At 41.8% G+C, this 144179-nt stretch overlaps 5 protein-coding genes across 6 annotated transcripts in view; 1 reads left to right on the top strand and 4 right to left on the bottom strand.

The window, feature by feature from the left end:
* Positions 1–32327: 32327 nt before the first annotated feature.
* LOC106572638 (protein diaphanous homolog 1) lies at positions 32328–77526 on the bottom strand. The gene is made up of 17 exons (XM_014147001.2): positions 77235–77526; positions 75899–76024; positions 75369–75443; positions 74290–74463; positions 73432–73595; positions 72909–73100; positions 71994–72537; positions 71524–71689; positions 56472–56583; positions 54862–54952; positions 53013–53099; positions 45074–45226; positions 39498–39627; positions 39358–39390; positions 38857–38954; positions 38422–38505; positions 32328–35114 (listed from the first exon to the last, which is right to left on the bottom strand). Exons 1-17 carry the CDS (start codon positions 77307–77309, stop codon positions 35013–35015), a joined length of 2406 nt encoding a protein of 801 aa, XP_014002476.1. The 5' UTR covers positions 77310–77526; the 3' UTR covers positions 32328–35012.
* Positions 77527–80544: 3018 nt separating this feature from the next.
* Positions 80545–86954, top strand: tnr5 (Tumor necrosis factor receptor superfamily member 5). Its single transcript, NM_001141236.1, is given in 9 exon segments — positions 80545–80686; positions 81217–81295; positions 81463–81588; positions 81688–81834; positions 82041–82134; positions 85421–85479; positions 85882–85980; positions 86065–86096; positions 86205–86954. Coding segments are annotated over 9 exon segments (1065 nt in total). The 5' UTR covers positions 80545–80626; the 3' UTR covers positions 86574–86954.
* A 3943-nt stretch (positions 86955–90897) lies between these two features.
* LOC106572647 (iroquois-class homeodomain protein IRX-1) lies at positions 90898–92431 on the bottom strand. Its single transcript, XM_014147013.2, has 2 exons — positions 92208–92431; positions 90898–91974 (listed from the first exon to the last, which is right to left on the bottom strand). The coding sequence occupies exons 1-2, from the start codon at positions 92412–92414 to the stop codon at positions 91201–91203; spliced, it is 981 nt and encodes a 326-aa protein (XP_014002488.1). The 5' UTR covers positions 92415–92431; the 3' UTR covers positions 90898–91200.
* A 1725-nt stretch (positions 92432–94156) lies between these two features.
* On the bottom strand, positions 94157–128336 carry LOC106572639 (ankyrin repeat domain-containing protein SOWAHC). Of its 2 annotated transcripts, XM_014147003.2 has the most exons (16): positions 128037–128336; positions 125683–125744; positions 125036–125317; positions 121145–121243; positions 118710–118769; positions 118310–118411; positions 118073–118084; positions 117882–117884; positions 116101–116103; positions 114425–114511; positions 113822–113824; positions 112718–112720; positions 112465–112537; positions 107328–107429; positions 106738–106929; positions 94157–94460 (listed from the first exon to the last, which is right to left on the bottom strand). In XM_014147003.2, the coding sequence occupies exons 1-15, from the start codon at positions 128158–128160 to the stop codon at positions 106742–106744; spliced, it is 1203 nt and encodes a 400-aa protein (XP_014002478.1). In that variant the 5' UTR covers positions 128161–128336; the 3' UTR covers positions 94157–94460; positions 106738–106741. The 2 variants fall into 2 exon arrangements, with proteins under 2 accessions (XP_014002478.1, XP_014002477.1); XM_014147002.2 differs by lacking the exon at positions 94157–94460 and having other exon boundaries at positions 106445–106929.
* A 7550-nt stretch (positions 128337–135886) lies between these two features.
* Positions 135887–144179, bottom strand: part of LOC106572641 (pleckstrin homology domain-containing family G member 5) — an 87214-nt gene continuing 78921 nt past the window's right edge. The window contains 6 exon segments of the mRNA XM_014147005.2: positions 135887–138993; positions 139867–140958; positions 141131–141395; positions 143378–143510; positions 143848–143967; positions 144156–144179. The exon segment at positions 144156–144179 is cut by the window's right edge and continues 264 nt beyond it. Of these exon segments, the coding sequence (XP_014002480.1) occupies positions 138984–138993; positions 139867–140958; positions 141131–141395; positions 143378–143510; positions 143848–143967; positions 144156–144179 (1644 nt within the window). The 3' untranslated portion in view covers positions 135887–138983.

Genomic DNA, 144179 nt, shown 5'->3' with positions numbered 1-144179 from the left:
CCTCTGTTTGCCGAAAAGGAGATTCCCTGTCGGAATATTATCGCTTTCTACGAGAAAAATGTCGTAAAAATTGATTTTAAACAGCGGTTGACATGCTTCGAAGTACGGTAATGGAATATTTAGAATTTTATTGTCACGAATTGCGCCATGCGCGCGACACTTCTTTACTATTTCGGATAGTGTCTGGAACGCACGAACAAAACGCCGCTATTCGGATATAACAATGGATTATTTTGGACCAAACCAACATTTGTTATTGAAGTAGCAGTCCTGGGTGTGCATTCTGACGAAGACAACAAAAGGTAATCAAACTTTTATAATAGTAAATATGATTATGGTGAGTGCTAAACTTGTGTCTAAATAGCGAGCCCGTGATGCCTGGGCTATGTACTTAGAATATTGCAAAATGTGCTTTCACCAAAAAGCTATTTTAAAATCGGACATATCGAGTGCATAGAGGAGGTCTGTATCTATAATTCTTAAAATAATTGTTATGCTTTTTGTGAACGTTTATCGTGAGTAATTTAGTAAAATGTTAGCGAATTCCCCGGAAGTTTGCGGGGGGTATGCTAGTTCTGAACGTCACATGCTAATGTAAAAAGCTGGTTTTTGATATAAATATGAACTTGATTGAACAAAACATGCATGTATTGTATAACATAATGTCCTAGGGTTGTCATCTGATGAAGATCATCAAAGGTGAGTGCTGCATTTAGCTGTCTTCTGGGTTTTGGTGACATTATATGCTGGCTTGAAAAATGGGTGTCTGATTATTTCTGGCTTGGTACTCTGCTGACATAATCTAATGTTTTGCTTTCGTTGTAAAGCCTTTTTGAAATCGGACAGTGTGGTTAGATTAACGAGAGTCTTGTCTTTAAATGGCTGTAAAATAGTCATATGTTTGAGAAATTGAAGTAATAGGATTTTTAAGGTTTTGAAAATCGCGCCACAGGCTGGCAGTGGCTGTTACGTAAGCGTCCCACCTAGCCCATAGAGGTTAACGGCTCAGACACGAGACACTCCGTGGCCGACATGAGTAAGACATTTAAGCATGTTAACCCTCGCTAGGCTGCCGGCCCAGACAGCAACCCAAGCTGCGTCCTCGGAGCATGCACAGACCAGCTGGCTGGAGTGTTTACGGACATATTCAGTCTCTCCCTATCCCAGTCTGTTGTCCCCACTTGCTTGAAAATGTCCACCATTATTCCTTCACGCAAGAAAGCAAAGGTAACTGAACTAAATAACTATCGCCACATAGCACGTACTTCTGTCATCATGAAGTGCTTTGAGAGGATAGTTAATATCTCTTTAGGATCAGACTCTCTTTTTTCAATTTTCTCTTAAAATAACACCCAAATCTATCTGCCTGTAGCTCAGGACCTGAAGCAAGGATATGCATATTCTTGATACCATTTGAAAGGAAAAACTTTGAAGTTTGTGGAAATGTGAAATTAATGTAGGAGAATATAAAATATTACATCTGGTGAAAGATAATACAAAGAAAAAAACATGCGTTTTTTGTATTTTCTTGTTCCATCATCTTTGAAATGCAAGAGAATGGCCATTATCTGACTTAGGACTCTAGGCACAATTTAAATTTTGGCCGCTATATGGCAGCAGTGTATGTACAACGTTTTAGACTGATCCAATGAACCATTGTATTTCTGTTCAACATGTTCTATCAAGTCTGCCCAAATGTGCCTAATTGGTCAATATATACATTTTCAGTACATAACTGTACACTCTCCTCAAACAATAGGATGGTATGTTTTCACTGTAATAGCTACTGTAAATTGGACGGTGCAGTTAGATTAACAAGAATTTAATCTTTCTGCCCATATAAGTTATGTCTATGTCTTGGGAAATGTTCTTGTTACTAATCACATTAGCGCACGTTAGCTCAACTGTGGGACACCGATCTGTAGAGATCCTTAAGAGTTAACTCAATCATCAAGTTTACTGACGTCACAATAGTGGTAGGCCTGATTACCAACAACAACGAGACAGCCTACAGGGAGGAGGTGAGGCGCCTGGCGGAGTGGTGCCAGGAAAATAACCTCTCGCTCAATGTCAACAAAACGAAGGAGGTGATCGTGGACTTCAGGAGACAGCAGAGAGAGCACGCCCCAATCCACATCGATGGGGCCGCAGTGGAAAGAGTGAAAAGCTTCAAGCTCCTCTGCGTACACATCACTGGCAACCTGAAATGGTCCATCCACACAGAAAGTTTGGTGAAGAATGCACAACAGCACCTTTTCAACCTCAGGATGCTGAAGAAATTCAGCTTGGCCCGTAAGACCCTCACAAACTTCTACAGATGTGCCATTAAGAGCATCCTGTTTTACGTGCTGCTGTGCGTTTTGTTGCCGATCTTACTTTGCTACCTGACTACCTCACGGTTTTTACTTTTTCATTACCGTATATTTTTTGTTTTTCCCTCACTCAACTTTTTTCATTCAACTTTTTCACCCCGGAGGTTTTATCTGGACATGATTCGTCAGGACTTCAAACAGCCGAAGCTAAGTAACATTAACATGATGCCTTCTAATTGCAGTCGTTGTACTTATAATATACAGGAGAACGATCGCCTTACTGCAAGGATAGCTGTGCTGCAAGCCCAGCTTCAGACGCAATCGTTAGGCAAGGGTCATTTCAGTGTAGGAAAGGATGAAACAGCGTCTGTGCCACCAGTAAGTACAGATAGTAACGTTAGTATAAACCCCCTCGCACGGTCCCCGCAGCCGGACAACTTTCTCATGGCTTCTGGAGGGAAACGCTGTAGGAATGCTCAACCGGTGTCGCTTATTCAGCCGACAGAAACTTTCAACCGGTTCTCGCCATTAAGCGAGTTGGAGTCGGAGGCCGAAACTTCTCTGGTCTCTACTCCTCCCGTTGTGGGGTCTGAGACGCCGAAGCCTCTCACCATTAGCTCTGACAAATTGAAAACCCTAGTCATTGGCGACTCCATTACCCGCAGTATTAGACTTAAAACGAATCATCCAGCGATCATACACTGTTTACCAGGGGGCAGGGCTACCGACGTTAAGGCTAATCTAAAGACGGTGCTGGCTAAAGCTAAAACTGGCAAGTGTAGAGAGTATAGAGATATTGTTATCCACGTCGGCACCAACGATGTGTAACGGCTGTCTTCTGTGGAAATGGACCAAGGTGCAGCAGGTTGCGTGTTCATCATGATAATTTATTAAATAAACGTGAACACGGGAAAAACAATAAACAAAAGAGAACGACAGACCGACAGTTTTACAGGCTAAGTACTTACATACAGCAGTGCAAAATCAACTACCCACAAAACCAAGTGACAAAACATACTCCTACATATATGACTCCCAATCAGGAACAACGATCCCCAGCTGTTCCTGATCAGGAGTCACAAGACCAACACAGAACACAAGACTGCCACGTCCTGACCCCAAAACTACAACAACAGCTCCATCTGCTGGTCAGGACGTGACAGTACCCCCCCTCAAGGTGCAGACCCCGGAATGCACCTAACAACGAAAAAAACACCAACAAACAAAATCCCCAACAAAACCCATAAACAATAACCCCTAAACAATAAGGGAGGGAAGGGAGGGTGGCTGCCGTCAACGACGGCACTGTGCTACACCCTCCCTCCCCAACCCACCTATCCTGGAGGTGGCTCCGGTGCAGGACGTGGACCCTGCTCCACCCTCGGCGTCGCCCACTTCGGTGGAGCCGATAGCTGCGCCAGGCAGACGGACCCCTCGAGCCGGGCCGGAGGACAGGAGGGCCCCTCGGGCTGGGCCGGGGGGCAGGAGGGCCCCTCGGGCTGGGCCGGGGGGCAGGAGGGCCCCTCGGGCTGGGCCGGGGGGCAGAAGGGCCCCTCGGGCTGGGCCGGGGAGCAGGAGGGCCCCTCGGGCTGGGCCGGAAGGCAGGAGGGCCCCTCGGGCTGGGCCGGAAGGCATGCGGGCCCCTCGGGCTGGGCCGGAAGGCATGCGGGCCCCTCGGGCTGGGCCGGAAGGCATGCGGGCCCCTCGGGCTGGGCCGGAAGGCATGCGGGCCACTCGGGCTGGGCCGGAAGGCATGCGGGCCACTCGGGCTGGGCCGGAAGGCATGCGGGCCACTCGGGCTGGACCGGAAGGCATGCGGGCCACTCGGGCTGGACCGGAGGGCTGGAGGACCACTCGGGCTGGACCGGAGGGCAGGAGGACCACTCGGGCTGGACCGAAGGGCAGGAGGACCCCTCGGGCTGATCCTGACAGGCCGGGCACCCTGGCAGATCAGGGCAGGCGGGCACCTCTGGCAGAACCGGGCAGTCCGGCCACTCTGGCAGAACAGGGCAGTCCGGCCACTCTGGCAGAACAGGGCAGTCCGGCCACTCTGGCAGAACAGGGCAGTCCGGCCACTCTGGCAGAACAGGGCAGTCCGGCCACTCTGGCAGAACAGGGCAGTCCGGCCACTCCGGCAGAACAGGGCAGTCCGGCCACTCCGGCAGAACAGGGCAGTCCGGCCACTCCGGCAGAACAGGGCAGTCCGGCCACTCCGGCAGTTCAGGGCAGTCCGGCCACTCCGGCAGTTCAGGGCAGTCCGGCCACTCCGGCAGTTCAGGGCAGTCCGGCCACTCCGGCAGTTCAGGGCAGTCCGGCCACTCCGGCAGTTCAGCGCGAGTCCGGCCACTCCGGCAGTTCAGCGCAGTCCGGCCACTCCGGCAGTTCAGCGCAGTCCGACCACTCCGGCAGTTCAGCGCAGTCCGGCCACTCCGGCGACTGTTGACTGGCGGGCAGCTCCGACGACTGTTGACTGGCGGGCAGCTCCGACGACTGTTGACTGGCGGGCAGCTCCGACGACTGTTGACTGGCGGGCAGCTCCGACGACTGTTGACTGGCGGGCAGCTCCGACGACTGTTGACTGGCGGGCAGCTCCGACGACTGTTGACTGGCGGGCAGCTCCGACGACTGTTGACTGGCGGGCAGCTCCGACGACTGTTGACTCCTGATGCGTGGGGCAGGTATTGGACGTACCAGCCTGGAGACACGCACCTCCATGCTAGTGTGTCTAGCGGGAAACACCGGACCGAAAGGGCGCACTGGCGGTCTTGAGTGCAGGGTTGGCATCACCCCTTCCGGCTCGATGCTCCCCTTGCCCTGGCACCTGCGGGGCGCTGGTACTGGGCGCACTGGGCTGTGCGTCCGTATAGGCGAGATGGTGCGCACCTCAGCGTAACATGACGCCCTCCACCTCGTACGCACCTCCCTGTAGTCACGGGTAGCTGGCTTACGGCTCTTCCCTGGCCTGGCCAAACTACCCGTGTGCCCCCCCCCCAAAAAAATCTTGGGGCTGCCTCTCGGGTTCCCTTAGCTCCCTTAACTTGTCCGCCCAGAATTTTCTTTCGTCCTGCCAGGTCCCTTCCTCCATTTTCTTCTCCTGTGGCTTCCTCCTCTTCTGCTGCTTGGTCCTTTGGTGGTGGGTAGTTCTGTAACGGCTGTCTTCTGTGGAAATGGACCAAGGTGCAGCAGGTTGCGTGTTCATCATGATAATTTATTAAATAAACGTGAACACGGGAAAAACAATAAACAAAAGAGAACGACAGACCGACAGTTTTACAGGCTAAGTACTTACATACAGCAGTGCAAAATCAACTACCCACAAAACCAAGTGACAAACATACTCCTACATATATGACTCCCAATCAGGAACAACGATCCCCAGCTGTTCCTGATCAGGAGTCACAAGACCAACACAGAACACAAGACTGCCACGTCCTGACCCCAAAACTACAACAACAGCTCCATCTGCTGGTCAGGACGTGACACGATGTTAGGATGAAACAGTCAGAGGTCACCAAGCGCAACATAGCTTCAGCGTGTAAATCAGCTAGAAAGATGTGTCGGCATCGATTAATTGTCTCTGGCCCCCTCCCAGTTAGGGGGAGTGATGAGTTCTACAGCAGAGTCTCACAACTCAATCGCTGGTTGAAAACTGTGTTCTGCCCCTCCCAAAAGATAGAATTTGTAGATAATTGGCCCTCTTTCTGGGACTCACCCACAAACAGGACCAAGCCTGGCCTGTTGAGGAGTGACGGACTCCATCCTAGCTGGAGGGGTGCTCTCATCTTATCTACAAACATAGACAGGGCTCTAACTCCTCTAGCTCCACAATGAAATAGGGTGCAGGCCAGGCAGCAGGCTCTTAGCCAGCCTGCTAGTTTAGTGGAGTCTGCCACTAGCACAGTCAGTGTAGTCAGCTCAGCTTTCCCCATTAAGACCGTGTCTGTGCCTCGATCTAGGTTGGGCAAAATTAAAGATGGCGGTGTTCGCTTTAGCAATCTCACTAGTATAAAGACCTCCATTCCTGCCATTATTGAAAGAGATTGTGATACCTCACATCTCAAAATTGGGTTACTTAATGTTAGATCCCTCACTTCCAAGGCAGTTATAGTCAATGAACTAATCACTGATCATAATCTTGATGTGATTGGCCTGACTGAAACATGGCTTAAGCCTGATGAATTTACTGTGTTAAATGAGGCCTCACCCCCTGGTTACACTAGTAACCATACTCCCTGTGCATCCGGCAAAGGCGGAGGTGTTGCTAACATTTACGATAGCAAATTTCAATTTACAAAAAAAAAAAACAATTACGTTTTCGTCTTTTGAGCTTCTAGTCATGAAATCTATGCAGCCTACTCAATCACTTTTTATAGCTACTGTTTACAGGCCTCCTGGGCCATATGCAGTGTTCCTCACTGAGTTCTCTGAATTCCTATCGGATCTTGTAGTCATAGCAGATAATATTCTAATTTTTGGTGACTTTAACATTCACATGGAAAAGTCCACAGACCCACTCCAAAAGGCTTTCGGAGCCATCATCGACTCAGTGGGTTTTGTCCAACATGTCTCTGGACCTACTCACTGCCACAGTCATACTCTGGACCTAGTTTTGTCCCATGGAATAAATGTTGTGGATCTTAATGTTTTTCCTCATAATCCTGGATTATCGGACCACCATTTTATTGCGTTTGCAATTGCAACAAATAATCTGCTCAGACCCCAACCAAGGAGCATTAAAAGTCGTGCTATAAATTCTCAGACAACCCAAAGATTCCTTGATGCCCTTCCAGACTCCCTCTGCCTACCCGAGAAACTCAATTTAACCTTGCGCAATACCCTAGATGCAGTTGCACCCCTAAAAACTAAAAACATCTGTCATAAGAAACTAGCTCCCTGGTATACAGAAAATACACGAGCTCTGAAGTAAGCTTCCAGAAAATTGGAACGGAAATGGCGCCACACCAAACTGGAAGTCTTCCGACTAGCCTGGAAAGACAGTACCATGCAGTATCGAAGAGCCCTCACTGCTGCTCGATCATCCTATTTTTCCAACTTAATTGAGGAAAATGAGAACAATCCGAAATTTATTTTTGATACTGTCGAAAGCTAACTAAAAAGCAGCATTCGCAAATGGAGGATGGCTTTCACTTCAGCAGTAATACATTTATGAACTTCTTTGAGGAAAAGATCATGATCATTAGAAAGCAAATTACGGACTCCTCTTTAAATCTGCGTATTCCTCCAAAGCTCCATTGTCTTGAGTCTGCACAACTCTGCCAGGACCTAGGATCAAGGGAGATACTAAAGTGTTTTAGTACTATATCTCTTGACACAATGATGAAAATAATCATGGCCTCTAAACCCTCAAGCTGCATCCTGGACCCTATTCCAACTAAACTACTGAAAGAGCTGCTTCCTGTGCTTGGCCCTCCTATGTTGAACATAATAAATGGCTCTCTATCCACCGGATGTGTACCAAGCTCACTAAAAGTGGCAGTAATAAAGCCTCTCTTGAAAAAGCCGAATCTTGACCCAGAAATTATAAAAAACTATCGGCCTATATCGAATCTTCCATTCCTCTCAAAAATGTTAGAAAAAGCTGTTGCACAGCAACTCACTGCCTTCCTGAAGACAAACAATGTATACGAAACGCTTCAGTCTGGTTTTAGACCCCATCATAACACTGAGACTGCACATGTGAAGGTGGTAAATTACCTTTTAATGACGGCAGACCGAGGCTCTGCATCTGTCCTCGTGCTCCTAGATCTTAGTGCTGCTTTTGATACCATCGATCACCATATTCTTTTGGAGAGATTGGAAACCCAAATTGGTCTACATGGACAAGTTCTGGCCTGGTTTAGATCTTATCTGTCGGAAAGATATCAGTTTGTCTCTGTGAATGGTTTGTCCTCTGACAAATCAATTGTACATTTCGGTGTTCCTCAAGGTTCCGTTTTAGGACCACTATTGTTTTCACTATATATTTTACCTCTTGGGGATGTCATTCGAAAACATAATGTTAAATTTCACTGCTATGCGGACGACACACAGCTGTACATTTCAATGAAACATGGTGAAGCCCCAAAATTGCCCTCGCTAGAAGCCTGTGTTTCAGACATAAAGAAGTGGATGGCTGCAAACTTTCTACTTTTAAACTCGGAAAAAACAGAGATGCTTGTTCTAGGTCCCAAGAAACAAAGAGATCTTCTGTTGAATCTGACAATTAATCTGGATGGTTGTACAGTCGTCTCAAATAAAACTGTGAAGGACCTCGGTGTTACTCTGGACCCTGATCTCTCTTTTGAAGAACATATCAAGACTGTTTCAAGGACAGCTTTTTTCCATCTACGTAACATTGCAAAAATCACAAACTTTCTGTCCAAAAATTATGCAGAAAAATTAATCCATGCTTTTGTTACTTCTAGGCTGGACTACTGCAATGCTCTACTTTCCGGCTACCTGGATAAAGCACTAAACAAACTTCAGTTAGTGCTAAATACGGCTGCTAGAATCCTGACTAGAACCAAAAAATGTGATCATATTACTCCAGTGCTAGCCTCCCTACACTGGCTTCCTGTTAATTAAGGCAAGGGCTGATTTCAAGGTTTTACTGCTAACCTACAAAGCATTACATGGGCTTGCTCCTAACTATCTTTCCGATTTGGTCCTGCCGTACATACCTACACGTACGCTACGGTCACAAGACGCAGGCCTCCTAATTGTCCCTAGAATTTCTAAGCAAACGGCTGGAGGTAGGGCTTTCTCCTATAGAGCTCAATTTTTATGGAATGGTCTGCCTACCCATGTGAGAGACACAGACTCAGTCTCAACCTTTAAGTCTTTAGTGAAGACTTATCTCTTCAGTAGGTCCTATGATTAAGTATAGTCTGGCCCAGGAGTGTGAAGGTGAACGGAAAGGCTGGAGCAACAAACCGCCCTTGCTGTCTCTGCCTTGCCGGTTCCCCTCTCTCTACTGGGATTCTCTGCCTCTAACCCTATTACAGGGGCTGAGTCACTGGCTTACTGGTGGTCTTCCATGCCGTCCATGGGAGGGGTGCGTCACTTGAGTGGGTTGAGTCACTGACGTGGTCTTCCTGTCTGGGTTGGCGCCCCCCCCCCCCTTGGGTTGTGCCATGGCGGAGATCTTTGTGGGCTATACTCGGCCTTGTCTTAGGACGGTAAGTTGGTGGTTGGAGACATCCCTCTAGTGGTGTGGGGGCTGTGCTTTGGCAAAGTGGGTGGGGTTATATCCTGCCTGTTTGGCCCTGTCCGGGGGTATCATCGGATGGGGCCACAGTGTCTTCTGATCCCTCCTGTCTCAGCCTCCAGTATTTATGCTGCAGTAGTTTATGTGTTGGGGGGCTAGGGTCAGTCTGTTACATCTGGAGTATTTCTCTTGTCTTATCCGGTGTCCTGTGTGAATTTAAATATGCTCTCTCTCTAATTCTCTCTTTCTCTCTTTCTTTCTCTCGGAGGACCTGAGCCCTAGGACCATGCCTCAGGACTACCTGGCATGATGACTCCTTGCTGTCCCCAGTCCACCTGGCCGTGCTGCTGCTCCAGTTTCAACTGTTCTGCCTGCGGCTATGGAACCCTGACCTGTTCACCGGACTTGCTACCTGTCCCCAACCTGCTGTTCTCAACTCTCTAGAGACAGCAGGAGCGGTAGAGATACTCTCAAAGATCGGCTATGAAAAAGCCAACTGACACCTACTCTTGAGTTGCTGACTTGTTGCACCCTCGACAACTACTATGATTATTATTATTTGACCATGCTGGTCATTTATGAACATTTTAACATCTTGACCATGTTCTGTTATAATATCCACCCGGCACAGCCAGAAGAGGACTGGCCACCCCTCATAGCCTGGTTCCTCTCTAGGTTTCTTCCTAGGTTTTGGCCTTTCTAGGGAGTTTTTCCTAGGGAGTTTTTCCTAGCCACCGTGCTTCTTTCACATGCGTTGCTTGCTGTTTGGAGTTTTAGGCTGGGTTTCTGTACAGCACTTTGAGATATCAGCTGATGTACGAAGGGCTATATAAATAAATTTGATTTGATTTGATTTGGAGTGTATCACCACCTGGTATGGCAATTGCACTGTCCACAACCGCAGGGCTCTCCAGAGGGTGGCACACTGTCTGCCCTCCAGAACATCTAGAGCACCCTGTGTCACAGGAAGGTCAAGAAGATGATAAAGGACCTCTGCGACCCGAGCCACGTCCTGTTCACCCCGCTACCATCTAGAAGGCGCAGACAGTACAGGTGCATCAAAGCTATCTTTCTATCTCCAGGCCATCAGACTGTTAAATAGTCACCACTAGCCGGTCTCCACCCAGTACCCTGCCCTGAACTTAGTCACTGGTACTAGCCTGCTACCACCCAGTACTCTGCCCTACACCTTAGATAATGCTGACCTATGTACATAGTAATTTAACAAGGGTCACTTTAATAATGGTTACATACTGTTTGACCCACTTCAAATGTATAAAATGTATTCTAGTCAAGGCTCATCCTATATAACTATTGCTGTAAACAGTATATTGAGTTGCCCTCAGAACAGCCTCAATTCATCGGGGCATGGAGTCTACAAGGTGTCGAAAGTGTCCCACATGGATGCTGGCCAATGTTGACTCCAATACTTCCCATAGTTGTGTCAAGTTGGCTCTATGTCCTATGGTTGGTGGACCATTCTTGATACACACGGGAAACTGTTGAGCATGAAAAACCCAGCAGCGTTGCAGTTCTTGACATGAACCGCTGCGCCTGGCACCTACTACCATACCCTGTTCAAAGGCACTTACATTTTTTGTCCTACCCATTCACCCCCATTCACCCTTGGATTCCATGCCTCAGCTGACTCGTAGGGATTCCATGCCTCAGCTGGCTCGTAGGGAGGGGGTACTGTCACGCCTACTCACGCTCCTCTTCTCTGACACTCGTTGTCACCAGTTTACTCATTAGTACGCACACCTATCACCATCGTTATGCACACCTGCGCCTCATGAGACTCACCTGGACTCCATCACCTTCCTGATTACCTCCCTTATATCTGTCACTCCCTTTGGTTCTTTCTTCAGGCGTTATTGTTTCTGTTTATATGTTTCATGTCTGTACGCTACTTGTGTTTCTTGTTTTGTTCCATATTTGTTTATTTATTAAATTCACTCCCTGTACTTGCTTCCTGATTATTAGCGTACATGTTACAACATCCCTTGACTTTTTCCACATTTTGTGGAAAAACAGCTTGCATTTACAATAAGATTTAGTGTCGCTGGCCTAAACACAATACCCATAATGTGAAATTGGATTTGTTTTTAGAATTTTTATCAAATTAATAAAACATTATCAGCTGAAATGTCTTGAGTCAATAAGTATTCAACCCCTTATGGCAAGCCTAAATAGTAAAAATGTGCTTAAAAAGTCACATAAGTTGCATGGACTAACTCTGTGTGCAATAACAGTGACTACCTCATCTCTGTACCCCACACATACAATTATCTGCAAGGTCCCTAAGTCAAGCAGTGAATTTTAAACAGAGATCCAATCACAAAGACCAAGGATGTTTTTTAATGCCTCGCAAAGAAGGGCACCTATTGGTAGATGGGGGGTGAGAGCATACATGAAATATCACTTTGAGCATGGTGAAGTTATTTGGATGGTGTATCAATACACCCAGTCACTACAGAGATACAGGCGTCCTTCCTAACTGAGTTGTCAGAGAGGAAGGAAACTGGTCAGGGTTTTCACTGAGGCCTATGGTGACATTAAAACAGTTAGAGTTTAATGGCTGTGATAGGAGAAAACTGAGGATGGATCAACAACATTGTAGTTACTCCACAATACGTAACTAAATGACAAAGTGAAAAGAAGGAACCCTGTACAGAATAAAAATATTCCAAAAACATGAATCCTGTTTGCAAGGCACTAAACTAAAACTGTAAAAAAAATATGTGGCAAAGAAAGGAACTTTATGTCCGTAATACAAAGCGTTATGTTTGGGGATAATCCAACACATCACTGAGGTCCACTCTTCATATTTTCAAGCATGGTGGTGGCTGCATCATGTTATGGGCAATGTTCCCTCTAACGCCTCGATCACACTGAAGTACATTCATTTCCAATGGAACGCTGCGTTAGCCTTGCAGCATTTTGTTGCAGTAGCAGTTGCAGTACATTCTGTGTGGTGCATACATTGGATTTATCAAACATATTCCTCAAATTGTATGTGTAGACTTGACAGAAAGTAGCAAAATGTAAATGTTTAACTCCTGTTGCACACATATCTAGTTAAATAAATAGTGAGATTACATAATAAAAAATGCTTTACTGCAGAATTTCTTAAAATTTTAATTCATTTATTTGTATTTAGTAGCATGAATCAATACTATTTATTTGGTGACAAATGTACAGTTGAAGTCAGAAGTTTACATACACTTAGGTTGGAGTCATTAAAACTCATTTTTCACCCACTCCACAAATTTCTTGTTAAGGGGCTACAGGTTAGCAATGAACCCCGAGCCGGGATTGCTAACAAGGCTGGAAATTCAAAATATCAAAAATCTAATAATTTCAATTTCTCAAACAATCAACTATTTTACACAATTTAAATGATAAACATCTCCTTAATCTAACCACATTGTTCGATTTTCAAAGAGGCTTTACGGCAAAAGCATAAAGTTAGATTATGTTAGGACAGTACATAGCCACAAAAGTACAAACATCCATTTTCAATTCAAGGTCAGGCGTCACCAAAAGCAGAAACCAGCTTGAATTATGCACTAACTTTTGTCAATCTCCATCAGATGACACTCCTAGGACATTATGTTATACAATACATGCATTTTTTGTTCCATCAAGTTCATATTTATATCCAAAAACAGCATTTTACAGTAGCGTGAAATTCAGATTTTTTCTTCTCTGAAATGCTTCCGGTGAACATAACAAAATTACTATTCGAAAACATTGGTAAATTAAAAGAATAATATATTATCATCTCGTAATTGCTACCGAATGGCCAGATCTCAAAATAACTTTACTGGGAAATCACATTTTGCAATAAACGGGGTGCTATGCTAAGAACAACAGGCTATGCTATACAGTTAGCATCATCTAAAATCGATAATAACATTGTAAATATCCCCTTACCTTTGATTATCTCCATCAGAAGACAGGCATCCCAGGTCCGGAAGGCATCCCAGGTCCGGAACAAATGTGGTTTCTTTTGACAAAGTTCATAATTTATGTCCAAATAACACCAAGTACTTAGCGTTCATTATGCTCCCACAAAACGTGGTGGGGGACTGTAAAATCACGCCGAAAAGCTAAAAAAACCTAGTAAATAATCTATTTATGTTCGTTCAAACATGTCAAATGTTGTTTAGCATTAATCTTTTGGTCCATTTTTAACGTTAAACATCAGTAATATTTTCACACAACCTATCCTATGTCGAGATAAACAATGAAGACAAAACTCACGTTTCTCAGATTTATGCGCAGGCGCAAAAAAATGAAGTGATGACATGTCAACTTCCTTGGATTCTAATTTGCTCTCTGTTTATCATAGACGCTTCAAACAACTTTATAAAGATCGTTGACATCTAGTGGAAGCCGTAGGTGTTGCGAAATGAATCCTTTCTCACTATGGTATCTATAAAACAATGACACTAAATAGTACAGTCACAAAATTCACATTTTTTTTAAATCTATTTTTCACAGGTTTTTGCCTGCAATATGAGTTTTGTTATACTTACAGACACCATTCAAACTGTTTTAGAAAATTCAGAGTGTTTTCTATCCGAATGTGTTAATAATATGCATATCCTAGCTTCTGAGTTGGTGTAGGAGGCAGTTAAAAATGGGCACATATTTTTTTCAAAATGTCTCAATACTGCCCCCGAGCCCCAACAGGTTTTAACAAACTATAGTTTTGGCATATGGGGACAAAGATTGTACTTTTTGGAGAAATGTCCTCTGGTCTGATGAAACAAAAATAGAACTGTTTGGCCAAAATGACCATCGTTATGTTTGGAGGAAAAAGGGGGAGGCTTGCAAGCCGAAGAACACCATCCCAACCGTGAAGCACGGGGTGGCAGCATCATGTTTGTAAGAGCTGTCTTTAGAGAGAGTGGACCAAAATGCAGCGGAGTTAGTGTTCATGATATATTTAATGAAACGAACACTATACAATTATGAAAACAATAAACTGACAGGCAACACAGTCCTGTCAGGTGCAAACACTGTAACAAGAACAGTTACCCACAACCCCCAAAGGAAAAGTAGGCTACTTATGTGTGACTCCCAATCAGCCACAACCCTCTACAGCTGATTGGAAGTCACACGGCCAAAATAAACGAAACAATCAAAACACACACTTCTCTTCTGCCACGTCCTGACCCAACTACACCCTCTACTGGTCAGGACGTGACAATGTTGTGGCGGTGCTTTGCTGCAGGAGGGACTGGTGCATCATGAGGCATCATGAGGTAGGAAAATGATGTGTATATATTGAAGCAACATCTCAAGACATCAGTCAGGAAGTTAACCTCTTAGGGCTAGGGGGCAGTATTTACACGGCCGGATAAAAAACGTACCCGATTTAATCTGGTTACTACTCCTACCCAGTAACTAGAATATGCATATACTTATTAGATATGGATAGAAAACACTCTAAAGTTTCTAAAACTGTTTGAATGGTGTCTGTGAGTATAACAGAACTCATATGGCAGGCAAAAACCTGAGAGATTCCTTTACAGGAAGTGGCCTGTCTGACCATTTATTGGCTTTCTTTGACATCTCTTTCCAAAACAAAGGATCTCTGCGGTAACGTGACACTTCCCACGGCTCCCATAGGCTCTCAGAGCCCGGGAAAAAGCTGAATGTCGTCATTCCAGCCCCAGGCTGAAACACATTATCGCCTTTGTCAAGTGGCCGATCAGGGGACAGTGGGCTTAGGCGCGTGCACTGGTCGCCCCCGTCTTACTTTTTTTCCCTCTATTTACCGAAACGCAGATTCCCGGTCGGAATATAGTAGCTGACGTGTATAGTGTTGAGTCATCCGCATACATAGAAACTCTGGCTTTACTAAAAGTCAGTGGCATGTCGTTAGTAAAAATTGAAAAAAGCAAGGGGCCTAAACAGCTACCCTGGGGAATTCCTTATTCTAACTGGATTATATTTATGTAATCTGTAAGAGAACAACACAAGCATTTTTGGCATTACTGAAGACAGATACAGGGACTGCTCATACTCATAAAGACTTGACATAGTAGGGGGACTTCAAACATGGTCATAAAGAGATAGAGTGCAGGGCACTGGAGATCTGAGGGGCAGAGAGGAGTGGAGGAGAGGTGTGTGTGTGTGTCTGAAAAAACTAAGTGACTGTAGCCACAATACAGGTGAATACAAATTTCACCTTTAGTCTTGTAAAAAAACAACAAGAGCGTCTGAATTCTCCTGTGTGTGAGTTTCAATTCAGTAAATTTTCATGCAATCTATGTACAACCTATAATGAATGCTATCCTAAGTATTGAGTAACTAATTTCTTTATGAATTCCATGATTTCTATACGCAAAAAGCCTAATAACAAGGACGTAGTAAGTGGAATAAGGTCAGTTGGAAAATATCAACTGCATTTCCTTGATTCCTCACGTCCTCTCTCCTCACCTCCCAGTAACCTGACCTTCCCTCTCTCTGAACATCTCCTCCAATAGGCTTTGAGAAGGAGGTGAGGAGAGAGGATGTGAAGATTCAAGGAAATACAGTTTAGATTCTCCCATGGGGAGAGAGAGTAATACAAATAATCAACCCACCCCCTCAACAGTCTGCCTACCTTCTCCCCTCTATCTGCCTCTGCTCCATCCATATGGTTAGCCACCACCATTCATCTCGATAGCCTCCTCAGGCAGAAGGAGATACATTTAATTTAAATGTAATCTTTATTTAACTAGGCAAGGCAGTTAAGAACACATTCTTATTTACAATGACGGCCTATAAAAGGGCAGGGCACTGAAAATGTGAGGTGCCATGAGGAGAAGAGCAGAGTGTATGTGTATCTCTCTCTGAAAAGAAAATGTGTAGCCATATCCAGCTAAACAAGCAAATGGCCCCTGGACATCATGGACCATTCCATGGAACATAACTTCACAGAAAGTTCCAACACCCTGGTTTTCAGGTGGTTTTAAATGAAAAAAATCGATTCACTTTAAGTCTTGTAAGAGACCAACAAGAGCATCTGTGAATTCTCCGGTGTGTGAGTTTCAATTCAGTCAATTCAGAAATCTATGTAACACTAATAATGAATGCTATCCTTAGAATTGAGTAACAATTTACTTTATGAATTGACTGAATTTAAACCGAATAGACACGTGTGTGAAAGGAAAGTTACATTGAGGGAGGTCAAAACAACAACCAGACAACTCCTCTCCTCTTCCTGTCATTCCTGTGGTCGGTTAATTTGACTCTGGAAGGGAAGAGAGAAACAACACATACAAGCATTACACAGTATAACATCATAGAAGGTGAAATTTATGTTAACTAAATACTGCTTGTACAGTGTAGTTAGTGCCATAAATTATGGAACAGTGTGGCAAAGTTGTTAATTCTCGCTGTGTACTCATGGAATATGTATTTCAGATCAAAAGATGAATATGACAGGCAAATATTTAGACAGCAAACTGGTGTTTCAGGCTTTTTTCTAACCCAGAAAAAACAACTATACATTTGACTCATATTCATCTTTTGATCTAAATGCCAATTAGCCCACATGAGTATACTGCAAAAATTACCCACTTTACTTCACTGTCGCAATACTTATGACACTACCTGTGGTGTGGATAAAAAAACGTGCTAATGATCTCGTGGTCATGCTTGTGGATGATGTAAATGTCGTAGAGGGTCTCACTGCACCAGTAGCGGCGGTGGTCCCACTTATGGATGACAAAGAGCGTCTCGCTGCACTAGCTAGCTAGCTTTATGGGTGTTGTGACATGAGTATGAAATTGTAATTCGTGTTGCTTAATGTTTTAGGGACTCCTGAGAAAACCAGCAAACCAGGCTGTCGTCTGTGAAACAGTGGATGTAAAGAATCTAGCTAACTAAAGCATTTACTGCCAATTGAATGTACAATTTTGTAAGCTTGCCTTGCTGCATTGTTGGTTAAGGGCTTATAAGTAAGCATTTAATGCTATGGTAAGCATTTCACCTGTTGTATTCGGTGAATGTGACAAATACAATTTGATTTGATATTTGACATGCAATGCAGCTGAAGTAATGTAGCTAGGTAACTATTTTCTGGCTTATTGTGTAGTGGAGGATAAAATACCTGTATGCCTATGGATGTGTAGCTAGCTATGTAGCCGATCTGTGTATGGACCCTAAAACGTTTGGTATAAATATTAGTTCAGAACCTAGCCTGTTAGGGCTAGGGGGCAGTATTGACACGGCTGGATAAAAAACATACCCGATTTAATCTGGTTACCACTCCTACCCAGTAACTAGAATATGCATATACTTATTACATATGGATGGAAAACACCCTAAATTTTCTAAAACTGTTTGAATGGTGTCTGTGAGTATAACAGAACTCAAATGGCAGGTCAAAACCTGAGAGATTCCTTTACAGGAAGTGGCCTGTCTGACCATTTCTTGAACTTCTTTTCCATCTCTATCTTTTACTAAGGATCTCTGCTCTAACGTGACACTTCCCACGTCTTCCATAGGCTCTCAGAGCCCGGGAAAAAACAGAATGTCGTCATTCCAGCCCCAGGCTGAAAAACATTATCGCCTTTCTCAAGTGGCCGATCAAGGGACTCTGGGCTTATGCGCGTGACCCGACCGCCCCCGCCTTTGTGATTTTTTTCCTCTGTTTGCCGAAAAGGAGATTCCCTGTCGGAATATTATCGCTTTTCTACGAGAAAAATTGCGTAAAAATTGATTTTAAACAGCGGTTGACATGCTTCGAAGTACGGTAATGGAATATTTAGAATTTTATTGTCACGAATTGCGCCATGCGCGCGACACTTCTTTACCATTTCGGATAGTGTCTGGAACGCATACGAACAAAACGCCGCTATTCGGATATAACGATGGATTATTTTGGACCAAACCAACATTTGTTATTGAAGTAGACGTCCTGGGAGTGCATTCTGACGAAGACAACAAAAGGTAATCAAACTTTTATAATAGTAAATATGATTATGGTGAGTGCTAAACTTGCCGGGTGTCTAAATAGCGAGCCCGTGATGCCTGGGCTATGTAATTAGAATATTGCAAAATGTGCTTTCACCAAAAAGCTATTTTAAAATCGGACATATCGAGTGCATAGAGGAGGTCTGTATCTATAATTCTTAAAATAATTGTTATGCTTTTTGTGAACGTTTATCGTGAGTAATTTAGTAAAATGTTAGCGAATTCCCCGGAAGTTTGCGGGGGTATGCTAGTTCTGAACGTCACATGCTAATGTAAAAAGCTGGTTTTTGATATAAATATGAACTTGATTGAACAAAACATGCATGTATTGTATAACATAATGTCCTAGGGTTGTCATCTGATGAAGATCATCAAAGGTGAGTGCTGCATTTAGCTGTCTTCTGGGTTTTGGTGACATTATATGCTGGCTTGAAAAATGGGTGTCTGATTATTTCTGGCTTGGTACTCTGCTGACATAATCTAATGTTTTGCTTTCGTTGTAAAGCCTTTTTGAAATCGGACAGTGTGGTTAGATTAACGAGAGTCTTGTCTTTAAATAGCTGTAAAATAGTCATATGTTTGAGAAATTGAAGTAATAGGATTTTTAATGTTTTGAAAATCGCGCCACAGGCTGCAAGTGGCTGTTACGTAGGTGGGACGAATTCGTCCCGCCTAGCCTAGAGAGGCTAGCTATGAACCTCACCTATCATAGCCAGTTGTATCAACTTCAAAATAGTCTGAATGGCATTAATGAAGCCAATGGATTGAGTAGAATATAATATAACTTTATTGTGCCAAGGATGGAAGTCATATATATATATACTGATTTGTAATTCATATATACAGAAACAGCATTTAAAAAACTGTACACTACACTTCCTATGCTTCATGTAAATACTAAAAACTGGTTCATCTCAATATCTAATTCCCTTCATCTGCACTGACCTGAGGACACAGGATAGTAGTATAATTGTAATATTATATTAAAAATACAGTTCAATCTGTACTTCAATGCACATCTGGTGTGCTTTATAAAAACAGAGGAAGAAAGGCGATGGGGAGAGAGGTGCGAGAGTGTAAAAGACAGAAAGGGGAAAGGGGTAAGAACAGAGAAGCAGGGAAGACAGCATATGATTAATGAATTAAAGTGTTACTAAAATTAATATTCTCTCAGTTCATCACGAATACATAATAGTGTCTCTAGCGGCATCTCCTAACCAGCCTTGGGCCCCCAGTTGGCCCGAAGGTTATCTTAAGAGCGGGTGAGGTGGCGATGACGGGACTGGGGGTTGGCATCCTCTCTCACATCAAAACATACCTGCAGACAAGAGACAGACAGAGAGAGATAGCATGATTAAGCCTTGTGTTTTTTCTAATTTTAACACTGTCAGTCATCATAATCATCAGCAGGTAAAATGCAAAACTGACCTTGGATTATTAACTCTGGGACTACTACATCTCTATCTGTATTTCAATGTAAAGAATCTCGTTGATAATATTTCATATTGACCCAACCAAGTGACCTCTCACCTCTGATCATGATGTGCCCTCTATGTAGCCAGTTCAGATGTGGGAAGGGTTCAATGGCACAGTTGATATAACCTAGAGGATTTAGGGAGAAGGGGGAGGGGGATGAAGTGAAGGAGAGAGACTGTTATTAAGAAAACAAGGTCGTTAAAGAGACAATGTTCAACAGGAATCTGTGTGTGGCCTCACCTGGTGTCCAAAGTGGCTGCAGATGACTTTATAATGAAAAACATGCAGAGACACACAAGGACAAACAATATAGCGTAGTTATATAAATAGAAAAAAGGAAGTGTCTTACTATTCTCCATGGTTGGTCCTCTTGCCTATTCTTTGAAGGTGGAAGGAGCCAGTATACACTTGAGCCTGCTTACTGCACAACACAATCCATCAATCAGATTGATACACGAGTGTGTAGGTGTGGGTTAAATGGTGTCTAATTGTTCAAAATTTTTTCAATATGGGTGACTCTTAAAATATTTTTTGTACAGACATCACCCTTACCTAAACAGCACCGTCACCTGAGAAGTAGAAATCAAAAGGAGAGAAACTGGTAATTGAATATCTGCAGTTCACATAGCTAAATAAATGGAAGAATACTCTTATTGCAATGTGGATTGCTCTTAAAAGAGCCTTTGGTTGTGCATAGTGTAGTCTATGGTGTTGCCAGGGAACAGCACTCTCTTCGAAGAAGTAGGAGGTGAAGATCTCCCGCACAAGGATTGCCTCCTGACCCCCATCCTTGAAACATCCTGCAGAGCAGCAGACCTCTCCTCTGGCACACGGCGGCGAGCTGCAGAACCCCTCCTGGTCTTCGTGTCCATCCTCATGAAGTTATGCAGGACATAGGTAGCCTTCACATGCCTGAATTCCCCAAGGAGGCAGTCCCAGATGGCCCTGGTAACTCAACCTTGCAGTGCCCTACACAGTAACTGTATGCTATCGTTTTGAAGGAATCTCCAATTGCAAGGTATCTGTAGTAATATGGAAGATAATGTTATTATTAGTCTTTTACATCACCAGGTCATTGTGGATTACTAAAGTATAATATCTCATAACAAATCATGATAACATTAGATAGATGCATGTGCACACATACAGTATGTGCATGTGTAGCATGTGAGAACAGCAGGATCATATCTAGGATTTACATTTACATTTAAGTCATTTAGCAGACGCTCTTATCCAGAGCGACTTACAAATTGGTGCATTCACCTTATGATATCCAGTGGAACAACCACTTTACAATAGTGCATCTAAATCTTTTAAGGGGGGGGGTTAGAAGGATTACTTTATCCTATCCTAGGTATTCCTTAAAGAGGTGGGGTTTCAGGTGTCTCCGGAAGGTGGTGATTGACTGCGCTGTCCTGGCGTCGTGAGGGAGCTTGTTCCACCATTGGGGTGCCAGAGCAGCGAACAGTTTTCACTGGGCTGAGCGGGAACTGTGCTTCCTCAGAGGTAGGGGGGCCAGCAGGCCAGAGGTGGATGAACGCAGTGCCCTTGTTTGGGTGTAGGGCCTGATCAGAGCCTGAAGATATGGAGGTGCCGTTCCCTTCACAGCTCCGTAGGCAATCACCATGGTCTTGTAGCGGATGCGAGCTTCAACTGGAAGCCAGTGGAGAGAGCGGAGGAGCGGGGTGACGTGAGAGAACTTGGGAAGGTTGAACACCAGACGGGCTGCGGCGTTCTGGATGAGTTGTAGGGGTTTAATGGCACAGGCAGGGAGCCCAGCCAACAGCGAGTTGCAGTAATCCAGACGGGAGATGACAAGTGCCTGGATTAGGACCTGCGCCGCTTCCTGTGTGAGGCAGGGTCGTACTCTGCGAATGTTGTAGAGCATGAACCTACAGGATCGGGTCACCGCCTTGATGTTAGTGGAGAACGACAGGGTCTTGTCCAGGATCACGCCAAGGTTCTTAGCACTCTGGGAGGAGGACACAAGGGAGTTGTCAACCGTGATGGCGAGATCATGGAACGGGCAGTCCTTCCCCGGAAGGAAGAGCAGCTCCGTCTTGCCGAGGTTCAGCTTGAGGTGGTGATCCGTCATCCACACTGATATGTCTGACAGACATGCAGAGATGCGATTCGCCGCCTGGTTATCAGAAGGGGGAAAGGAGAAGATTAATTGTGTGTCGTCTGCATAGCAATGATAGGAGAGACCATGTGAGGATATGACAGAGCCAAGTGACTTGGTGTATAGCGAGAATAGGAGAGGGCCTAGAACAGAGCCCTGGGGGACACCAGTGGTGAGAGCGCATGGTGCGGAGACAGATTCTCGCCACGCCACCTGGTAGGAGCGACCTGTCAGGTAGGAGCTAGAAACATAAGCATTTTGCTGTACCTGTAATGACATCTGCAAAATATGTGTACACAACCAATAAAATTTGATTTGATTTACAGTGTATGTAAAGATATGGGTTGGGATTGTGGTTCATGAACTTTAGTTAGCTATATGTCTAATCAAAACTGAACGCTTTTTTCGCTAGCATTACATAGCTGATTCAAATAATCAAAGCTTGATGATGAGTTGGTTATTTGAACCAGTTGTGTGGTGCTAAGGCAAAAACTAAAAAGTGGACCCTGGAGGGCCCCAGGGCCGAGTTTGGGAAAACTTGCACTATCCTTCTGACCCTCTGCAGCCAGATACCGTCTACAATTTAACTCCACACTAGGGTGGCTTGTTTGGCGTCTGCTGTGAAGGAATACCACAACAAGTCAACTACTTGATAGATGAAGGCATGTCAGCCAGCAAAGGCAGCAGCGCAGTCATCAACTACGTGCACCATTTCTTCACCAACTACGGAGTTTGGGAAACATGGGTGGACCTGAATTGTGATAACTGCAGTGGCCAAAACAACAAAAAGTTTGCGATGTGGTATTGTGCCTGGCAGACCATGCACAAGCTCCACCACAGTCTGGACCTCCACTTTCTGATTGCTGGCCATACCAAGTTTGCCCCGGACTGGTGCTTCGGACTCATCAAGTAATGCTTCAGAAAGACCAGAGTGAACACTTTGTCAGAAATTGCTGGCGTGGGGTCAACATCCCACAGCTGGTTGGACTGGTGGACGGTACAGTGCTGGTGGAAAGTTGTGACTGGCAACAACACCTGACTCGGTACTTCAGGCTGCTAGCACAGATCAATCAGTACCAGCACTTCAGGTAATTATCATTGCATTGTCTGAGCTTATTCTTATTATTTGAACTTGGCGGTATCATATTGTTGTCACCAAGGAATGTTCGGACTCAGTCGGGACCAAGTTTCAGCTGCTGCCTAACTCTGACGTCCTTCCTCCCAGAGATGGTCTGCCTGTACAAATACCACCTGGACTGGACACAGCTCGACAAACATATATTTTTGTGAAGATCAGGGAGTTTTGCAATGAAGAGGCCATGGACATCACATGCCCTGCACCAAAGTCGGGGGCATGACAGAAACAGGCTTTCAGAATATACATCCCCTTATTGATGCATGATGCAGACGACCTAGTCCATCACTATAGTAAGACTGCTGAACAGCTAATCAACGGCTGTCTACCTTCACCCTTGGACTATCTGCACTGATAATGCACACTCACATGACTCTCCTAACACTCTCTCTCTCACACACACGCACATGCACACACACAGACACATCATATTGCTGCTACTATTTATTATATTCATCCTGCTGCTCAGCTACTTTACCCCTGATCAGTGGTAACCTGTCATTCAGGGCAGGTGGAGCAGAGCCCGATCTGTTTTGAGCCCCACCTGTTTAAATTAAAAAAATACAATTAAAAAAGTATATATTTTTGCATGTTATTTTGGCATTAATACGCGTCACATATCAGTTTGCAAACAATGTCAAAATATATATATTTTAGTTAATAAAGCCGCATACAAACGTGGTCTCTTTCTTGCTTTCTTGAGTAAGGCAGCTCCAAAATGCAGGTGCTTTCTGTAGGAGTGGGGCAGCCAGCGGAAAAAACGGAGCTTAGGGGTTGGTAATGTTCTCTAGCTACGCCATGATTGGCTTAGTGTTCTGTCACTCTTGGGGACACTACGTCACCGCGAAATCTACGGGGAGATCTCGAAAATTCAAGCCCCTTGGGTGCTGCCATAGATTTACATTAGAAGTGCCCCTCCAAGAAGGCCACAGATAAGGTCATTGGCCACAGATAAAATTACATCAAATCACATTATATCTACCGTAACTTTGATTGGACTGATCATGTCAACATCATACTTTCAAAATGTTAGTAGCAAGCTAGCAGTCATCATCATGAATCAAGTCGACAATCTACTGGCAAATCCTTTTCAAATGAAGAGAAATTATAGATAAAAACGTATCGGTGCTCATCGGCCATTGGACATAAACATTACACAACAAGTTGGAAATCGCAAATTCAACAATTAGTGTTTTGGAAGGAATCAGTGGCTAACTGCAAGCATTGAAAGGCAATCACTAGCCTGCTATTGAGGGGAGTGGGTGTGTGGTCCAAGTCTGGGTTTAAGGGTCTATTTTCTAAGCTTAAAAGGATAAACATTCACATGCAACACCATGGGCCAGAAAAGGTTGAATAAATTGGCCATGCTGTCAAGCCAGCATGACTTCAGCCTCGTTCAAAACAACTAGAAACTCGGAACTGGGAAATGTCAGACTTCAGTGAGTTCAAGACAACTGGGAACTCAGATTGGGAAAATATTTTTTGAACAGTCATCCAACTCGTAATTCCAAGTCGGGAACTCTGGGCTCTTTCTAGAGCTCCGACCTGAAGCTCACTGATGTCATGATTCAACCTTGTTTTTTTCTGAGTCCCTGTTGTCTTGAAGGCACCATAGATCCTGAGAATGCAAGACTTTGATGACAAAGTTTGATGACAAAATTTGCCGACAAGAAGGACCACCACTCCATCTTCCTGTTCAAGTGAGCACAGCACAGTCCAAAAATGCATTGTATGCTGCTGCATAAATGATGTAATATGCAGGAGATATGTATACTGTAGCTAAGAAAGTAATCCTAAGTATGTTGTGTAGTAAGCTGTTAGTAGCCCATGTGCCTAACCCTGATAATTTGGTCGTTAGCCTACTGTTCTGACTTGGTGTTTTAGAGAAATGTAATGATTGAATATTGTAAGAGCTTTCATTGTCTGCCTCCTTTATTTATCCTACGGTTCTGACTTGGTGTACAGGGAGAATACTGTAAGAACAGCCCATGTTCTTGATTCAGTCGATGTACATTTCAAAAGTGCTGAACAAATAGTTATATTCACTACGTCCATCCTATCGCGCTCATTAATATCTTAATCAAAATTACGGATCTGCTCGTCATCCCCTTATGCCATAGTTTGTACATCTCAATTGTCAGTAGAAATCATATTTGTGTAAGCAAGTCAGCCACGTCAACAATGTTTTTTTTAAAAGGCAGTAAATGAGGCTGAATGAAATGTTTTGCTGCCAGACAACACTCTGCTGATAGGCAGGTGTAGCGGTGGTAAGGATTAACTCTATGGTGCTGAAAAGAAAGCTCTGTTGGGACAGCTTTATGTAGGCTCTAACAGTTTGTGGGCAGCGTTTGTCGCCATTATAGTGCAATTAACGTATTTTTTTGTGTTCTGTTGTGGCTTTGCTATACAGTAGTTTACCCTGTACATGTAGTATAAATGTTTAGAACAAGTGAAACTTCTTTTGTTGCTAGCAAACCTTTTGTGATTAAATATTATTGTGGTAAAATCGTTTTCTACCGAGTGGTGCAATGTTAGGCTAGCTAGCTACAGTACATGCTAGCAGGCTGTCTGTAACGTAGCTTCCCTCGTGCTGGCACTTGCTCACTTTACCTTTCCTCACGTTAGGTGTGCACTGTGTGCAGCATTAAGAAGCTCACCATTCATTGTATTACATTTATTTCATCCAATCCAGTTATGTAGGTCTACAGTTGTATGGCTATGTCTATTGCATACATATGTGGCTAGTTTGTCATTGTTTATAGTATTGCCGGTGATCTTTTGTAATGCGAATTGTTCGACACAAAAACATATATTTTTATAATTTAGAGCTTTTATAGCATCTAGAACATAATTACTTTGGAGTAATCGTATTATTTCTAAGAAATATGTGGATCCCTTGAATGTACAGTATCTGAGTCTGTTTTGATTCTACTGAGAAGAGGTGTGCACTGTGTGCATCATTGAGAAGCTCACCATTCATTGTATTGTATTGCATTTATTTCATCCAATCCAGATAAATGAAATACCAGAAACCAGCAACAAGTGTCCAGAGTCCTGTTCGTTACCAATATACCAGAACACAACACAGAAAAGTAGCCAGACAGGCTACATAAGCTGCATGTAAGCATTTCACTGTACCGTTTACACCTGCTGTATCCTTTGCATGTGACAAATAAGCTTATCTTTGATTTGATTTGGTTTGATATAGTGTGTGTTTACCAGAGACAATAATGTGAAGACCAACATGCCCTCCACCAAAGTCAGGTTAAGATATAGGCCTAAGATTAGATAAGATTTATTTTAACCTGGAGTTATTCCTTATTGTTGGCAACTACTTTCACCACTTTCAATCTCACTCAGTTTAGCACAAGGCCATAGACAGACTGTCACGTCCTGACCATAGTAAGTTGTTATTTTCTATGGTAGAGTAGGTCAGGGCATGACAGGGGGTGTTTGTCTATGTTTTGTATTTCTATGTTCAGTTTCTAGTTTTGTATTTCTATGTTGGTTTTGTTTGGTATGATCTCCAATTAGAGGCAGCCGGTTGTCGTTGTCTCTAATTGGAGGTCATATTTAAATTGATGTTTGTCCCACCTGTTTTTGTGGGTGATTAATTTTTGAGTAGTGTGTTTTCCTCTCTGCATCACGGTTTGTTGTTTTTGTGTATTCAAGTATTTAGTGTATTGCATTTAGTTTCACTGTAAATAAAATATGTGGAACTACGAACACGCTGCATTTTGGTCCGATCCTTTGAACAGCCGTGACACAGACAGGTGTCCCCATGTGAATCCTTAAAGAGATGGGTGGGGCTAAGACTTAAGAGGGTGTGAATGATATTGTATGGGTGTAGACAAAGAAGTTAAAACTTTGAAAGGCTTTTTCTCAAAATTGGGTATACAAGATTATCAATTTTTAATCCAGCATTGCTTTCCCATATATTTCTCCAACTGTAGTGTATGATATACCATTACGCAGCTATGAGTCAATACTTTTATACAATGTAAAAAAAACAAAATCACTTAAATTTGACATAGGCCCCCAAATAGAAATTGCGAAATGTTGGTTGGACCTTGTGTGCAAGTGACCAATAAAGTGATCTTAATTTTAAGTGCCTTTCATAACATGCATCTATTTCACAGAGGTCTATATAATCAAACTTTAGCTCATACTTCCTTCCATGTGTGTTGTTAACAAAACATTTAAAGTAGTCTACAGTACATGCACTCAAGAACTCTACAGTGAAACTACTACATGCACTATTTGGACAGTGAAGCTAAAATGTTAAATTTGTCTCTATACTCCAGCATTTTGGATTTGAGATCAAATGTTTTATATGAGGCAAAGGTATTGAATGTCACCTTTTATTTAAGGTTGTTTTCATACATATCTGTTTTACCATTTATAAATATAAGCACTTTATGGTTTTAGTCCTTAATATGTGAACAAGTCATAAGTATTTGGACAAATTCACTTAGTGTCTTCGGAAAGTATTCAAACCCCTGGAATTTTTCCACATTTTGTTACATTACAGCCTTATTCTAAAATTGATTAAATGTTTTTTTCATCAGCAACCTACACACAATACCCCATAATGACAAAGCGAAAATAGGTTTTTAGAAATAACTTATTTACAAAAGAATTAAAATGCTTTGCTATGAGACTCGAAATTGAGCTCAGGTGCATCCTGTTTCCATTGATCATCCTTGAGATGTTTCTACAACTTAATTGGAGTCCACCTATGGTAAATTCAATTGATTGGACATCATTTGAAAAGGCACACACATGCATAAGGTCCCACAGTTGACAGTGCATGTCAGAGCAAAAACCAAGCCATGAGGTCGAAGGAATTGTCCGTAGAGCTCCAAGACAGGATTATGTCGAGGCACAGAGCTCGGGAAGGGTACCAAAACATTTCTGCACCATTGAAGGTTCCCAAGAACACAATGGCCTCCATCATTCTTAAATGAAAGAAGTTAGAAACCACTAAGACTCCTTCTAGAGCTGGCCGCCTGGCCAAACTGAGCAATCGGGGGAGAAGGGCCTTGGTCAGGGAGGTGACCAAGAACAGTCACTCTGACAGAGCTCTTGAGTTCCTCTGTGGAGATGGGAGAACCTTCCAGAAAGACAATCATCTCTCCAGCACTCCAGCAATCAGGCCTGGATTGGTAGAGTGGCTAGGCGGAAACCACTGCTCAGTAAAAGGAACATGACAGCCCGCTTGGAGTTTGCCAAAAGGCACCTAACGACTCTCAGCTCCAGAGCGCTCAGGACCTCAGACTGGGGCGAAGGTTCACCTTCCAACAGGACGACCCTAAGTACACAGCCAAGAAAACACAGGAGTGGCTTCGGGAAAAGTTTCTGAATGGCCCAGCCAGAGCCCGGACTTGAAAATAGCTGTGCAGCGACGCTCCCCATCCAACCTGACAGAGCTTGACAGGATCTCCAAAGAGGAATGGGAGAAACTCCCCAAATACAGGTGTGCCAAGCTTGTAGCGCCATACCCAAAAAGACTAGAGGCTGTAATCGCTGCCAAAGTTGCTTCAACAAAGTACTAAGTAAAGGGTCTAAATACTTATGTAAAAGTAATATTTCAGTTTTTTATGTTTTACAAATTTGCAAAAATGTCTAAATACCTGTTTTTGCTTTGTCATTATGGGGTATTGTGTGTAGATTGATGAGGGAATTTTTTTTTTGTAATCAATTTTAGAATAAGGCTGTAGCGTAACAAAATGTGGACAAGGTCAAGGGGTCTGAATACTTTCCAAATGCATCAAGTATTCCAAAGTTTAGTATTTGGTTCCATCCCTTGTACGCAATGACTACCTCAAGCTTGTGACTCAACAAACTGAAAATGCATCCAATGAGTTTGTATTGGTTGTATTTTGTGTTATGGTTTGCCCATCTTAATGCTCAAATCTGAAGTTCTGGAGCATAGAGCCAAATATTTTTGTTTATCTTCACTGTCCAAATGTAACAACGCCTCTCGAGGAGGGGGGTGTAGGAAATCAGGAGCAGGGGAGCAGGTAGGTTCCAGGGTAATCAATGTTTATTCAGGCGGTCCCGAAAACACAACACAATAGGAAAACCGCACTAACGTCGTTTCCACCCACAGGGAAGGAATTACGCACACGGAGGAGAAACCTCGACTCCGCAAACTACTGAGCAAAATGCCCACGGTAAACACATACCATAATAAACAAACCAAATACCGTGGTGCAGGCACGCACCACTTACAAGCACAATACAGCAATAATCACGCACACAGCCTAACCTGCAGCGGGGAAATATAAACCCACCGAAATCAGCTAAACTTAACACAGGAGTGAAAAACCAGACAGAACTAAACGAAAAGGAAAATGGGATCGGTGGCAGCTAGTAGGCCGGCGACGACGACCGCCGAGCACCGCCCGAACAGGGAGAGGAGCCACCTTCGGTGGAAGTCGTGACACCAAATACATATGGAGGGGAGTGTCGGTAATGAGCAAAAGTTATTATTGTCCTAATTCAAAGGATTCATAGTTTCCATAGGAAACGGAAATACTATTGATTGGGTGTTGCTCACAGGAGTGGAACCAGACTAGTCTGGAATACTAAAGAGTATAATTTCCTTGTCTAAATAAAAGTTATATTACTTTCCCATATTTATCTGAATAGAGTGATTGTTAACAGACTGTGGACTTGGTAGTTAAATCAGAGCACTACAGCTGTTTGTCAGATACACTCAAATCTAACATATACAGTTGAAGTCGAAAATTGACATACACTTAGGTTGGAGTCATTAAACCTCGTTTTTCAACCACTCCACAAATGTCTTATTAACAAACTATAGTTTTGGCAAGTCGGTTAGGACATCTACTTTATGCATGACAAAATACATTTTTCCAACAATTGTTTACAGACAGATTATTTAACTTATAATTCACTGTATCACAATTCCAGTGGGTCAGAAGTTTAAATACACTAAGTTGACTGTGCCTTTAATCAGCTTGGAAAATTTTAGAAAATGTTATGGCTTTAGAAGCTTCTGATAGGCTAATTGACATAATTTGAGTCAATTGGAGGTGTACCTGTGGATGTATTTCAAGGCCTACCTTCAAACTCAGTGCCTCTTTGCTTGATATCATGGGAAAATCAAAAGAAATCAGCCAAGACCTCAGAAAATAAATTGTAGAACTCCACAAGTCTGGTTCATCCTTGGGAGCAATTTCCAAACGCCTGAAGGTACCACGCTCATCTGTACAAACAATAGTACGCAAGTATAAACCACATGGGACGACGCAGCCGTCATACCGCTCAGGAAGGAGACGCATTCCGTCTCCTAGAGATGAACGTACTTTGGTGCGAAAAGTGCTAATCAATCCCAGAACAACAGCAAAGGACCTTGTGAAGATGCTGGAGGAAACAGGTACAAAATTATCTATATCCACAGTAAAACGAGTATATCGACATAACCTGAAAGGCCGCTCAGCAAGGAAGAAGCCACAACTCCAAAACCGCCAAAAAAAAAAGCCAGACAATGGTTTGCAACCGCACATGGGGACAAATATTGTACTTTTTGGAGAAATGTCCTCTGGTCGGATGAAACAAAAATAGAACTGTTTGGCCATAATGACCATCGTTATGTTTGGAGGAAAAAGGGGGATGCTTGCAAGCCAAAGAACACCATCCCAACCATGAAGCACGGGGGTGGCAGCATCATGTTGTGGGGGTGCTTTGCTGCATGAGGGACTGGTGCACTTTACAAAATAGATGGCATCATGAGGTAGGAAAATTATGTGGATATATTGAAGCAACATCTCAAGACATCAGTCAGGAAGTTTTAGCTTGGTCGCAAATGGGTCTTCCAAATGGACAATGACCACAAGCATACTTCCAAAGTTGTGGTGGCAAAATGGCTTAAGGGCAACGAAGTCAAGGTATTGGAGTGGCCATCACAAAACTCTGACCTGAATCCCATAGAAAATTTGTCGGCAGAACTGAAAAAGCATGTGCGAGCAAGGAGGCCTACAAACCTGACTCAGTTACACCAGCTCTGTCAGGAGGAACGGGCCACAATTCACCCAACTTATTGTGGGAAGCTTGTGGAAGGCTACTCAAAACATTTGCTACCAAATACTAATTGAGTGTATGTAAATTTCTGACCCACTGGGAGTGTGATGAAAGAAACAGAAGCTGAAATAAATAATTCTCTCTACTATTATTCTGACATTTCACATTCTTAAAATAAAGTGGTGATCCTAACTGACCTAAAACAGGGAATTTTTACTAGGATTAAATGTCAGGAATTGTGAAAAACTGAGTTTAAATGTATTTGACTAAGGTGGATGTTAACTTCCGACTTCAACTGTAGGTTAAACACATCACCTACTATAGCTGTTTATAACATGGAGTGATAGTGGGAGTCAAGGTGTCATATACATCTTCTATCAGAAGCCCCGTTTATACCTGGTTCTAACTTGCATCCTTTGTCCTGATCAAGTGTAGATGATTAAAAGACAAATTGTGATCTGATTGTGATCAGATCTGTAAGGCGTCTAGGTGTAGCAGGTAAGGCGGAGTCAGGTCTGGACACAGAGAGGAGTAATTCACGTAACTTTACTCAAAACAACAAATATTCCAAGAAGGATAATAATCAAGCTCACAAATACAGACCAACTTACAACGAACAAACACGCACAAAACCATGGGGGAAACAGAACGTTAAATAAGGAACATATAATTAGGGAATGGAAACCCGGTGTGTACAATAAAGACAAAACAAATGGAAAATGAAAAGTGGATTGGTGGCAGCTAGAAAACCAGTGACGTCGACCGTCGACCGCCACCCGAACAAGGAGAGGGACCAACTTCGGCGGAAGTCGTAACAAGATCTTCCTGACCACCTCCGGAGGTAGTCAGGCACGCATTGTGTCTGGATATCTTACAAGATCTGGACTGAGAAACCATCTAAATCATAAATATTTTGCCCTCTAAAATCATTGACTTATTACATCAATATAAGTGTCTTACAATGAATAAACATTATTTTGAAAGAATAGCTGTGAAATAATCTGCATGAAGGAAGGGACCAGGAAATCTGGCCACAATGCGGACACAGTGGACAGATAACAGACACATTTTAATACCATGTGTAGACACATTTCTGGAAATGTGGGCTTAAATCAGAATATAGACAGGATCAGGACAAAGGACCAGGTATAAACGGGGCTTTACATAAAAACAATCTGCTTTGAAGTTTCACACTTGACATGGCTAAGTATTTGAAGTCATGGGTATTAAGTGAAAAGTATATATGCCTCAAGAATCAAGCATGTGACAGGAAAAGTGTAGTCAATTAAATAAAATTGTAGCATAGCAAGCACAGATGGGTAGGAGGAATATAGGGCATCATTTAAGAAAAACTATCACACAATATTTTCATTGACTGTAGGTTTCTAGGTCCTCACACGCTGAAACATGGTCAAGCTTTAGTTGCTGTGCATCAACCTCATTCATACTAAAAACATACTGAACAAAAATATAAAGACAATGTAAAGTGTTGGTCCCATTATTCATGAGCTGAAATAAAAGATCCCAGAAATGTTCCATAAGCATTGAAAGCTTATTTCTTTCAAATTCTGTGCACAACTTTGTTTACATCCCTGTTAGTGAGCATTTGTCCTTTGCCAAGATAATCTATCCACCTGACAGTCCACCAGATCTGTTTCCAGATAATGTTACGTTAATTTCTCTACCATAAACTGCCTCCAATGTCGTTTTAGAGAATTTGGCAGTACGTTCAACCGGTCTCACAACCGCACACCACGTGTTAACACGCCAGTCCATGACCTCCACATCCGGCCTCCTCACCTGTGGGATCATCTGAGACCAGCCACCCGGACAGCTGCTGAAAATTGAGGATATCTGTCTGTATTAAAGCCCTTTTGTGGGGAAAAACTCATTCTGATTGGCTGGGCCTGGCTCCCATGTGGGTGGGCCTATGCCCTCCCAGGTCCACCTATGGCTGCACCCCTGTGAAATCCATAGATTAGGGCCTAATTTATTTATTTCAATTGACTGATTTCCTTATATGAACTGTAACTCAATAAAATCGTTGAAATCGTTGCATTTATAATTTTGTTTAGTATAGTTTGAATGGCCTTTTTTGGTTTATTTTGACACGGAAGAAATCAGAGGGGTTACAGGCAGTTGTTAGAAACAGATTAAAGGGTTGGAGCGGGGATGGAACCCAATCATCCAGTGGGGAGAGGAGTATACATGTGTCTAAGCCGGGAGCGTTACCGCTGGACAACGGCCTCTGCTCTTCTATCTTTTCTCTTAATCAAATCAGATCAAATTTGTTTCAGAAATGAGAAAAAATAACCCAGTCTGCGTAAATATGTAATATCATTGTCACGTCCTGACCATAGTAAGTTGTTATTTTCCATGGTAGAGTAGGTCAGGGCGTGACAGGGGGTGTTTGTCTATGTTTTGTATTTCTATGTTCAGTTTCTAGTTTTGTATTTCTATGTTGGTTTTGTTTGGTATGATCTCCAATTAGAGGCAGCTGGTTGTCGTTGTCTCTAATTGGAGGTCATATTTAAGCTGATGTTTGTCCCACCTGTTTTTGTGGGTGATTATCTTTTGAGTAGTGTTTATTTCTCTGCTTCACGGTTTGTTGTTTTTGTTATTCTAGTTATTTGTGTATTGCAACGTTTCACGGAATAAATAAATGTGTGGAACTACAACCATGCTGCATTTTGGTCCGATCCTTTTGACAGCCGTGACAATCATAAAAGTAATAAGTCATCTTCTGAAGGAAAGCCACATTTAATCAAATATTTTCTGTAAATTTTCAATCAATCTCGCTCTCTCATAAAATCAATGTAAAGTAGGGGAAAAAATATCAATTTCAGATGGCAAAAAGCACCAGATGCTGTCCAGAATCAGAGAAGGGTCCTGGATCCCCGACTGGAGTACTGAAATAGAAAATCTGTGTGTCCCCAACCAAGGCAAGAATGTCTGCACGTTCAGAGAAAAATGGGTAATCTGATGGACCATTTTCAGCTGGCGAGGCCACTGTGTGTGTGTTCTTTGTGATTCGGTTCCCTTGTCATCAGACAGACAGCTGTGGACAGAAAGTAGAGAGCTTGGGACTATAAGTTTCTATCAGAATTTTTGTCCAAATTGAGTTATTGACATAGCCTTGTTCCGTTCAATGTTCTCTACCTACAGTATATAGTACACAAAATATCCCAATTCATGTTGTTAAGTTCAAAATAATACAAGATCAACATTGCTGACACCATTCAAACCAGTAGGCATTCCCCCTACTGTCTGTAACTTCAATTCAATACATTTTTTCAATCGATTTCAGACAATTTGTCACAATGAATCAGTCTACCGTCTTCAAACAATAAACAGTACCTGTTATATATCACATACAGATTCCTTTTAATTATAGCAAAGCATTATACACTCTAATATTTTCCCACTGAAATTGCAATCCCCAAGTCTAGCTGCCTGAACATAGTATTAAACTACAGCTTGTATGGCATCTCAGTGCACACAAATAACAATTATTTATATAGCGCTTTTCAAAGACCCTAATACGCTTAAAGGTTTCAAGGTTGTCATTAATGTATTACTTCACTGATCAGTGCAATTTCTAAGAAGTCTTGGCCTCTTTACAATTTGAAGTAAATAAACTTGTATTTGTATGTGCATAATTACAAAGTATGCAGCACTGAATTGTGTTTGGATTGGCTGAAGATTTATAGATAGTCACGCAAGGACAGCAAATTGTTATCTGATTTCAGCATATGTCTCCTTGAAGTCGTTGACAAACTGGCACACCAAGCCAAACAGCTCCTGAGAATCTTGATCCATCGGCTCTCCGAATTTAACCTTCAAGAAAAAAGACAAATGACCCAAGGTATTATTTTTGACATCTCAAGTCCAAAGCACTTCAGTTGCTTTCATTCTTTCAGAGGTTATAATACATTTGTCTAATTCCTGGGGTTAACCGATGTCCCTGGTTCGATTGGGAAGCATAACGTAAGTCCGTATCATTGCAAACTCCAATTATTATAATGAGCTGATAAACTGCGTGAGCATGGAAGCAATTATTGGACTTAAATATCTTCAATGAGACAGACGGGTGGCCATGGCATGAATCCATGGCTACACTTAACTCACTACAGGGTCAGCTAATACAAAGGGTGTGTCATTAAAACAGTGGCTCAAGAGTAACATCTAATATCAGTCAAACACGGCTCAACTGCTACAGTATATGACCACATCACTAATCAGAAAACCTAAGCCAACAACACTGCAGCACATATGGAACTCTGAATTTAACCTATTAACTTTATAGTATTTTGATGCATTTCACCCTAAATAAACATGCCCATACAGTAACACTGGGAGAGCAATTTAACCATGCAGTATAGGCTACTACCATTGGTTCCGTGTCTGACTGCAGGATTTTTTTCCCCCTGGGGAGCAGAGAGAAGGTTCTGATAATGTCACAGATATAAGCTGTGTCAGGGTCAGTCTTCTCCCTCTCGCTCTCTCTCTCTCTCTCTCGCTTTCTCTGTCTCTCTCCTCTCTATGCTGCTGCTGGCTCAGGTTGTAGCACATCATTATTGGTGTGTGTGCGTGCGTCCGTGTGTGTACGAGAGGGTGGGAAGGATAAAGTTTGGAGTGCGCAGGAATTTAATTGTGGAACCTACTATATCACAATTTCCTGGCAAGGCTCACCCCTCACCCTGGCAAGGCTCACCCGTCACTCTGTCAAGGCTCACAACTCAAACCCAGAACACAACAGAGTCAGATGGACTCTTTGTGATGATGGATTGTCCTTCTGGAAATAGGGGAGGTTGGAAACTGGCCGTTACTTTCTTGAAAAATACATTGTTCTGTAAGAGTTTTACTTTGTTCTGACTGGGCAGAAACAGCACCTAGGCTGATGCCAAACTACACTAAAATAAAGAAGGTGTATTAAGTTGGTAAATATCCCTAAGCATCTTCTTATCTGTATCAATAAGTGACACTCCGACATCTTGTCTATGTCTGAATCTGAGAGACAAACCACTTCCGTTAGATATCTACGGAGAAAAAAAATGTATGAAATGTATGCATTCACTACTGTAAGTCGCTCTGGAGAAGAGCGTCTGCTAAATGACTAAAATGTAAATGTAAATGTAATAACCTCCAGTGTATTATAGTATTAATAGGGATAGCCTCTAATACCCTCTTGTGTATTATATTATTAATAGGGACAGACTCTAATACCCTCCTGCTTATTATAGTATTAACAGGGACACTCTAATACCCTCGTGCATATTATGGTATTAATAGGCACAGACTAATATCCTCCTGCGTATTATAGTATTAATAGGGACAGACTCTAATACCCTCCTGTGTATTACAGTATTAATAGGGACAGACTCTAATACCCTCCTGTGTATTAGAGTATTAATAGGGATAGACTCTAATACCCTCCTGTGTATTACAGTATTAATAGGGACAGACTCTAATACCCTCCCATGTATTACAGTATTAATAGGGACAGACTTTTTAACCCTCCCGTGTATTACAGTATTAATAGGGCTTCGTAGTAGCCTAGTGGTTAAGAGGTTGGGCCAGTAACCGAAAGGTTGCTGGTTTGAATCTCCGAGCTGACTAGGTAAAACCTGTTGATGTGCCCTTGAGCAAGGCACTTAAAACTAATTGCTCCTGTAAGTCACTCTGGACAAGAGTGTCTGCTAAATGACTAAAATGTAAAATAGGGACAGACTCTAATACCCTCCTGTGTATTAATAGGGACAGACTCCAATACCCTCCTGTGTATTACAGTATCAATAGGGACAGTCTGTGGTCTATACTAACTATTATATATCAAATTTAAACAACTGCTGCAGAAGTAACCTTGAAGATAAAACATTTTGAAATATACACTACCGTTCAAAGGTTTGGGGTCAGTTAGAAATGTCCTTGTTTTTGTCCATTAAAATAACATCAAATTGATCAGAAATACAGTGTATGTGTACTAAGCAAGAGGGCAAGTACATTAGAGTGTCTAGTTTGAGAAACAGACGCCTCACAAGTCCTCAACTGGCAGCTTAATTAAAAAGTACCGGCAAAGCACGAGTCTCAACGTCAACAGTGAAGAGGCAACTCCGGTATTCTGGCCTTCTAGGTAGAGATCCTCTGTCCATTGTCTGTGTTATTTTGCCCATCTTAATCTTTTATTTTTATTGGCCAGTCTGAGAAATGTCTTTTTGTTTGCAACTCTGCCTAGAAGGCCAGCATCCCGGAGTCACCTCTTCACTGTTGACATTGAGACTGGTGCTTTGCCGGTACTATTTAATGAAGCTGCCAGTTGAGGACTTGTGAAGCGTCTGTTTCTCAAACTAGACACTCTAATGTACTTGTCCTCTTGCTCAGTTGTGCACCGGGGCCTCCCACTCCTCTATCTATTCTGTTTAGAGCCAGTTTGCGCTGTTCTGTGAAGGGAGTAGTTCACAGCGTTGTACGAGATCTTCAGTTTCTTGGCAATTTCTTGCATGGAATAGCCTTCATTTCTCAGAACACGAATATACTGACGAGTTTCAGAAGAAAGGACTTTGTTTCTGACCATTTTGAACCTGTAATTGAACCCACAAATTCTGATGCTCCAGATACTCAACTAGTCGAAAGAAGGCCAGTTTTATTGCTTCTTTAATCAGAACAGCAGTTTTCAGCTGTGCTAACATAATTGCAAAAGGGGTTTCTAATGATCAATTAGCCTTTTAAAATGATAAACTTGGATTAGCTAATACAACGTGCCATTGGAACACAGGAGTGATGGTTGCTGATAATGAGCCTCTGTATGCCTATGTAGATAATCCATAAAGAAATCTGCCGTTTCCAGCTACAATAGTCATTTACAACATTAACAATGTCTACACTGTATTTCTGATCATTTTGATGTTATTTTAATGGACAAAAAATGAGCTTTTCTTTAAAAAACAAGGACATTTCTAAGTGACCGCAAACATTTGAACGGAAGTGTATATCCTCTTCAATCCCCATTCCACCCTCCACAGTGGAAAGATAGATAAGCTGAAACAATGGAAAAGGGCCATCTCGACATTTCAGGACTAGAGGAACCATTTATCTCTGGAGGGGCAGCACAACAGACATATTAAAATAATAACTCAGGGATTACCAATATGTCAGAGTAGAGTTTCTTCATCTCCTCAGACCTCTTTGTCAGCAGGGAGAGATCGGTGTTGTACTTCTCAATCGCCATCTGGGGTGAGAGGGAGAAAGAAGAACATTATGTGATGTATAATATCAGAATACCTTCTGTTTTTTTGTTGCACCACAAAACTACCACTGCAAACTGACAGCAGACACCATAAGACAAAAATAATGCAATATGAAGCAACACTCAGTATACCAGGCAAATAGAAATTAACTTCCCTATGATGTGCTTATCTTCAGACAAGCACTGTGAATTAGTGATATAGTGTGATGGTGAAATGCAATAGACTGATGCTAATTCGGCATGTCAAAGTGTTTCTTGTGTTTCTCTTAATCTTATATCTGTTTGTCTGAATATGAACTGAAAAGAAAGAACAGGTCTATCAGAATAACTTACCTTCAGGTCTTTGGAAAACTTTGGGTGTTGATCGCCTTGGTTTCTTCTCTTGTACGTTTTCTTGTACTGAATGGTCTTCTGTAACTCATTCTTGAGAACTGGAGGGGATGACACATCATGTCCATCATCCATCATACCTGATCACTGAAGCAAATACTCTCTACTTTAAATCACTATTTTCTCCTTTCTGCTGCTGGATCAAGACAAGTGGCTGATCTGCACTCGTGTCAACTATTCAACACAATTCTTCAGCCAAAAAGTAATCATAAATGTCTATACATGAAGCTGATATTAGGCCTACATGTCTTCACACTTTACATGTAATTGCGCCATCAAACCAGTCATCTCTTTGAACTAGCTAGATCATCCCATCTTAGATAATATCATTCATAGGTATTTAAAAAAATGTATTCACTATAATTAGATCTCAGCACTGTAAAGAGCAACACCTGTTTTTTACAGAGACATTATTGGACAGGATTGGAAACGTGGTAGACTCACCGTCCACTTCAGCAGTGAGGCCTTTAATGGAAGCTGATCAGAAACACAGAGAGAAATACCTAACTGTTTTACCTAAACTGCTCCAATTGAAACATAAAGTACAGGTTATCGGGGCTTTGAACAAAATCTTGATTACTTACCCCCAGGGACAGTTTCGAATTCCGTCAACTCTTGTGGAAAAGTGGCCAAGCCGGGTTCGTGCAACATGATCTGCTCCACAAGGGCATGCAGCAAGGTGAACTTCCTGTCTATCCCACGGAGCTGGGAGAGCTGTGGGGTTGAAGAGGGACATTGAAAGGTGGGGTGCGACACACACTCCATTATAAAAAGAGTTTACGATAAATCCAATATTAATTTTATTGGTCACATACACATAGTTAGCAGATGTTATTGCGAGCGTAGTGAAATGCTTGTGCTTCTAGTTCTGACAGTGCAGTAATATTTAACAAGTAATCTAACATTAACAACTACCTAATACACACAAATCTAAGTAAAGGGATGGAATAAGAATATATACATATAAATATATGGATGAGTGATGACCAAGCGGCAATAGGCAAGATGCAATAGATGGTATAAAAATACAGTATGTATTAGTGATCCATTTATTAAAGTGGCCAATGATTTCAAGTCTGTATGTAGGCAGCAGCCTCTCTGTGTTATTGACGGTTGTTTAACAGTCTGATGGCCTTGAGATAGAAGCTATTTTTCAGTCTCTCGGTCCCAGCTTTGATGCACCTGTACTGACCTCACCTTCTGCATGGTAGCGGGGGGATCAGGCAGTGGCTCGGGAGGTTGTTGTCCTTGATGATCTTTTTGACCTTCCTGTGACATCAGGTGCTGTAGGTGTCCTGGAGGGCAGGTAGTTTGCCCCCGGTGATGCATTGTGCAGACCGCACCACCTTCTGGAGAGCCTTGCGGTTGTGGGTGGTGCAGTTGCCATTCAAGGAGGTAATGCAGCCTGATAGGATGCTCTCAATTGTGCATCTGTAAAAGTTTGTGAGGGTTTTAGGTAACAAGCCACATTTTTTCAGCCTCTTGAGGTTGAAGAGGCATTGTTGCGCCTTCTTCACCACACTGTCTGTGTGGGTGGACATTTTCAGTTTGTCCGTGATGTGTATGCCGAGGAACTTAAAACTTTCCACCTTCTTCACTGCTGTCTTGTCGATGTGGATAGGGGGTACTTACTCTGCTATTTCCTGAAGTCCACGATCATCTCCTTTGTTTTGTTGACTTTGAGTGAGAGGGTGTTTTCCTGACACCACATTCCAAGTGCCCTCACCTCCTCCCTATAGGCTGTCTCGTCATTGTTGGTGATCAAGCCTACTACTGTTGTGTCGTCTGGAAACTTGGGTGATTGAGTTGGAGGCATGCATGACCATGCAGTCATGGGTGAACAGGGAGTACAGGAGGGGGCTGAGCATGCACCCTTGTCGGGCCCCAGTGTTGAGGATCAGTGAAGTGGAGATGTTGTTTCCTAACTTCACCACCTGGGGGTGGCCCGTCAGGAAGTCCAGGACCGAATTGCACAGGGCGGGGTTGAGACCCAGGGCCTCAAGCTTAATGATGAGCTTGGAGGGTACTATGGTGTTGAATGCTGAGCTGTAGTAAATGAACAGCATTTCTACATAGGTATTTCTCTAGTCCAGATGGGATAGGGGAGTATGCAGTGTGATGGCGATTGCATTGTATGTGGACCTATTGGGGCGGTATGCAAATTGAAGTGGGTCTAGGGTGGTAGGTAAGGTGGAGGTGATATGATCCTTGACTAGTCTCTCAAAACACTTCATGATGACAGAAGTGAGTGCTACAGGGCGATAGTCATTTAGTTCAGTTACCTTTGCCTTCTTGGGTACAGGAACAATGGTGGTCATCTTGAAGCATTACATTTACATTTTAGTCATTTAGCAGACGCTCTTATCCAGAGCGACTTACAGTAGTGAACATACATTTCATACATTTCATTTTCATTTCATGCATTTTTTTTTATTTTAATTTTAATTTTTTTGTACTGGCCCCCCGTGGGAATCGAACCCACAACCCTGGCGTTGCACACACCATGCTGGCACATCTGCGGCGAGGTTGTTTGGGTCGGCCTCTGGAATCAGATCAAATGCCCTGGGTGGTGGTGCGAACAAAGGATCCACTTCGGGAAAGTCGTATTCCTGGTCGTAATGTTGGTAAGTTGACGTCGCTCTGATATCCAATAGTTCTTCCCGGCTGTATGTAATAACACTTAAGATTTTCTGGGCCAACAATGTAAGAAATAATACATACAAAAGCATGTGGGGACAGCAGACTGGGATAGGGAGAGATTGAATATGTCCGTAAACACACCAGCCAGCTGGTCTGCGTATGCTCTGAGGACGTGGCTAGGGATGCCGTCTTGGCCGGCAGCATTGCGATGGTTAACACGTTTAAATGTCTTACTCACGTCGGCCATGGAGAAGTAGAGCTCGCAGTCCTTGGTAGCGGGCCACATCGGTGGCACTGTATTATTCTCAAAGGGGGCAAAGAAGGTTTTTAGTTTGTCTTGGAAGTAAGACATCGGTGTCCATGACGTGGCTGGCTTTCTTTTTGTAGTCCGTGATTGCCTGTAGACCCTGCCACGTACGTCTTATGTCTGAGCCATTGAATTGCGACTCCACTTTGTCCCTTTACCGATATTTTGCTTGTTTGATTGCCTTTCGGAGGGAATAACTACACTGTTTGTATTCAGCCATATTCCCAGTCATCTTTCCATGGTTAAATGTGGTGGTTCGCGCTTTCAGCTTTGCGCGAATGCCGCCATCTATCCACGGTCCCTGGTTAGGGTAGGTTTTAATAGTCACAGTGGGTACAACATCTCCAATGCACTTCCTTATAAACTCACTCATCGATTCAGAGTATAAATTGATATTATTCTTTGAGGCTACCCGGAACATGTGATCAAAACAATCTTGAAGCGTGGATTCCGATTGGTCAGACCAGCGTTAAATAGTTCTTGTCACAGGTACATCCTGTTTGAGTTTCTGCCTATAGGACGGGAGGAGCAAAATGGAGTCGTAGTCAGATTTGCTGAAAGGAGGGCGTGGGAGAGCCTTGTATGCATCGCGGAAGTTAGAGTAGCAGTGATCCAGTGTTTTTCCAGCGCGAGTGCTAAAATCAATATGCTGATAGAATTTAGGTAGCCTTGTTCTCAAATTTGCTTTGTTAAAATCCCCAGCTACAATAAATGCAGCCTCAGGTTATATGGTTTCCAGTTTGCATAGAGTCCAGTGAAGTTCCTTGAGGACCATCATGATATCGGCAAGAGGGGGGATATATACGGCTTTGACATTAACCGATGAGAATTCTCTTGGGAGATAATATGGTCTGCATTGGATTGTGAGGAATTCTAGGTCAGGTGAACAAAAGGACTTGAGTTCCTGTATGTTGTTACGATTATGCCATAAATTCTTAATCATGAAGCATACACCCCCCGCCCTTCTTCTTCCCAGAGAGATGTTTATTTCTGTCGGTGTGACGCATAAAGAATCCCGGTGGCTGTACCGACTCCGACAACATATCCCGAGAAAGCCATGTTTCTGTGAAACAGAGTATATTACAATCCCTGATGTCTCTCTGGAAAGCAACCCTTGCCCTAATTTAATCTACCTTGTTATCTAGAGACTTGACATTGGCGAGTAATATACTCAGAAGCGGTGGGTGGTGTGCACGAATCTGAAGTCTGACCAGAAGGTCAGAAGGTCTTCTGCGGCGAGGTTGTTTGGGTCGGCCTCTGGAATCAGATCAAATGACCTGGTGCGAACAAAGGATCCGCTTCGGGAAAGTCGTATTCCTGGTCTAATGTTGGTAAGTTGACGTCACTCTGATATCCAATAGTTCTTCCCGGCTGTATGTAATAACACTTAAGATTTTCTGGGCCAACAATGTAAGAAATAATACATACAAAAACAAAATACTGCATAGTTTTCTAAGGACTAGAAGTGAGGTGACGCTGTCTGTCGGCACCATCTTGCTACCAAGTCATACTGTGCTGTTTCGGTCTACACAGAGACCTTCACCAGAAAATGAAATAGGAGAGATCAGCCATGCTGGGTCACCTGCAGCAGTCCTATGCCACAGAGTCCTGGATGAGCCACACAACTACTGTTCCTACCAGGCCTTGAGATGCACAGCAGAGCAAAAGAATGCACACATTTCTGTGTGCTGCGTGTACAAATGCAAGTACCTTGCCCCAAGGCTACTCAAACAATAGGATCTCAAAGTACAGTTTCTGTTAACCTAACCACTAAAAATAGAAATTCTCTCTGTGTTAATATTGAGGCATGTTGCTTTGTATTATTGGATGCATGTATCAACAATCCACAAGGTTTTCCTTGACTCTTCCATTTTTGCGTTAACTCGACGAGGTCAACTGATTGTTCAAGGTATTGCAAATGCTTTTGTTACTCAGATATGGCTGTGTTTGTTATCAATTTGATTTGAAAACAAATCAAAACAATAAGCATCACATCGTAAGAAAAACATTACATCATAAAAGCATCCATATAAATTCATAGTCATTATCACCTTTACTAGAGCCGTAATACGTTGTGTCCTTACTTAGACAGTGGGGAGCTTTTTCTGTGAATAAAAAAATACTTGAGGAGTGTTAAGTTTCCTGAAAATGAATGAAAATAAATCAATACAAATGCATCCATATTCAACCTATTTATATAAAATGTTGATGATCTTTCTAAAATGCAAGCCACGGTGGCTTATGCCTTCTGTCTTAATTGAAATGCAAAGGGGACATCTCTCTCTCTCTAATCCTGTGATGGGATTTATTCCATAGTCTTTACTAGGTTACGCTGTTTACCAATTTGAGGTCCAGGGCACTTCCCTGAGGACCAGTCTAGAAGAGATGCACGCAGCATCAACTTGAAGATAAACAACAACAACCTCTATGGCTTTCTCTTACCTCACAGTTACTGTATCAACTTCCAGGTCCAGCCATTTATTTCAAAACACAGAGTCCCCTCACAGTGCAAACAACTTAGCCCTCTCTGTTTCACATTCAAACCTTCTATGTGAGGCTTTGGGAGTAAGAGACTCCAGTCTTATTAGATAGAGAGGAAGCATTTTAAATCTGGGGCAAAGTGCCATTAAATCTTCCCATAAGGGGACCAGTACAGCACAGCAGCGGCTCAGGCGGCAATCTATAGAAACTGCCAAGGAGTCGTCTACTACGCTGAAAGACCTATTCTAATAGTTCAGAGAGATCTAAAATGATCCCAGATAAATGGATAAAAAACCCATGTATCTAATAAACAAGGAGTCTAATCCAAAACAAGACTAGTCTAAGACTACCAACAATGAGATTTAAAGAAAAGGACCAGTAAGGTCAAAGAAGTTGTGACTGCCATTGCCCACTGTGAATTGTAGGGTACCTCACATTCGACTTGTCCAATGTCCACCAGCCCAGAGTCTGCGCCATGGCAAGAAGTTCCATTTGATTTGTGAAGCCAGGCGGTGATACAATTACCTGCGTGTCAGAGTTAGACACACTAGGGGTAATGACCCAACCTGAGTTGGACTCAGCTGACCAGGCAGAGGATGGATAGGAGGAGAAATTGAAAGGAGAGAGAAGGAGGAGGGAGATCCGTCTGTGTATATCAATGAGAAGTTTTATTAGCCTAGTGCTAGACACTCCACCAAAGGTCAGGTGACAGCAGAGGAGAGGAGCACCTACTTTAGTTAAGGAGGAGAGGCGGAATCCCTTGGCCTTTCTCTTCCCTGCGTTCTCGTTGAGGTAATTGCCGATGGCCAGCAGGTACTCCAGCACGGAGACAAACGACCTGGAGCTGTACAACTGCGTGCACATCCTGATCTTCTGGTTAATCAGCTGAAAGACAAAGATGGTGGTTCAGGAGAAGTAATTTCACTCTAATCCAACTGCATACTCACTCTCTCTTTTTGTCTGAATCAGACTCTCTTGTTTTGTCTGATTCATGAGCTTATGAGAGTTGAGTAAACCCAGGCGAAATCCTTTTAGGTTTTCAAGTAAATTTGCAGTCAGACTAGAGATGTGACAAAATTTCAATAGCACACATTTATTTTGGATAATAGGCTTGTATTTTGAAGTAAACAAGTAGATTGACTTGTTCTACATTGCAAAAGTAATTATATTTTCAACATATGCATTTCATTGTGGTTTTCAGATTATATTATTTATTATCATTCATACTACACAGTTTTTAACCATCCTATCACAAGCGATTGTGTCTTATATCTAAGAAACATGGTGCACACTGCACGATATTCATAGAATGGCAGCTGTATATTAAAAATGGGACAGGTATTAGATTTTGTTTGCAATCTCTCTCAACAACACAGAATTTCTAGGTCTGCTAGTAAAGTAAGGAGGAAGGTGAGGAGGGGATGTAGTGGGGAGACAGAGCAGCCCTCTGGAAAAACAAATCCACTTAGCAAAGGTGCGTGTCTGATACAACATCCAACCATATGCTCAAGTTTACAAAGTAACTTCCCATAGCACACCAGTGTGACCTCCTCAAGCCTTAACAGAGCAGAATGCAAATACTGTAACGGGCGTCGTATGAAGTGGACTAAGGCGCAGCGGGTTGAGTGCTCATTTTAACTTTTATTTGAACACTAAACAAAACAAAACAAGAACACGAACGAACGCACAGTAATGCAGGCTACACACTGCTATGCAAAAACAACTTCCCACAAAAGACAGGTGAAAAAAGGGCTACCTAAGTATGACTCCCAATCAGCAACAACGATGTACAGCTGTTCCTGATTGAGAGCCATACCAGGCCAACAAAGAAATACACAACATAGAAAAACCATAGAAATACAAACCATAGAACAATACCCCAAAACCCCGGAACACATAAAACAAACACCCCTCTTACATAAGAACATATCCCAACAAACCCCGAACCACATAAAACAAACACCCCCTGCTACGTCCTGACCAAACTACAATAACAAATAACCCCTTTACTGGTCAGCACGTGACAAATACAAAGAATGCAAATCAGGTTTTGAAGGGGGCAACCTCTCACTGCAGCCTGGTCTCATAGACTAGACATAACATAGTAAATGTAAATCTGGGAACTCTAATTAGTATGATATGTTACATTTGGTATGCACGTATTGGCGTTTACAAAACGACAGACGGTTACTTAAAACCTCTACAGGATCGGTGGGTCCCCGACGGGACGGTTGAGCTAACATAGGCTAATGCGATTAGCTTGAGGTTGTAAGTAACAAGAAAAGTTCCCAGGACATAGACATATCTGATATTGGCAGAAAGCTTAAATTCTTGTTAACCTGTTAGGGCTAGGGGGCAGTATTGACACGGCTGGATAAAAAACGTACCCGATTTAATCTGGTTACTACTCCTGCCCAGTAACTAGAATATGCATATAATTATTGGCTTTGGATAGAAAACACCCTAAAGTTTCTAAAACTGTTTGAATGGTGTCTGTGAGTATAACAGAACTCATATGGCAGGCAAAAACTTGAGAAGATTTCATGCAGGAAGTGGCCTGTCTGACAAGGTGTCGTTCTTCTTGTCTCTGTTTATTGAAGAGTGAGGATCTTAGCTGTACCGTGACACTTCCTACGGCTGCCATAGGCTCTCAGAAGGCGGCAAAATGCTGAATCGTGGCTTTGCAGGCTCTGGCTGAAACAAAGTAGCGCGTTTGGGTAGTGGCTGGTTACAGTACTGTGAGACTCAGGCTCGTGCCCGCGTCGACCGAAAGCTTTGTTTTCTTTCCTCTGTTTAGCTAAATGGACATTCCCGGTCGGAATATTATCGCTTTTTTACGAGAAAAATGGCATAAAAATGGATTTTAAACAGCGGTTGACATGCTTCGAAGTACGGTAATGGAATATTTAGATTTTTTTTGGCACGAATTGCGCCATGCGCGCGACCCTGATTTACCATTTCGGATAGTGTCTGGGACGCACAAACAAAACGCCGCTATTCGGATATAACGATGGATTATTTTGGACCAAACCAACAGTTGTTATTGAAGTAGCAGTCCTGGGAGTGCATTCTGACGAAGACAACAAAAGGTAATCAAACTTTTGTAATAGTAAATCTGATATTGGTGAGTGCTAAACTTGCCGGGTGTCTAAATAGCTAGCCCGTGATGGCTGGGCTATGTACTTAGAATATTGCAAAATGTGCTTTCACCAAAAAGCTATTTTAAAATCGGACATATCGAGTGCATAGAGGAGTTCTGTATCTATAATTCTTAAAATAATTGTTATGCTTTTTGTGAACGTTTATCGTGAGTAATTTAGTAAATTGTTAGTGAATTCGCCGGAAGTTTGCTAGTTCTGAACGTCACATGCTAATGTAAAAAGCTGGTTTTTGATATAAATATGAACTTGATTGAACAAAACATGCATGTATTGTATAACATAATGTCCTAGGGTTGTCATCTGATGAAGATCATCAAAGGTTAGTGCTGCATTTAGCTGTCTTCTGGGTTTTTGTGACATTATATGCTAGCTTGAAAAATGGGTGTCTGATTATTTCTGGCTTGGTACTCTGCTGACATAATCTAATGTTTTGCTTTCGTTGTAAAGCCTTTTTGAAATCGGACAGTGTGGTTAGATTAACGAGAGTCTTGTCTTTAAATAGCTGTAAAATAGTCATATGTTTGAGAAATTGAAGTAATAGGATTTTTAAGGTATTTGAAAATCGCGCCACTGGATTAGACTGGCTGTTGCGTAGGTGGGACGAATTCGTCCCGCCTAGCCCAGAGAGGTTAATCTAACTGCACTGTCCAATTGAATTGATTGTGCAAAGAATAGGTTTGACATACAAATACAAACTGCTGGGCTCATGACAGCAACAAGAATATTAATTGTCACCCTATGCTGCAAAATTGACAATAATAGTTTCTTGCATAGCAGAAGATCGGAGTAAGATCTTATCAGATACAAATATCCTATTTGGATTTAGAGGTACAGACCATGTACCATAGTAATAGAAGTCAACCCGACTGTGTGACTAACCAAAACTCCAACAACAAATGAATGCAAGGCACAGGCAGGTGTTACTATCTCACATAATTATCTTTAGGATAATCCTGCAATATACAGTACACACACAGAATGCAGTACACACACCATTCCATAATCATGTGTGACTAACACTGTGCTACTGTCTATGAATTGCAACTACATTTTGGAAAGTATTTTTAGATGGTAGAGGGGTGAATAGGGTTTTCATACAATATTTGTAAACAACATTTGGATTTTACAAATTGCTATTTAATATATTAAGGTGTGAGGTGGAACATTTATTTGTTGAATTAAGGCGATAGAAAATGATTTGCATTTCACAAATGTAGAAGGGCATGTAAAAGTGCATCTCATGCCATTCTTTCATGAGTGGAATTTAACTATCCAGCGACAAATGAATGGAACAAAAATACTTCAGTTTCGCACTTTAACTCTAAGAGCTTAGGTACTTTTAAAGAGGAGAAAGCCTTTGTTTCTTACTTACTTTTCCAGATGTCCATTTTATTTATGTTATAAACCATGATGAATTAAGATTACATTTTGCATTAGAGAATTGACTTATGTTCTTCTTTTATATATTTTTGTTAGATTTGTTAGATTATCAGCCTACATTGCAGGAACAAAATTTCATACAAAGCAACTTCTTGATGAAACACAATTCACATTAACAAAGTAAATTATTGCAGAGGATACCGTCTTTGAAAGTTAAACATAATATATTCCATGCAATACATTGTAATGTAAATATCTTGTGCACCCATTCAATTGTTATTAGGTATTTCGCTTATGCTCAAGTCTAGTCTATCCTGTGTATGTGACAATACAACTTTTTTTGTCTACCAGTTGAATGCACTAGCTATCTGCATCTACAGCAGATAGATAATGGTCACAGTGAGTTGTTAATGCAGAGTGGAGAGAATATGAGCCTAGGCAGAACACAACAGGTGTTTCTGGATGCTGAATTCTACAGAGGTTAAAAGTGTCTATGTGAGTTTAAACAGGACAACAGAAAGATGACAGCAATCGGTAAGTCATTGAGAGAGGACATCAGTTCAGTATGTGAATCTATGATAACAACGCAGAAGTCAGATTATCTCAAGGGACAATCAAGGCGGAACAACATCGTTGTTGACGGAATTGCAGAATCTCCACGAGATGACACCTAATTCAGAATAATTCTCTAAATGTACCGCTTTTATTTTTATGTGGTTGTTTCCCCAACTTCTTGTAGAGTCAAATGTCTGAAGGGGAGGACAATGTGAACAGAATGATCACTGAGAAACTGAAGACGGACCACAGGAAGATTGAGGTGGAACGAGCCCACAGTACTGGAAAACTCGCCACCGGCCCAGGTGACAGGCCCAGGCTGATAGTGGTCAAGTTCCTGAGGTTCAAGGACAAGGTGGCTGTTCTAGAAAGAGCCAAGAACTTGAGAGGAACGTACATCTTCCTCAACGAGGACTATCCTTAAACTGTGCGCCAGAAGAGGAAAAGACTTATCCCAGCCATGAAAGCTGCCAGAGCACATGGGGACATTGCTTACATCTGCTATGGCAGGCTCATTGTCTACCCTCCCTCCCAAAAGCTTGGACAGGATGAGAGAGCCAAGCCACTTGACGGACTTCTGAATTATGCTGTTGTTTTTTTCTCTTGTTTGTTCTTTTCCATATTTTGTCTATCTGATCAGCTACATAGGAAAGGGCTAAAATAGCCCATATTATTATATGTAGTCTTAAAAATTAGGTTAATGAAACCAATAACTTGCTAACATCAGTTAATGTTCATATATTAGCCATCTTTGAGACTCACTTAGATCATTCCTTTGATGATGCAGCAGTAGCAATACAAGAAGGATATAACATCTACAGAAGAGACAGGAATGCCCATGGGGGTGGTGTTGTTGTATATTTTTAGAGCCATATCCCTGTAATGCTTAGATAAGATCTTATGTCAAGTGTTATTGAAGTGTTGTTTTTGCAGGTTCACCTGCCTCATCTAATGCCTATTGTTTTAGGGTGTTGCTATAGGCCACCAAGTGCTAACAGTCAATATTTAGATTATGTGTGTGAAGAACTTGATAGTGTTTGTGATGTTAACAGAGAGGTATATTTTCTGGGTGACCTGAACTGGTTAGCAAATAGCTGTCCTCTTAAGAGGAAGCATCTAAATGTGACTTATGCCTGTAATATGACTCAGGTCATACCAATAGTGTTGGATCTGTGACATTCACTGGTATTGATCATATCTTCACTAATGCTGCAGAGCTTTGCTCCAAAGCAATATCAGTACCCATTGGCTGTAGTGACCCTAACATTGTGGCAATAACAAGGAAAGCCAAAGTGCCAAAGGTTAGGCCTAAAGAAAGTTATAAGAGATCATACAAAATTATTTCTCATGACTCTTTTGTTGAAGATATAGCACATTTATGTTGCTCTGATGTGTATGAGTAAGTGAAGTATTTGTAAAAGGATTCATGTCAATTGTTGACAAGCATGCACCTGTTTAAGAAAGCAACTGTGATAACTGTTAGAGCCCTCTGGATTGATGATGAATTGAAAAATGTTATGGTTCAAATAAATTATGCAAAAGAGGTGGCAAACAATTCAGGCTGCTCAGTTGATTGGATGACATACTGTAAATTGAGACATTTTGTGACTTAACTTAACAAAAATAATAAGAATGTACATTACCAAACCAAGATAAATGACACAAAACACAATAAAAAAATAATTTGGAGTACCTCAAATGATATCATGGGCAGAAAACCCAGTTCAGCTCCATCGTTCATTGAAGTTGATGGGTCATTTATAACAAAACCATTTGATATTTTAATAACTATTTCACTGGTAAAGTGGGAAAACTCAGAAGTGAAATGACAACATTGAACAATGAACCATTGATGTATGAAATATCTAATAATGAAAGAGAAGGATTGCTATTTTGAATTTGGTCAAAATCATGTGGGGGAGGTGGAAAAATTATTATTATCCATCAATAATGATAAGCCACCAGGTATAGACAATCTTGATGGAAAACTATTGAGAATGGTAGCAGTCTGTATTGCCACCTCTATTTTCGAAATCCTTAGCCAAAGCCTAAAGGAGTGTGTGTGTACACAAGAGTGGAAGGAAGCTAAAGCAATCCACTTCCTAAAAATAGTAAAGCTCCTTTTGCTGGCTCTAACAACCACGCAATCAGTTTGCCGCCTGTTATTAGTAAACTGATGGAGAGAATTGTTTGACCAAATACAATGCTATTTTTCAGAGAACAAGTTAACAACTGACTTTCAGCATGCATATAGAGAAGGGCACTCAACTTGTACTGCACTGACTCAGATGACAGATGATTGGTTAAACTAAATAGATAATAAGATGATAGTTGGAGGTGTATGGTTACATTTCAGTGTAGCCTTTGATGTTATTGATCAGAAATTGTTATTGACGAAACTCACTTGCTATGGCTTTACATCACATGGTTGGATAGTTATTTATCCAATTTATTTATCCAATAGAACCCAGAGTGTTCTTCAATGGAAGCTTCTATAACACTAGATATTTACCGTGCGGTGTCCCTCAGGGCAGTTCCCTTGGGCCGTTACTCTTCTCAATTTCTACAAATGATTTGCCACTGGACTTACACAAGGCTAGAATGACTTTGACACAAACATCAACTGTACTAGTTGTTCAGGCTCTGTTCTTGTCCCATCTTGATTACTGTCCGGTAATATGGTCAAGTGCAGCAAAGAAAGACGTAGCAAAGCTGCAGCTGGCTCAAAACAGAGCAGCACACCATGAAGCCCTTAACTGCAAAATAGAGAACTAACATCAACAACATGCCTGCCAGTCTTTCCTGATTGAGGGTTGAGTAGAGATTAAGTACTTCTCTTCTAGTTTTTATGAGAAGTATTACTGTAATGAAAATTCCAGATAGTCTGCATAATCGAATAACATTCAGCTCAGACACCCATACATACCCCACAAGACATGCCACAAGGGGTCTCATCAAAGTCTCCAAGTCCAAAATGAATTCACGGCAACGCACAGTATTATACAGAGCCATGATCACATGAAACTCCAAAGCAAACAGCAAAATTACCTTTAAAAAAGGGGACACACACAGACACATTCTAACACACATTTTTTTGTATTGTTTGTATATTTTTTTGCATTGTTTGTTTATTGTTTTATTTTACATTTGTGTGACTGTCCTTGACTATCAGTGTATCAGTGTTTTGTTACTTGTCATGTTTTGTATTTTTTGTGGACTCCAGGAAAAGTAGCTGCTGCTTCAGAAAAAGCTAATGAGGATCAGAATAAACCAATAAACATTCCATATGTCCTACCACTCAGAATGCATGTCCAAAACATTGCTTCATACTAAGTTCAGACATAGGATCTTAATTTGATTACTCTGTTACAGGGGAACTTTCCTGCAATGAAGGACATTTTACATTTGTAGTGTATTTGAAGTTTAAAAGGGCTTCTGAAGTGTGTAATTTCCACTTTGAAATTTCAGACTTGATTTTGCTGCTGTAAAAAACTGGCTCAAATTAAGATCCTACAGCTGTAGTATGCTAGTGTTGATATTAAGCTAATGTTCATATCAGGCCAAAGTGAACTCACCGGCTGCAGATCCTCCATGCTTATGGGCAGCTCTCTTAGAGTCAGCAGCAGGTCCAGTCTGGAGTTCAGGTAAGGAATGTTGCACATCTGTAATGGGGAGGCAGTTACATGAGTAATACACAGTCACAGAATGTAGACACAGAACCCACACACACATACCACATGCACACCACACACAAACACGCACACAAACACACACAATATCACACATTCTACTTATATGTGATTATTCAGATTGATTTAAAAAACACTCCGTCTACTGGGATCCGCTTAAGAGACACTATGGGGTGGCTACTAATTACTTCTTCCTAAAGACTCTCCTCAACCCTTCTTCTCTAACAGGAGCAGCTACATCTAAGAGCTAAGATTCCCTGGTGGGTATGTTGTGGGCTGTCTTGTCTTCAGTCTGATTTAGCAGAGAAGCTGAAGGCTTGACATCTTGAAACGATTGGCTGAGCTGCCTAGTCGACCTTTGGGTTGGTTGCTAACCTCTAATAAATCACTCTGGGTTGTCACGCAACAGTGTGTCATTCATGCACAGGTGCATTAGGCCCCAGAAGCCAAAGGGCCTTGGTCTGATGGGGATTAGTGAAAGATGTTAGGTTTGGGGTTATTTCTTGATCTTAGTAATTATTCAGCTACTACAGGCAGCGGGTAGCTGAATATTTTGTAATATACATTTTACAAGACCCGTTTATTAACATACTGATACATATGACCTACCTAAATAAAAACTTTACTTTGAAAATCGTTACAAGGGACATCCCTTTTTAGTTTATCTCAAAGGTTAAATATGGGACTCACTAAAACCCCTCTTACCCAGAAAACCTTGGAAACACTACAGGATGCATGTGAACTGAGGACACAAACTGTGATGCTAAGCCCTTCCACCATGAGAGGTGTTACTGCCACAATGTCTCCCAACATATCCCTATGCATGGTGTCAGATCATGGTGTGAAGAACATGGCCGGCTGATCTTGCTTCTTGGCGCATCTGCCATCCCTTCTGCCCATCATCAACCACATGGGGTACTTTTACAGTGTATCTAGAGGTGAGAAGCCTCATCATCCAGTATGTGGGAAGGATAATAAAGGTGACTAAGGATACAGCAGGACTCCATAAGGAGAAGAGGAGTCATAGAGGAAGAAATGCATATTATTACCATGCAAATCATTGATGCAGAAATTACATAACATCAGCATCCTGGAAAAAACTTTAAAGGTACACCTCAACAAAATTACATATTGGTTTCCTTACTAACGATTTGGCATTTGTGGCACAATTCCCATTCTAGTCATGGGTCCGATATTAGCATTTTTCGCACATCATGTTCAAATAATCTCTAAGTGACTTAGTTTCACAATAAATGTAATATACTTTTGGATGATTTGAATGTGATGCATGAAAAATACTAATATCAGTCCCATGACATGAATGGGATTTGTGCAACAAATGCTAAAACATTAGCATGTGGAAACAGTGCCAGGGTAACTAGACCAAAGCATGGATTGCTGTCATAACTTGTCCATAGACTGCTTGCAGGGTAAGTAAATCAATGTGTCATTATGTAATTTGGGTGAACTAAACCTTTTCAGGAATTGAAAAATGTGGTTTATTTTGTAGATCCATCACATCCGCTCATTAAAATTCACAAGGTGTTTTTAATTACTTTAATTGGTCATCCATTTATGAAGCATGCACAGCACATGGACGGTAAGAGCTTCTTTTAATTTATGTAAACAAAATCAAAATTGGCAAACATTAAGGTTTATCTAGGACATGTGTGATAAGTAGGTATGGTAAGGCATTACCCTAGTCTTGGAAAGCTTGGCATGCTTAGATACTTACCTCCATCATGTACTGGTCCACAACATGTAGCTCTGACACAGACCCCTTGTAAGATTTATACATTTCCACATCGTCTGAGGTAGGTACATATCTATAAAGGAAACATATTTAACATATTTAAATGTATGTCTTTGTTATGTTATTTTTTATGTCTTTGTTAAACATAAATCACAACATAAATCCCAGTTTGACATTTTTCATGTCATAAGAGAGTTCCCTCTTGATTGTGTCATAAGAGTCAATAAGCAATGTTAGGGTTGAGTGGATCCGCTCTGCTTTGCTGCAGATTCAAACAGTAGCTGACATCTTATCGATACGGTGTGACATTTCATTCCTCCTCAATGTCTAATAATAAGTCAGGCTAAATATAATGCCTCCCTCAGTCAGTCAGTATAGCACTGATCAGTTGTCTACATAGTCTGAATGGCACTGAGGCTTTGGTAATTGAAAAAAAGGAGTCACCTTTTCAGTTACAATGCATAAATTAAGTGAAATACAACAAACACTTTTTCACAAGACACACAATCCGGGCTTCATCCAAAATGGCACCAAGTAGTGGTAGCCAGGTAGTGCTCTATAAAGGAAATAGGTCAGGGTCCCATTTAGGATCATGCAATGCCATACCCCCTTTCTCTGATAGAGCCATAATGCTAGGCTGATTTCCAGTGACCCAGAGAAAGGGGAGTGATTAAAAGCCAAGTAGCTCTGATGGCCTCCGTCAGCTCCTATGAAGCAGCAGGACCGTTGATGCCAGCCACGGCCATCCATTCATTCACTTGCACTGAGTTTGAACCTAAATGGAATCTCTTTTTCTCCCGTCCTCTGTCATCTGAGTGTATTTCAACTCCAAACCAGACATTCACTTTTTCATGAGCCCTGGGATGTGGCGCTGGATTGGAGCTATAGAGCTATAGCCGCATGTCATTAATATTGGAGGCCCTGTGGGGAGTGGTATCTATCAGAGATTGTATTCCTGATGCCCACGCGATGCCACATTAAAATATATATTACGTTTTCATAGAATAAATATAATCCTCTATGAGGTACATTAGATCACTGTTCTTTGATCAGGTCAGCACCTCACCGAAAGAAAGCACTGAGTAAACTGTAGAGACGGAGGTAAGCATTTTACTCGGCTTTCAGTGTTATACCCCTGAGTGTAACTCAATAGTGTCTATCTCCTCAAATACCTCACCAATGAAAGTTTTATTAGTAGTCTGCTCTGGTAAAAGGTTCTGGCATCTGCTCTTTAGTATTAGAGCAAACGCTATAGAGACTACTGCTTGTGCCTCTCTTACTCACATGAACTGGCAGTGACTTCACTTGCCATGTCTCATAGGCTTCATTGGGTTTATTCCTGTATGTATGATCCCTGTATGTACCCTGCACTCGTAACACTTGTCTTACACAACCTAATGTTTTACCAACATGCAATCTTACTGGTCTTGTGTATGTACCATGTAAAATCTTACAAGTTATACTGCTGCCCTGCATCGGACTTGATACAATCCTGCATCAAGTCTGAATCTGTTTTCTTCTCAATGCAGGCAACTGCAGTTGTATCCAAATTCGAGATTAATCTGCAACATGAATGTGTAATCCCTTCTTACCTCCTCAGGGAAGTGATCTGTTCATCAGAGAAGCCTCCCTCACCCTCATTAACCAAGAACAGTTTGTCCTTTAGTTCTCCTGGCTGCACATGGAAACTTTTGAGGAAAATATCTGGGGGAATAATCAGGAAAACAAAATCAACACACTCACTCAACAACGACACATGAATGGTTTTACTCTTGACAGGGAGATACTCTTTTTCCTGTACCTGCAACTTGAAATGAAATAACTGAAGACAAAAGGTGCTTGGATTAATTATCTCTCTCGAGTGCCTTTGGGGTGCACTCATTTGTATTCTATCAAATCCAAACTGATGGGAATTTTTGTTTTACCTAACAACCTCTGTGTATGCTGCAGGAGCTGGGAGAAAAACAATTAATTAGTAGTACACTATCACTCTAAAACACTTTAAAATGAAATATGGTAAGGAATTATTGTGATATGCAGTCAGGGATGGATTCATGCACTGATTGAGTAACACCCAGTTCAAGGTTAAGGTTTTAGAAGTAATATGCAGCTAGATTCTATGCTATTCTCCTCGTCTTAATTTAACAGGTCGACCGTCAGTTAATTAAAAAGCCCCAATCTGACAGGGGTGTGCGGGGTGCTCACTGCACTCTGCTTCTTTATGTATTGATCATTCTACTCCGCTCTGGGCCAAAGCAAGAGGTCTCATCTAGAAGAAGAAATAATGTTTAAGTATTTCCTACATTACAAGGTCATTTTAAACACCACGCCACAAATATATCAAATCCCCCCCGTCCTTTTTACTTTCCTTTCCTCCATGTTAATTATGTTACCTTGGACCACGATTTTCTTATATTATGTTTAATAGGAAAATGGTGGTCCTCTGTAGCTCAGCTGGTAGAGCATGGTGCTTACAACAGCAGGATAGTGGGTTAAATTCCAAGGACCACCTATACGTTAAAATGTTATGCACGCATGACTGTAAGTCACTTTGAGTCTGCTAAATGAAATAAATGATATACACTGCTCAAAAAAATAAAGGGAACACCTAAACAACACAATGTAACGCCAAGTCAATCACACTTCTGTGAAATCAAACTGTCCACTTAGGAAGCAACACTGATTGACAAAAAATTTCACATGCTGTTGTGCAAATGGAATAGACAACAGTTGGAAATTATAGGCAATTAGCAAGACACCCCCAATAAAGGAGTGGTTCTGCAGGTGGGGACCACAGACCACTTCTCAGTTCCTATGCTTCCTGGCTGATGTTTTGGTCACTTTTGAATGCTGGCGGTGCTTTCACTCTAGTGGTAGCATGAGACGGAGTCTACAACCCACACAAGTGGCTCAGGTAGTGCAGCTCATCCAGGATGGCACATCAATGCGAGCTGTGGCAAGAAGGTTTGCTGTGTCTGTCAGCGTAGTGTCCAGAGTATGGAGGCGCTACCAGGAGACAGGCCAGTACATCAGGAGACGTGGAGGAGGCCGTAGGAGGGCAACAACCCAGCAGCAGGACCCCTACCTCCGCCTTTGTGCAAGGAGGAGCAGGAGGAGCACTGCCAGAGCCCTGCAAAATGACCTCCAGCAGGCCACAAATGTGCATGTGTCTGCTCAAACGGTCAGAAACAGACTCCATGAGGGTGGTATGAGGGCCCGACGTCCACAGGTGGGGGTTGTGCTTACAGCCCAACACCGTGCAGGACGTTTGGCATTTGCCAGAGAACACCAAGATTGGCAAATTCGCCACTGGCGCCCTGTGCTCTTCACAGATGAAAGCAGGTTCACACTGAGCACATGTGACAGACGTGACAGAGTCTGGAGACACCGTGGAGAACGTTCTGCTGCCTGCAACATCCTCCAGCATGACCGGTTTGGCGGTGGGTCAGTCATGGTGTGGGGTGGCATTTCTTTGGGGGGCCGCACAGCCCTCCATGTGCTCCCCAGAGGTAGCCTGACTTCCATTAGGTACCGAGATGAGATCCTCAGACCCCTTGTGAGACCAAATGCTGGTGCAGTTGGCCCTGGGTTCCTCCTAATGCAAGACAATGCTAGACCTCATGTGGCTGGAGTGTGTCAGCAGTTCCTGCAAGAGAAAGGCATTGATGCTATGGACTGGCCCGCCCGTTCCCCAGACCTGAATCCAATTGAGCACATCTGGGACATCATGTCTCGCTCCATCCACCAACGTCACGTTGCACCACAGACTGTCCAGGAGTTGGCGGATGCTTTAGTCCAGGTCTGGGAGGAGATCCCTCAGGAGACCATCCGCCACCTCATCAGGAGCATGCCCAGGCGTTGTAGGGAGGTCATACAGGCACGTGGAGGCCACACACACTACTGAGCTTCATTTTGACTTGTTTTAAGGACATTACATCAAAGTTGGATCAGCCTGTAGTGTGGTTTTCCTCTTTAATTTTGAGTGTGACTCCAAATCCAGACCTCCATGGGTTGATACAGTGGATTTCCATTGATTATTTTTGTGTGATTTTGTTGTCAGCACATTCAACTATGTAAAGAAAAAATAATTTAATAAGATTATTTCTTTCATTCAGATCTAGGATGTGTTGTTTAAGTGTTCCCTTTATTTTTTTGAGCAGTATATTATAGAACATTTGTGTTGAGTGAGTGTTGAGAAGTCCAGGTATAGTGGGTAGTCAGTCACAACCCTTGATGTTTTCATTTACCTTGGATGTAATGTGACAAGACTGATATTTCTAATCTTGCCACATCAAGACTAAAGTTATTTTCTATTCAAATGTCAGTGTCTGTGTAACAATTAACATGACAAAATGTGTCAAAATCATCCTGATATACGACATCCAGTGATGACAGGGTAACGGTAAATGTCCCACGGGGGACCAGTACAAAAAAAAGTATGAAAATGTATGCATTTGGAAGACCCATTTGCGACAAAGCTTTAACTTCCTGACTGATGTCTTGAGATGTTGCTTTAATATATCTACATAATTTTCCTGCCTCATGATGCCATCTATTTTGTGAAGTGCACCAGTCCCTCCTGCAGCAAAGCACCGCCACAACATGATGCTGCCACCCCCATGCTTCACGGTTGGGATGGTGTTCTTCGGCTTGCAAGCATCCCCCTTTTTCCTCCAAACATTACGGTCATTATGGCCAAACTGTTCTATTTTTGTTTCATCAGACTAGAGGACATTTCTACAAAAAGTACGATCTTTGTCCCCATGTGCAGTTGCAAACCGTAGTCTGGCTTTTTTATGGCAGTTTTGGAGCAGTGGCTTCTTCCTTGCTGAGCGGGCTATCAAGTTATATCGATATAGGACTCGTTTTACTGTGGATATAGATACTTTTGTGCCTGTTTCCTCCAGCATCTTCACAAGGTCCTTTGCTGTTGTTCTGGGATTGATTTGCACTTTTTGCACCAAAGTACGTTCATCTCTATGAGACAGAACGCGTCTCCTTCCTGAGCGGTATGACGGCTGCGTGGTCCCATGGTGTTTATACTTGCGTACTATTGTTTGTACAGATGAACGTAGTACCTTCAGGCATTTGGAAATTGCTCCCAAGGATGAACCAGACTTGTGGAGGTCTACAATTTTTTTCTGAGGTCTTGGCTGATTTCTTTTGATTTTCCCATGATGTCAAGCAAAGAGGCACTGAGTTTGAAGGTAATTCTTGAAATACATCCACAGGTACACCTCCAATTGACTCAAATGATGTCAATTAGCCTATCAGAAGCTTCTAAAGCCATGACATCATTTTCTGGAATTTTACAAGCTGTTTAAAGGCACAGTCAACTTAGTGTATGTAAACTTCTGAACCACTGGAATTGTGATACAGTGAATTATAAGTGAAGTAATTTGTCTGTAAACAATTGTTGGATAAATTACTTGTGTCATGCACAAAGTACAGTGGGGCAAAAAAGTATTTAGTCAGCCACCAATTGTGCAAGTTCTCCCACTTAAAAAGATGAGAGAGGCCTGTAAGTTTCATCATAGGTTCACTTCAACTATGACAGACAAAATGAGAAGAAAAAAAATCCAGAAAATCACATTGTAGGATTTTTAATGAATTTATTTGCAAATTATGGTGGAAAATAAGTATTTGGTCAATAACAAAAGTTTATCTCAATACTTTGTTATACACCCTTTGTTGGCAATGACACAGGTCAAATGTTTTCTGTAAGTCTTCACAAGGTTTTCACACACTGTCGCTGGTATTTTGGCCCATTCCTCCATGCAGATCTCCTCTAGAGCAGTGATGTTTTGGGGCTGTCGCTGGGCAACACGGACTTTGAACTCCCTCCAAAGATTTTCTATGGGGTTGAGATCTGGAGACTGGCTAGGCCACTCCAGGACCTTGAAATGCTTCTTACGAAGCCACTCCTTCGTTGCCCGGGCGTTGTGTTTGGGATCATTGTCATGCTGAAAGACCCAGCCACGTTTCATCTTCAATGCCCTTGCTGATGGAAGGAGGTTTTCACTCAAAATCTCACGATACATGGCCCCATTCATTCTTTCCTTTACACGGATCAGTCGTCCTGGTCCCTTTGCAGAAAAACAGCCCCAAAGCATGATGTTTCCACCCCCATGCTTCACAGTAGGTATGGTGAACTTTGGATGCAACTCAGCATTCTTTGTCCTCCAAACACGACAAGTTGAGTTTTTACCAAAAAGTTCTATTTTGGTTTCATCTGACCATATGACATTCTCCCAATCCTCTTCTGGATCATCAAAATGCTCTCTAGCAAACTTCAGACGGGCCTGGACATGTACTGGCTTAAGCAGGGGGACACGTCTGGCACTGCAGGATTTGAGTCCCTGGCGGCGTAGTGTGTTACTGATGGTAGGCTTTGTTACTTTGGTCCCAGATCTCTGCAGGTCATTCACTAGGTCCCCCCGTGTGCTTCTGGGATTTTTGCTCAACGTTCTTGTGATCATTTTGACCCCACGGGGTGAGATCTTGCGTGGAGCCCCAGATCGAGGGAGATTATCAGTGGTCTTGTATGTCTTCCATTTCCTAATAATTGCTCCCACAGTTGATTTCTTCAAACCAAGCTGCTTACCTATTGCAGATTCAGTCTTCCCAGCCTGGTGCAGGTCTACAATTTTGTTTCTGGTGTCCTTTGACAGCTCTTTGGTCTTGGCCATAGTGGAGTTTGGAGTGTGACTGTTTGAGGTTGTGGACAGGTGTCTTTTATACTGATAACAAGTTCAAACAGGTGCCATTAATACAGTTAACGAGTGGAGGACAGAGGAGCCTCTTAAAGAAGAAGTTACAGGTCTGTGAGAGCCAGAAATCTTGCTTGTTTGTAGGTGACCAAATACTTATTTTCCACCATAATTTGCAAATAAATTCATAAAAAATCCTACAATGTGATTTTCTGGATTTATTTTCTAATTTTGTCTGTCATAGTTGACGTGTACCTATGATGAAAAATACAGGCCTCTCTCATCTTTTTAAGTGGGAGAACTTGCACAATTGGTGGCTGACTAAATACTTTTTTGCCCCACTGTAGATGTCCTAACCGACTTGCCAAAACTATAGTTTGTTAACAAGAAATTTGTGGAGTGGTTGAAAAACGAGTTTTAATGTTTCCAACCTAAGCGTATGTAAACTTCCGACTTCAACTGTATTTGGCTAAGGTGTATGTAAACTCACAATACTCCATATTCAAGTAATTTACAATACTATGAAGGGGCAGACATGGAGATAGACAGGGCATGGGTGCTGAAAGTAGGCTAATTAATGTAAACTGTCTTCATTTTAATTTGACTTTAGGCTGCTAACAACAAGAGGGCTTTGCGTTGGAGCCTATTTTTTCCTATTAAAAAAATAAGAGGTAAGCCTACCTGTTTAACAGATGAAATGATAGTTTACTATCCATTTACTTTGTCAGTCAATTCCTTCAGTCATCATACACTAGTTAAATATCTCTGTGTCAGTGAAGGGCTTGTGTGTTAAAACCAGGGCTCGAATTGAGAGCGTATGTGAGGGAATTGTGGCTTTTGTTAAAGAAAATGGCTAAAAGCATAGGCCTACCTCTTGTTACCATAAAAATGATGGACCTGATTATATAAAGTGATCTATAACGAGGCTTTAGTCCGCAATGCTTTATACAAGAAACAAGCTGTTAAATGCAGGGGAAAGACGTGACTCTGATGCATATGGGATATCTTTGGTTTCTCTACATGACATTCAGAGGCTGTGCTACAACCCTCTATAGCCAAGGAGACAAAAATGTACTTTGCTTGGGAAGTAATGTGTGATTCTGTCACTATCAATTGATGTTCATTTAAACAGGCTATTAAAAAACATACTAACACTAAATCAGTCAGGAGCAAGCTAGCTAAGGAACAAAAAAGTATTATTTAGGCTATATTATTATTATTTCAAGCCTATAGCTTGCCATTTAAGGAATAAATTGTGAAGCATTTGTGACACATTACAGGCTGGCAGGATCACTCATGATTTCAACAACACATCAACAACATCACTTCAACAATATGCCTATACATTTCGCATTTAGGCTGTATATAATGACATTTTCAAAAATAATCACTTAGAATTATATAATAATGAAATGAAAAATGCCATATTAGGCTGTACAGTCATTCTACACTGCCTTTGAATTCACTTTTAGAAACTCGAGTTTGGCCAGTCTGTAACACTCGTCGTTGAAGGGGGACCAAAACGCAGCGGGTAAAGTGCTCATCCTCTTATTTATTAAAGAAAACCCTTAATCAATACAAAACAAACGACGAAAACAGTCCAGTAAGGTGCATAGACTATACTAGAAACAACCACCCACAAAACCCAGTGAAAACAAACACAACTAAATATGGCCTCCAATTAGAGACAACAACAACCAGCTGACTCTAATTGGAGGTCATTGACAAAACTCACATAGAACTAGAAAAGCTAGATAAACATAGAAATAAGAAAACTAGAACCTAAACCCACAATACCCAACCACACAAAACAAACACCCCCTGCCACGCCCTGACCAACTACAATGACAAATAGCCCCTTTTACTGGCCAGGACGTGACACAGTCTTTGGTTTGAGGATCATGCGGTGAGCTATGCATACCTACATTTTTACATTTGAGTCATTTAGCAGACGGTCTTATCCAGAGCGACTTAGTTAGTACATTCAGTTAGTACCTAGTTTGTTAATTTAGCCTAGCAGATGCTCTTGTACTCCCATGCCCTAATCCAGGCTGTATCACATCCGGTCGTGATTGGGAGTCCCATAGGGCGGCGCACAATTTGGCCGGGATAGGCCATCATTATAAATAAGAATTTGTTCTTAACTGACTTGCCTAGTTAAATAAAGGTTAAATAAAAAATGAAATACATTAAAAAAATTACAGTCAACACAAATCAATTTTTTAACAACAATATCATGGAATCAAACATTAGTGTTGCATGGGTTAAAAAAAGCCATATTACAACCTATGTGTTGTGATATTTGCGTTGTTTGCTCTATAACCTGTTAGTCCATATGCCTTGCGACCATGATATATAGGCCTAAAGGCCGAGACAATAAGAAGACACAGTAGCAGAATAAATTAAACCAGAGAGCAACCTCTGTCAGGTGATGTCCACAAAGTATATTGCATGTAACAAACAGTTAACCTACAGAATGGTCAAGTAAGTTAATGTTTCTGACATTTTCGGACCACTAAACAACTATTGATATAGAACCACGGAGAGTTCCCGCAAGTCGCAAAGAAAACAAGAGCTGCCTCCACTATTCCAAAACCATTTCAACTTCAACATTTAAACATCACCGATGCTTAGTCTAATACAATCACAACTAAAAGATGCCAAAAACGATTTAGTCCAATCAACATGAGCTAAATATGATGGTGTGTTTGCGTGCATGTTTGTGTAAGTAGAAAAAACATGTTGACTCACCCTACTTGTAAAGAAACACCAATGCCATCCTCCTCTCTTTCATGTTGACGAAACGGTCTATCACTTTGTCTGACAGTACACACTTTTATTTTTTGTTGTCCTAGGCTACCTGGCTAAATGGTTGTTTGCTAGCCTAACTTCCTTTCATGGGCAACTTTAGCTAGTTAACATTAGCCGTCTACATCTAGCCACATATTGAACTTCCATCGTCTCAGGCCAGGGGCACAATGTATGAATTGGCCAGTACGGAAAATTAAGTAAAACCACAAGACCAAATACCTATCTCCATCCATGGCTAATTTAGGAAAAGGCCAATTTTAGCTACCTAGCCACCGGAAGACAACAACACAATAAGATGCAAGAATTCAAATTGCTTCTGTCAATGACGTATGCTCTCAATACAATTTTCATAGAAGTGACACCATATCCAAACTGGCTTCCCTTGACACTTTTTCTTGGTGCGCCAGGACCATTCACAGTTGAGCTCACTCAGTTTAGCTCAATGCTGATTGGCTATTATTTTGTACTTTTTTATCAAGGGAGGCCAAATGCTCACTGGCTTCCTTGCATTCAATACTATGGGCGGCAACAATGTCATGCTCTATTGGACCAGACAGCATCAGATAGATGGCCTACACATACAGACAGAAGGGCGCTGTTTCACTCACTCAGAAGCTTTCTCCAGTGAAATACATTCAGCCTCTTGTGAATTGAAGGAAAATGATGAAACACAGAAGAGACAAAAGATAAATTATTGTTTCCCAAATGAAAAGAAGTTGATCATTGATGATCAGATACTTCAATTGTAACTGGTTCTGTTGCACAACATTTTTACAATTGATAAACAACTTTAGCACTGTTCTAAACTTAGACTATCCTGTTTTTTTACCCATACCCTGTATAGAAATCACAAGCACTCCGGTGGAGGAGCATGCGCTCATTTGTTGTCATGCCCTACTGTGGTATTACAAAATATTCTAGTTGTCTCCAGTCAGGTGAAATGATGTAGAATTGCATGAAATGCGTTTATAAAAGGCAATTTTTTTCTTGAACTGCAAATAAGATTATAGATTAATGCAGTGCTTTTATTAAAATAGAGATATTTTCACCCCTACCCTTGTCTGCAGTGGTCTGTGACTCTACAACCTTCTGGCTACTTTGCCATGTAATGCTTACAAAACCAAGAACAGTTTCTAAAACTGCATATCTAAGGCACTGGTCTGTTCTAGGAGTGAGGGTAAATGGTAGGCATGTTCTCTGCTATACACTTTATGTTTTCATTATTATTTGGGGTTCAGGAGAGGGTCACTTGTTTTTGTTTTTTTCAAACGTTCAGGGAGGGTCAGGTAAAAAATATATTTTACTGAAGGTAGGGCCATTTATTTTCATTTCAGAGAGGTCCGATGTTCTCCAGGTATCACTTATTATAAATAATATATAGTTCCTTAGAAAATAGCCATTTCGGATGTCACCAAGCAGGCCAAAACGCCATCCCACCAAAAAAAGGCGGTCTTTTAAAACGGTTCTTAAACTAAGGGCATTATCATCATTTTCACAATTTCACAGTATTATTGCAACATCATAGTGTATAAATATATATATTTCTTTTTAACAATAAAATCACATCTTTGACTGCACTAAGCCTTTAAGAGCGGTGATGTTCTATTAAAGATTAAGTGTTCAAGAAATTACCTGATGTTGCTATGCTGCTGCCTAGCCTTAGCTTTGGCAGAAAGTTATAGAAACAGACAGTTTTGCTTGTTAATTTGCTCTTGGCCAAACTTTTTTTTTTATCCTAACAAATTAGGATACAGAAATGTAGAGTGTATCCCACTGGGGGCAGAGTGAACCACAGGTGTACTTTTAATTGCTAATCCAGTCATTTCTGACTGTGCATCCCAAATGGCACCCTATTCCCTACATAGTGCATTACTTTTGACCAGGGTTCATAGGGCTGTCGGGAATAAGGTGCCATTTGGGGAACACCCTCAGTCCTCAATGAGACACTGGATAATGCTCTCAACACCACCTTGATTAGACACGCTAACATAAGAGCATACTAGGGAGCTCTCGTGTCGAATCAATCACCATATTAATTAAGCACATTTTTAAAAGTACAAGAAGGGCAAGCTCTGGGATGGCACTACACAGTGCACAATAAAATGTTTCCTCTTAAAACTGAGTGGGGTATTTGAACGTGAGGCCTTGCTGATGTTTTCCTCTCTGTGTGAAACAACTAATGTATTAATACTATGAGGTTAACTAGTCTTTTTTGCTCGTCTTAGAAAACTGACCATTGCAGTCTTCTAAGCTATCAAACAGATAAAAGTATTGAGCAAATCCAACTGGCGTAATCTTCTTCTGCTACAGATGTAGGATCTTAATTTGAGCCAGTTTGATACAGCAGGAAAATAATCCAGCAGCAACATGACATGTGATTTATTATGTGTATTATAATAAATTGAACATTTTCATAAGGAAAAATCAAGTCTGAAATTTCAAAGTGGTATTTACAAACTCCAGAAGCCTTTTTAAAACTGAAATACACTACAAGTATAAAATGTCCTGCATTGCAGGGAAGTTCTCCTGCAACAGGGTGATCAAATTAAGATCCTACATTTGTAACTAGCTATATAGAATGTTCTTCACTCTTTGATATTCAATATTTTTCTAATCAATTTAGTCCAACACAGTGTATTTCGTCGGTAATACCTGGAAAAAGAGTGAGTCATGACCTGAGCAGTGGTTATTGACTACATAGTATTAGACCCACAATAAGTTATTCTGTTCTGTTTATCTCCTCTCAGGGTTCAGATATTTTCTTGAAGGAATGAAGACAAACACAACACCATAACCACCTGTCCATGACCATCCTGCATGCCTCCCCTGCTCCCCTGCACTTATCTACGTGTTGTCATGCACCCTGCCTGTGGCATAGAGACAGGCTATAGCCCACAGAGACCACATATAAGCTCACTGCTAGAAGGGAAAATACTCTTAATCTCATCATAATACCGCCACCTGGATATAGATAGTTCATATCCATCTGTTTGAATGTAAAACTGTAAGCTATATGCATAGCACTTTGTCATTAAGGATAAGAGTGTTATGATTGCAAACGCAGAACATAACCGTTATACTGTAATAACTACGTATAATAATAACCATTAATTATTTATCTAAATGATTTATTGTAATTTACAATACACTAATAGAAGTCATACTGTATGTATCTAGCGACAGTATTAGCTATAGCTCCTTGGATAAATAGAGAAAATACTGTCACTGTCCATGTGAAACAGGAAAATAATAGATAACAGCTAGTTAGCAGAGATCCTGCTGATGAGCATGCAGAGCTCATCTAAAGCAAGCATAATCTGTGTGTGTGTGTGTGTGTGTGTGTGTGTGTGTGTGTGTGTGTGTGTGTGTGTGTGTGTGTGTGTGTGTGTGTGTGTGTGTGTGTGTGTGTGTGTGTGTGTGTGTGTGTAGCACACTTTTCCCTCTCTCATGCTGGCAGCAGAGAGACGCATCACCTGGAGTTCCCCACAGGCGGTAGTCACCAAGCACAGTGCTTTACATTTACACCATTTTAGCAGACACTCTTATCCAGAGCGACTTACAGTAGTTAATGCGTACATTCTCGTACTGCTCCCCAGTGGACATCAAACCCACAGCCCTGGCATGGCACGCACCATGCTCTACCAACTGAACCACATGGGACTGCCTAGTCAGAGCACAACTTTCCAGGGCACAGAAAGGAGAGGAGCACACTTGGAGTGTATCCTATCCTGTTCTATCCTATGACAGACGCACATAGCAACAGTCGCACAGGACTCCATCCATAATTCATGGCCATGCATACTCTAATTGTGTTGCCAGCCTGCACACTTGTACTGATGCCATTTAACAACCCTCTCTGCTGCACCACACGTGTATCACTTCACTCTTTCTTCGAAGACCTGCGAGAAGAGAACTCTCTAAAATCTTTCTTCCTCATTCTCACACGCCACATGCACACACTTTATCCATTGGTCTTAGGTTGCCTTGAGCTACGCCAAGTCATAGACTTGGTCCCGAGTGGTGCAGCGAGACACTGCATCTCAGTGCTGGAGGCATCATTACAGACCCTGGTTCGATTCCAGGCTGTATCACAACTGGCCGTGATTGGGAGTCCCATAGGGCGGCGCACAATTAGCCCAGAGTTTTCCGGGTTAGGGTTTGGCCGGGGTAGGCCGTCATTGTAAATAAGAATTTGTTCTTAACTGACTTGCCTAGTTAAATAAAGGTTAAATAAATAAAATTGATTCTCCACTGAACAGCAGTCAAAGCCATCAAGTGAAGAAGAAAAAAGATGGAAGCTTTACCCATAGAAATAGAATGTATAGAATGAGCATCCCCATTTAATAGCCAGGGTTAGCGGGTCCAAGCTCGTTCTATTAATTCTATTTTTATGGCTTTACCAAGGTTCTGATAGACTCAGACTGCCCCCTGTAGACATGCAGTGCAGTTCACAAGGGAGGACAACCCATATCTGTATCTACACTGAAACTAGCAGCATTATTCTTCAAGGATGGTTATCCGAAAATGTATGCAGTCACTACTGTAAATCGTTCTAGATAAGAGCTTTTGCTAAATTAATAAAATGCTAAAAAAAAAAAATCTCTTAATGTCTGAAAGCATTAATTCTATTCCAATGCTTCAATGTTCAACCTAATCCTTCAATGTTGGTTATTTCTTGCGTCTTGTTATGTAGCTGCTGTACAACATTTTTTGCATCTTTCCTCAAGCAAATACATGTGGTATGGAGATTAGATGGAGAATGAGTCAATACACCGAAGTAAAGCTCATAGAGTTTCCTATTAAGTACTACCATCTGGTGGTTGCAAAAAGGTGTTACTTATTTTTTACAACTCAACTACAGTAATCAAGCACTGCGTGTAGTTTCAAACAAATCTGTTATCAGCAAGAAAATAATGTTGATGGGTCTGATAAGAGGAATACCTATGTGAGAATGCTGTTCATAGACTACAGCTCAGCGTTCAAAACCGTAGTCCCCTCCAAGCTCAGCATCAAGCTTGGGACCCTGGGACTGAACACCTGCCTCTGCAAGTGGATTCTGGACTTCCTGACGGGCCGACCCCAGGTGGTGAGGATAGGTAACATCACCTCAACCATGCTGACACGCAACACGGGGGGCCCCACAGGGGTGTGTGCATAGTCCTGTCCTGTACACCCTATTCACCCACGGCTGCGTGACCACGCAGGACTCCAACACCATCATCCAGTGTGATGATGACACGACGGTGGTAGGCTTGATCACGGGCACAATGAGACAGCCTGCAGGGAGGAGGTCAGTGACCTGGCAGTGTGGTGCCAGGAAAACAACCTCTCCCACAACATCATTAAGACCAAGGAGCTGATCGTGGACTACAGGAAACGGTGGGTCAAGTACGCACCATCCACATCGACAGGGCTGTAGGGGAGTGGGTCCAATGCTTCAAGTTACTTGGTGTCAAATTCACTAAAGAATTAAAATGTTCCACACACACACACGCACACAGTCGTGAATAAGGCATGACAGCGCCTCGTCTGCCTCATGAGATTGAAAAGATTTGGTATGGGCCCTCAAATCCGAAAGTTCTACAGCTGCACCATTGAGAGCATCTTGACTGGCTGCATCACTGCTTGGTATGGCAACTGCACCGCCCTCGAACGCATAACCCTACAGAGGGTGGTGCGGACAGCCCAGTACCGTAATTTCCGGACTATTAAGCGCACCTGAATATAAGCCGCACCCACTGAATTAAAAAATATATATATATTTTGAACATAAATACTGCTGTTTCCAACGTCTTATTATCGACTCATTAAGACCAAGCTCCCGTGCAGCAGCTCTATTTCCTTTTCCAACAGCCAGATCAATCGCCTTCAACTTGAAAGCTGCATCATATGCATTTCTCCGTGTCTTTGCCATGATGAGGGTGACAAAATGACTACCATAATCAGAATGATGGGAAGTTTGAGAGCGCTCGATTTAATCTAAACAGTAAACAAAAAAGTTGTTTGACCTTAACCCGTTCGGCAATTTCATTGGTCTAATGAAAGCTTCATGCCGCCAAAAAACTGAGCACGTCACAGAATGTGTTTTTTTGGAGAAAACTAAATTGAAAGCGGGAAAAATCCATATATTAGCCGCGTCATTGTTTAAGCCGCAAGGCTCAAAGCCTGGGAAAAAAGTTGCGGCTTATAGTCCGGAATTTACGGTACATCGCTGGGGCCAAGCTCCCTGCCATCCAAGACCTCTATATCAGGCGGTGTGAAAAGACCCCACCCAACCGAGCCACACTGTACTCTCTGCTTCTGTTTGGCAAGCGGTACCGGAGCAACAAGTCTGACACCAACTGGCTCCTAAACAGCTTCAATCCCCAGGCCATAAGACTGCTAAATAGCTAACAAAATGTCTACATGGACTATCAGAATTGACCATTATATTTTATTTTTGCACTGTCTCTATGCACACTCACAGGACTCTACACACTCACACTTTTTTTACATTTACATTAGTCATTTTAGCAGACGCTCTTATCCAGAGCGACTTACAGTAGTGAATGCATACATTACATAACATTTTTTGTTTTTTGTTTTGTTTTCCGTACTGGTCCCCCCGTGGGAATCGAACCCACAACCCTGGTGTTGCAAACACCATGCTCTACCAACTGAGCCACACGGGACCACACTCACATACAATCATCAGATACGCTGCAGCTACTCTGTTTATCATACAGTATATCCTGATGCCTAGTCACCTTACCCCTATACATATTTACCCCTGCCACTCCACTTCAATATCCCTGCACATTGTAAATATGGTATTGGAACTGACCCTGTATATAGCTTACAGTACTTACGTTCTCGTGTTTTTCTCATTTCCATTTCTCATGTGTTTTTGTTCTACTTTACTTTATTTTATAGTATTACTGATATTGATTGCTGCATTTTTGGGAAAGAGCTCCTAAGAAAGGCAATTCACTGTACTTGTGCACATGACAATAAAATGTTAAACTTGATAAATAAGTTGTGCACAACCAGGGGAAAAACTGCCCAGAAAATAGAGCATATAGTTGTGAAAGCATATAGGCCTATCACCTCAAACTGCCATACAAGTAATTGTAAAGCTACTTACTAAAGTTGTGAGCAACCTTCGTATTGAGCATGATGTGAAGGTTAGTGCTGGGCTCGGTGATCCCACCAAATGTTCCCAAATCTTGAACTGCAAATTGCTCATACAAGCGTGAAGTGTCAATTTCAATGTTCCCAGCGTTTCCCCGTGTCCAGCATGATTTCTCTATCTGCCGAGAGACCAATCACAATCACCACAAAGACAAACTGGATTCTCTATGAAATGCAATGATCAAGGAAGCTACAGAGACACTGTAGAGAATAATTCCCTACAGTCCTCAAGGAAATGAGAAAGTGGAATATAGGTAATTCCTTATCATTGCAAAATATCAGACAAAACCTTCTCACGGATTGGACTCTAGTGTAGCGTCATATAAGGCAATATACCATAATATAACATAATTGACAATGTGCACGACTATATTACATGGTTACAAATGTAATAAAGAGGGATAAATAAAAGCATAGTAGTACCTTATCTGAACCAACCTCATCCCAGTGGAAGGCCCTGGTCCGCTCTGTTAGGGGTTTTCTACTGGGCTTAAAGGGCAATGGAGGAGGCATAGGAATGAAGAGGGGAGCTGGCACCATTGAGGGAATGGGTACAGGGACAGTGGCAGGGACAGGATCAAGGACTGGTGCCCGGACAGGGATAGGGACAGGGGAAAGGACAGGACCAGGAAAGGGGACATTCACTAGTAACTTCACAGGGCTGCAGGGTTTTGGGAGAGGCGAGGTTGGAGGTTTACTCTCAATCTTTTCTCCAGCCGATAGATTATCTGCACTGGAGACAAGATCTGTTCCTCGGAGGCCTTGTCCGTCAGTGGACTTGTTCTCCTCCAGAATGTCTTTGACATTGTCATAGATTCTTAAAGCCCTGGTTTCCTCATGGAAGTGCTCAGACTGAGATGTGCGTTTCCAGTCCAGGCATAGTTTATCTATGGCCTGGACCCAGGCATCCCTCTCCTTCTGGATGGCTTCTGTGCTTTTGGAAAGTTCTGTCACAGGTACCTGGAACCTGCAATACATCAACATCCACATAACTCATCTTAACTTCCTCTATTGGCAGTAAACAAACAATGGCAATCACTGGGCAAACAATTGAAATCTAAATGTATGGTATTAGATGTTGTCAAATAGGATGAGAACGGTGTGTTGGTAGCAGCAATCCTCAACTGTTCAGATATACATTATTCTGAAACATGATTCTGTTAAAAAGTTACAACATTGTTGCTGTATTTAGATGTGTAGATTAACTAACATTTGAAAATGTTTCATTGACAAAACAAATGGCTGCAAGAACACATAACCTAAATTCCTTATACTCGCTTCTCTCATCCTAAACACATACCACCCTAGTCTCAGAACGGGTTTTACATGGTCACTCACTGGTACTCATTCTTGTGAGTCAAAAGAGTGAAGGTGTCACAGCTGCGCCGTTTCTCTACACTCGCGTCCCCGTCTGAGAAATGAATGACAACTGGCAAGGATGACGAGGTGACCATGTCCCCATCTGCACCTACCCCGCGCCAGCTGATGGGGAGCAGGGTCAGCTGGCCAGGGTGAAGGCGAGCCTCGTACCTAACAACACAAGTGTAGATCACATCATGATGTAGATAGTAAACAACTTATAGTCAATGCAGGACTCTTCCAAACTTTGTAAAAACACTGTGCAGTAGTAGTAGTTGTAATAGTAGTAGTAATAGTAGTAGTAATTGTAGTAGTAGTAGTAGTAGTAGTAGTAGTAGTAGTAATTGTTGTTGTTGTTGTTGTAATAGTGGTAGTAGTAATAGTAGTAGTGGTAGTAGTAGTTGATGTTCTTGTTGTTGTAGTAGTAGTAGTTGTTGTTGTAATAGTAGTAGTAGTAGTAGTTGTAGAAGTAGTAATAGTCTAGTATAGAACACAAACATACTTCACCCATTTAAACGATGCCAATCCACCTCTGTGCAGGAACAGCAGGCCCTCCCTGAGGCTCTTTGGTGCTGGAAGCAGAGGATGCACACACGTGTCTTCACTGCCCTCTACTGGATGGCTGTAGATGTTTCTGTAGATTATCTTGTTTACAAGCTGCATTATCTACACAACCAAACACAACATCGGTGTGAAAAAGTCTCAAACAAAAATCGTACATTTCAATTGAAAATATAAAGTCCTCAAAATGTCTTCAAACATTATTTAAAGAATTAATGGCCCGCTGTTAACCAATTAGGAGAAGTGATTGAAATCTCTCACATCTCCTATGCCTATACACAAACCAGACTGTTGTCAACCTCTATTACAGGTTAGGGATGACTCTTTTACCTTGTGTTTGTCCTCCAGCGAGGCTGCCTCCAGCTCACAGGGTTAGGGTTAGGGACGACTCTCTTACCTTGTTTTTGTCCTCCAGTGAGGTGGCCTCCAGCTCATAGGGTTAGGGGCAGGGACGACTCTCTTACCTTGTTTTTGTCCTCCAGCGAGGCTGCCTCCAGCTCACAGGGTTAGGGTTAGGGACGACTCTCTTACCTTGTTTTTGTCCTCCAGTGAGGTGGCCTCCAGCTCATAGGGTTAGGGTTAGGGACGACTCTCTTACCTTGTTTTTGTCCTCCAGTGAGGTGGCCTCCAGCTCATAGGGTTAGGGGCAGGGACGACTCTCTTACCTTGTTTTTGTCCTCCAGCGAGGCTGCCTCCAGCTCACAGGGTTAGGGTTAGGGACGACTCTCTTACCTTGTTTTTGTCCTCCAGTGAGGTGGCCTCCAGCTCACAGGGTTAGGGTTAGGGACGACTCTCTTACCTTGTGTTTGTCCTCCAGTGAGGTGGCATCCAGCTCATAGTCATGTCTTCCTCTGAAAGATATAGAGAACTTGGCCCCAACTCCGTCGTCGCAGCTCTTAACACACAGGAATGGCAGCTGCCGCTTTACGATGCCTTTCTCTATGCTGCACACCATTTTAGTGTTGAAGTCAATCTAAACACAGTAAAGAGATACACATTATTCTGAGATTATCACTGCTTTTACGCAATGAGGCATGACATGGACAGTATGTACCAGCACACTACAGGCTTGCATTGTACAGTATTGTCATCACAACTCAGGAGTTGCTGTTTACTTACAGTAATGGAAGTTGTAATACCTGTTTACAGTTTTTCCCAATTGTTTACACACTAAAACTGGCCCATGAGACACAATGACCCAAACCTGTAACTCATTTACCAGAAGCAACACCAAATCTGCAATACTACTTGCACATGTTTTGCTTTACACTCAGATTGCAATTCTATAACAAACATTTGGCAATTCTCTACCTTTGGCACAACCTTCACAGCTAAAATCCCTTGTGTGCAAATTAAAAGCAACACGGTTCAACAAGCTAAGCACAAACTTAGCAGAGAGAGGTGGAGGGTGAAGACTGCGGGAAATCCAACAGATTATTGAAAACCCTGCCATCTTCCACAACATCAGAGTGAGTTTATCAACCATAGCCCGCATCTTGCATTTGTGTTCCTTTCTTGTTTGAGTACACACAAACAATTTAACAAAATCTTACTGAAATAGGTTCTGAAAGTAGTGTTTTGAATATGTCACGTTAGTGTGATCTCGTTTGTCACTAAGTTAGATTCATTTGATGTGTGTTTGTCTCATTTGTATTTAGAGTTTCATTTTGAGCAGGGAGTACATGATTTTGATTGCTGTGTTTCATTTTGCAAGATGTCAGTGGGGTTTGGGGAAATTGGCTAACTGTTTTGTGTTCAGAGTTTTGAGTACCTGAGATGTAGTTTCAGCAAACGTGTGTTATCATTTGGGAAAAACTGTAAATACGAGTTGTGATAACAACTAACCCAAAGTCAAAAGGGTACCCATATCTGACTCGCCTGAAGAATGCGCTTCTGCCACCTGTAGCGGTTGTACTTGTAAACACTGAAGTTGTACTGGGAGGCTTGCTGTTCCTGCGATGAAGATCAATGCACCAATGACAATGATGCAGGACAAAATGTTATGAACACATCAAAGAGGGATCAGAAACATCCAGTTCTAAGTTGGTGGACAGGACAGTGGAACCGCAAAACTTAAAAATGTATAGTGAATGACAGAATAACATGCATGACAAGTACTGTGTCGTGCGTAGATAAAGTCCATTATGCGTGTGCACAGACCATCCAAAGTAACAGTCAGGCCTTGTTGTTGCCATGGTTTTCTGTGCTGAATTCAAGGCCCAGCAGTATAATACCTATAGCCTGGTCCCAGATCTCTTTGTGCTGTCTTGCCAACTCTTGAGGTCAATGCGTGACAATGACCATAGGAGTTGGCAAGACGACACAAACACATTGTTGTGGAGGTATTGTAACACTGGGCCTTGGCAAAATAACACAAATATATCTGGGGCCAGGCTACATAACAATACCTCTGTGGCCAGGCTTTGCTTTAGCTGCTCCTGGTTGCTCCTCCTGGCCTGGTTCAGGGCGTCATCGATGGTCAGCTCCCCACTCTTCACCTTCATCATGATGCTCAGCTGCATCTCATTGCTCAGCTGGACCAGGAGGACAATGATCACAGATGAGCAATGCATATAAATGATAGCTAGTGTTCAGAATGCACATAAATGATAGCTAGTGTTCTGAAGGCACATAAAGGATAGCTATTGTTCAGAATGCACATAAATGATAGCTAGTGTTCCGAAGGCACACAAATGATAGCTAGTGTTCAGAATGCACATAAATGGCATCTAGTGTTCCGAATGCACATAAATGATAGCTCGTGTTCCGAAGGCACATAAATGATAGCTAGTGTTCCGAAGGCAGATAAAATATATCTAGTGTTCCGAAGGCACATAAATTATATCTAGCGTTCCAAATGCACATAAATGATAGCTAATGTTCCGAATGCCCATAAATTATATCTAGTGTTCTGAATTCCCATAAATGATAGCTAGTGTTCTGAATGCACAGAAAGCTTCACTTTGCATAGAACAACCACTGGCGTAGAACACACGTCACAGCCCCCACAAGGCAGGAGGGCCCACAAGCTTTGTGGGCCCTCATTTCTTTCAATCGTGAATAATGATTAGTGAGAAAGTTACAGACGCACAAATATTATACCCCCGAGACATGTTAACCGCAAAACTGAGCTACGCAACTGAGAACAACTAACACAAGCACCTGTCAAACGAATGTGTCACAACAGGAAAAAAACATCTTGATTTGTCTTTTGTATCAAACATTTTATATTTACATTTGTGAGAATCTTAGTTCCTCTTTAGTGACAGAATAGATGATCTGCATGTCTGGAATTAAGGAAGTAGAATCCCCAGAGGAAAGTACCCACACAACTTCCTCACAGCTTGTTTCAGTGTTAGTATAGAAGCTTACTGACTATGCTATTACAGTCATACAGATGCCTATTGAATAACAACTATTTCTATGGTCCATTTCTATGGTCCTCTGTTGCTCAGTTGTTAGAGCATGGCACTTGTAACGCCAGGATAGTGGGTTTGATTGACCCAACCACCCCAACGTATAAAATCTATGTACGCAAGACTAAGTCGCTTTGGATAAAAGGGTGTGCTAAATGGCATTAAACAGATATACAGTTCTACAAATCATGACAGTCAACAGTTCAAGTGAGAGAATGGAATACCAGAGAATGTGCCTTTTCATTGAAACGAACAGCATTAATCATAATGTCATTGCATGGAATGAGGATGTTGTTCAGTTACAGAGGCTGAAATGTCATAATCTTACCTGTGGCACGGCTACTGAACCTTTTCTGTCCATCAAAGAGGGGTTTTCGTTCCTGGGCCCTGCCCGTGGCAACATAATGTACGGTGTTTAAAAAGAAAATCTCAGCAAAACTTTCCTGTCTAGAATGCATGGAGTTTTTCACCTAATTTACAGTAACACTTCCTTTAAAAGCCATCTAAGAGGAAAGGAGAAGAAAAGGTATATACCGGGCTCTATACTCCACCCACCTATCAGATTTCGCATTTCTCTGGTCTCTATAGTTTCTACAACGCTCAACAAACGGTGTGTCAGTTCCTGAGTCAGTTCATGTTGTGACTTGCTCCTGCAATTACTTTTTGCCCGGTAGTCTTTATTTCATGATGTTGTGGTTTTGTCTAAAAGACTAGGCCTATTAAGGAGATAAATATGTATAAATTGTTGCATATTGTGTTTATATTTTTGTTCAGTATATATATATATATATATATAACAAAAATATAAACGCAACATGCAACAATTTATAACGATTTTACTGACTTACAGTTTATATAAGGAAATCAGGCAATTTAAATAAATTCATTAGGCCCAAATCTATGGATTTCACATGACTGGGCAGGAGCGCAGGCAATCAGAATGAGTTTTTTTCACAAAAAGGGAAATATTACAGACTGAAATACTCCTCAGTTTCATCCGCTGTCCGGGTGGCTGGTCTCAGACGATCCTGTAGGTGAAGAAGCTGGATGTGGAGGTCCTGGACTGGTGTGGTTACACATGGTCTGCGGTTGTGAGGCTGGTTGGGTGTACTGCCAAGTTCTCCAAAATGACATTGGAGGTGGCTTACGGTAGAGAAATTAAGATAAAATTCTCTGGCAACAACTCTGGTGGACATTCCTGCAGTCAGCATGCCAATTGTACACTCCCTCAAAACTTGAGACATGTGTGGCATTGTGTTGTGGGACAAAACTGCATATGTTATTGTCCCCAGCACAAGGTGCACCTGTGTAATGATCATGCTGTTTAATCATCTTCTTGATATGCCACACCTGTCAGGTGGATTGATTTTCTAGACAAAGGAGAAATGCTCACTAACAGGGATGTTGAACATTTGTGCACAGAATCTGAGAGAAATAAGCTTTTTGTGTGTATGGAACATTTCTGGGATCTTTAATTTCATGAAATATGGGACCAACACTTTACATGCTGCGTTTAATAAACTGTAAGTAAAATCTTTGAAGTTGTTGTATGTTGCATTTATATTTTTGAACAAAAGACTCGGGAAGGAAGTACATTTTCTTAGAATTATAACTTTGCTCTGTGCTTCTCTGAGCATGCACTTTGTATAGCCTATATATAGCCTATAGGCTACTGATTTGATTGAGACAACACTAAATCGCCTATAGGTGCAGTTGATATTGCACGCCCAGCGGAGAATCAGAGATGAGTGGCGGCATCGGGCACACATCAATATATAGCCTAATAAGCAACTTTTTGGGGGGAGAGTGAACAGTTGTTTTTATTGGGTTACAATAGCAATACAATCATCAAAAACAATATACTTTCCCCTCTTTTTTTAACAAACACACCATCCCCACCTACCCATCCAAAACATACCCTTGGCGGTCCCACCCTATCCCCAAACTAATATTGAAATGTCATAAACTACAAATTACATAGCATTCCCCTGGACTAGTTTTAAAAAAAAATACTAAACCCTCCCCCTGACTGAAATTGAAAAAGCATGATCCTCCCCCATTTTCCTCCAGATTCCCATTCTGTACATTTTTAACAATCCCTTATAAAAAACTACAGATTTAAAACTTCTTCAGGATTGGTGAGTCCCCTGTGGGACGGTTGAGCTAAAGTAGGCTAATGCGATTAACATGAGGTTGTAAGTAACAAGAACATTTCCCAGGACATAGACATGTCTGATATTGGCAGAAAGCTTGAATTCTTGTTAATCTAACTGCACTGTCCAATTTACAGTAGCTATTACAGTGAAAGAATACCATGCTATTGTTTGAAGAGAGTGCACAATTTGAACATGAAAAATTATTAATGAACAAATTTGTCACATTTGGGCAGTCTTGATACAACATTTTGAACAGAAATGCAATGGTTTATTGGATCAGACTAACACTTTGCACATACACTGCTGTCATCTAGTGGCCAATATCCAAATTGCACCTGGGCTGGAATAATACATTATGGCCTTTCTCTTGCATTTCAAAGATGGTACAAAAAAATACAAAAAAACGTATTATCCTTTACCAGATCTAATGTGTTATATTCTCCTACATTCCTATCACATTTCCACAAACTTGTTAGTGTTTCCTTTCAAATGGTACCAAGAAAATGCATATCCTTGTTTCAGGGCCTGAGCTACAGGCAGTTAGATTTGGGTATGTTATTTTTGGCGAAAATTGGGGGTAAAAAGGGGCCAATCCTTAAGAGGTTTTAAGCAAACAAATAAAGGCAAGCAATTACATAGGACAAACATAGGTACAAGTGAAGAGTTTAAGAATTGAAATGTTCACAACTATTGAGATGGAGTTGAGTTTAACTCAACTTGATTGAGGACTGGTTATTTTGAGAGCTGTGTTTCCGTTCTTAGTTATCATCCTGTTTGTTGTTTTGCTTTACAGTTTGTCAACTACTCTCAAGTAAACGCCTCATCCTGATTCCTGGGGATTGTACCGCTACAATATTGTCTGCTACTCACTGAAACCTCCATGGAAAGCGGCTCCCTCACTCCGACACACTAGCGGGGGATTTCCTGCACAAGAGGGGGAACTCCCCCATCTAGTGGAGTGGACGCAACTCAGAGCGCACTAACACGCACGATCTCGCGCCTCTGGCAGTCAGCAGTGGTAGGCCTACCTCCTGTCCATTATAGAAGAGTTCAATGTTGGAAATCACCAATAATCCAGATTCCACGAAATGTTAAATCTACTCAACTGGGCGGTGGTGTCCTAACTGCACCTACGATGGCCTGGCCTCACGGTCTCCTGCATCCCACTGCTGACACCAGTGTAGCAAATGTGGGGAGCGAATGACACTTCCAAACGTGTGTTCTAAATGCAAGCACAAATGACACTCAAATAAAGAAGCTGCTGCTTACTAAACCTACATATAAATTGTTTGTAGACCGGTATGATAAGTAATCCAAGATAACGATGGCATTGTTCACAAAAATCTTCGTAGGCCTACTTGATGGTTTGGGAATAATCGTGCATTCCACATAATCTTGAGTTCCAACATTTTTGTCATTTTTAGGAAATGGTCACATGTGTTTTGGGAATTTCCCTCTCTCAGTTATTTATGCTCAGAGCCCAGCCCACCGCTCAGCTGTTATCGACTGACTTGCTTGTACAGTAGCTGCGGAGTGAATACCTAGAATCTGAGAAGTTGCAAATATGTTGGGTTGTTTCAAGACGAAAAGGATCGAAATGGTTACGCTTTTATTTATGCTGGCGGTAAGTAGGTTTTAGTCTATTATTATGTGTAAATTAAGACATGCCTTCTGCATGCCCACCATTTTCTGTAAGCATACAATAGGCTACACTTTAAATGTATTTAATGACCCTATATTGAGGATGAGTGTTAGGTTTCTTTTGTAACACAAAGTGAGTGTAACACAAAGTGATTGACTAAATGTGTACATTTTGATGCGTTTCTAACCAAGATTCCTAAATGCACAGAAAGCTCATTCAACACACTTTTACTTTCGATTAAGAACACCATTGTCATAGTTAAAGCTGTAATACCTACATTTCATGTTATTTTACTAGCTCGCATCTCATTTGAAACGTTCATGCTGCTATGCTCAGTACTAGAAAAGTAAAGTGAATGGTGGTCTTGTCTAGTCCAGACTCTAGCGCGTGAATCTAGGTACTTTCCACCGCTCCTGAGGTTGAGACAGTTGAGCGGTTGTGACTTGCGACAGTTGACCTGAGGTTTCTAAGAGATCATAATAGGGATTTTTGTACATATATTTTGTTTACAGGTTTTCCCCGTAGTTTACTCCTGTGATCCAGCAACACAGTATGAGAATCATGGGGAGTGTTGTAACAAGTGTGGGCCAGGTAAGGAAGATAACATTCATTATAGCCTATATATACTCCCACTACCTCTTAAATTTTTTTTTTTGTCAAACAGAGTCTGGAGTGAACCCTTGTAGGATGTACACTTAATTAGGCTATAAGAGGTATGTACAGTATTTATTATGATAAAAAATACATTATTTTAATAGGCACAAGGATGTCATCCGACCATAGTGGTTGTTTTGATCCACACTGCATGCCCTGCCAAGAGGATGAATACCAGGAAGCATTCACAGAGAAGATCATCTGCAAAGTGCAACCATACTGTGACCAAAGTGAGACTTGTTATAACGTTTACATATTCAAGGGCATTACTGTTGATCTGCCACATCTGCTTGTAATAACACTACACTTGTATCTCCTTCCTGCCACAGATAAAAACTTTGAGGGCAGTACCAATAGGAGCAAAACAAGCCTCAGCCAATGCATATGTAAGGCAGGACACCACTGTTCCAGTAAAGAGTGCCTGACATGTGTACCACACACTAAATGCGGACCAGGACAAGAGATACTTTCCACCGGTAGAAAACACGTCTTTATCACACTATCAGCAACGATTGAATTCTAGACTAGTGAGCCTGCTATGTATTCAGACATGGACTTTATTGTTCCGTTTCTGTTTCTATTCTATTCTATTACGTGGTTTGAGCTGCTAGAGTTAGGCTACCTGAATTGTGTCATTTGTGAGCGTGTGGTCACTATAGCCGTATGCTGTATATTTTCTCAGGTGACCACATCCGGGACACGGTGTGTCAGGCCTGTCCTGCAAACACCTTCTCCAGTGACAGCTCAGCAGAGAGCAAGTGCAAGCAATGGACAGTGTAAGTACTGAGTTCATTCCTTTTACTAACAACTGTGATGTGTTAAATAATAACAATAGATCTGTTAGTAATACAGTACCAGTCAAAAGTTTGGACACACCTACTCATTCAAGGGTTTTTCTTTATTTTTTACAATTTTCTACAGTGTAGAATAATAGTGAAGACATCAAGACTATGGAATAACACATATGGAATCATGTAATAACCAAAAAAGTGTTAAACAAATTAAAATATTTTATTATGGAGATTCTTCAAAGTAGCCACCATTTGCCTTGATGACAGCTTTGCACACTCTTGGCATTCTTCATGAGGTAGTCACCTGGAATGCATTTCAATTAACAGGTGTGCCTTGTTAAAAGTTAATTTGTGGAATTTCTTTCCTTCTTAATGCATTTGATCCAATCAGTTGTGTTGTGACAAGGTAGGGTTGGTATACCGAAGATAGCCCTATTTGGTAAAAGACCAAGTCCAAATTATGGCAAAAACAGCTCAAATAAGCAAAGAGAAACAACAGTCCATCATTACTTTAAGACATGAAAGTCAGTCAATCCGGAACATTTCAAGAACTTTGAAAGTGTCTTCAAGTGCAGTCACAAAAACCATCAAGCGCTATGATGAAACTGTCTCTCATGAGGACCGCCACAAGAAAGGAAGACCCAGAGTTACCTCTGCTGCAGAGGATTAGTTCATTAGAGTTAACTGCACCTCAGATTGCAGCCCAAATAAATGCTTCACACAGTTCAAGTAACAGACATATCAACTTCAATTGTTCAGAGGAGACTGCGTGAATCAGGCCTTCATGGTCAAATTGCTGCAAAGAAACCACTACTAAAGGACACCAATAAGAAGAAAAGACTTGCTTGGGCCAAGAAACACGAGCAATGGACATTAGACCGGTGGAAATCTGTCCTTTGGTCTGATGAGTCCAAATTTGAGACTTTTGGTTCCAATCGCCGTGTCTTTATGAGACACAGAGTAGGTGAATGGATGATCTCCGCATGTGTGGTTCCCACCGTGAAGCATGGAGGAGGAGGTGTGATGCTGTGGGGGTGCTTTTCTGGTGTGATTTATTTAGAATTCAAGGCACACTTAACCAGCATGGCTACCACAGCATTCTGAAGCGATACGCCATCCCATCTGGTTTGCGCTTAGTGGGACTATCATTTGTTTATCAACAGGACAATGACCCAAAACACACCTCCAGGCTGTGTAAGGGCTATTTGACCAAGAAGGAGAGTGATGGGGTGCTCCAACAGATGACCTGGCCTCCACAATCACCCGACTTCAACCCAAATTAGATGGTTGGACCGTAGAGTGAAGGAAAAGCAGCAAATAAGTGCTCAGAATATGTGGGAACTCCTTTAAGACTGTTGGAAAAGCATTCCTCATAAAGCTGGTTGAGAGAATGCCAAGAGTGCAAAGCTGTCATCAAGGCAAAGGGTGGCTACTTTGAAGAATCACCAATCTAAAAAACATTTTTTTTGGTTACTACCTGATTCCATATGTGTTATTTCAAAGTTTTGATGTCTTCACTATTATTCTACAATGTAGAAAATAGTAAAAATTAAGAAAAACCCATGAATGAGTAGGTATGTCCAAACCTTTGACTGGTACTGTATGTAACATGTAAACTCAGCAAGAAAAAGAAACATCCCTTTTTCAGGACCCGGTCTTTCAAAGATAATTCGTAAAAATCCAAATAACTCCACAGATCTTCATTGTAAAAGGGTTTAAACACTGTTTCCCATGCTTGTTCAATGAACCATAAACAATTAATGAACATGCACATGTGGAACGGTCGTTAAGACACTAACAGTTTACAGGCAATTAAGGTCACAGTTATGAAAACTTAGGACATTAAAGAGGCCTTTCTACTGACTCTGAAGAACACCAAAAGAAAGATGCCCAGGGACCCTGCTCATCTGCATGAGCGTGCCTTAGGCATGCTGCAAGGAGGCATGAGGACTGCAGATGTGGCCAGGGCAATAAATTGCAATGTCCGTACTGTGAGACACCTAAGACAGCGCTACCAGGAGACAGGACGGATAGCTGTCTGTCCTCGTAGTGGCAGACCACATGCAACAACACCTACACAGGTTCGGTACATCCGAACATCCCACCTGCGGGACTGGTACAGAATGGCAACAACAACTGCTCAAGTTACACCAGGAATGCACAATCCCTCCATCAGTGCTCAGACTGTTCGCAATAGGCTGAGAGAGGCTGGACTGAGGGCTTGTAGGCCTGTTGTAAGGCAGGTCCTCACCAGACATCACCGGCAACAACGTCGCCTATGCGCACAAACCCACCGTCGCTGGACCAGACAGAACTGGCAAAAAGTGCTCTTCACTGACGAGTCGCGGTTTTGTCTCACCAGGGGTGATGGTCGGATTTGCGTTTATCGTTGAAGGAATGAGCGCTACACCGAGGCCTGTAATGAGCGGGATCGATTTGGAGGTGGAGGGTCCGTCATGGTATGGGGCGGTGTGTCACAGCATCATCGAACTGAGCTAGTTGTCATTTCAGGCAATCTCAACTCTGTGCGTTACAGGGAAGACATCCTCCTCCCTCATGTGGTACCCTTCCTGCAGGCTCATTCTGACATGGCCCTCCAGCATGACAATGCCACCAGCCATACTGCTCGTTCTGTGCGTGATTTCCTGCAAGACAGGAATGTCAGTGTTCTGCCATGGCCAGCGAAGAGCCCGGATCTCAATCCCATTGAGCACGTCTGGGACCTGTTGGATCGGAGGGTGAGGGCTAGGGCCATTCCCCCCAGAAATGTCCAGGAACTTGCAAGTGCCTTGGTGGAAGAGGGGGGTAGCATCTCACAGAAAGAACAGGCAAATCTGGTGCAATCCATGAGGAGGAGATGCACTGCAGTGCTTAATGCAGCTGGTGGCTGCTGGTGGCTGAACCCCCTTTGTTCAGGGACACATTATTCCATTTCTGTTAGCCACATGTCTGTGAAACTTGTTCAGTTTATGTCTCAGTTGTTGAATCTTGTTATGTTCATACAAATATTTACACATGATAATTTTGCTGAAAATAAACGCAGTTGACAGTGAGAGGACGTTTCTTTCTTTGCTGAGTTTATGTAACATGTATTTTAGCATACTGCAGTTGTAACTGTTAGTCACAATCAATGTAATTATATTTGATTAGTTGGTTGAACAACTTAACAATTTCTTGATTTATTGCTTGATTATTTTTCCACATATTTGACCAATGTTGTTCATAAACTGCACAGTATTCTCAAATACATTCTCCCCATAAAAAAATTCAGTTGTGACAAAGGATCCAAAGCAGAAGCCAATGGGACATCCACCTCTGACATTGTCTGTGGTAAGTACAGGGTCCACACGATGAACGCAACACAATTTACACAAACATTACAACATTTTCCTTCAACCATAATAAATTGGTGACCAATGAAATGTATTCGGTTATTGTCAGTTGACCATCACTTTTTCACAGTAACTCATTCTCCTGAACTGTGCAACATGGTTGTAGGGGACTGTTTATCTGGGTGTTTAAATCACATCACTAAAACCAAAACTTGTGGTGGGGCTGTGTGGAGGAATTTTCTCAGTATTACAGTATTCTGTAGTAGGGCTGGTTACTGTAATAGCCTGTCCTATATACATCTGTCAAAACTAGTGTAAGTAACACATAGGCCGTAGGCATATTGTTGATTGACAATAGTTGGTTGTATTGTTTGTGATGTTCTTTTGATTTATTTTACAGTGTCAGTACCCACATTCTCTGGAAGAATAGCAGGATATTCCTTTGTGGTTGTTGCATTGGTCACGGGTGTTGTGGGTATTATCCTGTGGAAATATAAAGGTATATAACACTCCTTTTATGATGTTATTTGAGTGAAAACTTTACATAGGATTTTTTTAATAATCATATTTTATTGTGTACTAGGTAAACATGGAGAGTCCTACAAGAAAGGAAAGGTATGTTATTTTTCTGAAGTTTCGATCAGCCATGACGGTAATACTGCTATACTTTAGTATTTAGACAAACTAATGCACATAATGCTGACATTGTGTCTTTCGCCATAGGAACCCTGTGTGGAGTGTCTAGGGTGTGAGAGGAGACCTACAGAAGACAGAAACAATGAAGGGAGAAACTCAGAAGGACCTGAAGAGGAAAGGGAACAACTCAAACCTTTGATCCAAAATGGAAAGCCACTATCACCACCATCACCAATATCACAACCATCACCAGGTACTCAAACACCAGTGGAGAATGATGTTAACGACTCTCAAGCCGAGTCTTCTGCTAAAGCTGAAGAGATGACAGAAAATGGACATGTGGTGGCGCAGGAGCAGGGTAAACAACACGATACTTCACAAATGGTATCACATAACCACTCGGCTTCACCCAGTGCCGAACACAATATACAACTGTCAGGTTGTGCATTACCATGAAATATTCATTAAATATTGCTGAGTATTCTGAACATTGTAAACTGTTGTAAAAAGTATTGGTTGTTACTGTATTATGTTATAGAAAGTTTTCATAAGCATACTAGAGTATGCCTTTATTATGTTTTTCTGTTGTAATTACTCTCCTTTGCACTAAACTATCGAAAATAAATGCCACTGCCCACTGGGCGCACACTGGTTAAATCAACGTTGTTTCCACATCATTTCAATTAAATTACATTGAACCAACATGGAATAGATGTTCAATTGATGTCTGTGCCCAGTGGGTGTGTTGGTGAAATGACCAAATCACCCTCTAGTGGCCTCATGGGTGGAATGTTATTAATATTTTTCATAATTAACATTAAAAAAGAAATTTCTGACGAAAATCCAGTGTTTCTATGTTAAATGGTTTTGTTATATTTCAGTCTTCTGTGAATACATTTGAACTCTATTTCTAACCTGATCTCATAGTTTCAAGTCGGGATTTGATGTAATGTGGATGAACGTCTAATTTTGACCCATTAATTCCACAGTTAATTACAGAGTTTAATCCACATGGTTACAGGGTTTAAACAAAAACAACTAAAAGGGTTATGCTTAGGCATTAATTACGAGTGGTTAAGGATAGGGCTATGGTTTGGGGAAATGCGCTGTTTACGTTTGGTATGTACAGTGGCTTGCGAAAGTATTCACCCCCTTGGCATTTTTCTTATTTTGTTGCCTTACAACCAAAAATAGATTTTTGGGGGGTTTGTATCATTTGATTTACACAACATGCCTACCACTTTGAAGATGCAAAATATTTTTTATTGTGAAACAAACAAGAAATAAGACAAAAATATTGAAAACTTGAGCGTGCATAACTATCCCCTCCCCCCCAAAAAAGTCAATACTTTGTAGAGCCACCTTTTGCAGCACTAACAGCTGCAAGTCTCTTGGGGTATGTCTCTATAAGCTTGGCACATCTAGCCACTGGGATTTTTGCCCATTCTTCATGGCAAAACTGCTCCAGCTCCTTCAAGTTGGATGGGTTCCACTGGTGTACAGCAATCTTTAAGTCATACCACAGATTCTCAATTGGATTGAGGTCTGGGCTTTGACTATGCCAAGACATTTAAATGTTTCCCCTTAAACCACTTGAGTGTTACTTTAGCAGTATGCTTAGGGTCACTGTCCTGCTGGAAGGTGAACCTCTGTCCCAGTCTCAAATCTCTGGAAGACTGAAACAGGTTTCCCTCAAGAATTTCCCTGTATTTTGCTCCATCCATCATTCCTTCAATTCTGACCAGTTTCACAGTCCCTGCCGGTGAAAAACATGGGGATGGTATTCTCGGGGTGATGAGAGGTGTTGGGTTTGTGCCAGACATAGCGTTTTCCTTAATGGCCAAAAAGCTCAATTTTAGTCTCATCTGACCAGAGTAACTTCTTCCATATGTTTGGGGAGTCTCCAACATGCCTTTTGGCGAACACCAAATGTGTTTGCTTATTTTTTTCTTTAAGCAATGGCTTTTTTCTGGACAGTCTTCCGTAAAGCCCAGCTCTGTGGAGTGTACGGCTTAAAGTGGTCCTATGGACAGATATTCCAATCTCCACTGTGGAGCTTTGCAACTCCTTCAGGGTTATCTTTGGTCTCTTTGTTGCCTCTCTGTTGAATGCCCCCCTTGCCTGGTCCATGAGTTTTGGTGGGCAGCCCTCTCTTGGCAGGTCTCCTATGGCTTCCATATTCTTTCCATTTTTTAATAATGGATTTAATGGTGCTCCGTGGGAAGTTCAACGTTTCTGATATTTTTTTATTAACCCAACCCTGATCTGTACTTCTCCAGAACTTTGTCCCTGACCTGTTTGGAGAGCTCCTTCGTCTTCATGGTGTCGCTTGCTTGGTGGTTCCCCTTGCTTAGTGGTGTTGCAGACTCTGGGGCCTTTCAGAACAGGTGTATATATACTGAGATTATGTGACAGATCATGTGACACTTAGATTGCACACAGGTGGACTTTATTTAACTAATTGTGACTTCGAAGGTATTTCGTTGCACCAGATCTTTTTTAGGGACTTCATAGCAAAGGGGGTGAATACATATGCACGCACAACTTTTCTGTTTTTTATTTTTAATACTTTTTTTAAGCAAGTTATTTATTTATTTTTCACTTCACCAATTTGGACTATTTTGTGTATGTCCATTACATGAAATCCAAATAAAAATCAATTTAAATAGCAGGCTGTAAGGCAACAAAATAGGAAAAACGCCAAGGGGGGTGAATACTTTTGCAAGGCACTGTACATGGGACAATATGAACAAATTCTAATAGCTCCAAATTTCAAGGAATTAAAAACCTCAATCCAACTATACATTTTGAAGTTCATATACAAATATTGAAAGCATTTATTGAGATCAAAAAAATGTGCAACATGAAAATATTGTCTCATTTCCATTGTGTAATTTATTGACAGTCCCTCACTAGCCCCAGAGATAGGCTATCCAAAGTCAAACCAATTTTGTCAAGGTGGCACACCAGTCAGCTGAAGGTAATTGGCAAAATAATTTGGCTATCTCTTCCCATCTGCAATCACATCAAACCACATCACAAAATAAACTCAGGTTTGAATTCAGGCATGGCCGCTAGCATTTCTTAATGAACCAAATCTAAAGTGAGGCCAAATCAGAAAGTGTAGTCACCCTTTAAAGACGATGCAAACTGACATTTATTTTATTTATTTAACTAGGCAAGTCAGTTAAGAACAAACTCTTATTTACAATGACTGCCTCCCCAGCCAAACCCTCCGCTAACCCAGACGATGCTGGGCCAATTGTGCGCCGCCCAATGGGACTCTCGATCACAGCCGGTTATGATACTGCACGGGATTGAACCAGGGTCTGTAGGTATGCCTCTAGCACTGAGATGCAGTGCCTTAGACCATTTGCGCCACTCGGGAGCCAAATGCAAACTGCCTGCTTTGTTTTTGCATTAAACATTTTATCATTCAAAAATCAAGAAACATTTTGGGGGTCAATTTTCAAGTTAAATTTATAAAGTACAGATCTAATATTGTAGGAGCATACAGTACCCAACCGTTTATCTTACAGTTTTATATTTTGGTGTCAGAGGCATATACTCAGATTTTCCACAAGGAGGAGGTAGTACTTCACTAGAACAGAGCCCTATAAATGTCTCTGACTAGAACCTTGAGGTTTCAGCATCAGTCAGGGGGTGGACTTCAGCCTCTGTCATACTTTTGTGAGAATGTCATGATCTTGGGAGGTCATAATGGTAGGCTACTCAAAGACATTAGCTTGACCTTTTAGATGCTGTAAAAAGTATATTCATGTCACAATTAAAACTAGAAATGAAAATGTCCCATGATTTTGAAGTGTGTGCTTGGATAGAGCATGCTTGGACTAAGGTAATGAGATCAAATTAAATATGTCCACTAGTTTGTGGCAGATTGGGTCCTGTTCTGTCTGGGATTACACCTCATTTGGGCCACTTGTGAAAAGGGCACTACTCAACCCTCTGTGTGTGTCTGGATGTGTGTGTCTCGGGGTGGTGTGAAGGGGCTTCTTTCCTCTCAGGGGTTTTCTCATTATCCCTGGATTAGTGGAGATACAGCCCTTTGAATTGGCATGGAAAACTGGGTGATTAGCAAGGGACAGGATCTCCAGTCTTTCACCTCCAACTCATCTGAATCTCCTTTACCCATCAGACACTGTAGATACTGTATGCTCTCCTGTTGTCTGTGTATGTTAGTTCCTCTCCCACACATAAACACACCACACACACAATCTCTCTCTGCCGGTGGAGGTTTGGAGATGCAGAACACTTAACCGGTTTCCATTTATACTCCCAATAAAGATATAGATTTGTATTACATTATGAATATTTTATACTCATTTAAAGTTCTGCTGTATTATTTTGAACAGACATGCAGTTTATTTTTTTGGTCAATGTGGTCAGTTGCCTAAGGTAGGCCATTGGTGTAGGCCATTATCCCCCTGCATGGACCAACAATGAGTTGACCTAATACATTAATTTTAACAGATCTAGGTTTGATATCTAAATTCTATAATGTTTTATCAATTAAATTATAACCCACTTTTTGTAGATGGTTGTTATTCAACAACAGTCAGCTTGCTTAAACTTCCTAACATTAGATATATTGGCAATATGCATGTTACATGAGTCTGAAACTATAATAAGCTACACGAGAATGTAAAATAATGTAACATTTCATAAGTCGAAATCAGACTGTGGCTTTACCAGACCTTTCCCAACCCAAATAGCCTGCTGTAAGAACTGATCCTTGAAAATAGTGGAACACACACGAAAATTGTATTTTATATTTTGAGGGATTTTATTTTACCAAAATATTTTTGGGTGATAAGACAAATGAAATACGAATTTACAGATTGTTCATCTAAAATATATATACACATATGTACACATAACATAACATGTTCTGTAAGAGTCTTTGGTCTTACAAGTAGCCTAACAGACATATACCCAGCATTTTCCTAGCAAATTAGTCCACGTTTAAACGTCAAAAAGTAGACCCACACCATGGAATTTGGTATTTTAAAGTGCATAAGATGTAAAAATGTGTCCTTGACTGTTTTAAATAGTAAATGCTCTGTTAGAGAATGTGGTGAGCAGGGTATACGGGAATGTACAGTCCGTTCCTTGATGCCCATTCTGCCCAGAATTTGCCAACTTGTGTGCCAGGATGACAAGCACTGTACTGTGGCTTTTTCCCCGTTTCCGATGTCGCTGTTTCTGCCAAAGACCATATTTTGGGTTTTTGACACTCAACGTTATGTTTACTTTCCAGATTAGCTGGAAATGATTTGCGTTCTGTGTCATTCTTTACCACATTTTCAGCATGCGCCGCGAGCCTACTAGCTCTATTGTCGTCGTTTGACTGTTTCACAAGGCGCGCATCCACCGGCTCTGTCGTTGAGTTGGATACTCTATGTCCAATATGCTCATTGTCATCTACGGTTGGAGGATCAATCTCATCTTCGTCGTCCAAACGGCTTTTCTGCAGAGAGCCCTCGCCCTCCTCGTCGTCGCTCTCGCCCTCCTCGTCAGATTTCCCCTTGGACGCCCAGTTTACCCTATTATCCTTCTTCAGTCGTCGCCTGGCGTTGGCAAACCAAGTGGAAACCTGCGTGAGGCTCATCTTGGTTACAATAGCAAGCATGATTTTCTCACCCTTCGTAGGATACGGGTTCTTAAGATGCTCGTTCAACCAGGCCTTGAGCGCGCTGGTGCTTTCCCGGGTAGCCACCTTGGCGACTCTGATCAGGTCATCGGTTGCGCCTGGTCGGTATTGCGGGTAGAATGGACCTCCTCGGCCGAGAAGCGCTTGATGATATGGAGAGACAGCTTTCAGGTCGAAAGAGTTGTTCTGAAAACACAAGAGAACGTGATTAGATTATATGTTTAAATTAGTGCGTAACTGACCACATTGATTTGTTAAGTGTGTAATTACGCATTACATTTAATTGGTGTTAAAAAGGTCTGTAGAATGCTTTCTTTTCCCGACATTGATATGATAAATGATGAATACATTTAGATTATTAGCTGGAAATGTTATTGATTAGGTATACAATAGAGAAAACATATTGTCAAATAACTTACCATGTTCGCAATGTATCTGTGGTGTGGATAGGGGATGAAGTTGTATCCCTGTAGTCTGGAATATGCCAAAGGTACCCCAGCCATCGCAGCAAGATAAGGGGCTTGTTGCTGTTGTACCCCAGCTGGACCTCCCAAAAACGGTATCTGATATCCAGCGGGCATGTTGATATTTCTCTCAAAGAAGTTGCCTGTTTGTGACGCAGGCATCCTTAGGTCCTGGCTATTAGAGCTTGAATGAAAGTAATGTGCACCCTCACCACCTCTAAATATACCCCTATCCAGTCATGGGCGGTTCTTAACCGCGGTGATTGACAGTTACGTTCAAAATACCTCGCTTTCACTCGCACCAAATCCCATCAAAGGAGAACTCCGCTGTTTCTTTTAACGGTTTCTTATAGGCCTGTGTAAAACGTATCTCAAACCAATAATTTCTATGGTGAGAGACGAATAATGAAATTTCATTTGAATTTCACAGTTTTGTTCTAATGCGGAGGATACTAGAAACGGGAATCTCTCATAATTCACTTAGCCTACTATTTGTTGTCACAATACCATCTATAATGTTAGGTTCTTTATAGATCCTTAACTATTAATTTATTGTAGGCCACCAGTTTTATCAATGTCATCACCCGTCCTCATACATATTTTTTCAGTTACAAATATGCCAAAAAGTAAATTACTTTATTTAAAAAATCTAATTGAATTAAGTGCATTTCAGGCAAAAAATAAACAACTGCATTTACAAAATAAACAATAATAATGGAAAGTTGAGAGAAACTGTTGTAAACGTACATTCATTGTTACTATAGCCTAATAGCATCGAATTTGACATTATGTTTGTGCAACACTCACTGTAGGATAATAAAATGACTTGAATAGGATTAACACCAGGCAGACCCTAGGTCTCTTGTCTGACGATCAGACTTCTGTTTGAAATTGAAGTCTGAACATGTAGCTGTGAATTGAATTAGCCAACTGAATTAGCCTAATGACGTTAACACATTTCCAGGCTTCTTTCCATGACCATTGACGGAAACTGTGATGTCTTCAATATAGTTTTATTTAGATTTGTCCGAGGTTTCATCTAATGTTTTTCGATTGAATTAGGCTATTGGTTTCTGTATCCTACATTTCCCTCAACGGAAACAAAAACATGTAGGCGTTATGCTGATATTTATTAATTTAACATCGAAAAAAATCGAACATATTTTGTAAGATACCAATTTACTATTCCTATTTAACAACTGTGGGGTGGTTATGTTTTGGGTGTCATTGGGGCAATGGCTTACCTGCCTTAGCCTGGCGATACCCCAGAACTATTTTGTTAATTTATTGTGATTGAACAATAACAGACTTCCCTTTACATGTCGGATGGTTTTGTTGTGGCTTCAGCATATCGTTTCAATGGGGCTAATTAAAAGCTGTTAAGTAAAACAGGTGTTACTAATGTATATGATAATTACGAGATAACAAATGGTAATGTAGGGAGCTTGAAGGATTGTTAAAGATACGAGAAAAATATTACAATTCTTATTCCACTGCCCTTTCATCTTCTCCAAAGGGACATTGGTTGAAGAAGAAGTTTTTACTTGACGATGGTCGTATTATGTGGTGGTTTGGTTTCAACCTTTTGAGCGTAGCTCCTGCTAAGTAGGTCTCTCTAGGTCATTTCTAAAAGGGTGAATTGTTAAAGTATAAAACAATCAGAGGAAAAGTGTAGCCATGCATAAAAGTCTCAAATAAATTAACAATCCATAGACTAACTACATACCCTATGACTTCTTTATTTATCGAAATAATTTTATTAACGTAAGATCAATTTGAAACAGAAGACTTGACCGGCATCTGCTATTAGCAGAATGCACTTCACTCATCTTGATTTACATTTTCACATTATGCTGAACGTTGTGGATATCCAATATTTCACAGATTTTGTTATAAAAATATGTTTTTTATTTGTGTGTGTGGGTGGTGGTGGGGGGGGGGTGAGAAGATATGTATAACTGGTACAATGGGTTGACTGGAGAACAAAGAGTCAGAGGCTTAGCTAATGTCATCGGTACATCTCAGGAGACAAACAGCTCAGGGCAGTGGCTTTTGTCTGACTTGTAGACGCTTTCAAATATTTTCCTCTTTTGCAGCTACAACGCAGGTTTTGGTCTCCTTCTGACAGGTTGGATAGGTATTGTTTGCTCTTAGGATGTCCCTCGATTGCGCAGAAAAGTGTCCAAATGGAGGATTGTCCTCAGTTCCCTGTGAGATACAGTATACAAGATAAGATTAATGATAGTCTATTGTGAGTGTTAAATGACCAGCACATGCAACTTTTGGCTGGTTACAAGATCAGGTGAATGGAAATGTTTCAACATCTGTCCTCTGTTTCAACCCCCTTTAGACAAGACAAGTACCTTAGTCCATCAGAGATGGATTGAGGGTTCCCCTCTAGTCGACTGGAAGCCTCAATGATGCCTTTAATTTCCTATTCTCATACACACACATAGTTATATATATATATATATATAACTATTGTACCATTGTACCAGTTATATATATGTAACTGGTACAATGGTTTGACTGGAGAGCAAAGAGTCAGAGGCTTAACTATGTCACTACAGTTAACAGTGGGTCTAAACCGTGGGCCTCTGATTGAGCCCAGTAGAAGACCCATGCAGGACAACAGTACGAGCCCCCTTTCTCTATTGGAACTCTCAATGATGCCTTTAATATCCCATTCTCATATATAAAGTATCCTATATCTGTGTTCAGGGTGGCAGGTATCCTAGCTGTTAAGAGCGTCGGGCCAGTAACTGAAAGGTTGCTGGTTCAAATCCCCGAGCCGACAATGTGAAAAATTGGTCGATGTGCCCGTGAGCAAGGCACTTAACGCTAATTGCACCTGACAGTTGCTCTGGATAAGAGCGTCTGCTAAATAACTGAAATGTAAATGGCCTCTGATTGAGGAGAAGATCGCGGACCATGACAACAGTGCGAGTCCTGATCAGCTGGTAACAACAATGGTCTTAGGTGTGAGTTCAATTTCTGGCTATCACCTCCTGCTGAGTTGACCCAACAAAAGGCCTACAGATGTAGGATCTTAATTTGACCAGTTTCTCACAGCAAGAAAATAATCCTCGGCAACTGGAAATGTGGATTATAATTAATGGATATTTTTGTAAGGGTTGATACATTTTTAGTTAGGGCAAATCAAGTCTGAAATATTAAAGTGGAAATTACAAAATGTAGAACCCTTTTTAAACCTTGAATACACTGCAAGTTAGCATTTCCTGCTGTGCAGGAAATTTCCTGCAACAACAGGGTGATCAAATTAAGATCCTATATCTCTGTAAGTATGTCAACACAACAAAAGTTTGAAGGGAATCCACAGAGTATTCAACACCTAGTCCTTGTTAGTTTAAAAAAAAACATCCAGATACCTGTACTTCTTATAATGGAGAGGGAAAGTGGTAAGTAGAAGGTAAATCTGGACATTTGGCATTAAGAGGGAATGGAATACAATTATAAAATGCTTTCTATTTGAATATAATTCACCCAAATACAGAATGAATCACTACTGATATAATCTAATCATAGGAGGCAAGAGACACTTCCTCTTCAAATCTGACTCAATGAAGTCAGTGTATGAACATGCCCATTCCAGGTCCATTCCATTTCCAGGAAATTAAGTGAATGTCAACCCATGACATGAAAAAAACTAATATAACAATACATTCTCTTCTAGTTGATAAAGAATCACAACAATTGTTACCATAAATCTTAAATGGAAATGTTGAAACTAATTGTTATTTTGGTGTGAAAAATCAAAAATCAAAAAGCACCAGTACAAATTGACAACAAACACATAACAACCCCCCCCCCCCCCCCATGAGATTCTATTCTAAGCCAAGCATGAAAGTTACCAAGCTCTCCCACCCACTCCCAGCTATCAACCCCCCCTGACCCTCATCCCTCCTAACTCTTTGTCCTTTGTCATTACTCTTATCAGCTCCACTCCATCATTATTTTAATAGAGAAGTGGCGCTGAAACCACTTGCAACTCTAAGTATGTCTTTGTTAGTATCTTGGTGGTGGGCCGGTGTCCCGCCCCTCTGTTCCCTCCTGGGTGTGCACTGATTGACGGCCCTCTGCTGGGTGAGTGACAGGCCACATTCGTTAGGCTGTGACGGACAAGCCGACAGCTGGGGGACTGAATGACTGCTGGTGGTGCTGGTTGGGCCCTCTGCTGCATTGGACATTGGGGCCCTCTGGTCTGCTCCACCACCACCACCTCTTGGGGGCCTCAGTTGGCCCCCAGGACCCCAAGCTTGCCCAGCCTGTCTGTCCAGCAAGGGTAGTTCTCCGGCGGGCTTGCTGTACCAGAGCAGCTCGTTAGCTGTAAGCCATTCCTCCTCAGTGACAGAATCTTGACTAGAACCAAAACATTTGATCATATTACTCCAGTGCTAGAGACTGCTGCCCTACGTACATACAGTCATTGAACACTGGTCATTTTAATAACGTTTACAGACCCACTTTACAGGTATATATATACTGTTTTCTAATCATGGCTCACCCTATATCACAACTGCTGTACACACCTTTTCTATTCATATACTGTCCATACTGAATGATGGCACTGCATTGGATAGCAGCCATTTTACAGGCTGCTGAACAATTCTGCAAATTAGTTTTTTACGCTGATAAAACACAATTACAATGTCTCTACCATCATTTCCAGTGACAGAAAAGGTTTCCATACATTGTCAAGACCGGTCGGCAGTGTGGTCTAAGTGTGGCACTAAGACCACACTTAATGAGCTGTATAGGGCCATAAGCCGCCCAGAAAACACCCAGAGGCGCGCTTCCGTGGACGGTGATTTTAATGCAAGGAAACTGAAATCCGTTTTACCACATGTTTACCAGCATGTCACCTGTGCAACAAAATTATAGATCACCTTCCCTCCATACACAGAAATGCATACAAGGCTCTCCCTCACCCCCCTTTGGCAAATCTTACCATAACTCTGTCCTCCTGATTCCTGCTGACAAGCAAAAACTAAAACAGGAAGTACTCAATACAGAAGTGAAGTGGATGTTAAGCTACAGGACTATTTTGCTAGCACAGACTGAAATATGTTCCGGGATTCATCCGATAACATTGGAGGCGTTTACCACATCAGTCACCAGCTTCATTAATAAGTGCATCAACGACGTCATCCCCACAGTGACCATACGTACATATCCCAGCCAGAAGCCATGGAGTACAGGCAACAGCCACTCTGAGCTAAAGGCTAGAGCTTCCACTTTCAACGAGTGGGTGTCTAATCCGGACGCTTATAAGAAATCCCACTATGACTTCCAACGAGCTATCAAACAGCCAAAGCGTCAATACAGGACTAAGATTGAATCCTGCTATGCCGGCTCTGACGCTCGTCAGATGTGGCAGGGCTTGCAAACTATCACGGATTACAAAGGGAAACCCTGCCACAAACTGCCCAGTGACACAAGCCTATCAGACAAGCTAAAATGATTCTATGCTCGCTTCGAGGCAAGCAACACTGAACCATGCATGAGAGCACCAGCTATTTTGGATGACTGTGTGATCTTGCTCTCCATAGCCAATGTGAGTAAGACCATTAAACAGGTTCACAAGGCCACAGGGCCAGATGGATTACCAGGACGCGTACACAGAGCATGTGCTGACCAGCTGGCAAGTGTCTTCACTGACATTTTCAACCACTCCCTGACCCAGTCTGTAATACCTACATGTTTCAAGCAAACCACCATAGTCCCTGTGCCTAGGTAACCTGTCTAAATAACTATCGCCCTGTAGCACTCACATCTGTAGCCATGAAATGCTTTGAAAGGCTGGTCATGGCTCATACCAACTCCATCAGTCCAGACACCCTGGACCCACCCCAATTTGCATACCGCCCCAACGCATCAAAAGATGATACAATCTCTATTGCACTCCACACTGCCCTCTCCCACCTGGACAAGAGGAACACCTATGTGAGAATGCTGTTCATCGACTACAGCTCAGTGTTCACACATCACCACGCTAACCAAGTCTGGAACCAACAGGACCCTGAATAGGACCCTGAATAGCTTCTACCCCCAAGCCATAAGACTGCTAAATAGTTCCACATTTTGTTGTGTTACAGCCTGAATTCAAAATTGATTATTTTCATTTGACCCATCTACACGCAATACCCCATAATGACGAAGTGAAAACATGTTTTTAGAGATTTCAGCAAATTGAATGAAAATGAAATACAGAAATATCTCATTTACATAGGTATTCACACCACTTTGCTATGGCACTCCAAATTGAGCTCAGTTTCATCCAATTTCCTTTGATAATCCTTGAGACGTGTGACATCCTGACCAGTATAAGGGGTTATTGGTTATTGTAGTTTGGTCAGGACGTGGCAGGGGGTATTTGTTTTATGTGGTTCGGGGTTTAATGGGATATGTATTTATGTAAGAGGGGTGTTTGATTTATGTGTTCCGGGGTTTTTGGGTAATGTTCTTGTTTTGTATTTCTATGTTTTTCTATGTTGTGTATTTCTTTGTTGGCCTGGTATGGCTCTCAATCAGAAACAGCTGTACATCGTTGTTGCTGATTGAGAGTCATACTTAAGTAGCCCTGTTTTCACCTGTCCCTTTGTGGGAAGTTGTTGTTGTACTTCTGTGTGTTAGCCTGCAACACTGTTCGTTCGATTGTTTTCTTGTTTTGTTTGTTACGTGTTCTAATAAAGTTAAGATGAGCACTCAACCCGCTGCGCCTTGGTCCATGACGTACGACGACCGTTACAAGACGTCACTACAACTTGGAGTCATTCTGTGGCCAATTCAATTGTTTGGACATGACTCAGAAAGAAACACACCTGTCTATATAAGGTCCCTTAGTTGACAATGCATGTCAGAGCAGAAACTATACCATGAAGTCCAATAAACTTTTTCCAAGAGCAAAGTGGTCTCCATCGTTGGGAAATTGAAAAAATATGGAACTACCCAGACACTACCTTGAGCTGACTGTCCAACCAAACTGAGCCACCGGGCAAGAAGGACCTTGGACAGGAAGGTGACCAAGAACCTAGTGACCACTCTGACAGAACTACAGAGTTCCTTGGCTGAGATGGGAGAACCTGCCAGAAGGACAAGTCTCTACAGCACTTCACCAATCTGGGCTTTATGGGAGAGTGGCCAGTCTTGAGAAAAAATGTCATGACAGCACGCTTGTAGTTTGCAAAAAGGCACGTGAAAGACTATGAGATTCTGTGGTCTGATGAGACAAAAATGTTACTCTTTGGCCTGAATGCAAAGCGCAATGTCTGGAGAAAACACCATCCCTACGGTGAAGTATGGAGGTGGTAGCATCATTTACATTTTAGTCATTTAGCAGACGCTCTTATCCAGAGCGACTTACAATAGTGAATGCATACATTTCATACATTTTTTTTTTTTTCCTGTACATATTTTTTTTTCTTCATGCTATGGGGATGCTTTTCAGAGGCAGGGACTAGGAGATGGGTAAGGATAGAGGGTACAATGAATGGAGTCAAATACAAGCAAATTCTTGATGAGAATCTCCTTTAGAGTGCAAACAACCTTAGACTGGGGGCATAGATTTATGTTCCAACAGGACAATGACCCCAAGCATCCAAAGCAATGCTGGAATGGCTTCAGAACAAGAATGTGAAAGTCCTTGAGTGACCCAGTCAAAGCCCAGACTTGTATCCCATTGAAAATCTGTGGAAAGACTTGAAGATTGCTGTTCACAGCCACCCCCCATCTAACTTAACATAACTTGAGAAAATCTGAAAAGAAGAATGGGAGAAAATCCCCAAATACAGATGAGCAAAGCTGATACAGACATACCCAAGATGACTCAAAGCTGTAATCGTCAACAAAGGTGCTTCTACAAAGTGTTGACTCGGGTGTGAATACTTATGTAAATTAGATATTTCTGGATTTCATTTTCAATACATTTGCTAACATTTCTAAAACATGTTTTCACTTTGTCATTATGGGGTATTGTGTGTAGATAGGTATGAAAAACATTTATTTAATCCATTTTGAATTCAGGCTGTAACACAACAAAATGTGGAATAAGTTAAGGGGTATGAATACTTGCTGAAGGCAATGTCTATAGCCAAGTTATCGTTACTCATTTGTGTCATTTTAGGTTGTTTTTCTTTTTTGCTCTCTGCATTGTTGGGAAGGGCCCGTAAGTAAGCATTTCACTGTTAGTCTACACCTGTTGTTTACTAAGGATGTGACAAATACAATTTGATTTAATTTATATTCCGGACTCTGACATTGCTCGTAACACCTGCAATAACATCTGCTAAACAGGTGTATGTGACAAATAAAATTTGATTTTTGATTTGAGATCTTAATTTCTTGTTATTTATTTATAACTTTTGAATGTATGTGTGCATTGTTATTATATTTCTAGATATTGCTGCATTGCTGGAGCTAGATACATAAGCATTTTGCTACACCTGCAAAACTGTGTACGCAACCAATAAACTATGATTTGGTAAGGTGGCCCCCACCACGCATATGCAAGTCAACATGCCCTGCTGCCCAGGAGTGTACATGGTTTATTCATTAAAGTCAGGAATAGCAATGTAGACACAGAATTACATATTATAGAAAATGTTATAGTGAACTCCCAGACACACATTTATTTGTATTTTTTTATTGAACCTTTATTTAATTAGGCAAGTCAGCTGGGCCAATTGTGCACCGCCTTTTGGGACTGCCAATCATGGTCGGATGTAATACACCCTGGATTCAAACCAGGGACTGTAGTAACACCTCTTGCACTGAGATGCAGTGCCTTAGACCACTGTGGCACCTGGGAGCACATATTCTACTATACAACAGTAGCTACAGTAGAACATATAACGTCACATGGGAGTACTTCTTCTACATGCTACAAGATTCCAATTCATTAGCAAATAACCATCCACAATATGAGAAAGAATTAATTGCTAACATACACTAATTTTTGTGGCAAATCATTTCACTGCTACTCGATGTGCATGGGCATGAAACGCTAGATTTAAACCATAGTGGAATATGTTTCATTCATTGTAATATCTATAATGTTGCTCAAAATAATGTAAGATTGTTTTGTTAAAGCATTAGGAAATGGAGGAAGCGGAAGAAAGCAACTCTTCAAAATGTAACAAACTGAAGTTCATGCAGCTCCAGATTGTTTTTACTATACCCTCACAGCCAGCATAATGAGCTTGTAAAGCATCTGTGACGTGACATCTACATTTCGGACGATTTGTAAAACAAAGGCTACAAGGAAGCCGGGGACACTGGTTCTCTGTGTTTCAACCCTTATAACAATAGCAAGCAGGCGCTGGTGGGAGGCAGTGCTCTCATGGAAATGAGCAACCAAACCAACAATGTAGCTCCTAATCTCTTCAGAGAGGGGAATCGGTTACACAGCAGTATGCACCCCTGAAAGCTTTTCATTAGAAACAGCGTGCTATTGAAACACTAACCCTAAGCCCCTCCCCGCTACCCCCCCCCACGAAACACACACACACACACACACACACACACACACACACACACACACACATCCCATGTGTGTAGCTACAGGGTCTCCTCATACATGGGCCAGATACAAGGTAGCCCCTACAACAGAAGGGTAGATATAAGTGGGGTAAGGGGTAGTTATAGCCGGGCTAGGTGGTGGTATGGGGGGCTAGGCAGTGGGGCAGGGAGTGGTATCGGGGAGGGGGGGTATGTGGGCAGGGGATTGGTATGGGGTGCCTAGGCCTCAAAGCATGGGATTAGAGTTAATGTGCCCTCCCTGGGTTATAATCTCTTCAGAGGGGGACTTTGTTTGAGGGCTTGAGGGCAGTAAGATAAGTATCTATTACAGAAACTCCCCTCTTATCCCACCCCCCAACAACCTCCCCCTCTTCAGAATTGAAGCACAAAACACTTGCCTCTGTGCCTCTGTGCCTCCATGTCTTCTGATACCCCAAACCCCAAAAGCAAGTGCTGCTGCCCTTTTCAACTAATCTGGAATTAAGGGCTAAAGCCTTATGGAGAGTAACCAGGACCGATATTTACTCCATCTTTAGGCTGCAAAGTGAGGAGGTTGATGTAGATCAAAGGAGGTTTAGAAAACAAGTGAGGATATTACCATTAAAAAAAATGTGTTCTCACAAGTTGAATTTCTTGTTGTTGGGGAGGAGTGAGAGATGAACTATGGGGTCCAAACCTGAAGATTTAATTAAGTGTAATCTTGTTATATTACCCCTATGTATAAGGAACATATTTTATTATGCATTGAGTAATCTTAAAACCATCCCCACAGCTGATATAAGTACCCATTTAAGAACCAAGTTAACTTGGTAAAACTCACCCTACTGTTGCTGTCAAAAAGATTAAAAAGTGAAGATACAACATTGGTAGAACAAAATGGCAGTTTAATATCAAAATATTTACTAAAATATAAATAATGTGCAAAACAAAACAAGCTTGATCAGAGGCATGTTCAGACTGAGGCAATACTGACAACTTGAGAAAAACACGATGCAAAGTCATGGCACATCAGTTAACTCGTTTCATAATCTTAGAAGACAGCCACTTCATTGTGAACTGACTATTCTATGCCAATAATCTGTTATTGTTTTGTCCTTCAATAGAAATACAATGTGAATACTGAGGTTGAACTTATACAAAACAACATCCCGTATTAACCAACTGACAACAATGAAATGCAATCAACATATAAACATGGCACTTCAAATCTGGAATGTCACATCAGCCCTCGCAACGAGAAATAATGTTTGCATTCCACCTGCTTGTTAAATTTGTTCGCTTCCATAATAAAACATGGTGTGAGAAAAAGGCAAGTAAAATTCAAACACAGACTAAATTGAAAGAACAAGACAAAAATCAATGCAGCATGCAAAATAGCTCCATATGTAAAGTTTTTGTAACATTTTGTCTCTCTAGAATAAAATGACACTTTTTAAATTGAATAAAATGACAATCAAATAATGTTTGGAGATTGCTACAATACAATCAAAGCGATAAAAAAAAAAAAAACAGGTCAATAGTTAGAGCTCTCTACTCCATAAAAGCATACATACAGTGCCTTCAGAAAGTATTCAGACCACTTGACTTTTTCACATTTTGTTACATGTCATTGATTAAATAAATAAAAATCCTCAGCAATCTACACACAATATCCCATAATGACAAAGTGAAAACAGGTTTTTTGAATGTTTGACAAAAATGAAAAAAAATCTTAAATAATAGGTATTTACAGTTGAAGTCGGAAGTTTACATACACTTAGGTTGGAGTCATTAAAACTCGTTTTTCAACCACTCCACAAATTTCTTATTAACAAACTATAGTTTTGGCAAGTCGGTTAGGACATCTACTTTGTGCATGACAAGTAATTTTTCCAACAATTGTTTACAGACAGATTATTTCACTTATAATTCACTGTATCAAATTTCCACTGGGTCAGAAGTTGACATACACTAAGTTGACTCTGCCTTCAAACAGCTTGGAAAATTCCAGAAAATGATGTCATAGCTTTAGAAGCTTCTGATAGGCTAATTGACATAATTTGAGCCAATTGGAGGTGTACCTGTGGATGTATTTCAAGGCCTACCTTCAAACTCAGTGCCTCTTTGCTTAACATCATGGGAAAATCAAAAGAAATCAGCCAAGACCTCAGAAAAAAATTGTAGACCTCCACAAGTCTGGTTCATCCTTGGGAGCAATTTCCAAACGCCTCAAGGTACCACGTTCATCTGTACAAACAATATTACGCAAGTATAAACACCATTGGACCACGCAGCCGTCATACCGCTCAGGAAGGAGACGTGTTTTGTCTCCTAGAGAGGAACGTACTTTGGTGTGAAAAGTGCAAATCAATCCCAGAAAAACAGCAAGGACCTTGTGAAGATGCTTGAGGAAACGGGTACAAAAGTATATTTATCCACAGTAAAACAAGTCCTATATCTACATAATCTGAGAGGCTGCTCAGTAAGGAAGAAGGCACTGCTCCAAAACCGCCATAAAAAAGCCAGACTACGGTTTGCAACTGCAAATGGGGACAAAGATCGTACTTTTTTGGAGAAATGTCCTCCGGTCTGATGAAACAAAAACAGAACTGTTTGACCACAATGACCATCGTTATGTTTGGTGGAAAAAGGGGGAGGCTTGCAAGCCGAAGAACACCATCCCAACAGTGAAACACGAGGGTGGCAGCATCATGTTGTGGGGGTGCTTTGCTGCAGGAGGGACTGGTGCACTTCACAAAATAGATGGCATCATAAGGGAGGAAAATTATGTGGATATATTGAAGCAAAATCTCAAGACATCAGTCAGGAAGTCAAAGCTTGATCGCAAATGGGTCTTCCAAATGGACAATGACCCCAAGCATACTTCCAAAGTTGTGGCAAAATGGCTTAAGGAAAACAAAGTCAAGGTATTGGAGTGGCCATCACAAAGCCCTGACCTCAAACCTATAGAAAATTTGTGGGCAGAACTGAAAAAGTGTGTGCGAGCAAGGAGGCCTACAAACCTGACTCAGTTACACCAGCTTTGTCAGGAAGAATGGGCCAAAATTCACCAAACTTATTGTGGGAAGCTTGTGGAAGGCTACCCGAAATGTTTGACCCAAGTTAAACAATTTAAAGGCAATGTGACCAAATACTAATTGAGTGTATGTAAACTTCTGACCCACTGGGAATTCGATGAAAGAAATAAAAGCTGAAATAAATCATTCTCTCTACTATTATTCTGACATTTCACATTCTTAAAATAAAGTGGTGATCCTAACTGACCAGAGACAGGGATTTTTTACTAGGATTAAATGTCAAGAATTGTGAAAAACTGAGTTTAAATGTATTTGGCTAAGGTGTATGTAAACTTCTGACTTCAACTGTACATTTAAACTGAGTTTTTCACATTCCTGACATTTAGTCCAAGTAAAAATTCCCTGTCTTAGTTCAGTTAGGATCAGCCCCTTTTCTATGATGCTATGAGACTCGAAATTTAGTTCAGGTGTATCCTGTTTCCATTGATCATCCTTGAGATGTTTCTACAACTTCATCGGGGGCCACCATTGGTAAATTGAATTGATTGAACATGATTTGGAAAGGCACGCACTTGTCTATATAAGGTCCCACAGTTGACAGTGCATGTCAGATCAAGAACCAAGCCATGAGGTCGAAGGAATTGTCCGTAGAGCTCAGAGACAGGATTGTGTCGAGGCACAGATCTGGGGAAGAGTACCAAAAAAGTCTGCAGCATTGAAGGTCCCCAAGAACACAGTGGCTTCCATCATTCTTAAATGGGAGATGTTTGGAACCACCAAGACTCTTCCTAGAGCTGGCGCCCGGCCAAACTGAGCAATCGGGGGAGAAGGGCCTTGGCCAGGGAGATGACCAAGAACCTGATGGTCAATCTGACAGAGTTCCAGAGTTCCTCTGTGAAGAATCTTCCAGAAGGATAACCATCTCTGCAGCACTCCACCAATCAGGCCTTCATGGTAGAGTTGCCAGATGGAAGCCACTCCTCAGTAAAAGGCACATGACAGCCCACTCTGAGTTTGCCAAAAGGCACCTAAATACTCTCAGACCATGAGAAACAAGATTCTCTGGTCTGATGAAACCAAAATTGAACTCTTTAGCCTGAATGCCAAGCGTCACATCTGGAGGAAACCTGGCACCATCCCTACGGTGAAGCATGGTGGTGGCAGCATCCTGCTGTGGGGATGTTTTTCAGTGGTAGGGACTAGGAGACTAGTCAGGATCAAGGCAAAGATGAACGGAGCAAAGTACAGAGAGATCCTTGATGAAAACCTGCTCCAGAGCGCTCAGGACCTCAGACTGGGGCGAAGGTTCACCTTCCAACAGGACAATGACCCCCAGCACACAGCCAAGTCAACGCAGGAGTGGCTTCAGGACAAGTCTCTGAATGTCCTTGAGTGGCCCAGCCAGAGCTCAGACTTGAACCCGATCAAACATCTCTGGAGAGACCTGAAAATTGCTGTGCAGCAACACTCCCCGTCCAACCTGACAGAGCTTGAGAGGATCTGAAGAGAAGAATGGGAGAAACACCCCAAATGCAGGTGTGCCAAACTTGTAGCGTCATCCCCAAGAAAAATCGATGCTCGAGGTGCTTCAACAAAGTACTGAGTAAAGGGTCTCAATACTTATGTAAATGTGATATATTAATTAAAACTTTTTTTTTTTTTTAGCAACATTTCTAAAAACCTGTTTTTGCTTTGTCATTATGGTGTATTGTGAGTAGATGATTAGGGGAAAAATCTATTTAATAATTTTTAGAATAAGGCTGTAATGTAACAAAATGTGGAAAAGTCAAGGGGTCTGAATACTTTCCGAAGGCACGAGACATACAAGCATACAAACCATAAAAGCATACATTCAAATTCAAATAAACATACACTGACTGAACATGTACTTATAATGTCATCATTGCATGCTGGGGCATTTGGTTACCTACTTTCTCAGCGTGAGAATTTCCTGGGTCTGAATGCGGGGACGATGAGTTGATGGGGTGCTAGTGCCACCCTCTCCTCCTCTACAGGGGCTAGCTCCTCCGCTGATCCCCACTTCTTCTTGGACTGGAACAACGAGGTTAACTTCCTGTTCCTGCTGCGGTCTCTGGCCTGGGCCACATGGAACTCAGGGAATTCTGATGTAACAAAATACGGACCACCATAGCTGTATAATACAATAAGTGCTATCTATAAGCTAAATGGGTTTTTCAGCTGTCCCCATAGGAGAACCATTTTTGTTTCCAGGTAGAACTCTTTTCAGTTCCATGTAGAACCCTGAGTAAAAAGGGTTTTTACATGGAACCCAAAATGGTTCTCCAAAGGGTTCTCCTATGGGGACAGCCGAATAACCCTTTTAGGTTCTAGAAAGCAACTTTTTTTCTAAGAGTGAATGTAAGGCTGAAACCTAACTGTAAGAGTAACCTTTTCGTGCTCTGTCTAGATCTTAACAAAGCCACATACGCTGTTCATTTCTGCATTTAGACAACATTTCAGAGACATTGGAGTCAAAAAGAAGAGAGTAAGAGACACTCACGTATCTCCTCTGGAGCTGCTCTGTCATCCTCTGTAGGCTCCCTGATGTTCAGGTAGTGGCATGCAAGATGGCCACTGTAGTCCCGGAGGTTCTCCTTCGCATCTGAGTGAAGAGGAAAGACATGTCAAACATTGACTCAGAAATGTCTTAATAGCTGACCTGTTGCATTGATACCACATTGTCTCACGTCAGATGGCGTCACTCCTATACAACGCTCGTCCCTCAACCAATCTATATTGTAGGACGTGGAACTCATCTCTAAAAATCACGATTATGCTCATCCGCCTAACACTAGTTACTAATTCTGAAAATCACTCCGCTCTCAGTAGCTATGATGCACTGGCTACTATGACAAACCATGCTCGATCAGCTGAGCAAACTTTCTCCAGCTAGCAGCCAAGTGCAAGCTTGTTTGAATGGCCATATGGTACCTAGTTTGTCAGCTTGTTGATGAAGTTGTATGGCACCAAAGTTATGGAACTGTTCTCAGAAATCACCATGTATCTCACTCTGACAGCTGGCACTGTGTCTCGCAACTTCATAACATTTGTCCAACGTGATAAATCGCAGAGAGCAGTCAGCTGTCCTGTAGAATTCGGCACACTAATCACGGGAAAACAGGGTTATCATGAAAACGAATTTGTCCATTAGCTAGAACTTCACTAAACTAGCTAGCTAGCGGAAGTACTCCATGTTTAGTGTGTTAACGGGCGTTGTTAGCATCCCTGACTTCCATTTTATACGGATTGATTGGTATCATGGTGCAGGAGAAGATGGCTGATGTTTTTCGTGCTCCTAACCAACTGTGTTTTTTGTTCGTTTTTTTGCATTGTTTGTAACTTATTTTTTTCACTTATTCTGAGCATAATGTTGCTGCTACCATCTCTTATGACCAAAAATAACTTCTGGTCATCAGAACAGCGATTACTCACCACTAACTGGCAGAAGCTTTTTCTTCCTTTAACGAGTCCGATGAGCCCGACGTGAAGGACATACTGCTTTCCCGGGAACAGGCCCAAATACCCGTCATTTGCGGGAAGAGAAGACAAAGAAAAAGAGGACGGAGGTCGGGCTGCCTTCTGAGAATTTGTAGGCAATAGCATAAACCCCCACTGCCTTCCATTCTACTAGCTAACATGCAATCATTGGAAAATAAATCGATGACCTAAGAGAAATATTGAACTTCCAACGGGACATTAAAAACTGTAATATCTTATGCTTCACAGAGTCGTGGCTGAACGACGACATTATCAACATACAGCAGGCTGGTTATACGCTGTATCGGCAGGATAGAACAGTGGCGTCTGGTAAGAAAAGGTGGCACAGACTATGTACAGTTGAAGTCGGAAGTTTACATACACCTTCGCCAAATACATTTAAACTCAGTTTTTCACAATTCCTGACATTTAATCCTAGTAAAAATTCCCTGTCTCTGGTCAGTTAGGATCACCACTTTATTTTAAGAATGTGAAATGTCAGAATAATAGTAGAGAGAATTATTTATTTCAGTTTTTATTTCTTTCATCACATTCCCAGTGGGTCAGAAGTTTACGTACACTCAATTAGTATTTGGTAGCATTGCCTTTAAATTGTTTAACTTGGGTCAAACGTTTCGGGTAGCCTTCCACAAGCTTCCCACAATAAGTTGGGTGAATTTTGGCCCATTCTTCCAGACAGAGCTGGTGTAACTGAGTCAGGTTTGTAGGCCTCCTTGCTTGCACACTCTTTTCAGTTCTGCCCACAAATTTTCTATAGGTTTGAGGTCAGGGCTTTGTGATGGCCACTCCAATACCTTGACTTTGTTATCCTTAAGCCATTTTGGCACAACTTTGGAAGTATGCTTGGGGTCATTGTCCATTTGGAAGACCCATTGGCGACCAAGCTTTAACTTCCTGACTGATGTCTTGAGATGTTGCTTCAATATATCCACATTTTTTTTCCCTCATGATGCGATCTATTTTGTGAAGTGCACCAGTCCCTCCTGCAGCAAAGCACCCCCACAACATGATGTTGCCAACCCCGTGCTTCACTGTTGGGATGGTGTTCTTCGGCTTGCAAGCCTCCACCTTTTTCCTCCAAACATAACGATGGTCATTATGGCCAAACAGTTCTATTTTTGTTTCATCAGACCAGAGGACACTTCTCCAAAAAGTACGATCTTTGTCCCCATGTGCAGTTGCAAACCGTAGTCTGGCTTTTTTATGGAGGTTTTGGAGCAGTGCCTTCTTCCTTACTGAGCGGCCTTTCAGGTTATGTCAATATAGGACTCGTTTTACTGTGGATAAATATACTTTTGTACCCGTTTCCTCCAGCATCTTCACAAGGTCCTTTGCTGTTGTTCTGGGATTGATTTGCACTTTTCGCACCAAAGTATGTTCATCTCTAGGAGACAGAACGCATCTCCTTCCTGAGCGGTATGACGGCTACGTGGTCCAATGGTGTTTATACTTGCGTAATATTGTTTGTACAGATGAACGTGGTACCTTGAGGAGTTTGGAAATTGCTCCCATGGATGAACCAGATATCTGGAGGACTACAATTCTTTTCTGAGGTCTTGGCTGATTTCTTTTGATTTTCCCATGATGTCAAGCAAAGAGGCACTGAGTTTGAAGGTAGGCCTTGAAATACATCCACAGGTACACCTCCAATTGACTCAAATTATGTCAATTAGCCTATCAGAAGCTTCTAAAGCCATGACATCATTTTCTGGAATTTTACAAGCTGTTTAAAGGCACAGTCAACTTAGTGTATGTCAACTTCGGACCCACTGGAATTGTGATACAGTAAATTATAAGTGAAATAATCTGTCTGTAAACAATTGTTAGAAAAATTACTTGTGTCATGCACAAAGTAGATGTCCTATCCGACTTGCCAAAACTATAGTTTGCTAACAAGACATTTGTGGAGTGGTTGAAAATCAAGTTTTGTAAACTTCTGACTTCAACTGTATATTTGTAAACAACAGCTGGTGCACGACATCGAAGGAAGTCTCAAGGTTTTTCTCACCTGAGGCAGAGTATCTCATGATAAGCTGTAGACCACACGATCTACCTAGAATTTTCATCTTGTATTTTTCGTAGATGTCTACATACCACCACAGACCGATGCTGGCACTAAGATCGCACTCAATGAGCTGTATTCCGCCATAAGCAAACAGTAAAACGCTCAGAGGCAGCGCTCCTAGTGGCCGGGGACTTTAGAGCAGGGAAACTTAAATTCGTTTGACCAAATTTATATCAGCATGTTACATGTGCAACCAGAGGGGAAAAAATTCCACCTTTAAAATCAAATCACATTTTTATTTGTCACATGCGCCGAATACAACAGGTGTAGAGCTTAGAGTGAAATGCTTACTTACAAGCCCTAAACCAACAATGCAGTTTGAAGAAAATCCCCCCCAAAAAGTACGAGAAAAGAATAACAAATAATTAAAGAGCAGCAGTAAATAACAATAGCGGGGCTAACCACAGAGGGCACCGGCACAGTGTCAATGTGCAGGGGGCACCGGCGTCGAGGCAACCGAGGCAATTATGTACATGTAGAAAGAGTAACTAAAGTGGCCATGCACAGACAACAACAGGGAGTAGCAGCAGCAATGCAAATAATTTGGGTAGCCATTTGACTAGCTGTTCAGGAGTCTTATGGCCTGGGGGCAGAAGCTGCTCAGAAGCCTCTTGGACCTAAACTTGGCGCTCCGGTACCACTCGCCGTGCGGCAGCAGAGAGAACCATCTATGACTAGGGTGGCTGGAGTCTGACAATTGTTAGGGCCGTCCTCTGACACCGCATGGTATAGAGGTCCTGGATGGCAGGAAGCTTGGCCCCAGTGATGTACTGGGCCGTACGCTCTACCCTCTGTAGTGCCTTGCGGTAAGAGGCCGAGCAGTTGCCATACCAGGCAATTATGCAACCCTTCAGGATGCTCTCGATGGTGCAGCTGTAGAACCTTTTGAGGATCTGAAGACCCATGCCAAATCTTTTCAGTCTCCTGAGGGGGAATAGGTTTTGTCGTGCCCTCTTCATGACTGTCTTGGTGTGCTTGGACCATGTTAGTTTGTTGGTGATGTGGACACCAAGGAACTTGAAGCTCTCAACCTGCCCCACTACAGCCCCGTCGATGAGAATGAGGTGTGCTCGGTCCACTACAGAGGGTAGTGCGTACAGCTCAATACATCACTGGGGCCAAGCTTCCTGCCATCCAGGACTTCTATACCAGGCGGTGTCAGGGTAAGACCCTAAATATTGTCAAAGACTCCAGCCACCCTAGTCATAGACTGTTCTCTCTGCTACTGCACAGCAAGCGGTACCGAAGTCTAGATCCAAGAGGCTTCTAAACAGTTTCTACCCCCAAGCCATAAGACTCCTGAACATCTAATCAAATGGCTACCCAGACTATTCACATTGCCCCCCTCCCCCCCTCTTATGACGCTGCTGCTACTCTCTGTTATTATCTATGCATAGTCACTTTAATAACTCTACCTACATGTATATATTACCTCAATTACCTCGACTAACTGGTGCCCCCGCACATTGACTCTGTACTGGTACCCCCTGTATATAGTCTCGCTATTGTTATTTTACTGCTGCTCCTTAATTACTTGTTCCTTTTATTTCTTATTCATATTTTTTTTAAGGAATTGTTGTTTAGGGGCTTGTAAGTAAGCATTTCACTGTAAAGTCTACAGCTGTTGTATTCAGTGCATGTGACTAATACAATTTGATTTGATTTGAGACTTGCGAACTAACTAATAACATTTTCGTGCACATTTCAAATTTCATAAAAACTGACTCTATAACCACAAAACATCTTAACTAGATGTAGAATTAGGTAATGAAGACTTGCTCATGAAAAAACCCCATCAATATTAGCTACAGATTTATAATTTTGGGTCAGATTAACTGACTGTTTTGAGGATGAAAGGGGGCTCAGTGGACGAAGTCACCTTCGTACATTTTTTGAATGTGAGGACAGCATATTGTAGCCAATTTTCTTTTTAGCTATTCCATGAGTGTTTGCGAGTTATCAGACAGATCAGTGCAGACAGCCGTCTGGTATCTGACGTGAGACAATGATTGATACCCTTCATTCCACACCCCAAAGACAAAAAGCAAGTGAGTTAACTTTCTCTGTCATTTACCATATGTTCCAATGAGCAGCTCCAAAATGTTTCGATGGCCATGCAATGCTGCAATATGCAGGGGTGTATAGCCCTGCAAAACAAAAAGGGCAAAATCATGCAAATGTGTCTATACTGTATGTTCCCCACCAAAACAACTGGGGGAAAATGCAAATGGAATTACACAGCTACTTGAACATAACCTCTGATGTCTACTGTGTGCAGGGTTCAAGGTTCAACCATGGAAAAATATACAAGACGTTTTAATACCTACCCCCTAGAGTTTCCCATGGCCCCAACACAGCCATTGAAAACATGAAAGGAGAGAATATACAAATTACCAGAGGTTATGGCAACAAAACCTAATGACATATTGGCTAGTAATTCTCTGAAAATTGCCATAGTTGTGAGTTTGGCACGGTAATACATTCAGACAGTGTTTTGGGGAAAGAACATTATGTGGCTTGATTTATTAGTAGACGTGTGTGTGTGTGTGTGTGTGTGTGTGTGTGTGTGTGTGTGTGTGTGTGTGTGTGTGTGTGTGTGTGTGTGTGTGTGTGTGTGTGTGTGTGTGTGTGTGTGTGTGTGGTGTGTGTGTGGTGTGAGTGTGAGTGTGAGTGTGAGTGTGTGTGTGCATGTGTGTGTGTGACTACTGTAATGCATTCGCAAAGCGGTATCTTCACAGGAACCATTATGATGCAGCATTACATCTAACCCGGCTGCAACCCAGACGCTGCCTGGCCAGCCTCCAAATAGTGTATACAGACAACAACATACAGTACCTATTTTACCAGATCACTTCCTGTGTATGATACACTTAGATGAAAGAGGAGTTACTCACATGCTGAAAGAAAATAAAAGCAGGAGTAATGTTATTACCTGTACAGTAAGACAATATTTTGTAACAGACCATTCCAATTTCTGATACAGAAGAATGGGAGAAACTCCCCAAATGCAGGTGTGCCAAACAGGAGTCATTCCACAAAACAATAACCTGTCCCGGGACTGCAGTTGAAAATGAGCCGGCTTGCTATTTCACTGAAATGTTGATTAATGTGCACTGTCGTGAAAATAAAAATGAACTCAAACTCAAGTCCCTTTTGAGTAGTGCAACAACTTTTTATTTAACTTAGTTTTAAGATTTTGTCATGAAGAGCACATGTTCAACTTAATAAAAAAACATATTTTCCCATGCCTATTAATTACCGAATAAAATAACAGGGTTGACAAGTTCATTTTAAATCAGCAATAAATCCTCTTGTGACAGGGGGAATGGAAGCTTGTTGTGTGCAACACAACAGGAATTAAATGCATGCTTCACAAAAAATATTGAAATTGTTGATTTTTAGCCTGTCTATATATGGGTAACATGGTTGACATGCTATGATCGACCCACTCAGTTTTCCACCACAAAACACCGGCAAATTGCCAAAAAGAACAGAATCAGCTCACCTGATTTTACACTATTATTTGACTATTAGATGTTCAATGTTTCTTTTGAAAATAAAATCTCTCTTAAAACGAGAGTTCAGTTCACATAACAGGGTTGACCTTAAAATGAGGGCCATCGTTATTATTTATTTATTTGTTATTAATATTAACATGAAATAAATCATCTTCAGAAATTACTTTGTCACAGCAACAAAATAACTAGGGCTTTACAATTATATTGGAAACTTGCAGAAATGTTGGGATTAAGTGGGTTAAAATCTTCCTAGAAGTCACAGAGGTGCACAGAAGGACATTTCAAAATGCACATTTTGGCACTTTAGCAAGCCTTTATTCATATAGAAAATCAGATTTATTGAATTCTCCATGTGGTCTGTATTAATGGGCACTTCATTTAATATAACAGGCTTTTAAAATTAAATATTGGTACACAATGTCTACTTAAAATATCAAAGGGATGCAAAAGGAACTCACTTCGTGGAACGACCCACGGTGTACCTCCTATATTTACAGAAGACAAGAGCATACTCACAGATTTAGTGTTGACGTCAGCCCCTGCATTGGCCATCATGGTGGCCATGTCCTCTTTGCCATGTTTGGCTGCCCAGTGTAGAGCTGTCTGTGGCCAAAACAAGGAGAGAAATGTAAGCCATTTACAAAATACAGACGAATTCCCTTTACTGTACATAACAAAAGCACTGACACAGGAGTTACCATTTTATTTTTAAGTATACACAGATACTTGTATTGTATTAGCATATACACAAATACTTGTAGATACATGTACATTCCCAGTGGTGGTTATTTAGTAGATAGTAATTAGCATAGTGTCATTACTCCTCTAACAAGGAGTTTAAACAGAGTAAATCAGATCAGGTTGAGAGCTCTGATAGGCTGGCTGAGGCAGTGGCCCAGCTGTGCACAGGAGGAGTAGAGAGATGGAGGGAGAGGTGGTGGGATGGTTTCCTGCCATCTGACTGAGCCTAATTACAAAACAACACTGCACTGTGCGCACAACAGGGGTGCCCAGCCGCCTGTCACGGGGGGGTAAGATTGATGGTGTTGGTGTGACCTGCAGAGGGGAGAGGGGGAGAGAGGGGAGACCCACCCAAGCATCGCCCCACTGTCAGCATGCAGCCGTCAGAAGAACAGCACTGGGGCCCCTCCGTGCTGTGGGCCTACCACACACGCTTAGAGACAACACGCACACACATACATACTCAAAGACACACACACACACAAACTCTCACATACAACATGCACACACAGACATGCACACACACAAAAAACAACACACGCACACACATGAAAACTCCCATGCACACCACATCCACCTGTCTGACATAGTGCTGCTGTTGTGATCAACTGTGTTACTCTTGTCAATGGGTCTCTGAGCACTTCAGGCTGTGTAATAACAGGCTATTCAGCAGGTGAAAACATGTGCTTGCTACAGATGTCAGCCTGTTAACTACAACCTGTGTGTCTGAGTCTGACTCCAGACATGGCACAGGGAAAACAAAAGTAGGTTTCCTATGTCAATCAAAATATGTCAATCAATCATCTCCTTTAGTTTGTTAGAAAGTATGAGCTTACAATCTGTGATTAGTATTCATGCTTGTTTATGGCCATAATGGTTATTCTTTGTCTCCTGCATTGTGCACTATATACCACAACCTCAGTGAACTATACCAAAACCTCAATATCAGTTCTCATAGAAGCATGGGAGAAGATATACCTCTAGATGTCCAAAACCAGTCTGGGAGACAGATTGTGATAGATGAAGTCTGGCTCTGAGTATCTCTATCTCTGTTGTCTGCCCTGTCACACGCTGAAGACGGATTGGTCGGATGGGTCGTTTGAGTGGCTGCTCGGCGGGTCCCCTAGTGGGCAGGAGTGACGGACGAGGTTGGACAGGATGTTGCCTCAACCCCTCCACGTGCCTCTCGTTCCTGTCCTAGCCCGGTGGGGCCACCCCCCGCATGCCTGCCTGCTTGACTGATGACCAACTTTGTGTGTGTGTGTGTGTGTGTGTGTGTGTGTGTGTGTGTGTGTGTGTGTGTGTGTGTGTGTGTGTGTGTGGTGGTAAGTAAGTAGTGGCCAAAGGTTGGTCAACTGGAGACACATCTGACAAAATGACCTATGGCCTGTGTGACACCTTGCTGTTCATAGTAAGACCACTGAGGAGTGATTGGAGAATGATATACTTACAAACTACAGGACAGGGTAAAAGGAAGTACATCCCAGTCCAACATGTCAGGAGGGGGGAGCCCATGTCACATGTAGATGAAGAAAAAGAGAGAGATGGAGATCATGAAGGAATATGATACAGGTGTAGGATCTTAATTTGACATACAGTGAGCCCCAAAATAATTGGGACAGTGACAATTTTTGTTTTGGCTCTGTACTCCAGCACATTGGTTTGAAATGATACAATGATTATTAGGTTAAAGTGCAGACTGTCAGATTTAATTTGATGGTATTTTCATAATTTGTGGGTTAACCGTTTAGAAATTACTTTTTGTACATAGTCCCCCCCATTTTAGGGTACCAAAAGTATTGGACAAAATGCACTTAAAAAGTTAAATATTTGGTCCTATATTCAGAGTACACAATGATTACATCAAGTTTAATGTTGGATGCATTTGCTGTTTGTTTTGGTTGTGTTTCAGATTGTTTGTGCCCAATAGAAATGAATGGTAAATAATGTATTTTGTAATTGTCCAAATACTTTGGAGGCTATTAGCTAGCTAAAAGTAGGTAACATGAAAAGTGCAATACTGTCAAATCAAAATCTAATTTTATTGGTCCATATTTGTACACATATTTTTCAGATGTTATCGCAGCTGCAGCAAAACGCTTATGTTTCTGTTAATATTACCGTGTGTTAGTGTGGGTTTTCAGTGAATTTATGTAAATCACAAATCTCATCTGCATTTCCTGCGGTGCTAGAAAATTCTCAGCAACAAAAGAGTGATCAAATGAAGATCATACATCTATATGTTAGATGTGGTTAACATATGTTGGTCTTTGAATAAGCAAGTCTTAGTTAATGACAGTTGAGGGGGAGAGTAAGGCTACACAATGCATCTGCTATTGTGAAAGTCAAAGTTTATGAATGGTCTAATCTTTGTAGGTCACAGAGTCAGTTACAACCTCAGACCAAGGAACAAACGGCACCCAGACCTCCTCAAACTCAGGCCCTAGGTAAGGGGGACTTCACCGCCGAAGGGTGGTGGTTCGGTGGGCATCAAAGCCATCTGAGGGAGATTTAGCATCTTCCCGAGGACACAACCAAAATTGTTCTTCAATTAATCCCAGCCTGCTCTATAACTTTTAGATTATCTTTAAGTGGTTGAAGTCTTTGTGGAGCATTAAGAGTCTCTCTCTAATCCCCCCCTCCCATCTCCCTGCACTTCAATGGCGACCCTGGTATCTTTTCCGGGTGGGTATGCTGATGGCAGGGGCTTAGGGTTAGGTCTTAGAAGGTGGTCTGAAACAGGACAGTGTGAGAACCCCAACAGAGGGGAGGGACAACAAACATAAACCCAAATCTCTTGAGCGCACAGAGAGACCAATAAAGGGATTTGGGTTGCGGGGCGGTGCGGGGCGGGGCGGGACGGGGGGCAGGGCGGGGGGTTCAGGAGTTAAAAAGCGATCTTTCATAATCCTTTTGATAGTAGCACCTTTGAAATGCATGATCTGATGTTTTTACATCACAGGGTTTTTAAAATACAATTAAGTAAAACAAAAACTATGGTATGTTGACTATATGCAATTAGTACAAATGGAATTGGGAGTTAGGGGCAGGTTTTACACTGCTTTTTACCTGTTGATAATGATGAGCAACGAAAATATGAGCAATCATGACCAAATGTTAACACACGTAATATAGGCTATTGTTGTTAGGCACTTTTAAGTGGTCAAGAATTCAGAGACAGAACATATAAAGACTGCCCATACAGTGGGATATCAATAGTCAGTCTACTTACGCCCTGAGAGAGACAGTCATGGTCACAGGCAGGAACAACATAGCAGATTCCAACCAGAAAAGAAACAATATTAGTCAAACTAACTACTTAGTTCATGCAGGTCATAACATACACTCTTCTATGTAGATCCACTTACGCTTATCACTCATGCACATGAAGTATACATATTTGCTTGGAGAAAGTATACTCACCGAGGTGAAGTCCTTTTAAAGCCAAATGAAGGAAAGAAGGAAAAAAACTCTATATCAGTGTGGTGCTCTGACATAGAGTTAAACATCTTGGAATACTTTTACCTGCATCCCATTAAAACATGGCTTCTTATTCATCCACAACATTTATATTGCAATGGCATACAGAATGATGAGGGTGACTCTTATAACACATTTTTAAGGTCCGCGTTGGGGTGGGGCATGTGGGGGGGGGGTTACCTTCTTGTTGGCCAGGGAGGGCTCCTGTTGTAGCAGCTGGGCGAGGTCAGAGAGACAGCCACACGCAGCAGAGTAGATCCATTCCTTCTCCACAGGGTCCAGCTGTAGGACAGGGAGTGGATGAGCTAAGTAAATGGCCAGCACAGACATCACAGTACTGTATACATTAACGTGTAGTATGAATATATGATTGTATACATTTACATTTTAGTAATTTAGCAGACGTACATATCCAGAGCGATTTACAGGAGCAATTAGGGTTAAATGCCTTGCTTAAGGACACATCGGCAGATTTTTCACATAGTCGGCTTGGGAATTCGAAGCAGTGATGCTCTTAACCACTAGGCTGCCTGCTGCCTCTGTATATTAATGCTACCTGTATATTAATGAGGAAACTCACAGCCACCTGGGTGGAGCCCATACTGCCCGTACACTCCTCTTCCTGCTCTTCGGACTCTGACTGAGAGACATAGACGAATCAGAGAATGTTTTATTTCAATTTAATAAAGAAAGTATCAATGGCAGCTAATGCTGACTTTTGTTTTGACACAATTCACAATAGTCATAAATACACAATAAAACAATCAATACAATAAAATCCACAACTTTAAAATACATATTTTCTGAAAAAACGTCAGTGCTGGGTTAAGGTACATACATAAAGGTCACATTTAGACAAAAGTGGCAGTCCATAGATCAATAGTTGGGCAGACTTATTATGAAGGGTACTGCGCTATTTTGGTAGCGCTTACTTCAAGTAAATTATCATGGAATATGATGAGTATGTGCTAAGAGCCTAATTCACACACACACACACACACACACACAATTATTACAATCACACTGTTTGTATTTATCACCTTAAACTTCAGAGATCAAAAGGGATGAAGTGATGCAAAAAGAGTGAGACAGACAGACATACAAACAGACAGGATGGCAAATGGAGCCACAGAGCAAACACAGTTTTTCACACCAAGGGTACAATGTAATAATAACTGTGAACACCCACCGTTTTACAAAGGGTAAAAAATGATCAGAAAATAAAGCACAGAATTCTCTGAATGCACAAAAGTGTCATTCTGGCTGATTAACTTGGGGAGAAAATTGCCGTTTTCTTTATGTTTTGTTTTGTCAAGCTCTTGATTGCTAATTGTTCTCAGATCATACAGAGAGATGGTGTAAAACACACAACTCTTTCATGTCGCTGTCATACATGCCTTGTGTAACAAGAAAAGTGGAGGCCTATTTATTCAACCAATTCCACACTGGCACATGTCCACTTTTTTCTCTGCTGGAAAGAAAAATTACGGGGGAAGAAAAATACACTATATATACAAAAGTATGTGGACACCTCTTCAAATTAGTGGATTCGGCTATAGGTGGCAGGTGTATAAAATCGACCACACAGCCATGCAATCTCCATAGACATACATTGGCAGTAGAATGGCCTTACTGAAGAGCACAGTGACTTTCAATGTGGCACAGTCATAGGATGCCACCTTTCCAACTTGCAACCGAAAGGTCAAATCCCCGAGCTGACAAGGTAAAAATCAGTCGTTCTGCCCCTGAACAAGGCAGTTAAGCCACTGTTCCTAGGCCGTCATTGAAAATAAGAATTTGTTCTTAACTGACTTGCCTAGTTAAATAAAAGGTAAAATAAAAATTACAAAAATAAATAAAAAGCTTGACGCCATTGGACTCATTGGAAACTCGTTCTCTGGAGTGATGAATCACGCTTCCCCATCTGTCAGGCCGACGGACTAATGGTTTGGAGGATGCCAGGAGAACACTATCTGCCCCGATGCATAGTGCCAACTGTAAAGTTTGGTGGAAGAGAAATAATGGTCTGGGGCTGTTTTTCATGGTTCGGATAGGCCCCTTAGTTCCACTAAAGGGAAATCTTAACGCTACAGCATACAATGACATTCTAGATGATTCTGTGCTTCAAACTTTGTGGCAAAAGTTTGGGGAAGGCCCTTTCCTGTTTCAGCATGACAATAACCCTGTGTACAAAGCAAGGTGCATACAGAAATTGTTAGACGAGATCGGTGTGGAGGAACTTGACTGGCCTGCAAAGAGTCCTGACCTCAACCCCATCGAACACCTTTGGGATGAATTGGAATTCCGACTGCGAGCCAGGCCTAATAGCCCAACATCAGTGCCCAACCTCACTAAAGCGCTTGAGGCTGAATGGAGCAAGTCCCCACAACAATGTTTCAACATCTATTAGAAAGCCTTCTAGGAAGAGTGGAGACTGTTATAGCAGCAAAGGAGGGACCAACTCCATATTAATGCCCATGATTTTGGAATGAGATGTTCGACGGGCAGGTGTCCACATACTTTTGGTCATGTAGTCTATTTGTTGGACAGAATTTTTTTATCGTTGAGTTCTGAATTATTACAATAATAACAACGTTCAGAGCCCGAGATTAGAACACCAAGCTCTTCAAGAGCAAAGGAGAGTAGTATAAACAGAGTGCAAAGAGGAAGTTCAACCTGCCACAGTTTAACAGTATTTTTACACAGGGGAATATTTGCTGACAACTGGTTCTTTCCACAGACCTTAAAATCCAACATAGTGAAATATGATGAAGTAACATCAGGGGAAAATTCAATCTCAAAAGTATTTTCCTAATTCCTGGAGCTGCTCTCCTCACCTCCCACTGACATTTTGAGAGGGATGTGAGGAGAGCATTGGAAGATATCTTCTCCTCAGAACTCTAACGCTCTCTCCGCTTCTCTCCAACCTTATGAGGAGACGAGGCAAGGAGAGGGGACGCAAGGAATTGAGGAAAATACTTTTGAGAATTAATCCTGCTGTCACTAGCCTCTCACCTTTGACCCTGAGTCTCTGTCTAGCTCATTCTCCCCGTTGCTGTGCACAAGGGGTTCCTCCGAAACAGACGGTGAGGGTTTTCTCTCAGTGTGCTGATCCTGGAAGCACAGCAACATAACATACAGAATGACGCCATTTCTCCATTCTCCATTTAATACGAACATTCTCGATTTACCCCTGGTTACTGTAGCTCTGCCAAAGTTCTAGCCATATTATACTGCATGTGCAGTGCACAGGGTGTAAAATGTGCTCTGTTAACAGCTTGTTGAGGTGATCAGCTACAATTCACACTTTATGCAGTAACTACTTGTGTTGTGCTGTTGATCTTTTCCTGCCTTCAACAACAGTGTGAGTAAATACCGTTTGAGCTTGAACGCTTCATACATACTTCTGTGGACAATAACCCTTTATTGGCTTAACATACAGTACCAGCGAAGTTGGGACACACCTACTCAACGGTTTTTCTTTATTTTTACTATTTTCTATATTGTAGAATAATAGTGAAGACATCAAAACTATGAAATAACACATATTGAATCATGTAGTAACCAAAAAAGTGTTAAACAAATCAAAATATATTTTATATTTGAGATTCTTCAAAGTAGCCACCCTTTGCCTTGATGACAAATTTGCACACGCTTGGCATTCTCTCATCCAGCTTCACCTGGAATGCTTTTCCAACAGTCTTAAAGTAGTTCCCACATATGCTGAGCACTTTGTTGGCTGCTTTTCCTTCACTCTACGGTCCAACTCATCCCAAACCATCTCAGTTGGGTTGAGGTCAGCTGATTGTAGCATAAATTGCCCTTACACAGCCTGGAGGTGTGTTTTGGGTCATTGTCCTGTTGAAAAACAAATGATAGTCCCACTAAGCGCAAACCAGATGGGATGGCGTATCGCTGCAGAATGCTGTGGTAGCCATGCTGGATAAGTATGCCTTGAATTCTAAATAAATCACCGACAGTGTCACCAGCAAAGCACCCCCACACCTCCTCCTCCATGCTTCATGATGGGAAACACACATGCGGAGATCATCCGTTCATCTACTCGGTGTCTCACAGAGACACGGTGGTTGGAATCAAAAATCTCAAATTCAGACACATCAGGACAGATTTCCACCGGTCTAATGTCCATTGCTCGTGTTTCTTGGCCCAAGCAAGTCTCTTCTTATTACTGGTGTCCTTTAGTAGTGTTTACTTTTCAGCAATTCGACCATGAAGGCCTGATTCACGCAGTCTGCTCTGAACAGGGAAAGGGGATACCTAATCAGTTGTACAACTGAATGCATTCAACTGAAATGTGTCTTCCGCATTTAACCCTTCTGAATCAGAGAGGTTCGGAGGGCTGCCTTAATCGACATCCACGTCTTTGGCGCCCGGGGAACAGTGTTGCTCAGGACAGTTGATTTTGAGATGTGTCTGTTACTTGAACTCTGTGAAGCATTTTTTTGGGCTGCAATTTCTGAGGCTGGTAGAGTGCTTTGCAAAAGTATTCATCCCCCTTGGCATTTTTCCTATTTTGTTGCCTTACAACCTGTAATTTAAATGGATTTCTATTTGGATTTCATGTAATAGACATACAAAAAGAGTCCAAATTGGTGAAGTGAAATGAAAAAAAAAAAATTGTTGAAAAAAAATGGAACAAATTTAAAACAGAAAAGAGGTGCGTGCATATGTATTCACCCCCTTTGCTATGAAGCCCCTAAATAAGATCTGGTGCAACCAACTACCTTCAGAAGTCACATAATTTGTTAAATAAAGTCCACCTGTTTGCAATCTGTGTCACATGATCTGTCACATGATCTCCGTACATATACATATGTTCTGAAAGTCCCCAGAGTCTGCAACACCACTCAGCAAGGGACACTACCAAGCAAGTGGCACCATGAAGACCGAGTCATGGTCAGGGACAAAGTTGTGGAGAAGTACAGATCAGGGTTGGTTTATAAAAAAATATTAGAAACTTTGAACATCCCACAGAGCACCATTAAATCCATTATTAAAAAATTGAAAGAATATGGCACCACAACAAAACTGCCAAGAGAGGGCTGCCCACCAAAACTCATGGACCAGGCAAGGGGGGCATTAATCAGAGAGGCAACAAAGAGACCAAAGATAACCCTGAAGGAGTTGCAATGCTCCACAGTGGAGATTGGAGTATCTGTCCATAGGACCACTTTAAGCCATACACTCCACAGGAGCTGGGCTTTAGAGAAGAGTGGAGAGAAAAAAGCCATTGCTTAAAGAAAAAAATAAGTAAACATGTTTGGTGTTCGTCAAAAGGCATGTTGGAGACTCCCCAAACATATGGAAGAAGGTACTCTGGTCAGTTGAGATTAAATTTAGCTTTTTGGCCATCAAGGAAAAGGCTATGTCTGGCGCAAACCCAACAGCTCTCATCACCTCGAGAACACCATCCCCACAGTGAAGCATGGTGGTGGCAGCATCATGCTGTGGGGATGTTTTTCATCGGCGGGGACTGGGAAACTGGTCAGAATTGAAGGAATGATGGATGGAGCAAAATACAGGGAAGTTCTTGAGGGAAACCTGTTTCAGTCTTCCAGAGATTTGAGACTGGGACAGAGGTTCACCTTCCAGCAGGGCAATGACCCTAAGCATACTGCTAAAGCAACACTCGAGTGGTTTAAGGGGAAACATTTAAATGTCTTGGAATGGCCTAGTCAAAGCCCAGACCTCAATCCAATTGAGAATCTGTGGTATGACTTAAAGATTCCTGTACACCAGCGGAACCCATCCAACTTGGAGCTGGAGCAGTTTTGCCTTGAAGAATGGGACAAAAATCCCAGGGGCTAGATGTGCCAAGCTTACAGAGACATACCCCAAGAGACTTGCAGCTGTAATTGCTGCAAAAGGTGGCTCTACAAAGTATTGACTTTGGGGGGGTGAGTAGTTATGCACGCTCAGTTTTCTGTTTTTTTTTTGTGTTATTTCTTAATATGAAATATATTTTGATTTGTTTAACACTTTTTGGGGTACTACATGATTCCATACGTGTTATTTCATAGTTTTGATGTCTTCACTATTATTATACAACGTAGAAAATAGTAAAAATAAAGAAAAACCCTGGAATGAGTATGTGTGTCCAAACTTTTGACTGGTACTGAATATTCTCTTTGAAAGCTAGGATTGTAGACACACTACTACTAAGATTGTTTTCCATGAACAATATGTAAAATCACTTCAGCCAGATTATCGTGTAAATTGAAGACCTGAATAATGGGTTTTATTGAGGTCAAATATCATTGTGCAAATTACCCTTACATTTATCACAGGGGCACTGGGCTGGTCCATTTTTAGCCCAGTGGGCCTGTCTAACTTGGGTTTCTAGCATTAAATTATAATTATCTGGCTAATAAGAGGGGCCTCGGGGGGGGAGTGAGGGCCATGAGGGAAATAAATGTGTGGGGGCCTCAAGAGAAAGAATGGGCTGGTGTGTTAGAAATGCCAATTGCCATTTCTGGTCCCAGTCCACCCCTGATTTATCTGGAAATATAATTACAATTTTGCAACTCAAATATAATGGGAATGACAACCAAAATTTGGTTCTGAATAGCTACACCCTTTGAGTAAAGATACAGCCATTGGAACAAGTTGTTTGACTTTCTCATCATTGAACCCGTCTGTGCTTCAACTCTTATGCCCAGAATGAGGTCTGATGACAGAATGAGAGAGCAGTCATACTTAACTCAATTCCATGGGAAATGGATAAGACTGATAGTAGTGCCAAGTCTTATTTTCATACAGATGTATTCCTCTCTAATGCTGTCAATGGCATTTATATTTTATCAAATATGCAGACTTGAGCAGACTAAAGGGCACACACAAGTATCAAGGACAGAGTCTATCTAGTGAGCCAACATAGAGCCTGACCTCTTGCATGTGCTCCTGCTCGGGTGCCTCTGTGACAGTAATGCTGGGGCCTCTTCCACACCACGTCACCTGGGAAGGCTTCCTCTCCTCTGCCCCCTTGGCCGGTTCAGGCTGGAGGTCTGGTTCCATCTGGGGGCTGGAGAGAGACGAGACCCCTGACCCATCCCACTGGGCTGAGGCCCATGGCCTGGCAGGGCTGGCCTGTCTGTCTGTCCCAGGCTCTGTCTCACTGTCCTGCTTCTGCTGCCGGTATCTCTTCTTCAGAACTAGATACTTCTCACCCTGATGGGGACAGACAGCAGGCCGGCAGGAGATGAGGAGGGTAAAGGCCTACTGTATATGAGAGGACAACTTTGACCTAAAAGTAAAGTAATTATTGTAAGTTGCCCTTTCTAATTACTATGTAACTGAATGGTAACAACACTGTATATAACCAATAACACAACAAACTACATAGTAAACAGACCCAGCAAAGAAATGCCATATCCTTTTTTTGTTTCATACAATTTAACTACCATGGCTGACTCAATATTGTGGAAAGGGCACTTGATTTGAGTGTGGAACATTAAAGAATTATGCACACTGATTTTATCACAGCTTTTCATGGCACACAATCCACAAATGGTCAAAAGCTCTACTTCACTTACATTTTCTGATTTCACAACAGCAATCCTGTCAATGATCTGTTTGAACTCCTCTCTGTATTTGGCTGGGGAAAAGAAACAACGTTGGCATATCCACTTTCAAAAACCTGACATCAATTTTTGTTCTCTCCCAAAACCTCAGACTTTCATTTTCTGAGGGATTTAGAGAAAACATGTCAAAGGATGACAAGGAAAACAAATATAATTTGGTCTAACAATACTTTATAACAAGTGTAGTAATAGATTTCTTATGGAATAATAACCACTAATAGGATCAAGTGTTATCTTATGATTGATTAGATTTATCTGAAACGGAATGTTCTATTTACTCTAAATAAGGCTGTTGCATCACCCTGGCATTCCAAGATGTAGACCTTTTGAACCAGAAGAATGCGTGATGGCTATTTGAGATTATTGTGTGGCCTGTGAAGGCTGGTGGTTGATCTCCCCTCCCTGTTATTTCACCATATTCCCCCTGCCTGCAGAGACCAGGCTTCTGTCCCAAATGACACCCTATTGCCAATTTAGTGCACTACATATGACCAGGGCCCATAGAGCTCTGGGCAAAAGTAGTGCACTATATAAGGAATAGGGTGCAATTTGGGGTGAACCCCAGGGGCTCCAGGAGTGAGGGGCTTTCATTCTTCATTCCTCTGCAGGCCAGGCACTGCTCCAGTTGCATTACAATCATCTCAGAACAAAGTCACTGACTGGGAAAAGGGACAGAGAGGAAACCAGACCTCTCCCTGCCAACATGAGAGGCAGGCAGATTTAAAAAAAAACTTGACTCACGCATCATCTCCAAAAATCCCAACCCCAACCTATCTGTCTATTTCCGCAGTATTAAAGCTTTCCTATGGGAACCCAAACCAACTGCAGATGGATGGCTTTTACAATAGTTAACTATTTATCTCCTTCTCTCACAGATACAACTGAGTTTGTGAAATTATATTCAGACTTGATGCTGAAAGACGTTGGTTTATATAGGCTTTCTGAGAATTGATCCATTACTCCAACAGCCAGACCACTTAACATAGACCATCCTAGTTCAACATACAGAATACTAATGGCAGAAGCCCTGTGTTTGAAAGAATGCTTAGGTATGAAAGAATATATAGACCTGGACAATTGACCTCTTTCCTGACAGCAGAGTAAGGAAATAACATTTCAGAATGAGACAGTAGTTCACAACTTCACCTCCACAAAAACAGGAAATCCAGAGGAAGTGGCCACTTACATCACATCAACAAAATAATTCCTGACTTAGTAATAACATAGGGGTGACACAGTTACCATGTTCAGTTATTCATTAGCTTGAGGTAGACAGATAACCATAGCAACTGGACAGACACAGCAATGTTAGCTATCACTTTCCCACAATGTCCCCATTTTGTTTCATCGTAATAAAAGAGCACTCCATTAGAGATCTAGCTGTGCTGGTACATGTGGCCTCATTTATTGCATTATGATTAAAACACTATTATGGTGCAATAGTGCCCATTAAAGAAGGGAACACATGTTGTTATAACAGACTTTAAGTACTGTATGTACTGAAAATCATTTCCATAATTGGACACTCGAGCCATGTCAGATGGCACAGTAAAGCAGCTTTCGTTGGAAACCTCTGTCAACAACTGTACCACTGAGATAGCATCTGGACAGTACAAGCGGTACAACTGTAATACAAGGTCACATTGGATCATCATTTATCTAGAGCCAGTCAAACATGTTAAGGCCTAGTTATTTTATCCAGTACCAAGCAGGGATAACGCTGTGGTGTAGTGCATGGGAAATGATTGGTAAAGCATAAGAACATATTTGACTTGGGTTCATGCTGACTTGGGTTCATGATTCAGGGGCTGGTATCAATTACAGAAAGGCAGCACCATAATCACACTGTTTATCAGGGTGAAGCATTGTTGTAACGTCACAGCAGAATACCACAGTCCAATGGTGAAAACGGTTCGTTGGAGTGCTCTGGATCTGAGGGTTGGGTAGCGGGCACTGGAGAATTCATGCAGCTATAACTGGTCTCAAAGGAAATGACAGAATTCCTGGTGTAATTGTATCTGTTTAAAGGCCCTTTAATGTAAAGCAGATGTTTCGTTTAAACTAACCGACTGGGGATTGGGAACAATGAGAAACAAATGGGTTTACGGGAAAACTATATATGAAATTGGAAACCGTTGAATATGATCATATCATGAAAGCTACATGACAGATGTCGCATGAGGCGAGACATGGTACGTTCAGTGACATCGCTAAAAGCCATCCATCACTGAACACATGAAGCTGTTGCTGTTTAGGTTAAATCCTTTCTCAATTCTACATTTTAGATGCAATGTACCGCTACTTACCACGCAGCTCCATGTCCTTGTGACCAATAAAAGGCTTGTATGTTTTCATTAAATCTGAATTTTTTACTTTCCCTCCGGCTGAGTAGAAATAATCCAACAACGATTCTTCACTTACATCAACCATTATCGATATATCTATGCTCGTGTTCTATGATAAAATCAGGTTTCTTTTAGAATTCTTATGGTCTTGCTGCTAAAACATTGTAGCGTATCCTGGCTAATTTGAGAGAAAAAAATGGTATAGTACATCCAACTTTACTCCACCGAACTCCACCCAAACCCAACCACTCACTGCGCCTCCTCCGGTTAACTCTTTCAGGACTGAAACAAAGCTGAGAGGGAGACAGCAAGGGTTTTTGGCAGCATGTTACAACTTTATTACAGTGGCATACAGATTTGTTCAAACAACTCCTAGGCTTCTCTTACAATGTCAAGGTCTTTGGCATAGCACTGAGCAACCCATCCTTTCTCAATGCATTATTAGCCTAGTCTATAGTATAGTTATTTTATAGCCTTTGAGTCAGCATCTTCCACAAAGTCTAGGACCTAGGGGCCTATGTTTGCTTTCAATGCTTGTAATTCTACTGCCTTTTAGAGAGATGCTTCATCTATGATATGAGAATAAAACATTTTCCTTAGAATTCATCTGATTTTTTAAAAGGTTTATTAGGTTTAGATTAAAACATTTACCTTAGAATTTCATGACAGAAGTCACCATTAGAATAATACAACTCATGCAGAAGGACTAGTTGGGTTCACATAGGTGAAAGCATCTATCCGGTGTGTAACCATATGCCACAGCAAGAGGGACCATGGTGCTCAGACAGAGCCACATTATAGTTGATGCCAGTGTCAGTTAAGGTATTATCCAACAACACAATGTCAGATTAATTGTGTCAATGCGTTCTGAATATTAATTGTGTTCGATTTACCTCGGTAATCTCACTCGCTCTCTCTCGTTTTCCACTTGTAGCTAGATACTCTTTAAATGAGTTTCCATTTAATTAAGAAATATGCTTGTGATTTCAATTTCATATGTTTTATCATCCTAAAAAATACAATGTTGAGATGACAATAAGCTTCTTATGAGCTGATACAATTACAGTGTGGAGTAGGCCCTAGTAATCTTGCAGTTCATATAAAAAAATGAGACCTTATGCGTTGCCATTTTTGAAAACACCCTAACTTTTACTATGAGGATAAAGAATGATGATCCACTGACATATGCCATGTCTGTGTGTTGTAAAATGCCAGACAGAAGCTGAGAACATATTCAATAATCACTTTGCCATTACTGAAAAGACACAAAGTGGGGGGTAAATAATATGTATCAATCATGTAATAAATTTGTTCACAATACAGTATGGAGCAATTTCGAAAATGATTTTGAAAGTACATCTATCACAGTAATGAAGACACAAATCCTAATATATAAAGCAGGTAGGATTTGTCCATGGGGAAACAATTTGAATACAACTATTTTATAGAAATCATGGTAAATAATAACATTTCCAAAATGTTACTTTTGAAAACAACTGCTCTTCGTCTAACTTCCTTGATCTAACCTCCTGGATGTGATTGAGATGTGTAACAACAAAGATTCCACCAAGGAACACAGGGTGACCCATGACCTGATTATTGGGCCAGAGTCTGCCTTGGGGCCTTGAGGGGCCAGATGTTCTGAGAGCTGTGGCCCTCTCAGTCTCCAACAATATGAAGGTCAATTAGTCTAACAAATGGCAGCACGTGACATGGACTGGTGGTGTCCTGGCTCTGATATAGGGCAGATGTTCACTATGACTAGCATGGTGATCCAGTCCATATTGTTGCCACTTGTCCGTGGGCCTTTTCACAGCACAGACCTTGTGAACACGCTTTAGTTATCTGTTCTCTTTTTTAACCCTCTGTAAAAACACATCCTAAATCCAATCACCTAGCTCTTCTAAAGGGGATGATGTTGATTAATGGGAATCTGTGGTGACAGTAGCAAGCGGACGACCCATAACATAAGCCCCTGCTGTCAGTACATCCAGCCAGCCGGCCGGCCAGCCCTGGGCCCATTTAGGCTCCAAGCTATAGAGGAAACAAGTTGAGGGAGAGCGGGAAGGAGGGAGAGCTTAGATTAGAGAGGGGATTGTTTAGACAAACAATGGTGTCTACCTGATTTTAATCCCGGCTCCAAAAGAGCACAGGGATTGGCAGACTTTAATAAATGAAAGTGCTCTCCATAATCGGGATTTGCACAAAGTGCCCCTTTGTGTTAATCTGACATTTTTTACAGCATGCTTTTTGACATCTGTCACAGGGAGGAGTGTTAACCCTCACATTCCCCAGCTGCTTGGAACGAAACAGAACAACCTGGATGATAATACTAAATATTTCAAATGGATCTCATCATAGACAATACATCCACAATCCCATATACAGCACGTAATTGCTGCCACCATAAGAGTTCATGGGAGTATCCCAATGTTGAAAAAACAAAGCAAAAATGGGAGAGCATAACAATGCCTCATGTCATAGTTCTTTTACATACACTAATTTCTGGACAAACCAATTTTGCTGCGACAGTAACATCACATAATCTGACCTGATAACCAGGTTCAAAAACTGTTTCTTTAAACACTTTCTAAGCAATGTCTTTCACCTTTCCGACTATAATTGTGAGGACGTGCACACCGCACTGCAGTGTCCAGTGAGAGTACATTTTGTGTACCACAAACGTTACATATTAGGAGAAGCTAATATAGGGAAGGTTGTGTAATTACTTTGTGGTTCAAAACGAAAGCTGCATTTCAATAATTAAAGTCCAGCGTATCAGCGCTAAAGCACAATAAAATTGTTTTAAAATCAAGGATTACAACATTAAATCCCACAGGGCCAGATGTGAGCAAGGGAGGAGACACCGCCCACCGACCGACCGGATTCTGGATCAGATTAAGACTAGGGACAATCCCAGAGGGGCCACGCTGCCTTTTCCATGTGGATTAGGGGCTTGTGTGGAATCAACATGCTGTAATGCACCGATTAGCTGATATAATCACCTGTAAATACACCTTGTCCAGCGCACACTACAGCCAGGGCAAGGCAGGACAGCACAGGACCAGCAATCCATGTAAGTGGATATGTATGTGTGTGTGTGCTTGAGTGCGTGCGCGCTTACGTGCATGCATGTTCCTGCTATGCCTCTGGAAGATCTGCCACACACTTGTGGACCATGAACATCCCACTATTCAAAGCTTCCGCATGAAAACAATGTGTCTTGTTATGGGAATATGTAGATGCAGCAGTGAAAGGAAATGTTTCATATGCTGAGGAGTAGTACTAAGGAAAAGGAAGGAGAGGTCAGTCAGCCAGATATATATGGTATGATCTCATCATGCATCATGAGTTCATAAAGATGTAGGATCTTAATTTGATCATCCTGTTGCAGGAGAACTTTCCTGAAATATATTAGATGTTTGTAATTTCCACCTTGAAATTTCAGACTTGATTTTCCCTCACGAAAAATCCACATTGACTGTTGCTGCAGATTCATTTTCCTGCTGAAACAAACTGGCTCAAATTAAAATCCTACATCTGTACTGATTCAGCAGGAACTGTCTCTGTAAAGGAATATAAAAGATGATCTTGATTTATAAATAACCCAACACTAGCTTTGTCCCCGATCTGTTTGTGCTTTAGCCTACACCATTGTCAAGCATGACAATTCCACATACAGTAAGTGGTTGGCAAGACAGCAGAAACAGACAGGCACCCAGGCTAAAACCACAAATCCAACACTGTCTTCAACCCGTCACACTGTCCAATTGTAAAAAACAGCAACATTAGCCAAACTCTGAAAATACATTAGGAAGCTTTCTGATTGTGATCTTACACATAATAATTATAATTTTTTATTTAACTAGGCAAATCAGTTAAGAACAAATTCTTATTTACAATGACGGCCTACCCCGGCCAAACCCCGACGACGCTGGGCCAATTGTGTGCCGCCTAATTAGAGGATCCAGAGTTTGTAGTAAATGGTACACCTACCTCAACAGAAGAGGTATTGTGCCATACACAATAAACTCAATTGAAACATGTATGTAGAGATGCAAACATAAGGATCCACCCATTTTAGTCATTGCTAAAGAGCATAAATATCTTGCTTCTCCCTGGTACTGATATTGGTGAAATACAATGATGAAACACCACAAAGATTTGTAACGCCATCTGCTGGCAGTTTATAAGAACACTAATGTGATGTTAATCGCTAGTCCAGTAACGTTACTAGGCTATGATTGGACTCCATTTCAGACATTTAAGACACAGACCACTCAGTACTGTTAAATAAGAAAATCAAAAATCCCTTCTCAAAGCCAGTCAGTGACTCCTCAAACCACGCAACTTTGCTGTTAAAGAGATTCACCCAAATTTCCTTACAAATTCCATTGGGACCGATATTAGCATTTTAGCGCATTATGTTCAAAACATCTAAGTGACTTTGTTGAGCTTCACAATAACTTTTAGATACTTTCGGATGATTTGGACATGCGCGGAAATGCTAATATCAGTCCCATGCTAAAACGTTAGCATTTGGAAACTGTGCCAGGGAAACTAAACCAAACCATGGATTGCTGTCATACCTTGTCCATAGACTTCTTACAGTGTGAGGAAATCAATGTAATTTTGTAAATTGGGTACCCAATAGCCAGGTCACTACTCTTTAAAAATGTAAATGTAGAATGTGATATCCATTGTGAACTCCACTACACATGCCACGTACACACTATTTAGTCCAATACAAAATGTTTGATGGCCTGTTCAACCAGACTGAACAAAAATATAAATGCAAAATATAAAGTGTTGGTCTCATGTTTCATGAGCTGAAATAAAAGATCACAGAAATGTTCCATAAGAACAAAAAGCTGATTTCTCTCAAAATGTGTGCACAAATGTGTTTACATCACTGTTAGAGAGCATTTCTCCTTTGCAAAAATAAGTTGCCTCCAAAGTTACTTTAGAGAATTTAGCAGTACGTCCAACCGACCTCACATCCGCAGACCATGTCACGCTAGCCCAGGACCTCCACATCCGGCTTCTTCACCTGTGGAACTGTGGCTTTGCACAACCGAATAATTTCTGCTCAACTGTCAGAAACCATTTCAGGGAAGCTCATCTGCATCCTCGTTGCCCTCACCAGGGTCTTGACCGGACTGCATTTCAGCATCGTAACAAACTTCAGTGGGCAAATGCTCACCTTCGATGGCCACTAGCACGCTGAAGAAGTGTGCTCTTCACAGATTAATCCAGATTTCAACTGTACCGAGCTGATGGCAGACAGCGTGTATGACATCATGTGGGCAAGCGGTTTGTTGATGTCAACGTGTGAACAGAGTGCCCTATAGTTGCGGTGGGGTTATGCTAAGGGCAGGCATGAGCTACGGACAACCAACACAATTGCATTTTATCAATGGCAATTTGAATGCAAAGAGATACCGTGACGAGATCCTGAGGCCCAATGTTGTGCCATTAATCCACCGCCATCCCCTCATGTTTCAGCATGATAATTTAAATGTTTTAATTTTTAACTTTATTTAACTAGGCAAGTTCTTATTTTCAATGACAGCCTAGGAACAGTGGATTAACTGCCTTGTTCAGGGGCAGAACAACAGATGTTTACCTTGTCAGCTCAGGGATTCGATCTTGCAACCTTTTGGTTACTAATCCAACGCTCTAACCACTAGGCTATCTGCTGCCCCTAATAATGCACTGCCCTATGTCACAAGGATCTGTACACAATTCCTGGAAGCTTAAAATGTCCCAGTTCTTCAATGGCCTGCATACTCACCAGACATGTCACCCATTGAGCATTTTTGGGATGCTCTGGATTGACGTGTAAGACAGCGTGTTCCAGTTCTTCCCAACATCCAGCAACTTCGCACAGCCATTGAAGGGGAGTGGGACAACATTCCACAGGCCACAAGCAACAGTCTGATCAACTCTATGCGAAGGAGAGGTGTCGCGCTGCATGAGGCAAATAGTGGTCACACCAGATAATGACTGGTTTTCTGATCAACGCCCCTACCTTTTTTTTAAGGTACAATATCTGTGACCAACAGAGGCATATCTGTATTCACAGCCATGTGAAATCCATAGATTAAGGCCTAATGAATGTATTTCAATTGACTGACTTCCTTATATGAACTGTAACTCTGTAAAATCTTGAAAATTGTTGCATGTTGCATTTTTGTTCACGGTAGAAGGCGGAGACAGTAAAAGTGCATCAAAGCTGGGACCGAGAGACAGCTTCTATCTCCAGGTCATCAGACTGAGAAATAGTAACCACAAGCCAGCCTGCGCCAGGATCCTGCCCTGAACAGTGACGGTTACTAGCCGGCTACCACCCGGTACTTTACCCTGCACCTTAGAGACTGCTGCCCTATTGTACCTTCAGAAAGCATTCATACGCTTTACTTTTTGTGTTACAGTCTGGATTCAAAATGGATGTTCTCCCACCCATCTTCACACGATACCCCATAATGTCAAAGTGAAAACATGGTTTTTGAAATTTTTGGAAAATGAAATAAAGAAATATCTAATATACATGTATTCACACCCGAGTCAATACTTTGTAGAAGAAACATCCCCACAGCATGATGCTGCCACCACCATGCTTCACTGTATGGCTGGCACCATGTTTCCTCCAGATCTGATGCTTGGCATTCAGGCCAATGAGTTCAGGTCAGAGTTCAATCTTGTTTTAATCAAACCAGAGAATCTTGTTTCTCATGGTCTGAGAGTCTTTAGGTGCCTTTTGGCAAACTCCAAGCGGGCTGTCATGTGCCTTTTACTGAGGAGTGGCTTCCATCTGGCCACTATCATAAAAGCCTGATTGGTGGAGTGCTGCAAAGATGGTTGTCCTTTAGGTGCCAAAAGGCACCTAAAGGACTCTTCGACCATAAGAAACAAGATTCTATGGTCTGATAAAACCAAGATTGAACTCTGACCTGAATGCCAAGCGTCACGTCTGGAGGAAATCTGGCCCCATCCCTACGGTGAAGCAGGGTGGTGGAAGCATCATGCTGTGGGGATGTTTTTCAGCGGCAGGGACATGGGAGACTAGTCAGGATCGAGGGAAAGATGAACACAGCAAAGTTGAGAGAGATCCTTGATGAAAACCTGCTCCAGAGAGCTCGGGACCTTAGACTAGGTGAAGGTTCACCTTTCAACAGGACACCGACCCTAAGCACACAGCCAAGACATCGCAGGAGTGGCTTCGGGTCAAGTCTCAATGTCCTTGAGTTGCCCAGCCAGAGCCATTTCTGGAGAGACCTGAAAATAGCTGTGCAGCAACACTTCCCATCCAACCTGACAGAGCTCGAGAGGTTCTGCAGAGAAAAACTCGAGAAACTCCCCAAATACAGTTGTGCCAAGCTTGTAGCGTAATACCCATGAAGACTTGTGGCTGTAATCGCTGTCAAAGGTGCTTCAACAAAGTACTGAGTAAAGGGTCTGAATACTTTTTTTATTTTTAATAAATTAGCAATAATTTCTATAAACCTGTTTTTACTTGTCATCATGGGGTACTGTGTGTAGATTGATGAGGGAATAAAAAATATATATTTTAGAATAAGGCTGTAACGTAACAAAATGTGGATAAAGTCAAGGGGTCTGAATACTTTCAGAATGCACGGTGTATATATTTATTCTGGACTCTGACGTTGCGCATTCTGATATTTCTTAATTCCTGTATTTTTGGGATGTGTGTATTGTTTTGTATTACTGCACTGTTGGAGCCAGAAAGATAAACATTTACCTGCACCTGCAACAACATCTGCAAAATATGTGTACTTGACCAATAAAAGTTGATGATCATTTTTTATTTGGTAAGACACTTTAGAGACATTCCTGAAAGGGAAAACAAATGGTTTTGGTTCATAGCAGACTCATCATTCCTGAAATATAAAAAACAAAAAACGAAATATTAAGACTACACAGACAAAATGTACAAGTCATAAAATCAAACAAACAATTTATATATATATATATATATATATATATATATATATATATATATATATATATATAAAACATAGCAATGTTAATAAATTAAATATTACAAATAAACAAAAACTAGAAGTAAACAAATGTTAAACTATTTAGTTTGGGAAACATTTGACAAGGAGGGTTTTTCGACAACTCATTAAATCATCAATAAGAACAAGCTGAATGTCAGTTAGACCATGTCAGTCTACTATGGTGGTCAATGCTCCCACCAAATCACTTCTCCTATTAGTGTGGACAGAAAACCATTCAAAGAAAACAACTCATTCACGAATAATATGCAACCCCAAACCATTGTTTTCAATTTCTAAGTTACTGTACATTAAATAAACACAAAATATGCAATGTCTCAAAAAAGTGCTCCAAGCTCATCATGACATGGAATACTTTTTAGTATAGACTGCTCTTTTACAATCACCACATTCTACCTGCTGCACTTGTGTTTGTTCTAATGTAGGCTGCAGGTTGTGAGTGCATGCTCACATCGTTCTACATTGGTGCAGTAATGTTTCCTCAAAACAACTCCATTCCACCCAATAACCAAGGGTTCATCTGAGAATGGAAAACCAGATCATCATCATCATCATCATCATCATAGCTAAATCATACTATTAATTGAAAAAATGGCTGCAGCAGCCCAGTAGAAAATACAAAGCCCAGAGAATACTCCATGTCTTAAACGCAGCCACTTTGAAAAATGAATAGTTGTCTGTGTACATTTGAAAACACACAGCAGTTGATAACATACAGTAATACATTATGTTCTGTTTGTTTGAACACTTGTAAGTTAACCTTTAGTTTGAAATCTACTGGCTAGTCAGGTCTTTACATCTTTGGGTATGTTAGCATTAGTCACAGAGGATGAAATCATGATGGAAATCTTTTTGGTTCAGTCAGGAGTTTAGGACAATGTATCATTCAAACACACACACACACACACACACACACACACACACACACACACACACACACACACACACACACACACACACACACACACACACACACACACACACACACACACACACACACACACACACAGCAAGTTCAAAGTGTGCACTGTGAATGTAAAGTAATTCCCTTTGTGATTCTTCTATTTAACACAGACACCATTGTGCAACATGTATTGTTTTGTCAAAGCAAACCAGGAGTAGTACAAATACCATGACATCCTAAATGCTACAATTCATCAACCACATTCTAGAGAGCCGTTATTTTCAACCACATTCTAGAGAGCCATTATTTTCAACCACATTCTAGAGAGCCGTTATATTCAACCACATTCTAGAGAGCCGTTATTTTCAACCACATTCTAGAGAGCCGTTATTTTCAACCACATTCTAGAGAGCCGTTATTTTCAACCACATTCTAGAGAGCCGTTATTTTCAACCACATTCTAGAGAGCCGTTATTTTCAACCACATTCTAGAGAGCCGTTATTTTCAACCACATTCTAGAGAGCCGTTATTTTCAACCACATTCTAGAGAGCCGTTATTTTCAACCACATTCTAGAGAGCCGTTATTTTCAACCACATTCTAGAGAGCCGTTATTTTCAACCACATTCTAGAGAGCCGTTATTTTCAACCACATTCTAGAGAGCCGTTATTTTCAACCACATTCTAGAGAGCTGGTATTTTCAACCACATTCTAGAGAGCCGTTATTTTCAACCACATTCTAGAGAGCCGTTATTTTCAACCACATTCTAGAGAGCCGTTATTTTCAACCACATTCTAGAGAGCCGTTATTTTCAACCACATTCTAGAGAGCCGTTATATTCAACCACATTCTAGAGAGCCGGTATTTTCAACCACATTCTAGAGAGCCGTTATTTTCAACCACATTCTAGAGAGCCGTTATTTTCAACCACATTCTATAGAGCCGTTATATTCAACCACATTCTAGAGAGCCGTTATTTTCAACCACATTCTAGAGAGCCGTTATATTCAACCACATTCTAGAGAGCCGTTATATTCAACCACATTCTAGAGAGCCGGTATTTTCAACCACATTCTAGAGAGCCGTTATTTTCAACCACATTCTAGAGAGCCGTTATTTTCAACCACATTCTAGAGAGCCGTTATTTTCAACCACATTCTAGAGAGCCGGTATTTTCAACCACATTCTAGAGAGCCGTTATTTTCAACCACATTCTAGAGAGCCGTTATTTTCAACCACATTCTAGAGAGCCGTTATTTTCAACCACATTCTAGAGAGCTGGTATTTTCAACCACATTCTAGAGAGCCGTTATTTTCAACCACATTCTAGAGAGCCGTTATTTTCAACCACATTCTAGAGAGCTGGTATTTTCAACCACATTCTAGAGAGCCGTTATTTTCAACCACATTCTAGAGAGCCGTTATATTCAACCACATTCTAGAGAGCAGGTATATTTCAGGAACTGTGCCCTTTTTTCCCCATAACTTAAGAGTTAAGAGTTTTTGGGCCACCCAAGCCTTTCCTACATATTCTCTGATCCAGTCCGATCCATAGCAGAGTGAAGCAGGTAGATCTATGCCTGGACGACCCCTCTTACAGTCTCCTTTTATTGGGTAGGCCGGTAGAGTGTTACCCCACACCAGTAACTGTCCAGTCCACCCAAAGGTCCCAGCCTCGGCTCCCCTCAACGCTACGTCCGTCCGTTTCAAAGTGCAAGAATTTAAACGTCTCTCTGCCTTTCCCCTCGCAATAAACTGAAACCAAATGCAACAGCAAATAATATTCTTATTGTCAGATCGCAAAACCGTGCAGCAGACACTGTCCAACAGGCAATGTAAAGGGAAAAGGCATCAGAGAGTGCATTTGTTTCAAGGAATTCAGTCCCCTCCATGCAGACACCACCAAGTGTGGTTCCTCTTCATGCTCAGGTGTCACTAGTTGGTTGTTGTCTGCCAGTGGTTACACCTCCCTAGAAACACAAAAACACACCACAGAGGTTGATTACCACAAGCCTTCGATATTGAACACAGTAAAACAGATCAAAATCAAGTTTATTAGCCGCGTAAATAGTTTAGCAAGTGTTATAGCGGGTGCAGCGAAATGCTTATGTTACTAGCTCCTAACAATACAGACAGTATCCTAACAATACAGACAGTATCCTAAAACACAACTTTTTATTCTAACTTTGGCTCAAAGAGTTCCTCTGGTGCTTGTAATTTGGTAGTGATTTTAGCGCAAATAATCATAGCTTGAATTGTGTTAACTTGGCAGAGACTTCATATAATCAAATACTATAGGCCTACATTTAGAATGACACATGGAAGCCCAAAGACTGGAGTTTATCACAGAGCACTACACTTTACAATGGGCAGGAGGTTCAGTACACCACTGCATTCTGTATCAGAAAGTAGGTTGGCTCTCTTTGAAGTATTGTAGATAGATGCGTTGCTCTCATTGTTTATAAAGCTATTTTACAGAAACTCCCTCTCTAACTAACATAACTAACCTTTAGCCGTACGAGTTACTAACTCTGAAAATTCCTTCGGTCTCTACAGAGTCAGGTAAATAAGCTTTAAAATGTGATGATTTGGTGCCACTAAGTCATTTCAGATGGCTGATTGAGGACCTTTTTAATGACAAATGTGTTTGTTGTCAATCGTTGTGTTTTGGATCTCTTGAGTTTCATATTTTATTGATCTGTATATTATTTTGCATTACTGGGCTCATCTGTGAAAGAGACTTTGGTCTCAGCATGACTCCCTATTAATAAAAAGGTTAAATAGAAAAGAGCACATCCAGGTATATAGAGATTATATCCAGTATAAAGTGAGCTGTGACTTACGACGCGGAGAGCGTAGAGTTGAGCACTAGGGTGGTGCGTATCCTATAGAGCTGGGCTAGGGTCAGCTTCTTGTGCTGCTGGGCCGGGGACTTTCTGCTTTTGGCCAATGACTGTTCCTCTGGGCCACCGGCTGTCAACGACTTACTGCACTTCCCTTTCTGTCCTCTAGATGGCGGCACCGCCGAGCCGCTACTGTTGGCCAGGCTCCTTCTGCCTTCGCAGGCCTCAGCTGCACCCAGAGCCCTCTTGCGGGCCTCTGCCCTCCTCAGGGTGTCACATAGCTTACTAGAGGGCATGCCCAGGGTGAGGAAGTCATCATCAGTCTGTTCTGAGTCTAGGTCAATCTGAAACAGCCCTGTGAGGTCACGGGCTCCGCCAAGTTCTGATAGGCTCTTACTATGGGTCAGGCATTCCGCCTGTTTTCTCCTGCGCTCTGATTGGTCCTGGGCTGTAGGGCTGCGGGTGTGTATCCGGGAGACAGAGACGTTGTCGTGGAAAAGCTGTAGGAGGTTGTCCTCTGAGCGGGACTTGACGTTTAGGTTCTGGAAGCAGTGGAGGCGGGCCGTCACTGGGGGGCGTCGCCGAGGCTTCAGCGACTGAACCACTGACAGCTGGGAACAAACAGAGGTTGAATCCTCCTCCTCTCCTCCTTCCTCTACCAGTTCCATTTCCACCTTCTTGTCCAACTTCACACCCACCTCGTGGCTCTCCACCTCTCCCTCCTCTTCTGTCTCCTCTCCATCGCTCTGGCCTGGCCGTGTCTGCAGGTCCAGCTCTCTCAGGAGGGACTCTGGGGAGAGGGTACCGTAGGCACTGTCCATGGACAGAGAGCGACACTGAGGTTCCAGCTGACCCTCCCCACCCTCCAGACCCCCCTCCTGCTCTTGCTCAGGGTCCCGGTCTGGGTCCAGGGGGCTAGCAGGGCGGCAGTGCAGGGGCTCAGGCCCAGTAGGTGGGGTAACTATGCATGAGTCTGGGCTTTTCTCTAAGGGTCCGCCTGGATCTGTGTGTGGGGAGGAGGGGTCTGGGTGCCCTCCTAAGTCTTCTCCTATGTCCATGACTGACAGCGTCTCTGTGGAGCCGTCCGAATGACTGGAAGAGAAAGAGAACTAAAAGGTTAGAACGATGAGAATAATTATAACACTAACAAAAATGTATAACGTTGACATTAAATAATCTCTGCACAGAACTGATGACCATCTACACAGTGTCCTTCTAGTAGTGCTTCACTCTTCTGTAGCTAAGTAGTGGTTTGGGTTTGTACCTTGGTCCCTGCTCGTCTTTGTGCCTTGAGCTGGCGGTGGAGTTGCTACTCTCGTCTACCTCCTCCTCTTCTTCCTCTCCATGTAGCCGGTGCTGTAAGGTGGTCTGCTGCCTGAGAACCTCCTCAGTCCGCAGTCTCTCGAGCTGGTTCTGGACGTTGCAGATGGCATCTACCCAGCTTCGCCCCTGGGTGGCGCTGTTGGCCTGGAATGTGTAGGCTGCCACGGCATTCTTGAACTCATTGAGGTAGATGATAATTAAGGACCCTACAGGAAGAGAGAGCAGAGAATCAACATTACATTTATTGAGTAAATAGAGCTAGTTTGGGTTGAATTGCAGGTGTTCAAATCTTTCAGATAGTTTGAGCGTTTGCTTGAGCGAGCCATGAGTGCCAGAAGGTAGGGATGGACATGAGTGATCCAGTACTTGAACGGACGTCAAAGCTCAATTTTTAACAAGAGAAAACTACTTGGTGGAAAGTGATGTGGCTGCCCGAACAAGCAAGTGAAATGCTGTCTTGAAGACAACGTTAATTTGTTTTGACTGTAGTGTTCCATTTGTACATGGGTTTATAATTATTTTTTTGTGTCCCGCAAATGTACAAGCATCACACAGTCCTTCCCACAAATACCCTTTCCCCTCCTTGTCTCATTCACTCAATTGCCTTTCGACCGCTCCCTTCACACATGTGCTGAGTGCTTCCGTTAGGTCTACAGAAATAAACGCCTATAAAAACATATCTAACTAATGGGATACACAAGCTACAATTTGTGGCCTGTTTTGCATGTTAGTTTGGCATTAATACGTGTCACATAACTATTTTCAAACAATGTAATGAAAAAAAAAATCTAGTTAATAAAGCCGCATACAAGCATGGTTTCTTTATTGTTTTCTTGAGTAAGGCAGCTCCAAAATGCAGGTGTTCAGCCTAGCTCAGTGCTTTCTGTGGTGGTGGGGCAGCCAGGGGAAAATACAGATGGTAGAGGTTAGTAATGTTCTCTAGTTGCGCCGTGATTGGCTCAGTGTTCTGTCACTCATGGGGCCACTACGTCACTGCAAAATCTAAAGTGAGAGGCACCGTTTGTCATGGTTATAGTGCAAAACATGTGTCTTGTTGTGGCTTTGCTGGCATGCCTAAAAAAAATAATAATAATTGAGTTTGCCCCACCTAGATTTACATGCTAAAATTGGCACTGTACATTCCTTTCCAAATGACGACAGTTTTATCACAAATTCTAAATGGACTGGTTGATTTAAGTAGGAAAATATGTGTCCAACAACGAGCTGCCGTTCTGGAATAATTGCGTCCAGTCTGTTTTCCGCTAAGGCTAATTTGCAAATTGCTACAGCAATTTAGATTTGGTTAGCCTAGGCGATAGCCCCCTAAAACATAGACAGGTTCCACACTGAAAATATGCAAAAACAGTTTGATAATGACAAAGAACATACTTTCAGCAGAATCATTAAGCATTTGCCTACTCACCTACAGATGTCATGGCCGTAATTCATCACTATGTTCAATGTGGAATTGTTAATCTTTATATCTAAAAGACAACAGATTTTGGTTTGTAACCCTGAAATGTTTTCCTTTCAACTCGCCAATTAGAGCCCGTTTCAAATGATCACTCTGAAAATAACTCGAGACTCGAGATGATCATCACTTCAGACTGAAAACTTTTTTCATTTAATTCTGTTATATTACATCATCTTTTTACTATAAAATAGGCTGGGGAAATAAGAGTGTCTTATCTGCTAAATTACCATAACAAGGCTATGCCATTGCATTCATAGGCTTCTACAAGCGCCACTGCTGAGGTTACTGGCTTTTTCAAGATTTTGTTCCATAATATAACCAGTTGATATTATGGTTTCAATACATTTCTTAAATGGCACTTGCTTATTTTTATTGAAAGAATATACAGTATATGGGGCAACTTAGCAATTAGGATTTGTTATCTGTAACGGTTATGATAAATTAGGCATTGTTGCACACTGTTGGCATAGGCCTATAGATAAATGCGCACATATGTTTTTCCAGTGCAGGCATTGTGGAGTTCTCTAAAAACAATCATGAGCGTACTTGAACAGCCCCCCAAAAATTAAATTGGTAGGGATCTGAACTTTTAGGACTTTTCCATTGGTTCCATTGCCCCAGACATGCTTAATCAAGCACAGCTGAAGAATTTGAAAGAAAACAAATACTTTGAATACAGGTCTGGTTCAAATGTAGTTCATTGCCGGCACTCACCAGGGTCCTTGAGTTCCTTGCAGACAACATTGTGGATGAGGAGGGGCTGTCTGATCACCTTGACCTTCTCAACCCTCTTCACTGGCTTGGTGATGAGCAGCAGGTCCGTGAAGAGGAAGCAGTACACGTCCATCTGAGGAGGGACGAATGGGGAAATACTTCCAGCTCAATTTCAGGTCAATCATCCTCATTCATTCACCAATCATACAATAACTAGGCTAAATCAAATCATTTGCTCCCCAATCACCCTGGTCATTGAAATATTCTACCACAACTTATAATACAGTGTTGGGTAGTTCTCAGCCCGCAACAGTTATGAGTTAAAAGCAGTTATAACCAGGGGTAGGGATGAGTTAAAAGCAGTTATAACCAGTTAGGATGTGCTAAAAGCAGTTATAACCAGTTAAGATGAGTTAAAAGCAGTTCTAATGTGTTAAAAGCAATTATAAGCAGCCCAGCCAGTCTCTTACCCTGTTGTCTTTGCCCTCCTTCATGCGCAGTGCCCCCTCTAGATGGAGCTGTCTGGTCTCCTCTGGTGATGTGCCTCTCATAGGAGCCATCAGGTCAAAGCAGTTAAACTCACGCAGGATCTGAGGAGAGAGAGAAGGGTTATACAGCAAGCAAAAATACAAGCCTCTTGTAGCAAAATGCAGCATAACTTTAACCTGGAGTAAAATTCACATTCAATAGAGATTCTCAATTGAACGTGCTTTTAGTCTAGCAGTAGACTTGCAGCATTATACTCAGGAAACCAGCCCTGAGTACGGTGTGTGCTCACCTTCTCCACCTCCTCGCTGCTCCC

This window comes from Salmo salar, chromosome ssa15 (assembly GCF_905237065.1).
Source record: "Salmo salar chromosome ssa15, Ssal_v3.1, whole genome shotgun sequence".
NCBI lineage: Eukaryota > Metazoa > Chordata > Actinopteri > Salmoniformes > Salmonidae > Salmo > Salmo salar.
The sequence above is the reverse complement of the archived record's forward strand: the minus strand, read 5'-3'. Positions and strand labels throughout refer to the sequence as shown.

Bases quoted from the DNA above. Each gene is read 5' to 3' on its own strand.
- LOC106572647 (XM_014147013.2), bottom strand. From the start codon at position 92,414: ATGCCTGCGTCACAAACAGGCAACTTCTTTGAGAGAAATATCAACATG. The intron at 91,975-92,207 runs GTAAGTTATTTG...TTGTGTTTTCAG, and splicing joins ACAGATACATTGCGAACATG to AACAACTCTTTCGACCTGAA.
- LOC106572638 (XM_014147001.2), bottom strand. From the start codon at position 77,309: ATGTTGCCACGGGCAGGGCCCAGGAACGAAAACCCCTCTTTGATGGAC. The intron at 73,596-74,289 runs GTAAGAGAGTCG...TTGGTTGTGTAG, and splicing joins CACTGGAGGACAAACACAAG to ATAATGCAGCTTGTAAACAA. The intron at 45,227-53,012 runs GTGAGTTCACTT...TTTGTCTTTCAG, and splicing joins GCATGGAGGATCTGCAGCCG to CTGATTAACCAGAAGATCAG.
- LOC106572639 (XM_014147003.2), bottom strand. From the start codon at position 128,160: ATGGTTGATGTAAGTGAAGAATCGTTGTTGGATTATTTCTACTCAGCC. The intron at 121,244-125,035 runs GTCAGGCTCTAT...CTGTGCTTCCAG, and splicing joins AGCAGGAGCACATGCAAGAG to GATCAGCACACTGAGAGAAA. The intron at 118,770-121,144 runs GTGAGAGGCTAG...TATGTCTCTCAG, and splicing joins ACAGAGACTCAGGGTCAAAG to TCAGAGTCCGAAGAGCAGGA.